Source organism: Rattus norvegicus, chromosome 13, assembly GCF_021556685.1.
Source record: "Rattus norvegicus strain SHRSP/BbbUtx chromosome 13, alternate assembly SHRSP_T2T, whole genome shotgun sequence".
Classification (NCBI taxonomy): domain Eukaryota; kingdom Metazoa; phylum Chordata; class Mammalia; order Rodentia; family Muridae; genus Rattus; species Rattus norvegicus.
The window spans coordinates 50,041,703-50,182,974 of NC_141546.1; the positions used below are offsets into that span (position 1 = coordinate 50,041,703).

Consider the following 141,272-nt stretch of genomic DNA (forward strand, 5'->3'; position numbering starts at 1 on the left):
CCAGATGAACACATGGTAGCAGTGTGCCTCAGCCACGGCCAACTGGTACCTGGGAGATTTCACTGAAGAAACCAGAAGATGGCTACCTTAAAGAAGAGAAAAACCATGGACCACGCCAGCAGCCTTCTGATGTTTATAGAGGAGAGCTTGGCTGGGGGACAGAAGGGCCCACCCACAGGTTGCAGTGGGAGATTTAGCAGAACTGTGCAGGCGTGTTCTTACAGTTTGATGATGAAGAGGAGGGCTTCCTTTTAATCTAGTGAGTTGTAGGTCGCTGGAGGTGACCAGGCCCAGGCCAACCGCCCAAGGCAATTACAGTTTGAGGGGTTTTAAAGTTCTACACTAGAGACAAAGGAAAACTCAAATCCAAGGGAGGACCCTGACACTTGGGGTCTGTGTGGAGCTTCTCAAGTGCTGGGGTCTGGGCCAGCCAAACAGTGAGGATAAGGACAGGCAGGCAGGCACTGGGAGCCTGCACCCCAGTCAGCCTCCTGCTGGCATGGATTTGGCCAAAGGGGGAGCAGAGGTGACGAGCCTCACCTCCCCTGGAGATGGGACGAGGGAGGAGGTGGCCCTGGCAGTTGGGTGGTCTTGCTTGAGAGGAAAGCTCGCTCATCTACCCAGTTATTAATGTGGAGTAATCGCAGGTCTGATAGGAGAGGGGGGATCACTAATAAACACGGGCGATTAGGGGTGAGGTGGTAATTGCAGTCCTGGCCGGGGGAATAATTGAGAGATGCAGCCGATGATTACATAGCTCGAGCCATGATTCCCGAGGAATGCATGGCTCTTGGGCATGGCCTTGCCGTGTCTCCTGCCATCCCATCCTAGGTGTGGAGCCAGGGGAAGGGTGGCTTGCCGTCTCTACGTCTGAGCCTGGGCCTCTCTTCCTACCGAGCATGTGGGGTCAGAGGAGGCTCTCCCTGCCTGCGGCTTCCCTGCAGTACTGCTGTCTGACCATATAAGGGGTTGCAGCCGGCAGCACTGGCAGATTTAAGTCAGAGCTTATGAGCTCATCCCCCGTCTGGAGAGGACAGGTAGCAGGACACTGCCCATCTCCCACCCAAGGTTTCTAGGGGTCGTAAAGTGACGTATTTAGTTTCTCGGAGACTCTGATCTGAAGTCAGCTTGCTCTGCACGGTCCCAAGCTCCAGGGTTGGGAGTGGTGGGGGATGGAGGGGCAGGAAGAGTCTCATCCAGTACCCTCAGAGTGGGCCAGAAAACACTGTGCTCTCATTACATGGCCTTCTCTGCTCCGTCCCCTGGCTTCCGGTGGTTCTGCATGGGGTCCAGGCGTAGGTGCCTGGCTCACAGCTCCCATTCTCTCCTGCTGTGTTCTGAATCCTGCAGGCGGGACTGTGCGGGGAGATTTACTAAGACCTTTGGCCTGTGCACAGGCTTCAGCCCCATGACAGCCGAAGCTAGATGACTGGGCCAGATGACTTTGAGGGGTGACAGTCTTTGGGGAATGGGGTTACTTTGGGAAAAATCATCTTTAAGGCCCTAAAAGAGGACTTTTTAATCTATTTATTATATCCAGTGTTCTGCCTGCATACATATATGCCTGTGCACCAGAAGAGGGCGCCAAAATCCCACTACAGATGGTTGTGAGCCACCATGTGGTTACTGGGAATTGAACTCAGGACCTCTGGAAGAGCAGTCAGTGCTCTTAACCCCTGAGCCATCTCTCCAAATGTCCCCAGGATGACATTTTTAGTAAAAGAGGTCCCTGTGTCAGGGAAGGCTTCCTAGCAGAGGGGGACTTTGATTGCAGCTCTGAGGGCTGATGGGAGAGAGTAAGCACTGTACCTCGTCAGCGGAAGCCGGAATGGCCTTCTTACAGGGCCTGAGACTGGAGTGGTGAGGGACAGACTGTTGCCCCCACAATCAGCCCCAAGAAGGTTTCCACAGCTGCCTTCTAAGTGGCTGTGAAGCCATGGCCTCTAGGCTGAATAGAGGCCTGGGCAGTGTTTGCCTAAGGAGAGACCTCCCCTGACCTAAAGAAACTTAACTTTCAGCTCAAAAAGGGAAAGTTGGCGTAAGCCTTAGGACTTCCTTGAGATGTCACGTGAGCCTATACCGCCAATGACCTCAGAAAGAACAGTGTCTGGTCCTCAGGGACTCCCCTTTCCCACACCCAGGAGCCTGGGGCCCAGGTAGAAGTGAAATTTGATAGCCAGTGTTTGTTAGGTTTGAGGGTCTCCTGGGCTCCATCACCCCAAGTCTTGTAGGTAGGAGCTCTCCTGCCAGGGGCCAGGGGCCTCTGGCAAAGAAAGGGAGGTTCCCCCCCACAGCGCAGCCCAGTCCACAGAGGGAGATGAAAGCCTGTCGTGCTCGTGCTCCCTTTGAAAACGCTGGCAGAGCCTCAGTGGGCCTGGCTGCTGGGCGCTGCCTCCCTGGATTCCAGTGGCATTAGACCTAATCCCCAGGCTCAGACGCCCTTTGAAAGGAGGAAGCCAGCATGTTTGTGGGGACAGAAACGGCAACAGAGCTGTTTCAGATGTACAGAGCTGGCCCCCTTTGAAGAGGGAGAAATGAGGGTTTCTCCTGAGGCTCTTGCTGTCTCTGCCACTCGCCCCAAGCTCTGACAGGGTCTTCAAAGTTCTTACCCCAGTGGGGGCAGTGCATAGAGTTAGTTCTGAGACTCCTGTGGAGGACGGTGCACAAGGAAACCAAAAGAGCTAAGGGTGATGGGAACTAAGGGCATGGAGGGCCAGCAGAAAAGAATACTAACATCTCTGAAGAATGGCCGCCCTTCCTGTCTGTGCGTGGATGGCCATATGTGCTAAGAAACCTGGGTGCTCTGGGGCTTGGAAAACACTGCTCCACACTGTTCAGATGGCCTCCTAACCCTGATAATAGAATAGAAAGATGTGCTGTTCCACAGATAATTCTAGAACATCTGGGACTGGACTGCACAGTCCTTGAGAGTGGTCCTGGTTGGGGTCCCAGCTCTGCCACTCACTGCCTTGCCACTGATCTTAGGGTATGGTTTTCTAAGCCTGGAATAGACAGAGTAGCTCTTGCCTGAGGGCTGCTGTTGGGATCGTGCACTAAAGGCTTTTGCAGGCACTGGGATGCTCTTTCCTAGAGAGGTGGGCCTCTGGCCACAAGTAACCTGTAGTAACTCTGGGGTGAGTCGAGCCTGCTTCTCTGGTCATCCAAATGATTTCCTCTTGGGAAAAATCAAGCCAAAGACAGAAGCAACTGAGTCCTAAGATCTGGGGTGTGAGCAAGTTCAAATGTGGTCCCATGAAGCTGGGTGACCTTGGTTTGCAAGGCAATTTCTCCCTCAGAATCTAAGTTTCATTGTGCTCAAGATGGAGGGGATATTACCCATTTTCCACAGGAACCTGTGAATACGCCTGTTAAGTGCCTGGGGAAGATCCTGGGGTAAAGTGGTGTATGCTTGTCAGGGTGACATTGGTCTGGTTACCTGGGGAGCCATCTATATTCAGCCTCCATTGTGAGAGGGGCTTCATCCACCCCCTGCCCTAACTATCCCCTGCCTCCCTGCATTCCTCAGCCCCAGCCCTGATGGGAGAAGAGGGGTTAAAGGAAATGACTTTCCTTGCTGCCCCACTCCCATCCCCATTCCCCTGCCAACTCCAGTGCTGAGCAGGCAATCATGAGGGTCTTCTTGGGAATAGATGTGGGTGGCTACTCTAATACCTTTTAATCAGACCATTAGCCGTGGGGACGTAGAAGCTCTCGAGAGCAGCGCTTTCCCACTTGAGAGCTGTTTGATGAGACTTCATCTGAGCGCTCCCAAGTGGAGCTGTAGTAATGTGGAGTTACAACACATTCCCTTAATGCTCTGCCCTGGCTCTGTCAGTCCCCATTTCCTCACACACCCTAAGAGCAGAGCTCACCCTCTCACCCACTCCAGCATGTCCCAGATGACCACAGGCCTGCCCTCCCTGGTTACACCCTAGCATTTATTAGCCAGAACCCTCCCGGGCAACACTGTACCTAGAAGGGAGGGGAACAGGAGTGTGGAAGAGAGAAGCCCTCGAGCCCCCAAAGCTGGACCGGGGTCCTGGTGGGACAGCTGTTACCCAGGCAGGCAGATCTTTGGTGCCCACCCCAAACCCCACAGTCACACTAAGAGTAGTCTGAGCCGAGCTGCAGTCTTCGCCTGCGCAACTTAGGCAGCACAGCCAGTCTGGGGAGGAGCAGAGTGAGGTGGTGGTGTAGGCCAGGATGACTACTGAGAGGCATCTCCCCTGACAGTAGTCTGCCTGCCTTGCCCCCTTCTCTGCTTCAGTGGATTCCCAAACCAGCATTCGAGACTCCTTGTGTTGACCTTGAATGCTTCCTATCTCCAGAAGCTGACAGAGTCTCTGTACTTGTTGTGTCCTTGAGAACACCTCAGTCTCCATCCTGTGTTAGAGAGATTGGTTCTAACCCACCTAAGACCATGTGGGAGTCAAAGCTGGGTGTTTTAGAGCGAGCACCACTGTGCTGAACTCCCAGGGAGAAGACCACTTGAGTGCCAGGCCACTTAACACATGGGTCCCCCTGACAAACACATCTAGTAGTCACACTGTGCACTCAAGCACATTAGATCACTAAAGGAGTATTGTGAGATGTGACTAGGATTTTTGTACCGGTTTGCTTTTTCAGTTTGGTCATGTTGCTAGAAATCATCCCTACAGCCACATGCATGATTAGCTAGTGCTTTATTTACTAGAGACCCAGGCCTAGCTCTTTAAACACGGTCTATCCTGAGACAGCATGCCACTAAGTGGTTCCTGCTGGCCTTGAACTTGCTGTCCTTCTATTTCTATTTTCTGGGTAGTTTGGATTATGGGCCTGGGCCTCACCTGCTGCCAATGATGCCCCACTCAAGAGTCTTGAGCGTGGGCTCCTAGGGGACCATCTGTAAGTCACCTTAGAAACAAGTGAGCTCTAGACGAACTGAACTGCCCAGCACTGTGCTCCAAGGGTAAGACTGCTGCAGCCCTTTGCATCCCGCCGCCTCTCTGCGCGGCCAGCCTGTCTGTACCTTCCCGCTCTGCCCTTCTCTCCACCCTGGCAGCTGTGCAGTGACAGAAGCCATGCCAGCTCGGGGCATTAGAAGCCAAGTTGCATTTACTGGGCGGCTCTGGGCTTAGAGGGTTGCGCTAATCCTTTAAGAGATGTGTGGCAGGAGATGAGAGGCGGGGAGAGCAAGGGAGGAAATCCCCGTGGGCTGTGGGCCTGGCCCTCGGCTCTAATTCTCCCCCAAAGATCAGCTCCGGGTCCTGCAGGAAATGCACGGGCTCTGGAGCTTCAGAGGCAGAGGAGTGATAATTAAGAGAAGACTGACGACAGAAGTGAAGTGGGTCTGAGAGCAAAGGGGAAGGGGGACAAGGAAACCGGGAGAGGGAGAGAGTGCACAGAGCTGCGGAGCAGGGGGCTGACCAACCTCACAGCAGGCCCTGGAATGGGAATGCTAGGGTCGAACCCTAGACTGCCACCCTCCTGGACTCTGAAGGATGTCCCATCTCTTTGTTTTTAGGAGAAGCAAACTCTGCACGCATGGGCGGGCGTGCGTGCGTGCGTGCGTGCGTGCGTGCGTGCGTGCGTGCGTGCGTGCGTGTGTGCGTGCGTGCTTTCACCTACCCTCTCCAAGAGACGCTATCGCTGTGATCTGTGCTGACTCCTTTAAAGGCCCCATAGCCAGACCCTGGTCCTGGCCTTCTTGTCCCCAGTAGGACAGAGAGGAGGCGTGCAAACAAGTACCTGCCCTGTGCATTTGGGTACATAGTTCTTGGCCAATGTACACGAGGTCTTGAAGCCAATACTCAGTCCTTCTCCTGAGACTTAGGAGTGGACCCATGGTGGGACCTAGACCTGAGACAGCTCTACTGGAGTAACTAGGGCCCCAGAAATGTTCCTGACTCTTAATGACACTAAGGCTTTCTGGCTAGGCACACTGCTGAGGTCTTCAGACGACAAGGCAGAGCCCTCCTGGAGCGCAGAGCCCTCCTGGAGCCCACAGCCCTTGGGGAATTCGGACTTCAGAAGTGCTCACGGGACACTTGGTTCCACGCCAGACATTAAAGATCCAGAGCCCCGACCCATCCGTCCTCGTTTCCGATCATTTCCTTTCTCTTCCAATGCAGGATGCCCGCTCCATGGCTGCCGCCGCCGCATCCATTGGAGGACCCCGAGCAAACACCGTCCTGGAGCGGGTGGAAGGCGCTCAGCAGCGATGGAAGCTACAGGTGCAGGAGCAGCGGAAGACGGTCTTCGATCGACACAAGATGCTCAGTTAGATGATTGCCATGGCAGTGTCAGGGACCCAGACCTCGGCTACCAGCTTCTGGGGCAGTCTTCCCTGGGTCTTCCCTTCAAATGCCCGTGGCATTTGTCCTTCTCCCTCTCTCTAGAAATGTACTCGACTGTTATAACTAGGGAGTGGGATTGGGTCTTTGGTCTCTAGTGTCTCTGTAGGTCTCTGGGGTAGAAGGGAGGGAAAGGAAGGCAGAAGAGAACAGAGATGGTTGAGACGGCCACACAATTGGTGAAATTCCTCCCTCCTGTCCTCGCCGTTCCTCACAGCTCCACATCTTAAGGATGTTTATAGCTCTTTGGGAGACGGAGCTGTGCCGTCAATAGCTCGGTGGGTGCGACGAAAGTGTGACCCAGCCCTCAGCCTGTGCTCTACGATGCCGTGGCCCCCATTCCCACTTTTCCAGTGCCAATACTTTAGCTTGGCCTGGCCCCAGCCTCAGGAACTGTTATGGTGCCACTGAGCCCATGGTCATCTCCAGAGTCCACCTGGAAGCCTGCTTCCCTCTCGGCTCCTGGTCCACCCGTGCATGGCAGTGCCCATGCATGCTGGCATACTTAGCAGCTGTCACCTAACCCCCATCCCAGGAGGCCGTGGGGCCTCCCACCTCTCCCCAGTGACTGCAGCTACTGAGCCCTCAAGTTGGACCATAGGACACAAGGCTGTCAGGGGACCCGAGTACCATGACTCCTGTCCTTGGATGACCTCTTGTCCCTGAATTTCATTGTACCATGCATGGAGAGAAATGTTTGTCTTTCTGTTGTCTGTACATCAAAGAAGCCATTAAATTGTTTTATTTCTCAAATGCTCTAGATCTCAAGGGAGATGGGGAACCATGAGAAAGTGTTCTGCAAGTGGTCTGGTTAGGCGCGCTGTCCCATATGGGGGGACAACACGTTGTCCTAGGTGGACTCAGATGTAGGCAGAGCTTTGCAAAGCCAGAGTGGACTCTTGCCACCTGCGGAGGAAGGAGGCACAGTAGGGCGCTGCCTGTGTGTGCGCACCTCACAAGGAGACGGTAGGAGTCGTGTTTACCTCACCTTTGAACTGCAGAGTGGCCACCTGATATCACCCATACCCTCTAGGACCATTAAATGGTATTCCTTACAAAATGTCCCATGCAGAACCCAGATAGAGGAAGAATGAAGAGGGTAGGCAAGAAAAATGTGCCCTAAAATAGTCAGAAGCTTCCAGAGTGGCCGCTTAGCAGAGTCCAGCCCTGCCTCAGCTCAGGCCTACATGTGGATGATGGGGGCACATAGGAAGTGCCTGTAAAGAGCTGTGTATTGAATCACAGTTGTTGCTCTCTGGGGTTTTCCCTTTGAACGTGCATTGAAAATGTCTGGGAAGCCTTTGGTTCTTTGTGAGGGGCTGAAGACAAGAGAGCAGTCTGAGTTGGAAGTTTTAGTTTTTCAAGGACTGCTAAAGTTCTAAGAATCAGGAAGATGGGAAGGGCTAAACATGCAGACGGGACTTCTAGAAGGACCTGGACTCAGCTGATTCTGAGATCCTAGAAGTTGTCCTTAACTGGCGTGCAGTCCCAGCTGGGGCTAAGGGGAGGCATTTGATCATGAACGCAAGGCCAGGGCAGGACCAGTGTTGATCACATTTCTCTGCTGCTAGTTAGCCCGGTGTCTTCTGAGCCCCTCCCAGGACTTATCACTCATTGGGAATCTTGAGGTTTTATCCTCTTGTTTCATAAAAGAAGCTGATGGGTGCATTTACTTATCAATACCTCATCTATAACCCGGAGTCTGGAATTGCTAGACCCACTGCTCTACCTGGAGGAGACCTTGAGTGCCGTGAGTCCCGGTAACTGCAGAGCTCTGCCCAGGATTTGTTGTGAATTAAGCAACCAATGCTAGCTAGAAATCAGTCTCAGCGTAAATAAGTTCAGTATAGGAAAATTCGTAAGATTAGAAATGTGTTCATTATATAAGGTTTCAATGTATCCAAACATCTAATTATATTAGAGTTTCACATTTAAAAAAACAAGCTGACTTTCAGGCATGGATTCCAAAGTACATGTCATTGGCTGTGCCTCTTGCTTCCAGAGGAGAAATGATGTAGCCAAGAATGGGAAAGACCTGGAGACGGCATTGTCCATTGTATCTCAGACGATGGGAAATGAGCAGCACTTTAATGTCCTGTTCAGAAATGACCTCATCTATCCCACTAGCAGCTGTCGTGCAGTGCCTCGGTCCTGTCTAGAAGAACGGCTGGATAGTTCCACCTTGGAAACTGAAGCCTCCGTTTAGCTACCCATGGGTAGAGGCCGGTCACAGGGAAGGGGATGGAGGTGGAGGCCAGTGGCTTCCTGTGGCCTATCACTGTGTTCCTCACTAGGTCAAGGGCATTATCCTTGCCCTTCTGTTTCCCGGCATCCTTCCTCCCACACTTGCTGGCAAAACCAACACAGCCCAGCCCAACTGCTCTGATCCCTTCCTGAGTCACTTTGGTTGCTGCAGTAAGAAGCTAAGTGGGACCATTCCCGGTGTTCCCTGCAGAGCCATCCAACCTGTCTTGAGGTCACCAGTCTGTATGGGGAGGCCACCTTCACTGTGCTCTAGAATGCTTCAAGAAAACCAGGTCACTGGGTGTGACCTGAGAATCCCCCGCCCTGCATCTGTAATTTTTTTTTCAACCATTCTCCTCTTGACCAACTTAACTGTGGTCAGTTCAAAACCAGCCCATGCACAGAGGTTCCTGGGAGCCTCACTGTCTCCTCACCCTCATCTGCTATCCCTCCCTTTCATGAAGATATTGACCTTGATAGGGTCCAGGTCCAGCCATGGCCATAGTGTGGTCTCCTCGCTGTAACTGCCTGCTGCCATCCCTTTCCAGTCACCCATGGTGTGACTTCTGTAGGCTGACCTCTGACCTCCCCCTGACCCCTCCCCCGGAAACAGTTCCCAGCAGACTCAGTGGCTCTGCAGTTGCCAGTCGTAGAGAATGTTCCCAGTCACCACCTTTCCCTTCCTGTCTGCTTCATTTGATGCCCTTGATCCTCACTCCTTCACGGAGTTCTACACCTTGGCCTCCTCTCTCACCATCCCCTCCCATCTGAGTAGTGCCATTTCCCAGACCTCTGTCCTCAGCCAACTTGGCTCAACCGACAATTTAAGTCAGAAGTCCTCTACTCCTGGCGTTCCCTGGTGTTGGTCACAAACTCAGATCCCGGGATCTGCCTGACCCCGGGCTCCTGACTTGTCTTTCTGGCTGTCCGATGGAGCAGTCCTCTGGGTACACCAGTGCCTGTTCAAAACCAGCACGTTTAGGATCAAACTTACCTTTGCCCCAGATTGTCTCCTTCACAATCTTAATCGGCGGTGCCCCCGGCCACCAAGCTGTTCAAGCCAGTAACCTGGGGGTTGACAGTTCTTGATGGAACTCTGATATCCAAACCCAAACCAACGTTACCACCAGATACTCCCATTGTCTGTCTCTCCCCTCCCGGCCCGATATCACTGACCAACGTCATCATTTCTCATCACTGACCATTCTTGTGAGGAACCGCCAGAGAGCATGCTCACAATCCGGTCATGTTACTTTCCTGATTCAGAATGACTAGGGTGGCAGGGTCCCTAAGGCACAGGAGTGTTTAGTTGAAGCCACTGTCTGACTGCCTCTCCGGCCTACGACCCAGAAGAGTTGCCACTGCGTTGTGCCTATGTAAGTCCTAGGCAGAGGGGGCGCTGGGCAGGCCCTACAGAGAGACACTTACCTTTGGGTGTCAGGTCCTAGGTCCCACAGGCTACAATCCCGAGGTACCCTCTGGGGCTTTTATTCTGGCCAGAAGGCCTGAGCAAGAGCTAACTTAAGTGTCCCATCAGCCCTCAACTGATTCGCACTATTTCACAGGGTTGAAGAGCGAGCTGAGCTGGAGTAACCAAGAGGTACAAGAAGGATCCCCCAAGCTTGAGCTTGCTGCCTTGTTAAAACTCTACATCTGCTTCCCAAGGTGCAAGCCCTCCCTCCACAGCTCTGGGAGTCAGTAGGCAGAGGGGACAGTGGGCGTCAGTTGAGCTCAGCTCTACCCCTTGGAGCCAGTCCCCATGTCTGTGGTAGCAACATAACCAGTGTCCAACCTATGATCTGCATTTGTCAAAGGATGCCAGCAGATGGTCCAGGTAGAAGTCTCCTTATGAGATCGTCCTTTCACTTGTAAAGCCAGTGGGGAGGTTAGAGCATAATACAGCCCAACGTCCGGGTGCACGTCTCTCTCTAACATTCAGGAACCAAGCAGCTTTGAGCTGAATCTAAAACTCTACATGTTTGACCAGTAAGATGGCTCAGCACTTGCTTGCCAGGCCTGACGGCCAGAGTTCAGTTCCCCAGGTCCTACATGGTGAAAGGAGAGAACAGACGTAAGTCGTCCTCTGGCCTCCACATGTGTTCCTTAGCACACATATACATGCAAACATACACACATAAATAAAACTTTAGAAGCTTTCCATGTACTCATCTATGGGTATGTGCATACAATTCTCAATAAACAAGCCCCAGACTGTGTCCCATGAATGCCCACAATTATTATCTGACATGAAGGGTAGTGAATAATAGAAATTTAATATATTAATATTTTTAGAACATACCATTCCGGGGCTTTTTGTCCCAGAACAAACACCTTATAACAAACAAATAAAATGTTCTACCAGCCTCACTTTCCTCTGCCCTAGTTGTAAGGACGGGGATGTTGATGCAAAGACCCTTAGTCTGACCTTCCAAGTGGGCACACAGTGGGTGTGGGTGGCGACCGTTCATATCACTACAACAACTGTTCAGCATGGTCTCCTGTCACTGTTGCCAGAGACTCCCAGCCACCAGACCATCTTGACCAACCTTCAGCTAGCTAGACCACCCCACTGGTTCAGAGTTTCCCATGGCTGGAATGCTCTCCCAGACAGAACCTGGGGGCAGGCAAGCCCACGGATGCTAACTCGGTCTAGTAACTAACTAAGCATGCAGGAACACAGGATCAAGGCTCTAGTCCTATCATCAGCTCTGCTGATACTCACTCTGTGACCTCAGGCAAGGGGAGCCTCCTCACTGACCCCCTCTTTTCCAGATGGCTACAGAGCCTATTAAACTTGCCCGTGGTTTCCCAAAAGGTCAGTTCACACGAGTGAGGTGATCTGAGTAAGGTGCTTGCAATAATGCACTTCGCTCGACTGCATGGGAGTGAGCATGTGTCATGGCTGGTAATAGGCTCATGACACAAAGGATGCTGGGAACGAGCAGCAGACATTGTGGAAGCAGCCTATGCTAGCAACGCAAGTTTGGAACTGCTGACATCTGGTCCCTTCAGAGCTGACACCTGTCAGCGACTTGCTCTCTTCTAGGTTTCTATCTCCTCGTTAAGGAAATATAGGGTGAAAGAAACCAGCAGAGAGCTTCCCAATGTTGGGCTTCTAGTGTGATACAGGGGCAGCTCAGGCCAGGCCTGGAGGGACCTATACCAGACCTGGACCTTTTCCAGCCCCATTGGACACTATGGAGTAGTAGCTGCACCAGACACAAAGCCAGGCTCTAACGCCCAATGCAGACTCTTCCTAGCATGCAATCTCGGGCAGGTCAAGCTGCCTTCCCCGAGTTAACTGAAAACTGGCAGTCCCATTTCACTGGGTACTGTAAGAGGACAGTGAGTGTTGTGTGCACATACACACATGCACATGAACGTACACGTGCAAAGGGTCTGGGATGTAATAAGCCTTTCAGTATGTATACCTGCCATGTTATTCTCAGCACGTCTATGCGGTGGGGGTTGGGGCCTCCCATTATGACTGGGAAGGGTCCTTTCCTGGCTTGCAGCCTTTGCCTAGGCTCCCATCTGTAGAGAGGCAGTGTGGAGTGAAGGTGAGGCTGGAACACAGGTCTCCCAGATTCTAGCCTGTGCTTCCTCTCTGGCTGGGCTGCTCTCCTCAGCCAGATGTGGGCTACATGCATGTCTCCAGGCAAACTTCTTTTCTCTCTTTGGGCCATTTTCCTCAAGGAATCCTGAGGACAGTAGTCCAGGCAACCCGATGGGCTCTGCTGTTCTGGCTTTGGATAGTTCTACAGATGCACCACCCTCTCTGTGTTCTGCAGTCCTGTGCACTTCCAGTTGTGCAAAGACAAAGCCAATCCCTGCTGCCGTCACCATCACCATCACCAACAACCACCACCACCACCATCACCACCATCACCACCATCATCACCACCACCACCACCACCACCATCACCACCACCACCACCACCACCACCACCACCACCACCTTGGAACAGCCTTGGAACTGTCCTAGAGAGCCACTGCAGCTCTATACCCCTCAGTCCGGCCTAGGAGGATCTGGTAATCATCAAACAGCCCCAGCCCTAACAGGTACCTTGAAAGTCACTCTAGAATCATCTCCATTAAACAAAGGACACCCACCCACCCCACCCCCGTGTGTTCCCTCTGCATAGCTTGTAGTGTTCTTCCTAAAACCTCACTTCTGGGCCACACAAGCATCTCCCCCTGACCCCTCAGATGGGCAGAGCTTGGAGGACTTCATGAGGCTTTCCCTAGGCTCCAGCCCCAGCTCTTGCCCAGGCTCAGAGCAGCCAATCACAGCAGAACAGGAGTGGCCTATCCCCTTCCCAAGAGCCCCCTCCTCTCCTCCCTCCCTTTATGGGTGTGTCGCACACACTGAAGCTTAGTCAGGTGAAGTGTACCTGGTTCCTAGTGCGTGGCAGTGCAGCTGAGCCAGAGGCCAAGGGAGATGCATAGAGGCACACGGGCAGCTTGGAATTCCTGCAGTCACCTGGAGTCCCAGGAACCCCTGGCCAGGAGCAGCAGTTCAAACAGTAGCAAAGATCTAACCCCAGGCAAGTAGCTGATAACTGTGTGATGGAGACTGAGGGATGTGTTTCATCCTGAAATAGAGTTGGAGGGGGTGGGGGGGCTCTGTTTACTTAGGGCTTAGTCACCCCCTCACAGCTCGCCTACCCAAAGGAGAAGAAATAGAGCTAGGCCACCTGCCGGGGGGAGGGGGTTTGCAGCACCCACCTCTGTGTGTGTGTGTGGGGGGTGAGGGTGGGATTAGATGTGCTGGCAGGGACAGCGCCACCAGCCAGTGTTTGTCCATGGGCCTGCCCCGTAGAGAGCCCGCTGGGGTTGGCTGAATGCCTGGCAGTGCCTAGAGATCACCGTGGGTTTTCTTTATAGACACTGGCTGGGACGCGCTTTCTTGGACAGAAGCTAAAATGGACAGAAGGGATTAAATAGAGGAGAGAGCCCTGACCTGGGTCTGAACGTGAGAGCTGACCCCATGAAGCACGGGGAAGCTGTAAGGGGGCAAGGCTTTTTGAGCTGACTTGTGAGAGCTTAAATCCCAGCTTCATAGCTCGGCAACTGTGTGACCATGGGTTTGCTTCTTCACATCCCTGTCCCTTCGAGCACCTGTGACAGGGTCAGTCGCTGCTGACTCCCAGTGCTGCTGTGAAAGTAAAACAAGTGTTCGGCGTTCAGCATAGCGGGAAATGCTTGGCAACTTTTAACACTGAGGCTTGCTAGATGTACAGTCTCCTTGAGGCTAACTTTAACTCTCAGGTCCTCAGCTCCCCCAAGTCTGTAAAGTGGGGTTAAAAAGCTACTTGGAAGGGAGCTTGAGGGGATTAAATAAATTGCTAGCACAAGGTAGGTGTCCAATAAGCAGCCACCCTCCTCTGTGATATGAGCCGGTGGTATGCCGGTGGACAAGGTAGATTTCCTCCCCCTGACACCTAAGGCCTTTTTCCGGGAGGCAGAGATTGCGTGGTGATTTTTATCTTCCCAGGACCTGGGACCTCTGCACATCCGCTCCACTTCAGACATTAGGTTACAGATGTGGCTCACAAGAGTGTGTGCTTGCCACATCAGCTCAGTATCATGTGCTCAGGAAGAATACAGTCCTCTCCCCTGATGCAGGCTACTTTCTGGGCACTCCAACCTGTCAGGAACAGTGGTGGGCCCTACAGGAGGGAGCAGTGCACAGGCTGGCAGTCTGCATTCTCTAGAGAGATCGGCATGCAAAACTGTGCAGCAAAGTCAGTAGGCATGCGAGAGTTCCCCACCAGTGACCCAAACGGACTAAGACGAAGGAGAGACCGGTGGACAAAAGCTTTGAGGAAAGAAAAATAATAAAAAACAGACAGAGAAGGTACCACAGACAAAGAGACGGGTCCCAGCAGGAGGAGGAGAAGGGGGGAGGAGGAGGAGGAGGAGGAGGAGCCGTGAGTGGGTGGGTGGGTAGAGAGGGGAGTGGCTAATGTCCCTGAAAGGGAACATCCCATGAACACAGGCTTGGAGGAGAGGACCCAAGGATGGGAGAGAAAAGGAAGCAAACAGAGCAGCATTGTAGTATAGCTATGGGACTGTGTGAGGGAGGAGGATGGTCGCAGAATCCTGTGTTCCAAGCAAGGGAATCCAGACCACAGGAGGTATCAGTTATCTCTCTGGGGTCTCAAGTTATGTTTTAGACGGATAAATCTGGGGCATCCAGAGCCTGGACACCAGTTTCTGCCCCATCAACAGCAGCTGCTGATTGATTACTGAGCACTCAGCCAAGCAGCCCTCAGAGGCCTGGCCCAGGGGGCAAACACTGGTGCTAGGCCCCATCCAGAAGAAGAGGCCCAAGACTCACTCATGCTCTGAAAGCCGGGAAATGCCAAGGTCAGATTCTCAGCCACATCTGGCTAGTTCCAGAACCCCAGGTCCTAAATCGTGGTAGGAAGGGATGAGAAAGGGAAGGAGGCAGATCAGAGAAGTCAGTATCGTCGTGGGGGAATGAGGAGGTGATGACATCAGCCATCGTGAAGAGGATAAAGTGGTGGCAGTTGGGAGACTAGGGTAGCTGTCTAACCTGATCTCAGATCCTGGTTCGACTAACCTCCTTTTCCTCTCATGGAGGACACTGAAGACAACATAGTTCGATCGTGACATAAACACCAGAGTGAACACAGCAGGGAGTGTCCCAGGTGCTCAGTCATATCTGTCTGACCCTTCCTTTCAGCTACCTCAGCCCATTGAACCCTGGAGCACCGAGTCACTTTCCGCCTATGAGTTCTGAGTCTGATGTTTTCCCTAGGAAACTTCAAAGCTTGTCTCCATGGTCCCCAAAGGTTTTCCCCTGGTGAAATCCTGCAAGGATTTATGGAAATCCTTTATGGAAATGGACATGGGCTTCCTTTTTCCTCTGTCCTCTGGATTGGCAATGAGATGGACCCCATTGAGCTGCTCCCTATGTGAGCTGAGCCCTGGGATCTAGAGCAGGACCCTCAAAGGAAGCCATGGTGAGGACAGGCAGCTCTCTCGGGCAATATCTCAGCCCCTGGCTCCCGCTTGTGGGCTGACTATTCTGCACCAGGGATCCCATTTATGGGATCACAGCAGATTTCTTCAGCAGAGCTGCCCGCTGCACCCTGACCACCCGTCACTGTCCAAAGGAAGGTTTCTCGTCTGCGTAGCCTTTCTTCGAGATCAGTGTGATGGAGCCCAAAGTCTTCCTGAACACCGTGGGGTGGCTCTCAGGACAGGGGTCACAGCAACGCGGCAGGGTTGGTTGGATGAGCCATTGTGTATGAAATGCTCTGTCACTCTTTTGAGTCTCAGACTTGCTCACTCTCCTGGGCTCATAAAGGTTCTTCCCTGGGCTGGCTAATGACAGGCTTGTTCCAGGACACATACAAGTAGGTCCCCTTGATTCCTAGTTATGATTTAATCATCATAGTGACCTCTCTCTGTCTGCTCTCCTAACTGATAAGACAGTACCTATCCTGTAGTGAGAATTAATGATACACGCACACACACGCACATACACACAAGATAGATAGATAGATAGATAGATAGATAGATAGATAGATAGATAGATAGATAGATATTGTTTAGAGTAGAGACTGGCACGGAAGGTCCTGGCTTCCAGTGTTAGCTATTATTGTAGGGTCTGGGCATGTTCCAAATTCTAAGTTGTCGCTGGTTCCTGAGTCAGCAGGCCATTGTTGCTGTGGGTGAGTCTATCAGGTCCCTTGATGATAAACTGAGGACCAGCGTTTCCCAAAGCTCAGCGCAGGCTTGAAAGGACATTGGAAAAATGGCCCCAAACTGAAGAGAGGATGGTGCCTGGTGGGTGGCTGCTATGAGGGACGACATCGTAAAAGCTAAAGATGGTATTCCCTTGACATCAGTCTGGAACCTCCATTTGCAAAATGGCTTAGCCAACTTCCTCCTCAGGTCATCAGTTCCTGGGTGCATCAGACACACAGTGCTGCCCACGTGTCCTAGAAGCTAAGAGTAGGGCTCGAATGTAAACACGGGATGCTTCCCTTTCTACCATGTGGGGCGGCTTATTCTCTCCTCTGCTTCTCTTGAACCAACCTGCCTATTCCAACCATGCGACCTTGTGTTACTTAGCTACTCTGTGCCTCAGTTTCTTCATCTGCCACTAGGGGTGCTATCAGTTCTGACCCTGAAGGCTTGGAGTAGCTCTCCGCACGCTTAGAACAGCGCCGAGTACGTGGGTGAGTGCTAGGTGTGTATACAAGGCATAACTACTGCCATGTGGTCCTGCCCTCCTCTGAGGTGAAGGGCAGCTAATCACTCTTGCCGGCACCCAGCTCACACAGAGCTCCTCAGAGGAGCTCAGGGGACATTTGTGGGGGCAGGTTGACAGACAGATCAGACCTGAGGCGGGAATTGGGACTTAATGTGCAGAATTTCCCTTTATGAGGCTGTTCAGGCAGGTGTGATTCTGAGAGCCGTTAGATATGGCATCAGGGTGTTTGCCAGCTTCCATGAAGATAGTAGGCATCACCACCCTGAGCTGGCTCATAGCTACCACCAGAGGCCCTAGAGCCCTTGGAAGTTCTACCCTGGGCCATCTGCCTTACTGACCAAAGCTCAGCTCTTAGGGCTGGCACATGGCCGTCCATACTATACCTATCTATAATAGCCACAGAGGTAAGTGGCATTACTCTCTCTGGATGAAACATTGAGGCTAAGGCTGCTTGGTCAGAGACAAGAGCTGTCAGTTGAATACCCAAAGCCAGGGCTGCCACTTCAGGCTGTCTTCCCCTTGTCCTCCTGGGTAACAGGCTCTCTAAGGTTCTCCTCCTCAGTCCTGGGGCTGAGAAGGTCGAAGTGGGAAGTCACAGATCATCTTCCTGTGACTTTCCAACACTACAAACACTGGGGGTTTAGGAGAGACTTGGCCCCTCACCCAAATCCAGCCTCCAACCGACTCCTTAATAATCACAACTTCTATTAAAACCTAGCGAATGGGGTCTGGAGAGATGGCTCAGCAGTTAAGAGCACTGACTGCTCTTCCAGAGGTCCTGAGTTCAATTCTGAGCATGGTGGCTCACAACCATCTGTAATGGGATTTGACACACAACTCTTCTGGTGTCTGAAGACAGCTACAGTGCACTCATATACATAAAATAAATAGTTCTTAAAAGAAAAACAACCTATGGGCCCCTGTCCAGCCAAGAAGACGCTCAAATATCAACCAACTAGACCACAGTAAATTGCAACCAGGCTTCAGGGCCATGGGTGGCGTTTCTCAGCCTCTCAGGTTCAAGGATTAGACCAAGGAAGTAGAGTGCTAGGCAAAGCAGCAAACACCAGAGGGCGCACTCGAGACGAGTCCTTCTCAGTAATAAGGCGGTAGAATTGGGGCTGGGGAGCAGTCAGGTATCCTCAACCCCTAGACAGAATGGACAGCGAGGAAGGAACACACGAGGGCCTTGCAGGGAACTCACCAGTCTGGGCAGACCAAGGGCAAGCGGGACTGATCCAGATTGCCGAGTCATGCCAACCCAGGGGACACGGCATCATTTTCCAGCCCATCGGAGGTACAGGTGATCTCGCAGTCATGGGATGTAACCGCCGGTCTCCTGGGGCTTGGTCCCACAGATGTAGTTATCATATTCCATGTAGCAAAAAAATATTCCAAGATGGCTACTCATGTTGATGCTTATTTGAAGTATTTAATATATACTTGTGAGAGTGGCCAGGTTATCCTTCTAAAATATTTATAGGCTATTAGACAAAGTTGTGACATGACATTTCTTCTTCTTCTTCTTCTTCTTCTTCTTCTTCTTCTTCTTCTTCTTCTTCTTCTTCTTCTTCTTCTTCTTCTTCTTCTTCTTCTTCTTCTTCTTCTCCTTCTTCTTCTCCTTCTTCTTCTTCTTCTTCTTCTTCTTCTTCTTCTTCTTCTTCTTCTTCTTCTTCTTCTTCTTCTTCTTCTTCTTCTTCTTCTTCTTCTCCTCCTTCTCCTCCTCCTCCTCCTCCTCTTCCTCCTCCTCCTCCTCCTCCTCCTCTTCTTCTTCTTCTTCTTCTTCTTCTTCTTCTTCTTCTTCTTCTTCTTCTTCTTCTTCTTCTCCTCCTTCTCCTCCTCCTCCTCCTCCTCTTCCTCCTCCTCCTCCTCCTCTTCTTCTTCTTCTTCTTCTTCTTCTTCTTCTTCTTCTTCTTCTTCTTCTTCTTCTTCTTCTTCTTTTCTTCTTCTCCTCCTCCTCCTTCTCCTTCTCCTCCTCCTCCTGCTCCTCCTCTTCCTCCTTCTGCTCTTTTTTCTTCTTTTTCTTCCTCTTTTCTTCTTCTTTTTTCTTTTCTTTTCTTTTTCTTCCTCTCCTTCTCCCTCCCACTTCCTCCTCCTCCTCCTCCTCCTCCTCCTCCTCCTCTTTTCTTCTTCTTTTTTTGAGACAGGATTTTTCTGTGTAGCTTCAGCTGTCCTGGAATGCACTATGTAGACCAGGCTGGACTCAAAATCAGAGGATTTGTCTGCCTCTGCCTCCTGAGTACTGAGATTAAGTGAGCCACCACTGCCTGACCTTCTTGTTTTAAAGTACTTATTCTGGGTTTAGGTAGAGTTTCCCAGGGTATATTTTAGGCTTAAGCATTTCTTAAAAGTGTTATGTAGCTCATTTTGAATTTTCAGGTTCAACACAAATAGGTTTCTTTGCTGCAGAGCTTCTCAAGACCCCATGAATCCCCAAGAGGAGGAATGCAGGGTGTGCTTATCAAACTGTTTGACTGGTGAAGCACTTTGGAGAAAAGGTTTCATGACTACCTTGCCCAGGGCTGGGAGGGATGATGCTGAAAGCCAGCATCTCCATCTACTGAGTGCTTCTTCTGGTTTAGGGCAGCTATGGAAGGAAGGCTCAGGAAGTGGTCTCATTGCTGGAAGGAAGCACCATTCTGCACTGAATATTTTAGAAGCACAGGAAATGCAGCAGAAACGTGAAGAACTTGAATTCTTCTTCCAGAGCCATGGCTTGCCTGTGGAGAGATTATCTGGCCATCTTCTGACCTCAGACTCCAACTTCATCCCAAGTAAAGGCAGTGAGAAAGCAAGGCATTTAGGGATGATATATGCAGGAAGAACTGCACTGTTTCAGAACCACCACTTTATCTAGTAAGGTGCCTAATACTAACTCCATGCACTTTTTATTTTTATTCAAATAACAAAATACACATAACTGCACATATATGTACAATGAAAGTTTATGTGATGTGTACATTTAACAAACTCAGGGTAGAAATAATGGAGTCGACAGAAATCCACACAGCTCTTCCTTCTGGTCCTGGGACCTTTATTCTCAAGATAGCAAAGGACCAAGACCTCTAAAAATAGTCGCATTTTTCTCATCACCACACTGTGGCGCTGTTTACAGTCATTTCTACCAGGGAGCTCAAAGGCAGGTTCTCTGATCCTCATAGATCTTAGAAGTTGGGAAGGGGGCCACTGCTCCTGGTTGGTTTTTTGTTTGTTTGTTTGTTTGTTTGTTTGTTTGGGGGGGGCGGTGAGTGTTTCTAAACTCAGAGAAAGGATTTTCTCATTATGGTCTCAGAGGTGAGCTCATAATAGTTAGCTCCAAGAAGAACTCAATACCCCACCACTAGCAAGACATCTTCCCCGGGGTGACCCGAGTGACTTCTCTTAGCATAGGCTAAATACTAGAACTGTAACTGCAGTAGGGCATCCCTCTAGCAGGAGCTGTAACTTAATAAGATCCTTCATTAGGGCATCCAAGTCTTTCAGATACCCTGATGGTCATCAAGAGAACTACCACAGAAGAGGAGAAAGCTGGACATGATTGGTTAGCATTTATTACATCATGATTCCTAACCACAGGACCTTGGACAAATGACTTAACCTTTATGTGTCTCTGTTTTCTCACCTGAAAAATCAGGTAATATTAACTACCTCACAAGAATGGTGTGAGGACTTGAGGACGTTTGAGACTAGCACTGAGAACAGTGTCTTACACACCATGAGGAATAACAGCTAAAATTATCATTATTTCACGGCAAGTTTGCTGACTGGGGTGGGCTTCTGTTTGAGTCACCTTTCTGAATAGTTTTAAACAAAAAAAAACCCACTAATGCATGGACTATTTATTTTAAAAATAAGTCCTGAGGGGTTGGGGATTTAGCTCAGTGGTAGAGCGCTTGCCTAGGAAGCGCAAGGCCCTGGGTTCGGTCCCCAGCTCCGAAAAAAAAAGAACCAAAAAAAAAAAATAAGTCCTGAATGTTGAATCAGCATGAGAGGTCGAGTTCTTAAAATTGTCATTGATACAAATAAACTCCTGCCCTCTGTCAGATCAAATATAAATAATCAAGTCTCCGTTTCAAAAATTTAAAGACACAGAATACTACTGGCAAGGATCTCGAGCAATCTGTATGAGCCCAGCACAGTGTGAGCGGCTTTAGCATTAAAAGGAAAAACCTTACCCCTGCCCATGGGGACTCATGTCCTGAGCAAATTCTCAGATACTCAGTCTTGACAGCCCAGGCTGGGACCTGGAAACCCCACCAGGACATCTAGATTCTTGTTCCAAAACTAACTCTTATTCTAAGACCAAGCTACCATCGGTGGGAAGCTCTGGAGGTCTGTTAAGAAGAGCAGGGAGAATTTTGGTCGTGATGTTTTATACATCAGCTTCCACCCTCGAGCAAGTGCGAGACTCTGAGGCTTTGGAACCTTGTCTGTTGTTCTCAATCAGCATTGAGGAGAAAGCTGACTGGGGACAGACTCAGACCTGTGAAAAGGACAAAAGTGGGAGGGTATAGAGGACACTCAGAAATCTGCGATTGTCACCAGCTTCTTGGGCAGGGAGAGGGTTGGCTCTTTTCTGCCACATAGACAAGACTGGCCCACAGCCAAGGCCTAGGGACACCCAACTTTCTCAATGCAGGCCGATTACGCACCCATTCAGTAAACTCTGAGCATCGTGCTCAAAGGGGAGAGCGAAGAACAGAGCTCTGAGCACCCCAAGGACACTTAAGAACACTGTGAACACTCATGGGGACAGGGAACAGGGCCAGAGAGGCAGAACATAGAGCTGGAATCTGATAAGCATAGCCAATGAAACCTGGCGGCACTTAAGCCCAACACAGACCAATTATTTCCAAAATAACAGCTTTCTGAAACCTGGGGAATGGCTATGTGTAATTATGCCACACCCTGGCAAACCCAGTTTTTGGCCTAATCCTCTTTCTTGGTTATTCAGACATGATTTATGAAACATCTATTACATACTAGGGACAGGGCTCAGCTTGGACAGATACAGATTGAGTTCCGGGGCAGCGAAGGCTACACAGAGAAACCCTGTCGCCAAAGGGGGAAAGAAAAGAAAGGAAAAGAAAACAAAAGAAAAAAGGAAAGGAAAGGAAAGAAAAGAAAAGAAAAGAAAAGAAAAGAAAAGACACCTTGTAAGGTGCCCTTGTAAGGTGTTATACAGGAGAACACCAAGATGGGGTGAGACCCATATGTCCTCCTGAACCCGTGGGACCTGGGACAGGGCAGGTGATAGTTTGACCCTCAGGGAGCTTTGAAATAACTAAGCACTAAGTGCTTTGTAATTAGGGTTACCTTCCACCAGAGAGAGGCTTGTGTTGAGATAGCTGCTGCTCCTCCTGCTAGTTCCATCATCTCTCTTAACCGATGTTATCACTGTTAGTCACGTCTCTGTGTGTGGATATGTGCGGGTGAGCCTCCAGTCCTCCGTAGCTAGTGTCACAGGCAGTTGGTGAGCCCCTGGCTGCTGGAAACCTAGCCCTCTGTACAAAGCAGTACCTGCTCTTGATTGCAAAGCCACCTCTCTAACCCCCCCCATGCCCCACCCCCAGTAGGCTGTCTCCCGTTTTAGATGTCAGGCCCTGGAAGGAAGCCGTGAGGAGATGATCCGAGTTCTTAAAGGACATAATATTAACGGCTGCCGTTATCAGCTAGGCCAGGTTACCGGGTGCTCCGGGGCTGTGTTCTTACTCTCTCAGTTGCCATCTTAGGAACTGTAAAGGATGTTTTCTATCTCTCCAAAGACGGAAATACATCCAAGGACGTCACCTGACGATTGAGGGGTGAACATAAGATTTGAGCTCAGACCAACAGCTCTCCAGATCCCCACCCTCTCTTCTCCTGATCGTTTCTGGAGATAGGAGTACCACAAAAGCCTTTCCTTAGTGATATGTTCGCTTTTCTCTACTTTTAGCAAAGTTCTGGGACCTCTTCTGCTGAGCTGCCACGCTCTCCGCCTCTGCCCAGGTCCCCTCAGATTGGGGATCCTGCAACAAGATCCAGTGAGGAACAAGGACTGGGCACTGGGGGATCTGGTCACGGAGGCTCGGAGGCTCGGAGGCTCGCAGCTAGAGCCAGGGACAGTGCTGGTGTTGGGCTGCAGGAAGAGGCAAGACTTTCAGTTCAGGAGGACCAGGGAAGAGAAGAGGGAGAAAGTCCTCAGATTGCACAATTCATGGCACCGCAGGCACGATCACAGCAGGTACCTGCTGAGCCCCTGCAAGGAAGGCTCTGCACTTGTCCGGAGCTATGACTCACATTAGGAAGTCCAAGCCATCCCAAAAAGGCAAAATGAAGCCTTAGCAACTCGCGGCACCCCAGAGTGCTAGCGATGTGACTTGTCCCCGTTGTCAGGACCATACAGAGTCTGTGCAGAGGCCATTCGGTGAGGGCCTCACTCTGGGTCCAGCTCCACAGGGAACAATGAACAGTAACTTCTGTCGAGCTCTGGTGGACCGCGGGTCCCCGGGGGGCATACAGCTGGGTGTCGTGGCCCCTGCAGGACCGACGCCGCTGGCAGCCACTGAGCCCCTGGGCAACGTACCCTTTCTGTTATACCCGGGACACTCCGAGCCGTCTTACTACGATGCCTACACTGGGGTGTTCCCCTACGTGCCCTTCCCCGGTGCCTTCGGGGTTTACGACTACCCGTTCGAGCCCGCCTTCATCCAGAAACGCAACGAGCGCGAGCGGCAGCGGGTCAAGTGCGTGAACGAGGGCTATGCGCGCCTCCGCGGCCACCTCCCTGGTGCCCTGGCTGAAAAGAGGCTCAGCAAGGTGGAGACACTGCGCGCCGCCATCCGCTACATCAAGTACTTGCAGGAGCTGCTGAGTGCGGCCCCCGATGGCGCGCCACCCACCGCCACCTCCCCGCCGCCCGCCCACGCCGGCCACGGTAACGCGCTGCAGCCCCCCTCCCTGGTGGCCGAGTCCAGTGGGTCCTCCTTTTCGCCTTCGCCTTTTTTGGAGTCGGAGGAACCCAGCCTTTGATTTCGCCAGAAGCCTCGACTTGTCTCTCTAGGGAACAGCTTGGGGGCTTCTGGATCGCCTGTGCCGAGCAGGACAGTGGTGTTCGAATTCTGTGATCCCACCTCCAACCACTTGAGCCAGATGTGCGGGCCCGGGGTAGAGTTGGCGAGATAGGGATCCCAGAAGGTGATGACTGCGGTGAGGAGCAGAGTCCTGGACAGCTCCTGTACCAGCCTCAGCGCGGCTCTGTTGTCCACCACACCAAGTCGCACTCTGACTATTATGCGCCATCCCTGGGCCTTCCACAAGATGGCCTCAAATACTAGCGAGGATCTTGATGGCCTCTAAAGACCAGGAATTCTGAGGGAGGGACAAGGGAAGTTAAAACCAGGCTGCTTGCATTCAGCACCCTGGAGCTGACAGACTTGGGAGGAGTGTGTGTGTGTGTGTGTGTGTGTGTGTGTGTGTGTGTGTGTGTGTGTGTGTGTGTGTGTGTGTGTGTGATGTCGCTGGTGCCCATTGGCTTCCTTGTCAGAGAGTGGTCACCTCCCCTCTCTTACCCTTTTCAGTATAGTCTCTTCTGGTCTTTTCCCAGGTTAAGGGCTTAAATACCTTCCCCACCCCAAGACTTGTAAGCTTCTAGGGTCCAATGACATTGTGTTTACATCAAGAGCTAAATAAAAAGGGATTGTTGAATTTTGTGATTCCTGAATTATTGTCTATGCCCACCCTCCACCTTGGGGGTGTTCGCTAGCAAGTGCAGTCAACTAATATTTCCGGAGAGCTTTAGTGTCTGCTGAGACTGAACGCTGGAGAGGTCAGGGCTCTGGAGAGAAAGCACACAGACCTTGTACAGTGAGGGATCGGAGGGCCAGGGGCCCTGTGAGAACAGTGCACACTCAAGCTTGCCTGGAGTCTTTTCCTCTAGTAAGAGAGTGGCTCCGTATCTGACAGGAGAAGGCATGAGGGCGGCAAGTGTGAGAGGGGTCCTGGTCAGATCCTGACAAGCACTGAGACTGGCGAGAGTGAAGATAGGCTGAGCTAAGCCAACACTCCCAACACTTTCTCTGGACAGAGCCACGGAGCTAGGGTGGAGAGAAACTCAATCTCCATACGAGGGACCTGTCTGAAGTTTGTGGCTCCACTGCACAGGCTGCTCTCCCTGAACCCCACTGCCCCAGCTGGGAGGCCTTCCTGCCTCCCATTGCCCCCACCTCATCCCAAGCCTGGATATAAAAAGTCACCCCTTTACTCCTAGCCCTTGCCTCCTTGGGGGCAGACTGGGATGTCACTGGCTGGACTGGAAGGAATGACAGCTGTCTGGCTGCGGGAGCTTGGGCTGGGCAGGAGGGGCTAATTTTACTCTCTGGGAGCAGAGAGAGTAATCCTCCCACCCCCACACCCGTCCGCCCGCCCTGTCTGACTGCCTCAGCAGGATAGGCTCAGTCAGGTCCAGTCCCCAAGGTGGGGGCACTGGGGACACAGGGAGGAGAGGGCAGTGGACCGGGGGAGTGAGGGAAGGGAGGGGTGTCAGGGAAAGCCATGGAGCCGTCCTCACCCCAGGATGAGGGCCTGAGGAAGAAGCAGCCTAAGAAACCCGTTCCTGAGATTCTGCCGAGGCCACCCCGGGCCTTGCTCTGCTTGACTCTCCAGAACCCCCTGAGGAAGGCCTGCATCAGCGTCGTGGAGTGGAAGTATCCTTTTCAGTGCCTGGGCAAGATGGAGCAGGGAGCGGTGGGAGCGGTGGGAGGCTGGGGTGGTCACAAAGCTCAGACTTTCAGCATCAAGGTGACCAGGCTCTTGGAAAATGGGTGAACCTACCGCAGGCCAGCAGGAAGGGAGGTCTCCACCACAATGGAAAGAGGCTCCTTGGAACCTGAGGAGAACACTTGGGTCATAGGTGACAGCCATCGAGCTACCGAGCATCTTGGGGAGGGCCTGTGTTCATGGGAGTCTTTCTAAGTGTGTTCAGGTCTCTGTCATCATGGGGTGCCACCTAAGGCTTTGCACAAGATGAAAGACAGAGCAGCTCCTGAGGAAATCCTCCACAGAGGGAGGGTGGAGAAGGAGTGACAGTCCAGGGACAAGTTCCACTGGCCCTAGTCCCAGTTACAAATGAAACTGGAGAAATAGATTTGAGGGGAGGCCTGCTCTTATTGGCTCTTGGATGCTGACGAGCAAACTTGGATGTTTTAGCTCAGAAGTAGTGCCCTGGGGGCAGGGACCTCAATCTCTCTCTGGGTTTGTTCTGGAAATAACAATGACAATATCTGGGTTATTTGGGGGAAAGGAGGGACTGCAGAGAGGAGGCCTGTGTTGAGTGGGTTCTGAGAGTCAGGAATATTTGAAATGTTTTTGACGTGCTCTGGAAGAATGGGATTCCATCAGCTGTTCCTTGGGGGAAAAGAGAACTGGGAATAGACGCAAGGGTAAGAGAGCCACGGAGCCATGTAGAGACAGTGGGTCTGGGGTCGGTCTGATCCTCACTGCTACACTGTGCCAAGCCACATCACCTCCTTGCCATCTCTGGAGAGAGCTGTTTCCCCTGACAGGGTCTCTCCTTTCTCTACTCTACAATCCTGAGCCCACTCCTCCTACAGATCTTTTACATGCCAACCCCATCCCCTGCCTCTCTTTAAACACTGAAACTTCTGGGAAGAAAATGGGGTTTGATCCAAATCTATCTACATAGTATGCCTTTCGCGCCCCACCCCACCAATACACCAAAGACTCTGACTTTCCCTCCTCACATTTGCTTCCTAAATGGCCAGCCAGTCAGGGAGGGCAGATCTCAGAGAGCCCCTAGAACTGGCCACTGGGGGCCACGGGGGTGGGGAGAGGTGTATCTGGGAGTGCAAGCCTGCACACATGAGTGTGTGTCACATAGCTCTGAAAATCTGGTTTCCTCTCCACTCCCCTAACTCCTGTCCCCAGTTCTATTCAGCCTGAACATAATCAAACTCCAGGACCCCCAAGCCATTTTGGGGTACAAGTCCCTACAAATCATTGTATGGCCTGACTATCTCTTAGAATTATAGTGATTGTGCAAACTGGCCTTTAGGAATTTCTTGCCCTCAATCCCCCAAATCCCACAGATTGCACGAGGTCTTTCCTTAACCCTGGTTCTAGACCCTTCGAGACCATCATCTTGCTCACCATCTTCGCCAACTGTGTGGCCCTGGCAGTGTACCTGCCCATGCCAGAGGATGACAACAACACTCTGAACCTTGGCCTGGTAAGAAAGCCTTCCTCTCAAGTTTTGCAGCTCCAGCCTGGGAGTCACCTTGCACTTGGTTTTGGTGGGAGATGCTGCTGTCATGGGTCCCTCACAGTGCAGACTGATGACCTCACACTGCCGAGCTACTCAGTGGTCCCGAAGCTTACCAGACTAAGCGGGTTCAGTCCAATTCCATGATACCTGTCAGGCAGCATTCACAATGCCAAGCACCCACCAGGTACAAACTCACCGAGCTTTCCCAAGCTCATTGATGTAGAACTGAGACAGATGTAGAAGCTGGGGCCTCAGCAGGGTGAACCAGAGATGGAAAGCACTAACCACCTTCTTGGTTAGAGTCCAGACGGGGACATTTGATATAGAAATCTTTAGAAAGGGCATCACAGGCCTCCAGTGCACTCTTTCCTGACCCTTCACCAGCAACACAGCAAATTCTACAGTGAGTGGTTCTCATCTTTGAATTATTGAATCTTTGCAGTGATCTCCATGGTGTAAATTAGATCTCTGAAAAGGTAGATAGGTAGATAGATAGATAGATAGATAGATAGATAGATAGATAGATAGTTAATAGACACACAGAGAGATGATAGATAGATAGATAATAGACAGACACACAGAGAGATGATAGATAGATAGATAATAGACAGACACACAGAGAGATGATAGATAGATAGATACATAGACAGATAGATAGATAGACAGATAGATAATACACAGACAGACACAGAGAGATGATAGATAGATGATAGACAGACACACAGAGAGATGATAGATAGATAGATAGATGATACACAGACAGACACAGAGAGATGATAGATAGATAGATGATAGATAGATAGAAGACAGACACACCGAGAGATGATAGATAGATAGATAGATAGATAGATAATAGACAGACACACAGAGAGATGATAGATAGATAGATAGATAGATAGATAGATAGATAGATAGATAGATAGATAGAAAAATAGATAGATAGATAGATGATAGATAGATAGATAGATGATAGACAGGCAGACACAGAGAGATGATAGATAGATGATAGATAGATGATAGATAGATGGATGGATGGATGATAGACACACAAAGATATGATAGATAGATAGATAGATAGATAGATAGATGATAGATAGATGATAGACAGGCAGACACAGAGAGATGATAGATAGATAGATGATAGATAGATAGATGATAGACAGGCAGACACAGAGAGATGATAGATAGATAGATAGATAGATGATAGATAGATGGATGGATGATAGACACACAAAGATATGATAGATAGAGAGAGAGAGAGAGATAGAGATAGATAGATAGATAGATAGATAGATAGATAGATAGATAGATAGATAATAAAACAACAAAACCCCACCTGCAACCCTTGAGGATTGGAGTCTAGGTACATCATGCTGGGTGGCACCCATATAAGCTTCCAAAAGGGCCTCATACCCTGGTCTTCCTGTCTTTGGAATTTATTCTTATGTGTATTTTAAAAATACCTTTATTCATTCTTTGTATACATGCACGACTGGGAGGGTATAATGTCCTCAGAGGCTGGAAGATGCCATTGGAACCCCTCGAACTGGAGTTAAAGGCAGTTTCGAGCTGCCCAGCGTGGGTGCTGGCAACTGAACTCAGGTCCCCTGCAAGAGCAGCACTCACTCTTTTTTTTTTTTTTTTTTTTTCCGGAGCTGGGGACCGAACCCAGGGCCTTGCGCTTCCTAGGCAAGCGCTCTACCACTGAGCTAAATCCCCAACCCCAGCAGCAATCACTCTTAACCACTGAGCCATCTCTCCAGCCCCCCTTGCCCTTCTTTTAGACGTATCCATAGGGAGGCAAACTTCTAGAGAAATCCACTGAGAAACAAAGGGCTGACAAGGGATGTGACTCAGGGGTGAGATACTTGTTCAGTATCCAGGAGGCCTCAGCTACCCCTCTACTAACACACACACACACACACACACACACACACACACACACCACCACCACCACCACACCACACACACACACCACACCACACACACACCACACCACACACACACACCACACACACCACACCACACACACCACACACACACACACACCACACCACACACACACACCACACACACACACCACACCACACACATACACACCACACCACACACACACACCACACCACACACACACACCAAACCACACACACACACACCACACACACCACACCACACACACACACACACCATACCACACACACACCACACCACAACACACCATACACACACACCACACACACACACCACACACACACCACACACACACAACACACACACAACACACACATACACACACACACCACACCACACACACATACCATACCACACCACACCACACACACATACCACACACATACACACACACACCACACACACATACACCACACACACACACCACACACACACACCACACACACACAGACACACACACAGACACCACACACACATACCACATACACATTACACACACAGACACACACACAGACACACACATCACACACACACACCACACACACACACACCACACACACACACCACACACACACCACACACACACACACCACACACACACACACCACACACACACACCACACACACACACCACACACACACCACACACACACACCACACACACACACACCACACACACACCACACACACACACACCACACACACACACCACACACACACCACACACACACCACACACACACCACACACACACCACACACACACCACACACACACACACACCAGGACAGGACAATCGAGTCCCATTCTACAGGGCTTTCCTCTGCATTGAAACCACAGAGTTTGGAGAGAGGGGGCCCATCTGCATGCATCCAGGGCCAGAGTGTGCATCTCTGCCTCTCCTCAGGCTTGTTTCCATGGTAATCTATTCTGAATTGGGTAGAAGCTGGGTGCTAAATGTGTACTTGCTGGGTATGGAAATAACCGAGTTCCTGGAATGGAAGAGGAGTGGGACTCGGCAAAGGCAGAGCCAGTGCAGCTTCTGCTGCCAGAGGAGCTGCTGTGTGCAACTGGGGGCTTCTGCAGAGGAAGCTCAATCACCCATGTCCATGGATTTAGGGAGAGTTATTGGCCCACCCTGTGCTTTGTGACTTCATGACTTGATTCCACGAGTACTTTAAGAAACTGAAAGCTTTTGGTAGTATCTGCTTATGATCCTAGCACTGGGAGGTGGGGGCGAAAGGCTCCCCAGGGCTCACTGGCCAGCTTTCCCAGGGGAATCCGTGAACCCCAGTTCCCAGAGAGACACTCTAGCTCAAAAAACAAGGTGGACAGCTCCTGAGGAGTGATACCACCCCAGGTTATCCTCTGGTCTTCACATGCATGTACACACATGTACACATGCATCTACACATGCATGAACATGCACATACTCACATGGGCATACGTGTGTATGCATGAACACACACACACAAACACACACACACACACACACACACACACACACACACACACACACACACACACATGAAGTTGAGTATTTTGAAAGAAGCTGCCTGCTTTTAAGGACATCAAATCACACCTTAGTGATTATATGGTCTTCCAAATTGAAAACAAAATGGATAACTGAATGTGGTGTTTGCCTTTAGTCTGTGGCCTGGAGCTTCAGAGCTTCAGTCAAATCTGGAGCTCAGAGACATACCATAGTGAGTGCCCTAGAAGAGGGCAAGTGAGCCAGCATCACCTGGCAAGGCAGCACTCCTGGAGACAGCAATTACCTGGGAAGAACCTCTGGTCTGACCCTGTAGGCCACACGCAGGGTCAAAGGCTGCTTCAGCCTAAGCCTCTCCCCAACTCCTGAGGTCCCCTTAGCACCCTGAAGCCCCATCAGCATCCTGTGGTCCCTACAGCATCCGGAGATCCCCCACAGCATCCTGAGGTCCTCTCAGCATCCTAGGGCCCCCTAAGTATCCTGGGGTCTCTTCAGCATCCTAGGGCCCCCTCAGTGTCCTAGGGCCCCCTCAGCACTACTTGTCCATCATAATTATCTCCCCCAAAACCCAGAAGAGGACAATGAGCAGGGACAGAGCAGAAGGAAGGTGGATTTAGTATTTATCTCTCCCTTATCCTTCTGGTGACTTTGAGCCTACAGAAAGTTGGCAATATTCCAGTTGTCTACAACACTTATCTTTTAAAAGGGACGACTCTAAGATGAAATCTGACTTAGTTTTCCTGTTTTATAAATACATATTCAGTGCCTAGAAATACCCCCCAGATGTCATTGTGAACCAAGAGGACAGTTCCCATCTTCATGGGAGCTCAATTAATTAAGCCAATTAGATAACTAATTACAATATAACCAGTTAAATGTGTACTTAAAAATGAAATGAGCAACACGCAAGGCCTGAGGAAGAGAATCGACACCAGTCTTGGGGTCAGAGAGGCTCCCAAAAGTTTGAATGTTTAACCCAAGGCCTGAAGGATGCCGGCAGGACCAGTCTGTGACTATGTATCGGCAGGACCAGTCTGTGACTATGTATCGGCAGGACCAGTCTGTGACTATGTATCGGCAGGACCAGTCTGTGACTATGTATCTGTTCAGCCCTTGGAATGAATGCTCTGGGTTGAAATTTTCTTTTCACCTTTGAATTTGTGTTTTAAGTAGAGTCCCCTGGGACAGTGACCCTGGCAGCTTGAAGACTCGACCCCCACAAACTCTTGAATTCTGCCATCCTCTGACTCTAAGCATAGGCTCTTAGATTCTTCTTCCCCGGGGCCCTGGGCTCTCTGACTGAAAACTGGGAGTGAGAAGGACGGACATGGTTGTAGATATCCTCACCCTGGTCTGCCCTGCCATAGCCCACACGGTGGGCTGCTCTGCAGAGTGGAGAGTCTAAGGCACAGCCCCCATCTAAGGACACAGTGCCTCCTGGAGTGGAGGGCTAGACGCCCGTAGGTTTTGCCTACTCACCATGGTTTGCAGTAGCCGCTTTGTGTGATGGAGGAGTGTCTGGTTCCCCTTCTTTATATCTGGAGGGGTCCCAGGATGGCGACTGTTGGTGGTGAGGATAGTAGAAGAGGTCTTAGCAGAAGGTGTGACCTTACCCATACAGTAGTCCAGTGACAGGTAATGCCATACACGGCCATCTAAAGATGGTGTGGAAAAAGATAGATTTTGTTTTGTTTTAGCACCTTTATGAGTGGGGACTTCCTACTTTTTGGGGGAAAAAAATCTTCCCTTTTCATATGAATGGAGTCCCAACCCCTGTTCTCATTCCCAGTGATAGCCCAGGTGCTTGGTGAGGGATGAGGGGTGGGGTGGGAGCATGACTTCATGGCACCCAGGAAGGCTCAGCAGAAAGAGGGTTTGGGTTGAAGGAACTACATGGGCAAAGTGGTTTTGCATTTTTTTTAAAAAAAATGTATTTATTTTTATTCCACGTGGAAATGTGGCACTGGGAAATGAACCCAGGTCCTCTGGAAGAACAGCTGGTGCTGTTAACCGCTGAGCCATCTCTCCACCCCGTTAGGGTAGTATTTTTTAAAGCTTTTTGGGCCCTCACGTGGGGTGGGATGAGCTCTAGGAAAGGCGCACAACACTGCCCCTGCAGGAACTGAAGCAGGCCCTGAGGATGGAGACGGTTAAGAGGGTGGTCTTGAGAAAGATTTTGTGTAATGGGCAGGATGGGACTTGTAGACTATCGAAGGTGACTGGCTGAAGAAGGGTGTAGAGACAGAGCTTATGGAAGGCAAACACGACTGTGGGTTTCAGAGCAGGGGACAGACAAGTGGTAGTGTCACTCAGAAAGGCAGCTTGGGGAGTAAGTTTAAGTGCATAATCAAGGGTTGGGGATTTAGCTCAGTGGTAGAGTGCTTGCCTAGCAAGCGCAAGGCCCTGGGTTTGGTCCCCAGCTCTGAAAGAAAAGAATAATAAAAAAAAAGAGTCTTCCAAAGTGCATAATCAACCATTTTGGTTACAGGCGCCTGTGCCTACAACTTGGACAATTGGTCCTGCAGGGTGACAAATGTCTCCTGCTGTGGCATATGCCAGACTGGCTAGTATGTAGAGCAGGCAAAAATGGCTTCCTGTTAGTGCCTTGCACAAGTCGAGTCTGCGTGTTGGAGCATGGCTATGACTGAGTGCCCTGGCACTTGCCTGAGAGGATGGGCTCCCACAGGCTGCCCCCGCTCCAAGTTCCCTCCCACACTCTCTCTCCATCTAGCACTCCATGAGAGCACTAGACCTGTATTTAAGCCTCGGGTACCCTCTGCCTCTGCCTATTGTATATTAGCAGGGAAGCCACAGGTCCTTCCCGAACAAAAGAGGAAACTGAGGCCCAGATAAGGCAAGAAGTTATGGGGATATACAATCAGTAAAGGGGTAGCAAGATAAGGACTGGACTGTTGGTATTGTGTTCTGGAAAGTCTTATGACCCAGTGATGGACAGGGGTGCGGGTTCTAATCAGTCACATTGGAGGAGCAGTATAGCACGGTGGTTAGGGCAATGGATCTGGACTGGAATAGATATTCTAGAGTCCCACTCCCTTCATGAAGATGTGTTCTTGGACATATTGTATAATCTCCACATTCTGTTGGTAGCCTTGTTTGTGGTGGAATAACCTGGCATACTTGAGAGAGGTTTCGGTGTGAATGACGATCTAGGCTGTAGCACCATATACATTAACATTGGGAGCTTCATGTTGAGGGTCTCCATGTTCCAAGGATACAATCTCCAGTGGCTGAGCCGAATGATTATGCCATAAAAAAATCCTTCTGCTGAGGGAATGTAGTTCAATACTCTTGGCCAGTATCCGTAAGGTCCTAGATTCAATCCCCAGTAATGGGGGGTGGGGGGAAACGAATCCCTCTCCATTCAACCCTCCATCTGTACCTGTTCGCTTTAGCCCTTCGTCTCTCTTTGAGTCCCTAGTGTGTCTGACCTGCCTTCCTAGTTCCCCATCACCATCATGGGCAACAGCAACACTGAGTGTTTGCGGAAGGCCCCCTTCTATACAGTGTAGTTTATATGCTTCCCAGTCAGCATCACCTCAGGAAGATACAAAGAGGCTAAATAACCACCTGGCCCAGCTGGCTCCAGACCATGCCTGAGTCCTTTGTAGAGCAGTCAGCACTGGAAGAGAGAGGGCAGGGGAGGAAGCAATCAGAATTCTAGCCTCTCACTGTAGTAATCCTGCTGTGAAACGGTTGCTCAGGACAGAGAAGATGCTGGGGGTGTCCGGTCTAGCCTTGGAGACTGACTTACCCAAGAGAGAACTTTGCTGTGTCTTGGCTCAGGGTGGGGATGAGGGCTGTGACTGGTGCAGCCCTGCTTAGCATTCTTCTGGGACAATAAAGGCTAAGGGAGAGACCCCGAAGGGATGCCATTGTCAGAGTAGTTAAAAGGTGGCAGTCGCTGAGCTGTCCTAACAAGGAAAGCAACACATCTCATGCAGCTGAGAAACAAGATGAAAGCCTGCACCCCAGCCCAGCCCCAGACTCTCCTGTCTTGCCCCGAACCCAAGCTTTGAAAAGGGGCTGCTCCTGCTCTGACTTCAAAGGAACTTTTCGGGAGCGCCATGGCTGACCTTAGGGGACCCTTGAGAACCACCCATGATGATCACGGTCCTAATTACCAATGATAAACAGATTGCGTTTGCTACAATCTCTTCATTCAAAGCAATCCTGGGTCAAAGTATGACATTCACAGAGTCAGCCATAACTGATTAAGACAGAGAAAGAAAGAGCATGTGTCAGCAATGAACCCACTCAGGAGAATGAGCGGGAGGGTGAGGCTGGTTCACAGAGAACTGAAGGAAGAGGGTTAATGGCAGTGGAGAAAGGACACAAGACTAGTGATGGTATACACAGTCTATGGGCAAGAAAGCTAACCGTGGGGACTACGTCTCTACATAGCCCATCTCTCAGGACCCAGTAGTGAGAATGAAACACAGGAACGCCCCTCAAGGCAGTGGTTTCTAAAGGAAGGACAAAAGGAGTGTTCCTGCCATCAAGGGACATTTGCAATGTCTAGAACCATGGCATAGAGGAATTGACGCATGACGGGTATACATGAACTCCTGGTATAGGACAGTCATAATATCTGACCCCACTGTCAGTTAGGGCTGAGGTGGAGAGACCCTGCCTTAGACAGTTAAATAACTTATATAATATTCCATTGTGGGTCTGGCCAGATGGCTCAGTAAGTAGGGGTGCCTGCTGCCAGGCCTGATGCCCCGAGTCAGATGCCCAGGACCCACCTGGTAAAAGGAGAGAATCAATTCCCACGAGTTGTCCTCTCTGGTTTCTACATTCACACAATGGCACACTCGCCCTCCTCCAATAACTAACTAAACAAACAAACAAACGGAAGAATAAATGTTAAACATTAGTAAAATTCCACCTTGACATTAGTAGTCTGGCACCCTGCTTCTAAGTTCTGGATGGTTTTTCCTAACAGTCCTAGACGATATTGCCTCCTACGTGGACCCTGTGAGTTACTCTCCAGACTGCCACCCATTCAGTTCCTTCTCAGCTCCAGAGCAACCAACCCTAAGCCATCATAGGACACTCCAGGCCTCTGCCACATTCCTGGGGTTCAGGTTGCTACCCGGCGTCCTGCGCAGGCTGGAGGCTAAGCCTCTGGCAGACAGGGCATTTGTCTTTTTATAGGGCCCAGAATGTCCTGCTGATGCCTGCAACCAGTGGCCCACTCTGCTTCACCAGCTGGGGAAGCTGGACCTTCAGCAGGGCTCTGCTCTGGCCTTGCTTCCAGAAGGTCAGTGCCAGGTTGTTCTAGAACAATCTGGAGATCTAGGGACAGTTACTTGTCTGGGTCACCCACTCCAAGGAACAGAGGGACCCTGCGGCACAAAGCTCCTGACGTTGATGTTAGAGAGCTCCCAATAAGGAACTGTGAACATAAAACCGATTCCTGGCCTTTGCCCCACCCCAGAGCTTACCCTCTCTCCGTGGAAAGAGCTCAGGTCCCTTTCTGGACACCCTGTCCCCTGCCAAATCTGTCTCCCTCCCACCAACACACCAAATGAGGCTGAACAATAAAGCCTTGGGAGAGTCCCTGGTATGTGACACACTCTGCAGCCTTTCCGGCACACTAGGGGAAACCAAAGAGCTTTTAAGTCAGACAAGCCTGCACCATTGTTGTTAGCACATCCCAAAACTGTCTCCATTGCCCATCCTGTGAGCAGGGACCGTTACCTCCCCTTTCAGAACTGCTAGGTCTCTGTGAAGTGACCTCACACACAGCCTGGGACATAGGTATTCCTGCCCCTCCAGCCCTGATAGCTCATAGCCACAGGTGCACTGTGCCCAGGCCTGCAGGGACGATGTCTACTTGTGCATGTAAATGTCTCTCCCTCTCCACTAAGGCACAGTGGGAGACTGTGGGGTGGCCACTTAGGCTCTCTGCACACGTCTCAGCTCTGCCTCTTGGCTGGGTGGTGTGCTTTGGCTTACTCTACAGTGTGTGAGGGCGCTTACTGCACAGGGCCTCCATCACTGAGTGTGTGTGTGTGTGGTGGTGGTGGTGGTGGTGTGTGTGATGTGTGTGTGTGTGTGTGTGTGGTGTGTGTGTGTGGTGTTTGTGTGTGTGTGTGGTGTGTGGTGTTTGTGTGGTGTGTGTGTATGGTGTTTGTGTGTGTGTTTGTATGTGGTGTGTGTGTGTGATAGTGTGTGTGTGGTGTGTGTTTGTGGTGGTGTGTGTGTGGTGTGTGTATGTGTGTGTGTGGTGGTGTGTGTGTGATATTTGTGTTGGTGTGTGTGTGGTGTGTGTGTGTGTTTGTGTGTGGTGTGTGTATGGTATGTGTGTGTGCGGTATGCATGTGTGTGTGTGGTGTGTGTGGGGGTGTGTATGTGTGTATGTCTGTGTGTGTGGTGGTGGTGGCGGTGGTGGTGTGTGTGTGGTGTGTGTGTGTGTGCGCGTGTGGCGTGTGTATGTGTGTATGTCTGTGTGTGTGTGCGCGTGTGTGTCTAGAACAAGTCCTGACATATAAGTGCTACTTAACAGGCTTCATTGTTATTATCATCAGGGACAGTCCCGTCCCCAGCCCTTCTAGGTCAGGCCTGCTGCTTTCCCTACCTCTGCTCCTGTCACTCAGCCCCAGCGCCATAGCTACACAGTCCCAACATGTTTGCCCACTTGACCAGAAGTTAGTGTGGAGGAAGATGAAGACTAACACAAGTGACCCATCCACGTCATGGCCGTTTGAGCAAGGGTTCATCAGGCTAAATATAGCAACTTCCCTCATCTCTCAGCTGGTCATTGTCCATAACCTCCAGAATAAGGGGTCAGGGAGATTCCAGGGCCAGATATCGGTGGACAGGCAGGGTGGCTGAGCAGCAGCCCAGCAGGCTGGCTCACCAGAGAAGTGTTGGCAAGGGACGGGGGAGGGGAGGCAAGAGCCCAGTGCCCCCAGCAGAACCTCTCTTTGCCTCTCTTCTTCCTGAGTGGAAGCAAGAATATATCTTGCTTCTCTCATATAGGAAACAGGAAATATGGTGACTGCATCAGGACCCAGCCCCAGTCCACGCTGTCTTGTTTCCCTGTGAGCTCATTTGGGAACCTCCATTTGAGTTCTGAGCCCACCCCATGCCTCTCCTGAGCCTGGAGTAGAGAAAGCACTGGCTGAGGTTGTTCTTGGTGATTGTGACCTCTGACGCCCCCTGACTGTTCTGAGTTGTGCCTTTTCCAGTGCTAAGGTCACAGGGGTCATGGACAGCCTGTACTCATATTGGGGCAGGAACCAGAGCAAAACCGAATGGACCCCACTTTCAGGGGCCCGAGGGCCTTCAGACCATTGTGAACCTCACCCATGGACCTCTCATCCTGAGGTGAATCTCCAGCCATAAGAAACAAATGCAGGCTATCACGCCATAGACGTCTCCAACAGTGAGTAGGCCTCTCCTGATGTTACTCCTAGAAGCAAGAAAGAGGGCGAAGCCAGGAGACAGGCAGCCATTACTGCTACAGGAGTGTCTTGTGTTGTTCCAGTCAGGCCGTCCCCCAGGTACCTGTTGGGAGAACCCACGTGGAGAGAGATGTGTGGGGACACCCAGCTGAGCCCTGCTGCACCCTCAGCCTAAGTTCTACCTGGCACCAAGTTCCCATGAAGTAATTTCTTTGGCCTGCGTGAAGCAAACAGGCCCCAGCAAGCGACCCCTGTGAGTCCAGCACCTCTGGCTCCTACAGGCTTCGAGTTCGTGCAGATCGAATGCCTGCTCCCTGAGGATGGAGCCCTCTACACCTGATGCTACATCTTAGCATCTCCCTGGAAGCTCCCCTGGAGTTCTTTCAGAGAACTCTGCTGACTTCTTCACAGGGACACAGAGCACCCTCAGAGGAGTGCAGAACAGACCATGGTGGTTCAGGTGGGACAAGGGAAGGAGAGATGGGGACAGCTGGCCCTGTGGCCCAGACAGGGAGACTATACTTGGCAAGTCCCTTTGCAGAGGAGTCTGGCTGGCTGCCATCATCTTCCCTCAAAGCCCCAGGCACGCCTGGGTGGGAGTCACTGGGCAATGGGGACAGAGGCAGTACATCGAGAGCACTTCGGGAATGCCTGGCTCTAGCATGACATGACGCACATGCAAGGCCTGTGCTCAAATTTACACAGCAAGTGCAACCCTGAAAGCTCCATTAGAGGCCTCTCTGTAGGAGGACAAGACCCTCTTGCCTTTGGTACCTGGTGCTAAAGGCCATCCGGGTTTCTACCTCACAGGCAACTTCCTGGTCTTCCCAAGAGCTCAGGAAAGCAGGAAGGCAAAGAGACTGACCCAGGATCAACGACTGTCTTCCCTTGCCTGGTACCAGAGCCTGTTTGTTGCTTATAATGTCCAATCTGCTCTGCTGCGTGACGTCACTTCCGCTTGTGCCACATGGGACTTGCTGTGGGACTGAAAACCCACGGCTGTCATCTGCTCGCACTTACAAGTTGAGCACTGTTGTGGGCTTTTCACAAAGCATCCTCAAACCTGTTGATCTCACTGTGCCTCAGTGGTAGCAGCCTCTGCAGGCCCACCTGAGCCCATACTTTGTCTCTTAGGCAGAAGGGCCTGATACTGTCCCAAAACACACATGGCAGTCGCCTTTTCAAATGCAGGTGATGCAGCAGGAACCTGAGCAAACAGCCCTATACTCATGTCAGGGGACGGTTAAGTGGATAAACAGGTAGCTGGCAAATTAAGTCTTGAAATCTGCCTGTCTTAGTTAGGGTCTTATTGCTGTGAACAGACACCATGACCAGTGTAAGTTTTATAAAGGACAACATTTAACTGGGGCTGGCTTACAGGTTCAGAGGTTCAGTCCATGATCATCAAGGCAGGAGCATGGCGGCATCCAGGCAGGCATGGTGCAGGAGGAGCTGAGTTTCTACATCTTCACCTGAAGGAAGCCAGGAGCAGACTGACATCCTCAGGCAGCTAGGAGAGGGTCTCTAAGCCCACCCCACAGTGACACACTTCCTCCAACAAGGCCACACCTTCTAATAATAGTGCCAGTCCCTGGGCCAAGCACATGTAAACCATCAAACTGCTAAAAAAAAAAAAAAAAAAAAAAAAAAAAAAAAAAAAAAAAACCAAGCAAAACCAAAGTGTTGTGTTATCAGAGAGGAGCTAGGAAGTAGGGATGGTAACCCAGAAGGGACCAATCATAAGCTGAGGCTGGAGAGAAAGTAAACAGTGAGCCCCAGGAACAGCATTCCAGGAAGAAGGAACAGCGAGGGTCTAAGCCTTGAGCCAAAACTACTTTTAGCTGGGTATGGGGAGGGAAGGAGCTAGTCCCAGCAAACACTGCCTTCAGTTCTGAGAAGCCCTCTTATGAGGGACCCTAGCATCTTACCCATAACTGTTCCTAATGGACAATGTCCCTCTTGCCTGTTCTTGGGGCCAAAACCACTGGACCTCCTACAGTCAGTACCCAGAGGAGGATGACATGGGCCCTAGGAGGCTGCAATTCAGCAGAGGCACTGAAAAGCAAACAGGCAATACAGAGGACACCCCAGGCAGACTCTCCTGGGAGGCAGTCAGAGAAATCATATGTCATGGGTAAGTGAAGGCTCAGAATCTAAGTTATACAGAGAAACCAAAAATCATCCCGATTGGCCAGTCAGTGTCCTGCGGGACAATAGTGAGGCCAGCAATCAAGGTCGGAGGGGCCATTTCCTAAGGGACCACCTACTCCATGGTTTTACCTGATAAACTACATCACTGTAGGAGACCAGGAGTAGCTGAAGTGGCCAGAGAAGAGTGGGAGTAGGGGAGCAGGGAGCACGGAAGGGAGCAAGGTGACTGCAGGGCTCTCTGCAAACAAGAGCAGCTCCAGTGGAGACGAGATGGATGAATCAGGCATGAGCAGCAGAAATGTCTGGATCTGGTGGGACCCAAGGCCTAAATGGACACTATTGGCAAGGCAGGGACTTATGAGGAAGAGCTGGATCAAGTGGAAGAGAGGTTCAGGCTCAAACATGTTGAGTTCCTGATTGGATAGACCCATGCCCTGGTGTGCCAATCACCGATGTAGCCCCACCCAGCAGCTCTGTGAAGAGCAACAGAGGACCGTGGAGGCCATGGTGCAAGCAGAAAGACCCCTCCACAAAGAGCCAGGCATGGAGAAGACCTGCGGCCCACTGTGCTGTGGGTCACCCCCTCTTACAGATGCCATTTAATTCTCAGGACAGCTCTTTGGAAGTGGGGGAGTCAACTAGATCAGTTTTTAAAAATTATTTTATTTTTACGAATCTGGGTGTTTAACCTGCATGCGTATATGTGTGAACAGTGCCCACTGAGGCCAGAAGAGGACATTAGATCCCCCGGAACTGAAGTTATAGGTGATCTTAAGCCACCATATGGGTGCTAGGTATTGAACTGGGGTCCTCAGGAAGAGTAGTCAGTGCTCCTAAACACTGAATTAGCTCAGTTTTCCACACAAGGAAACTGAAGTTTCTAGAGGAACTTGAGTAAAGAAACAGCCAGTGAGAATGTACACCATGTGTCTCCTGCCTTCTGCGTAGTTGACAGCAGGCTCTCCCACACACACAATGATGGAAATGCTTTACAGAAGCTATGACTTTGATTGCAGGATGCCAGCCTAGGGGTTTATTTCAAGCTTAATAGTAAATACCCGGAGAGTGAATAGCCCTTGTTCCTCTGTGGGCCTCTAGAGAGGCACGGGGCCAGCACAATGTAACACTGGTAACACTGTCCCTATGGAGCAAGAATGGAAATATCCCTAGTCCATGTCTATAGAGCAAGGGTCATGTTGTGCACACTCCAGGATTAGGTTGCAGAGTGGTAAACAGAGAGAGTTGGGTCTTGGAGCTGGTGGGCTATGAATCCCAAGTGACTCCCACCTGAGGCCTACAGCTCCTACAAGCTTGCTCTGTGGCCAAGAGATAGACAGATAGACAGACAGGAGCAGGTGCAAGCAGCTCTCTGGTACACATGGCCAGCTGCCCAGCCTATGAGCACCACAACTATTTTGAGTCCTGTTTTCCCTTCCCTCAACAAAACTTGTGTGTCCCCTGGGGGGTTGAATCAGCCTGAAAATTTACACGCTGACTTAACTTCCCTCTCATTACATACATGAACCTTCCCCTGAAGAGATGGGCCTGATTCTTAGATGCTTACTACATAAAGAGAAGACCACCCAGCTCATTTCTAGGACACCCTCCACAATGTCTTCACCCCACTTCTCTCAGCAGGGATGATATGCAGACTGCCCTTGGCAGCTCTCTAGTATAGAGGCAAGATTTATCTCACAATCCCCCTACCCCATGATGCTCAACCTGGGCCCTAGCAACAACCCTGTTAATGGAATAGTATGAAGGTGCCTTTCAATTGTATATTTTTGGAAGAAGAAAGCTTTGGGATTACAAACTGAGGAGCAGTTGAGGGCAAGATTAAAAAGAAGAGGTCTAGCTCACATACGCCTCTGTTTCTCTTTCCACATCTTCCAAGTCATTCCTGGGGTGGCCAGGTTCCCCATCTGGCTGAGCCCACAATTAAGGAGCATGAATCATAATAAAAGGGGCCCCAGAAAGGCTCTTGGAGAGGCCCTCCCTAGCCCTGAGGTGCTTGACTGGGAGTGGGTACTGGTGGGTGACGGAAATAGAGCTAGTGAGCTGTGGGTACAGACCCCTTCTTGCTAAGGAGAACTTTCTATGCACTTGTTAACTACCTGCTGCAAGGGTACAGCCCGGATGCTCCATCGGGAGGCTAGCATTAGTACAGCTCCGATGCTCCATCGGGAGGCTAGCATTAGTACAGCTCCGATGCTCCATCGGGAGGCTAGCATTAGTACAGCCCCGATGCTCCATCGGGAGGCTAGCATTAGTACAGCTCTGATGCTCCATCGGGAGGCTAGCATTAGTACAGCCCGGATGCTCCATCAGGAGGCTAGCATTAGTACAGCCCCGATGCTCCATTGGGAGGCTAGGACTGAGTGAGGAGCCTGGAGAACCAGGGTTTTTGGATGCAGATGGCTGTAAGAAAAGTCATTTCAGTCTGGGGCTCAGCCAGGAGGGAACTGTTTTCTCAGTTAGAAATAGCTCTTGCCTGGGCCCCGAGTAGGGAAAGGGTGACCTGGACAGGTTCAGGGTGACCCAGAGGATCAGGCTACAGAGCAGGGTATGGAAGACTCAGCAAAGCCATCTTCAGGGTGAGACTGAAACCTTGGCCCCTCACCAACAGGGCACCCTCTTACATAGGGCACTGTTTTCTCGTTCCCCTGCCTGGATGTAGCTGCTTGTAAACAGCTGTACTGGGTGAGAAAGGGAGATGACAGAAAAATAAACAAGAGCAAAGGACCCTGATCATCAAGAGAGGGTCATTTGGTGTGCTAAGTCCACCCTACTTCCTATCATTAGTCCATTGGGAGGCGGGAGAGAGGCAATGTCCACACTAGAAGCCACCCGGGGTCTGTCTTAGTTGGGGTGCCAATTGCTGTGAGAAAATGCTACCACCAAAAGGGACTTGGAGAAGAAACTTAATTGAGAGTCCCTTTCCCCAGATGCGTCTAGCTTGTGTCAAGTTGACAGAAAACTAGCTAGCATTGGAACATCCATTCATTCATCCAATTCAAGGTCCTGGAAGCCCGGGGACGAGGGGGAGAATGGGCAGAAATTCTACCCTGTTGTGGAGTTTATATTCTGGTGAGAAAAGAGTTAAAGAACACAACAAAAGTATATATGTGGCACTCTAGCCGGATGTTAAGAAGACGACGAGAAGCTTGGAAGAAGGGCTGAAAGGTTGGAAGAGGCTTAAACTGCATGTGGTTGCCAGGGAAGGCCTTGTGAAGGACACAACTTATGGCTGAATTGTTGAAGGGAGTAGGGAGCTCTCAGGGTGGGGGAGCATCTAGGAGTGGCAGAAGCTGGTGGCTGGAGGAGCAGATCAAGGTTAGAGCAAGGGGGTACTGAGAGTGGGCAGAGGGAAGGTGTGACCACGTTTGCCACCACCTTCTCCCCTCCAGGAGAAACTGGAGTACTTCTTCCTCATCGTCTTCTCCATTGAGGCTGCTATGAAGATCATAGCCTATGGCTTCCTATTCCATCAGGATGCTTACCTGCGCAGTGGCTGGAACGTGCTGGACTTCATCATTGTCTTTCTGGGGTAAGAGCTGGCTGGGGGCTGGAGGCTGGCGTCAGGCACTCCCAGCAGCCCAGAAGCAAGATGAGACCTCAGCATTGGACTAACTAACCATCCTGGGCTGTGGTCAACGTTGGTGGGAAATGAACCAGTGACCCCAATACCTGTTTGCAGGTCACAAACCACGTCACCACCCAGACATCGTAAATTCCCTCATCTTCCCCTGCTGCAGGCAAGAGGACCCGAGAGTGGCTCCAGTGGTCCCCTTTGCTACTTGTACATCAGTTCCACAGACCTAGATGATATACACAGATAGTAGCCTATGTTAGTGAACTATGATGGCCATCAGACTCTGCAGGCTGGAGGCTTACACAATGGAGATTTGTTGCAGATGTCCAACAGTTAAAAGTCTAGTGTTGGCAGGCCTGATGTCCCCAGGTCTCTCCCCTCGGCTGTCCATGGACACCTTCTCACTGTGTCTTTATGTGGTCTGGCTATGAGCATGTGCCCTTGTGTCTCTTGGTACATCCAGATTCCCCCTATGATAAGCATACCCAGCAAACCAATCACAGCCCACCTTGGTAATCTCATTTTAATAGCGCCGTGTCCAGGGTTACATTCTGAGTTACTGGGTGTCAGAATTTCAGGGGATGAATTTTTGGTAGCCTCTGACATTCTCATTTTATTAACCAATACCTAATTATAACAGCCACACATATTGAGGACTTACTATATGTTTTCCGTATAGCATTCTTTGACAGCTCTTCCATTGCCTCCATGCCATGGATGGAGAGACTAGGATATAGAGAACTGAGCAACTTGCCCAAAGTCACACAGTGAGCAGGATGCAAACAGAAACATCCTTGGCTCCTAAGGCCACCAAGTCAACCATTAACCACACTATCCTTCAACCCAATAACATCATGTTGGTCATCTGTTGGACCTTCAGCACTCCCCTCACCACAACAGGGGGAACGGTAGCATTCTCAGACTCAGCTTGGTCCTTGTGAGGTGCTCCAGTTGGAAACCATGCAGATAAATAGAGCATCAGAGAGTAGCATCGTTGTTTCACAGAGCACCATTGTTCTGCAATGAACTCGGGGTCATTAAAGATGTTCCTAGAAGAGAGTTGAATGGACTTTGCAGCTCTAAGAGGAGAGGAGGCGAGCAGACGCACATCAGTATTGGGAGGAAGGCCAGTCTTAGGGAAAGCCTAGCAGAGAACTCCCTCTGTCCTCCACCCCCCCACCCTAGGTCACCAAATGAGTGAGGGACTGAAGCCTCCTGTTATGCCAGGGACTGTGCCCATGGTATGCTTGCATCTCAACCTGGAGCCCTCCCTTTCTGTACTCAGTACCACTCATCACCAATAGCCCAAAGCAGAACTTGGCCTCAGAAACCTGGGTTAACTAAAATTCTTTAGCACGGAGAGTTGGGAGAACTACATTGGCTCTCTACCCTCATGTCCTTCGCATGAGTATGTGGGGGGGGGGGGATACAAAGGTCCCAGAGCACTGGGGCTCTGGCTCATCTGACTGCTGAACCCTCTTCTCTGCCTCTTTCCCCCTCCAGTGTCTTCACCGCGATTCTGGAACAAGTTAACATCATTCAAACCAACACGGCCCCCATGAGCAGCAAAGGAGCCGGCTTGGATGTGAAGGCCCTGCGAGCTTTCCGCGTGCTCAGACCCCTGCGGCTGGTGTCAGGGGTGCCCAGTGGGTGACAGTGTCTCTTCTCCTAGGCCGTCCTTTGCCCCTTCGGTCATGGGTGTCCAACCATTTATAGAGGAAAAGCCATGAGGCAATGGAGATGATTGACTCTCTTTTCCCTTTCTTTTGTTTGCCCAGGCCTTCAGGTAGTCCTCAACTCCATCTTCAAGGCCATGCTCCCCCTGTTCCACATCGCCCTGCTCGTCCTCTTCATGGTCATCATCTATGCCATCATCGGGCTGGAGCTCTTCAAGGGCAAGATGCACAAGACGTGCTACTTCATTGGGACAGGTGAGCTATGTAGGCCTATGGGAGAGTCGAGGCCCCAAGTCAACTTTAAATGGAGCCATCGCAGCTAATACAGAAGCTCAGGGTCAAAGCCAGCTCCCCTCCCCACTATGCACCTTGGAAACATCTCCTGGACTCGTGAGAGTGGAAATAAAGACAGCTCCACCAGGGTCAGGGAGGAGAGGCCGGCTTTGGCCTCAGCTTGCTCCACCCCACCTATACAATTCGGTATGTTCCGGGCTCCCTGGGTCAGTTGCGGATTGAAGCACAGACCAGGATAAGCCTGGATTTCTCTTCATACTTTCCCTGTGGCCATAGTTTACTTTGGTCAGAACGGTCCCCCACATCAGGCCTTCAGGATATGTACTGAGTGAGGCTTAGAGGGGACACTCTGTGGGTGTCATAGTCCCACTGAGTCCTAGGAAGTCTTCCTAAAACAGTTCTCACCTGTCAGCCTGTAGAACCCCTTCAATCCTCACAAGGCCATGAAGACTGGAAGAGTGTGGTATGTATAGGTCTGATCCACTGGTAGTCATGGAAACTAGACCAACTATAACGATATCCATTCGTTTCTAAGAGTAGCGATAAGCTGATAACATGAGCTGAATCTGTAAAAAAAAAAATTAAAAAAAAAAAGCGACTACATTCTTCCAAACAAGGTCCCCTCAGTGAGAAGAGCTGCACTGTGGGACGTTTCCGGTAAGGCCCCTCGATACCTGGCTTTAAGCGAGTGGGCTGGAGCTCACATCTGCTCTGCAGGAGGCTGTTGTGGCATTACATGTCACGTGACTGCTGGACCACTCCACTCTCCATAGAGAGGATGGGAGGCCAAGCATCCAGCAACGTCTTAGCATGGCTACGAAGACAGTTTTGAGGAGGCAAATGACGCAGAAGGCTCTTCCCCTGAGCTTTGCTACTTAACACATGGATTCCTGGAAACTTCTGAGCATAGCCTACTCAGAGAGGATGACACAGGCAGAGATCAGGCCCTCTGTCTTTCTCAGATATTGGAGTCACCAGAGCAGCCCTTGCGCTCACTGCCTCTTGGGGAGAGGCTACTTGCTTCCCCAGTCCCATGGACAACAAGAGTCTGTCAATGCAGTGTCAAGTCTCACTTCTAACAGCGGAGTCTGACGTGGCTTCATCTGTCAGCTTCCCGGTCTTTTCTCACAGAAGCCTCCATAGTCAGAACTGTCCACACCCTGTAACTAACATTGGCATCTTCCGTTGCCCTGACTTTCCATACCCTGTAATTAGAACTGTTAGGCGATGGCAGGGACTATTTAGCACGAACTTTGGGACAAATTTGGAGGTGTCAAGCCATTAACAAATGCTGAACAGCAACATTTAAATGCCCCTGTCAGATCAGAGGAACCAGCCTCAGACAGCCAGGGACCCCAAGCCACTCTCCTTTTGTCACTGTTCTCTACGCCCACCCTTAGAGCTCTAAGCTGACTTCATAAGTGTGGTAAGGCAGCGGGCACTGTGTTCCAAGGATAACCCCACCTCAGAACACAGCAGGAGGCTGCAAAGCATCCTAAGACAAAAGTGCTCCAGGATTTATCAAAATTGCTAGATTTGAGTGGCTGGGGACATAGTCAGGTGGGCGAAGTGCTTATTATACAAGCATGATGACCTGAGTTTAGGTCCCTAGAACTAATGTTAAGAGCCAGGTGCAGTGGTAGCATATGGTGGATCTATAATCCCAGTAGTGAGGGTGGAGGCAGGCAGATAGCCAGCCAGAATAGCCAAATCACTGACCTCTGTGTTCAGCCAGAGGCCCTGCCTCAAAAAGTAAAGTGGAGGGCAACTGAAGAAGACACCGGATGTGGACCTTTGGCCTTTGACTGCATGTGTAGCAGTGCACACACACACACACATACACACACACACACACACACACACACACACACACACACACACGTTGTGGGGGAAGAGAGGGGGAGGGGTGAGGAAGGAGGAGAAGGGGGAAGGAAGAGGGAGAGGGAGGGGGAGAAGGGGGAAGGGAGAGGGAGAGGGAGGAGGAGGGGAAGCGGGAGAGGGAGGGGGAGCGGGAGAGGGAGAGGGAGGGAGGGATCAGGAGAGGGAGAGGGAGTTTTAGAGAAAATAAAGACTCCTTGGGGAACACAGAGAGGTGCTGCCCAAAGCCTGATAGCAGCTTCCCTAGAAGGTGGGCCTCCCTGTGTGCTCCGTGACTTGCACAGTTCAGCCCAGTAGTGCTGGAAAAGCTCCACTTTGACGCCCCAGACTAAACCTCATGACAGAACACAGGCGTCTGTCCCCAGTCCATCTCAGCTGCATAACGGCCCCGGCTTTAAGTCTCAAAAGGTACAGAGGCCCCTCTGGTTGTTCCTGCAGCATGAGTTGAGCTTCCAGGGAAAGTTCATCTTTGGAATAGTCCTTGCAATGTTTTAGTTCTTCTTAAATATAGCCGCTGCCACCTGTAGGTGCCGACTTTCCGTCTCTGTCCTAAGTCCTTCTCCACCTGTTACTCTGTTCTTTCAAATGGTCCTTGAAGAGTTTGTCTCCAGTCACCGTCCACTTGTCTAATGCTACATCCTTCTATCTCCAGACATCGTGGCCACAGTAGAGAATGAGAAACCATCACCCTGTGCTAGAACTGGCTCCGGGCGCCCCTGCACCATCAACGGCAGCGAGTGCCGAGGAGGTTGGCCAGGACCCAACCATGGCATCACCCACTTCGACAACTTTGGCTTCTCTATGCTCACTGTGTACCAGTGCATCTCCATGGAGGGGTGGACCGATGTCCTGTACTGGGTGAGTTCAGGCTTCTAAAACATCCCTCTCTTCTAAAGGCTTAGTAGGGGGCAGGAAGAAAGGGCTTGTAAGCCCCACCATTGCCTAGTATTCCCTGGGGCAAGTCCCATGGCCCAAGGTCTACAAGACCCAAGAAGGGGGTGAGGGATAGGTACTAGAAGCTCCATGGGTTCTAGCCTCAAAGCCTGCATTTCCTCTAGAATTTCAGTGACTCCTAACTAGTGTCCTGTGTCCTAGACACTTTAGGGATGAGAAGCCCTTTAGGTCTTTCTCTTTGTCATTGGTCCAGGTAGCTTTCTTAGGTAAATATCACTATGTATCATTCTCCTCCTCTGAAAAGGTAACACCACTTACATCATAGAGCTTCCATTAGAGCTAGGGAGAAAACTGGCTTTCTGGTATGCAGTCACCATTGTAGAAGCTTGCTTATGGGAGCAAAATATTTTGTTAGATATTTTCTTTTCTTTTTCTTTTTTCCTTTTCTTTTCTTTTCTTTTCTTTTTTTTAGCTCTGTTGCATTTCTTATTTAATGCTCCAACAACAAACAGCATTGGTCCCATTTTCCAGGCCAGGAAATCGAGGCTCAGAGAGGTCATCTAACTGTGTCCATGAACCTAATGTGCCACTGAGCCAAGAACTGAGCTCTCACCCATGTGACTCCAATCCAGAACTCTCGAGAACGACGTGGTGCTGCCTAGGATGGGTGTGGGGGATTTTTAAACTGTCAAATGCTTTGCAAATATAAAGGATTAGTATGAACATTTCTCGCAGGCTCACGTCAGGCAGGCAGATGATTAAACATGTCAAAGGAATGTCACACATGCTGTTTCACCTCTGCTACAAGTCTAGGAGGAGAGCACATAGCATTTCTGTACTAGAGACGTGAGAAAGAAAGCACCCAGAGATGTCAGGACAGGGGATTGTCACTTTGAAACGTTTCAGCTGTAAAGAAACTGACTGTTTATAGGGTCTGAGAGACAAGTTAGAGACGCCTTTGACAGGACGGGCAACACAGTCAACACCTGGGCAGACAGAATGGTGGACGGGAATTATCCTTCAGGTCAGAGTACTGGGCTCATTCTTTTGTCTGGACCAGGTCAATGATGCCATCGGGAACGAGTGGCCCTGGATCTACTTTGTCACCCTCATTCTGCTGGGCTCCTTCTTCATCCTGAACCTGGTGCTGGGTGTCCTGAGTGGGTAAGGAAGAATGGCAGCTGCTGGAGGGGAGAAAGGAGCAGATCTCAATCCTCATCTCAACTCTCAGACTGCCAGGCCAGGCACATGTCTTCCTGCTTAGCTGGGAAAGCAGAAGACGCATTCTTCAAGTTCCCTCCAGTCCTTCTCCCTGTCCCTCCCTTCTTTTTGTCCAGCATCCTGTGTGAGCCTGCAAGCCTCAGACTCCAGCCCTGGGCTTGTGTCAGCAGTGGGAACGCTACTCATTGTACTGGCTAAGCACTCCCACAAGGTAGACCGTCTGTCTGACCCCTGAACTGCTTACGGCGTTGTGTCTGTAAGACGCTGCCTAAGTCCCTAACCTCTCAGTGCCTCAGTGTTCTTGTCTGTCAAAAGGAGTTTCAGGACTTGTTTCCTGTGGCTGTTGTGAAAGTTAGATGAGTTTAGAGTACTTAGAACAGGGTCCGGCACATATAAATTCCCACCATTAATGAGTGCTGCCGACAGCCACTCCAGCCACAGTGGCGGGGCTAGCTGTAGCCTCGGCTCCCTTTTGGATTGACATCACCCTCATTCCAGAAGCTTCCTCCCCAGACAGCCTGTAGACAGAACTCAGGAGTTGGCGAGGGGGAAACCATCTTTACTTTCTATTGCATTAACTGAAATGTTTCCTTTAATAATGAATGCAGGCGGCTAACCACAGTGGCATTAGCGGTGCCTATGGATTCTCCTAATGGAAATGATGTCACATGTCTGTGGTCGCAGCCCTGTTTACATTCCTTACTGCTTGCAAAATGGCGATAGCCATTAGACCTGCAACAGGATCCTTGTATTAATGGAGAAGCAGCTGCACCCCTCTGTCGGCATTTGTTCCATGATCGGTTCCATGTCAACTCTTCACTGAGCTACCCAAAACTTCATGCACAAAATGGTCAAGAGTGACCATATGGGCGCCACCCTGCCAGGGTGAGGTGACTGTCCTACAAGCAGACACCTCCTGGGTTTAGATCAGTACTCACTGACCTGGTGTCAGTGTCCTGCTTGGTGTTGACCTGGTGTTGAGTTCTGCTCGGTGGCCTAGGGCTGCCCTCTCCTGGTCCCAGGATGCCTTGCACCTTTCAAGTCCTTTGAATCGGGTGACACTGCATTTTCCCCTTGTGCCCAAGAGGATTTTCTCAGGGCTTAAGTCTGTAATCAGAAATCATTTTGAGATCATTTAAAAGCCCAGGGAATACGGCTAATTTGGAATAATGTTGGAATGGTGGGACGCCCTGTCAACCCCTGACACCCGAAGAGATAAACACAAGGAGAAAAATGAGAGGCTGAGGAGGAGTCAGGGTACTTGGAGATAGGGCTGGGCAAAGGGAAGAGAGGGGGAAACATTGAGGGTCCCTGGTCAATAGACAGTGCCCCAGACCAGAAGAGGACAGGCCCAGGTGCAGATGTGTCCCCAGTGCTAAGGAAGCTCAGTGGGCCCCGCCCCTTTTCCTCTTCTTCCCCATGTCCCTGACTTTGTTTTAGAGAATTCACCAAGGAGCGAGAGAAGGCCAAGTCCAGAGGAACCTTCCAAAAGCTCCGGGAGAAGCAGCAGCTGGAGGAAGACCTTCGTGGTTACATGAGTTGGATCACACAGGGCGAGGTCATGGACGTGGACGACTTGAGAGAAGGTTGGGGTCCACAGCCATGGCCAACACCCCTGCCCTATGTTGATCCGTTCCTCCCAGTCACTCCCTGGAGAGGGCAACCCCACCACAGTCCCCAACAGCCTGGTGTCTTAGTTACAATTACTCTTGCTGTGGTGAAACACCACAACCGAAAACACTTGTAAAAGTAAAAGGGCTTATTTCACCCACAGTTTCATGGGGCGGAGGCCATGGAGGGGTGCTGCTTACAGGCTTTCTTTCGTATGGAACCTAGAACCACCACCAGGGATGGTCCCACCTGCAATGACCTGGACCCTCCCACATCAGTCACTAATGAAGAAATGCTCTATCAGCTTCCCAATCTTATGGTGGCATTTCTCCATTGGAGTTCCCTCCTCTCGGATGACTCTACCCTGTGTTAAGTTTACATAAAATTCACCAGCACACCCAGAGACCCACCGAGAAGGGATAGTGCTTGCTTTCAGAGACTGATGACTTGTATAAAGCCTTGCACCTCAAGGTGATAGAATCTAAATGCATCCCGTCTCTTCTCAAATCATCCTGTGGCCTACCCAGGGTGGCCACGTGCCCTGCAGGTGGGTACCTCCAGTGCACAAGAATCTGGGTCATAGGAAGTCACAGCAACAGCCAGGCCCACCAAGAGCCCACAGTCATGGACGTCCTATCCAACAATGCCTAACCAGGCTTGTCTGTTCCCGAGGGACCCTGAAGGCTGCTTACTATAGCAGTATCTGTCCTGTCCCCAGGCAAGCTGTCTTTGGATGAAGGGGGCTCGGATACAGAGAGCTTATATGAAATCGAGGGCTTGAACAAAATCATCCAATTCATGTGAGTACCTGACCTGGGACCCAGGGCCAGAATCCAGCTTACTGTCCTCGTGGTACCTTCTTGAGACCTTAGGAAGGCCCATCTGAGAAAAGAGGGCCAATGCTTGTTCTAAGAACTCAGCAGTAGCTAGATGCCCAGGGAATGTGCAATCAGAGAGGACCCTGAGTAGATGACCTATTTATACACCATGCAAGGTAAAACAAGCTTGTCTTGGAGACAGCAAGCACATTTGGCTATACTCTCTGAGGGGGTGGGAGCTGGCAGGGGGGAAGAAGCTTGCAGTGTGGGGTAACCTGTAGCAAGGAAGTGGCCCTAGCTAAGGAGTCAGTGGCAAGAGGATACTCCTAGCTCTCACCTTTGTTTTGGGAGGAAGCTGTGTCCTTTTCCAAATTCATACATAATCACAACTTTTAAAAGATCCAACAATAGAAAAAAAAAAAAAAAAGCAAAGATGAAGGTCCCTGCTGTCCTTCAAAGAAGTAACCATGGTAACAGATTCTACTAAGATCCTTTCTGCACTTTCATCTTCACACACACACACACACACACACACACACACACACACACACTCATGCTCACACACACACACCACATATATACATATTCACCCACACATTCACATACATACACGCACAGCAGGGTATTTTGTTCTTGTTTTGCAGTTTTATAATAGCGTTATTCATGTTAATTACTGTCACAATGAAGACCAAAGCAGTGCCCAGTCCACAGGCGATATTATTGATGAATATTTGTCAAGTAAATGAGTATATACTATCCTGTGACTTTTTTTCCTTAAGCTTTTCTGTTGAGGTCAATTTTCATACTTTGTGCATGTACACGTACATGTACATGTACATATATGAAGACATACACCTTTAAAATTACTTTTTTATTTTATATGTATGAGTGCTATGCCTGCATGCATGTCTGTGTATCACATGCACACATAGTACCCACAGAGACCAGAAGAGGGTATCAGATCCCCTGAACTGGAGTTACAGATGGTTGTGATATGCCACGTGGTTGCTGGGAATTGAACTAGATTCTCTGGAAGAACAGACAGATTGCTTAAGTTCTAAGACATTTACGCAGACCCTCACCCCAACACATACACACCCACAGACAGACAGACAGACAGACAGACAGACACACACACACACACACACACACACACACACACACACACACACACACACGTTTTTCAGTACAACTTTGGCTATAAAATCTGTACCATGGCTATGGTATAGTTGCACCATTTTATATTTAACCTATTTCTCCTGGTTGACTATGTGCCATTCTGGATAGATTCTAGAAGCAGAATTGCTGGGTTAAGGGCAGATGAACCTAAACTTTAGTAAGTGTTGTCAGGCCACTCACCACAGGGCTGTGCTAACTTTGGAAACACCTTTTCCACACACCCGTCTGGAAATCCTCTTTGTGATGGCAAACCTTCCTATAAATATAAGTAGAGTTGGCACCGCAGTGTTCTTTAGAGGAAATTAAAAGGCAGGGTGCTCCTGGCCTATGTCTACATCAGGTGCCCCATAAGCCTTTTGCTTGCCTTGTCTCATTTAATTGCTCGGAAGATTGACATCGTTATCATCCTCATCTGGAAAACAAACCTCGGCTAATAAGAAGCCAGGTTTAAATTGGCCCAGCTCCATGGCCCATGCCCTTCCTTCCTCTTGCATGCCCGGAAAGGAGAATGAGCGGAAGAAATGCTGGGCTGGGGTGTGGTTAAAGGGAGTGAATGCCTGTTCTCGTCTCCTGCAGTCGGCACTGGCGGCAGTGGAATCGCGTCTTCCGCTGGAAGTGCCATGACCTAGTGAAATCCAAGGTCTTCTATTGGCTGGTGATCCTGATTGTGGCCCTCAACACCCTGTCCATTGCCTCAGAGCACCACAACCAGCCACTCTGGCTGACGCATTTGCAAGGTGAGTCAGAGGGATTGAAACCAGGAATGAGCACTCAGGGTTTGAAGCTTAAACTTATCGTGGATGCTGCAGAAGTCAATGGGACTGACATCGCCTTCTAGAAATTAGATACTACTGGTGTTGGACCATTGGCCCAACCCCTTCCTTTTATAGTGAGACTATGGAGACTTCAAAAGGCAAGATGGTGTGCCCACTTTTTAACCCTTGGCATCATTCTGACCTGGGGCTGTGCCAATGAAACATAGGGACGATTCTCAGTTGCTTCCTCAGACATCTAGGCAAAGTATTCAATGATGTATCATTACACTTAAGACTGCTGTCGATAATTGAGAGCTCCAAGTGTCCAATTTCAAGTCCTACTATGTATATAGTAATATATACATTATATATATATACATATATATATTTCACCAACTATGCAAGGAGTGTACTACATGGAGAACACAGAAAAAGAACTGTAAACAGAGTTAATTCATTGCTCATTACCTTACTTAGACATAGGACAAGTCAGAGGTTGTTTCCACCCCATTGAAGGAAGGCACTGAGAGAGCAAACATAAAATGGTAAAAGAAGGACTACAAAAAGAGATGCTGGTGCTCCGCATATCTAAAGAACACTGAGAGAAAGCTCAGCTGGTCAAAGGTTGACAGGCCCTGCAAAAGATGCAATGCATTCAAACTCATGGAATAGTCTGGTGAATTAAGGGAATCACAGAGCTTCACATGTGGTGGACAACAGGCACTGTATGTGTGGGAGTCCTCGTATACTGTCATGATGCATTAGGAGTTTAACCAATGAAGATATAAGCATAAACATTGTATGATATAACTGACCAGCCTTGGTAGAGGATGAATGGGTCAGCCTCATTCTTGCGTGGATGTCCCACTGTGTGCAGAGCTCTGGACTGTGGCCAAGAACCAGTTAAGAAAAAGAAGATCCAGTTTCACAGCTAGGTACCCTTCCCACTGCAAATACCAAAGTGACATGAGTTACAATAATGTTTCAAGGCGTGATACATTGGTTACTCTTCTCCTTGCTATGATAAATACCTAAAAAGCAACTCCAGGAAGGAAGGGTTTATTCTGGCTTACCCCTTAAGAAGTGATCCACTCCATGATGACAGGAAAGGCATGGAGACAGGAGCACGAGGTGAACGGTCACATTGTGTCTACAGTCAGGAAGCAAGAATGGAGAGGAAGTGGAGCACCATAAACTCCCATTGGCCTGCCTCCAATGACCTACTTCCTCCAGTAAAGCTCCGCCTCTTAAATATTTGACAAGTGTCCAAAACAGCACTACCAGATGAGGACCAATAGTTGAAACACATGAACCTTTGGGGGAACATTGCACATTCAAAATGTAATAAATAGCAAGAAGGTCTCTGGGCGACAATGGCAGGGAGCTCAGGAATTCACTTGCAGAGACATTTCAGATCTAGATCTGAACTTCCAGGGTTGGTAACTGAGCTTTTCAAGCCTATGCTGGGACCAGAGACAGCATGCTGGACCTGCATAAGGTGGGGAAGGAAAGCTAGCATGCATGCTTGAAGTCAGGGCCCAGAAACACTACTTCCATGTAAAGGGGTCTAAAATCTCGTTGTCTGTTGGGACAGGCAAGGAGTTTGGGAGTTTCTTCTTCAGGGGGTCCTGAGGGAAAGGAAACATGTCACAAGTAAGAAATTAAACTCCAGCCTATAGGTATGGGGTCCAATGTGCAGTACTTTCACACTGCAAGCATAGCGAACTGCCAAGGATCAGCTTTGGATCTGGAAAGGGGTTCCTGAGAGAAGGGTTGTTTGAGAGTCATGAAAAGAACAACTTGAAGTCAAATCATGTGTACAAACTGACAACTGATGTTCTGTTCGAGCTTTCTCTGGAGCTCTCCAGACAGCTCTTACAGATATCTCAGCTCTTAAAGACCAAGGCCCACTCTTATTTGCATATCAATCCAGTCATTTACTCCAGGTTCCCTTCTGATTATCCCACAAATCAGCATTTCATGCATTTCATGATCTCAGCCCCTTGATTCTCAGAAACACATTTTTTTTTTAACATTACAAATGAGTTCAGAGATCTGCCTGCCTTTGTAAGCACAGACAATAAACTAGCTGGGTGGGATTCCATCTTGAGATTACCATTTCCACCATACTTGGGCCCAGGCTGACCTTGAACTCAAGAACCTGCCTACCTTTGTATCTTTCTGACAATTGCCTCTGCTCTCTCAGGTCTGCAAAGCCCTTCATATAATTCATATTACATCTTTGTATTCTTCATGGTTGAAAATATTTTTGAATTCATGTTTCAGAGTTCTTTCCCACAGCCTTAAGGGCTGTCCCGAAGGTCACAGTATTTATCATTTTTGCTCCTGGACGTGTGTTGTTTCTAATTATCATCGAGTCACTAACCTTGGCGCAGGGAGAACATTCCACCAATAACCTTGGCAGGGAGAATATTTTCTAAAGAACATGAAGTTATTATATAATATAATAGTATAATATAATATATATTATAAACAAGCCACACGCCCAGCAACCATGTGGAGGCCTACACCCTGCTGGTTCTGTTCCATGGCGAGAACCATTTCACACCGCCACTTCTATGACTACAGAGGACTCGGTAGTGAATCAATAAGACAGAATCATAAAATCCTATCAGGACAAATAAGAGAGGGAGCCCAAGAGAAGCAAACACAAGTAATCTTTTTGGAATGTCCTCATGCCAAGGGATATGAATCCCAGGGAGAAAGAGCATCTCCAATGATGAGTTTCTAGAGCAGGGCAGGATACAAATCAAATAAGGAGCAAAGCCACTCTGAGGAAGAGTCATCAGCCTGATGAACTCAAGTGAGCTGAACAGGAACATGGCCTAATGAAACACTACACAAGAGACTACGTTAAAATGAGTGAAGTAGATATTACAGTTTTGAAGAGCAGTATCATGCCATATTAGTAAGCACATGTGAGAATGGAATTCTACCCACCAAGAGGTGAATTTGGGGTTCCTAGACTGAGTAAGCACATAGATGATGGGGGATCCATTTTCTAAGACGGCAAAGGTAGTCAATTGCCAGGTAGTTTTGGCAGATGTGGGCTGACAGGCAAGATCCACTCTCATGGTGCTTGACATATTGAATCAGGGGCCTTTGAGATGGCCTAATGGTGGTGTCAAAGAAACTGATGGAAAAATGGGTCTAGGTCACAATAAAAAGGTTGTATGTCTATCGAAGAGTTAAAGATTGGAATCATCAGTGAAAGCAGCATTGGATCTGTGATCAAAGAGCATCCCTAGGTAAGCAGGGGACAGTGCATGGCTCAAGTCTAGCATACAGTATCTTGGTAAATAATGCAGTGCAGAAGGAATTAGGAGAATACAGGGGAGGCTGGGAAGCCCCTGAGAATTTGATGTCACAGAAGCCAAGATGGTGGTGGGTAGAGTGTATTTTAAAGAGCAAGAAGATGATGAACAGAATTGTGGGGAATGCTAGTACTTGAGAGTTTGTGTTCTGCTAGATTTAGCATCATGGAATTTACCCTAGAGGGAGCTGGATAAATGAACATGAAGAGACCATTTGAAAGGAAGAGGTAAAATAGCTAACAAAGACAAAAGATAAAGCTAGTGGATGTCCCAGATAGTCCTGGGCAATGCTCACAAGAACATGTTGCTTTAAGTGAAGCCCACCCTCTACTAGAAAAAGACACTATGTTTAATGAAGAAGAGGAGACATTCATGAACTTTTACAGCTTTCTTACCTGCTAAGTGTGGTATGGATTAGCCCGATGGAAATACAGATTTAGGTCATTTTGATGAGCAAAATTCACCAGGCTTTCCCAGGGCTTTTATTGTTGGGTGGGTAAATAGATAGATAGGCAGTAGACAGTGTGTGTCCCAGGGCTTTTATTGTTAGATAGATAGATAGATAGATAGATAGATAGATAGATAGATAGATAGATAGACAGACAGACATCAGACGTGTGCCCCTGTGCTTTTATTGTTCTTAATTTATAGATAGATAGATAGATAGATAGATAGATAGATAGATAGATAGATAGATAGATAGATGGATGATAGATAGATGGATGATAGATAGATAGATAGATGGATGATAGATAGATGATAGATAGATAGATAGATAGATAGATAGATAGATAGATAGATAGATAGATAGATAGATAGTGGTGTGTGTGTGTGTGTGTGTGTGTGTGTGTGTGTGTGTGTGTGTGTGTGTAAAACTCTGTTCTCTCCTTCCATCATATGGCTTCTGGGACTCAGTCTCAGGTCATCATACTTAGTTAGCAGCAAGCACCTTTATCTACTGAGCCATATTGCTGCTCCTTTTCTAGATCTTGAAAATTAAAAAGACAGTGCCTTGGAAAGGTAGGGAGTGTATTGGTAGAGGCTCATCTCGGGCAGAGCATTGGGGAACGCAATGCTTAGGCCCTGCTGTCCTCTGCAGATGTCGCCAACCGCGTGCTGCTGGCCCTCTTCACCATCGAGATGCTCATGAAGATGTACGGGCTGGGCCTGCGCCAGTACTTCATGTTCATCTTCAACCGCTTCGACTGCTTCGTGGTGTGCAGCGGCATCCTGGAGATCTTGCTGGTGGAGTCGGGAGCCATGACGCCCCTGGGCATCTCTGTGCTCCGCTGCATCCGCCTCCTGAGGCTCTTCAAGATCACCAAGTGAGTGCAGGCAGCTGGGCCCTCGAAGGTCTGATGCCTCATGCCATTTCCCCTTTCGTCATCTATGTCAGGGTCAGGGAAGGAGGAAAAGCAGGAGGGAGGGATGTAATCAGGAAAGAATGGGGAGATGAGGGAGGGGGTAAAGGGGGGGACTTCATTTGTGCCCCTTCCCCTTCAGGGGGATTTTCCAAGACCCCAGTGGGTGCTGAAACTGTACGCAGTGTTGCACCTTCAAATACATCATACCCTTTGCTTAACTATTAACTCCAATAAAAAATTGCAATTATAGTAGCTCATAACGGTTTATGTGACTATGGTCCTTCTCTCTGAGACTATATCCCAGTCCTGCATGTATAGGCTATAACGCTGTCCTCCAAAGACTCCAGGCAACTGAAATCATAGATGGAGGGGCTCTCCTGTGTTGTGTCCTGTCTTGAACCGTTGCCGTCAGCCCTCCTCAGCAGTGGTGAGAAGGCTCTGCTCACTCCCTACCTTGCCGCTCCTTTTCCTCAGGTACTGGACATCGCTGAGCAACCTGGTGGCCTCGCTGCTCAACTCCATCCGCTCTATCGCTTCCCTCTTGCTGCTGCTCTTTCTTTTCATGATCATCTTTGCCCTGCTAGGCATGCAGCTCTTTGGAGGCAGATACGACTTTGAAGACACGGAAGTACGACGAAGCAACTTTGACAACTTCCCCCAGGCCCTCATCAGTGTCTTCCAGGTAGGCCGGGTAATAAGAGGTTCCTGGATCCTGCTTCAGTATCTGAAGCCTTCTCTGACCTGTCGGATGAACTCCCACCACCCGTCCTTCCCATCACTGTAGGACTATAATATTTGTCTCTTTCCCCGTGACTAGGGAAGCCCAGTCTGTCTGGTTTCTTTTGGTCTGTGGTGCATGGCAGAGTGCTATAGCAGCTGAGGAGATACTTGAGGTAGACCAGGAGTCAGAGGTGTGCTGCTCACATCTCTAGGGCAAGGTCAGACAAGGTGAATACTCCCTCCGCAAACCAGGACCCACACTAGAGGCATCGAGCTGCCGGCTTACCAGAAACGACTCAAAGCATTGTGGCTGTGATTCGAAAGTGACCTTCAGAGCCACAGGCTCTCAGAGGACCTTCCTTGGTGTGGCGCACGGAAGTGTTCCCTTTCGTGTCACTGGTATTTCACACGTCACCCCACCATGCCATACTACAGGGGTGGAAGGGAACAATGAGTCAGTCCCGTAGATGGCTGCAGCCTCCCACTCACTACCTCACAGGTTGGTCAGGGACTACAGTGCTTTCCAAGGGACTGGACATTGGTACTACTTTTGAAGGGCAGGCTAACAGAGGCCTGTCTGAGTGCAATCCACTTCAGCCTGGAGATTAAAAACATAGTGGTGGCCCCATGATTAAACTCCTTTTGGCCCTGGAGAGGCTTGATAAGACTTTTTCCAACCACTCCAGGCTGTGTTCCTCCCCCAAGCCCACTCACTCCTCCCCCAAGCCCTCTCACTCCTCTCTGAAGTCCACTCCTCCCCCAAGTCCTCTCACTCCTCTCTCACTCCTCCCCCAAGTCTACTCACTCCTCCCCCAAGTCCTCTCACTCCTCCCCCAAGTCTACTCACTCCTTCCCCAAACCCCCTCATTCCTTCCCCAAACCCTTTCACTCCTCTCTGAAGCCCACTCTCCCCCCTCCAAGTCCCCTTTTACTCCTCCCCAAAGCCCTCTCTCTCCTCCCCCAAGCCCTCTCATTACTCTCCCAACTCCTTTCACTCCTCCCCCAAGCCCTCTCACTCCTTCTCCAAGCCTTCTCCCTCCTCCCCCAAGTCCACTCACTCTTCCCCCAAACCTTCTCACTCCTCCCTGAAGCCCACTCTCCTCCCCCAAGTCCTCTTTCACTCCTTCCTCAAACTCACTTACTCCTCCCCCAAGCCCTTTCACTCCTCCCCCAAGCCCTCTCCCTCCTCCCCCAAGCCTTCTCCCTTCTCCCCCAAGTCTTCTCACTCCTTCCCCAAGCCCTCTCCCTTCTCCCCCAAGCCCTCTCCCTTCTCCCCCAAGCCCTCTCCCTTCTCCCCCAAGTCCTCTCACTCCTTTCCCAAGCCCTCTCCCTCCTCCCCCAAGCCCATTCACACTTTGATAACATTGTAGCTCACTGAAAGAGGAGCAAAGAGGACAGCAGGGCGTGGTCACCTGGATGGTGGGGACGGCTAGAGTTGACAGGTGACAAGAGTCCTCCGGATGATGTATTCTCTCATTTTATGCCCTCTCCACCTAGGTCCTGACGGGTGAAGACTGGAACTCTGTGATGTACAATGGGATCATGGCCTACGGAGGCCCGTCCTACCCTGGCGTGCTCGTGTGCATTTATTTCATCATCCTTTTTGTCTGTGGTAACTGTATCCCCTTTGGGCTGTAGTGCAAAGAAGAACTCGGGGAAGTTATCTTAAAAGGGAAGATCAGGGCTCCCTGTGTAGCAGCAGTCAGTCCCTGGGGCTACCAGGCTGATGGAGTGGGGACACAGGAGAGGTAATTGCAATTACAGTATAATTCTTTCACCCAGAAATGTTGGAGAGTATTGGGGACAATTGACTGTGAGGTCGTTGTGCCTCAGGCAGGTGGGTAAGAAGCCCAGGGCTTAGCAGAGAAACAGAGGAGAGGGTGGGGCAGCCTGGTCCAGAAGCTCAGAGGCAGGCAGGAGGAAACCAAGGTGCCCTCTGACTTGAAAGAGAGAAGTTTGTGTTGTCGTTGTTGTTGTTGTTGTTGTTGTTGTTGTTGTTGTTGTTGTTGTGTTGTGTTACACTTCCATATCATGGTCCATCACTGAGGCGAGTCAGGGCAGGAACTCAGTCAAGGACTTGGGACCAGGAACTGAAGCAGAGACCACGGAGGAATGCTCCTTACTGGCTCCATCCCTCTGACTTGTTCAGCCACCTTCTTTTTATCATTCAGGGTGGACTGGGTCCTCCCTTATAAACTAGCAGTTAAGAAAATGCCCCAGAGCTATACCCACAAGCACATTCCAACGGAGGAATTTCCTAAACTAAAGTCCCCTTATTCCTGGCCTTAGCAGGGACAACGGAAGCTAACACAAAGCTGTGCCCAGGGATCAGTCTGACTCTGGGACCAGGAGATTGCCCTAGAATAGACCAGAAGTGAGATAGGCAGACGGGAGAGTGAAGAGGATAGGCAGAGATGTTGATGGTGTCCGAAGGGTCCTGGTGCTGAGCTATGGAATCTGACACCATGAAGAGGCAGGGGTGACATCAGCACCCCTCGCTTCCCCTCACTCCCAGGGATTCCTGTCGGGGGAGTCAGGGTCTGTTTTGGCAGGAAAAGAATAAGTCTCAAAGGCATGGTGGATTTAGGTGCCATTATGGCTACTTTTGCAGGCAAATTCCCCAAGGACTTGTCTATGCTCCTCAGCCTGTACCCTTCCAAGGGGTGTAGCTCTGACAAGAAACTGCCCCCTCAGGGATTCAGGCGTGGAAATGCTCAGGCAGGCAAAACTCCTGCCCCAGAAACTACCTTCCACTGGCAACTCAGATCTCCTTAGCTGACCCGTAGACATCCTTCTCAATGTCTTCCTGGCTATCGCTGTGGACAACCTGGCAGAGGCTGAGAGCCTGACATCTGCCCAGAAGGCCAAGGCTGAGGAGAGAAAGCGCAGGAAGATGTCTAGGTGAGTGTTGCCCCCTCTTGGTGAGAGACAGAATGTTGGGCCCTGCCTATGGCCTCTAGGCTGTAAGCAGAACTTCTCCTTGAGCCAGATGAGCAGGGGCCACATGACACCTGCTCCTGTGAGCAGGCTTCTCCAAGCAGGACCTGCTTTTGAGTCACTGTTCCTCTTGGAGGCGGCCATCTTCTTCTCAAGTTTCCATCTGGTGCCTCCGGGAGTAGACAGTGTATAGGTTTTCTAGACAGTATTTCTCAAATCCAAGCTGCAAACGAACAATCTGGAAGCTTTGAGAGATGTAGAGTCCATGCGGACTGCCCTGAACCAGGTGGGGTAGAAGAAGGTTTGAATATTCTAGTCAGTCCCCAGGTAGCGCTGACGCTGTTTGGGCTTGGACGATCACAGTTTAGGCAACTGAATTTCAGTTTGGAGCCTGCTTCTTCAGATGCACATGCCTGCAGGAATGGGATGCCCGTTTCTTGGAGGCAAGATGGAAAGAGCTAGGGATAGAAGGAGCAGCAAAGTCCCCAGATATTTCTAGGGTCGGAAGTGTCTTACACAAGCCATAATTCCATTCTGAATCCTACATAAATGAGGTGCAAAGCCACTCTCCACTCACTGACTATGGATGACCACTGAGAGTCTAGCATTAAACCCTTTACCACAGAGAAAAGGCTTGCCCGGGCATACTGCCCTTCCTATCTGGTGGCCAGTGCTGCTTCTTCCTTCACAGATGCCCTTGAGCATTGGGTGTGAGAAGTTCCTGAGGGTGTTGTCAGGCCTGGAGCCATCCTTGTTGGCTCCCATCTTGAATTTCCTGGGTTTTTCATTTTAGAGGGCTCCCAGACAAGTCAGAAGAGGAGAGATCCACAATGACCAAGAAGCTGGAGCAGAAACCCAAGGGTGAAGGCATCCCCACCACTGCCAAGGTGAGGTCTAGCATGGGGAAATTTGCAGGCTAGGTGGAGGGTCTCTGACTTCTCATGTCACTCTGGGGAGGAAAGTGGAGACAACACCACCTTGCTCCTGTAGGAGAGAGAGCTGTTGTTGTAAAATTATAATTAACAGGCAGTCTTTTTGCCCGCTCTAGGTCCGGCACCATAATGCCCCAAGATATCTGATAGATATCTTAATCTCAGTCAGCAAAGTCTTTCACCCGCTTTTGCTCCATCCCATATCACACTACTGAAGGCCTCTCTCTGAGCCTGGCAACAATCTCTCTACCCATCCAGTTCCCAAGGCAGACTGCCCCATAGCAGAAATATCCATTCTAATTCTGTGGCGTCCCACACACTCTCCCAAATTCAATTCTCCACCAGAAAGAACACACAACCCAATAACCTCTGACCCAATTGATAAGATATAATTGCCCACCTAAACATACAAAGCCCTGCACACATCCATCCCTCAAGAACATTCATAACAACCTGTAAAGGTACAGCATAGAATCTTAACATCAGCTGCCATGTTGTCCTGCGGCTACTCTGCTGTCTCCTGCTCCCTCCTCCTCTTCCCTTAAACTTTTCACTCGCCCATCCTTCCTTTTCATCCAATGACAGGTCTCGTTCTATCCTGTATAGGCCCTCACCTGTATTTTACAAATTAAATGGGGAGAAGGTTCTAATGAAGTCACCTGAGTCCTGAGTATGAGACTAGGCAGCCGTCCTTAGGTCAGCGGAATTAGCACCAAAATACAGATAACTCCAGGGCAAACCACAGTAGAGAGCCAACGGCTACATCTCTCACAGGGACTCCTGTGTGGAGAGATATAGGCCCTTCAACCTGGGATCCAGATTTCCTTAGAATCAGGAAGGCACCCCACCCGCCCACCCCCAATGTTCTACTAAGAGCCTGGCTTTCCACTCTTGCTAGTCCTTCCCTGTGTGTTTCAGTCTGACCCCGTTCACCACTGTGGAGAGTGAGGAAAGAGAGTTCAGGAGCCAGGAGAGTCCTAAGCTGCAGAGAAGCTGCACGGTGTAACCTAAGGAGCTTGGATCTCTTGTAGAGAGTTAAGGCAGCACACAGAGAGGACAGGCTAAGACTGGCTAAAACCTTGGTTTTGCCCAGCGCAGGCTTGAACAAGTTGTGCACCTTGCAGGACCTGGCTCCTTATTTGTAAGACATAACAATTCCACTACTACCCACCTCTCAGGTCATAGGGAACATTCAGAAAGCGGCACAACAGCTCCCCAGAGCATGCCCAGTAAGTTCAAGCATTAGTTTCTGCTTTCTCACCACCACCGCTGTTCCTTTCCACAGCTGAAAATCGATGAGTTTGAATCGAACGTCAATGAGGTGAAAGACCCCTACCCTTCAGCTGACTTCCCAGGTAAGGATCCTGAGCCTGGGCTGAGGCACGGTGCTGTTGGAGTGTCTGTGTGCTGGTACTGAATTCCCTATGTGGGTGTCTCTTGTGTCTCCTACATGGACCTCTCCATGTGGAGACCAGGACTCTGAAGACACCCCCTTTGCCTTGCAAAGAAGCAACCTGCAAGCCTGCCTCTCCCTGCAATACACACAGCAACGATATTCCATGCATGCTCCAATTTACCTGTACAGAGTTCCAGCTATATGCTTCAATATGGACACCCAGTTTTCAAAGAGCACGGGGCTGGTAGGCATATAACTCCTTCCGACCCAGTAGGATATGTCCAAAGAAAGATATTTTCATTAATATAGTGGTGGAGCAAATCGCTCCTCTCTGTCCTCTGACAAAACCATGACTGCCAGACTGTCACTGTGTGAAAACTCACAAGGGCAGCATGGGAGGAAGGTGGGAAGCAGAGCTACAAACTGCCTGCAAGCATCTCCTGAGTGCACGTGGCTGCTGGCTGCTGTGTGAACCGTACTCATCTGGACCAGGACACCATGCATGGCAGATGCAGACGCCAGGATGGGTTAGCACTACGTGGCCTGTCAGCTCCCTCATGGGTCCTTCTGAGCATTTTGCTTCTTATTTCGGAATCGGCTGGTTCCCTTCCGTGTCTCTAAGCTCCAGTTGGACTTTCTGGGCTCTGGATGGTCCGTATTTGGCACACAGCAGGCCTTCCACAAATCAAACAGGTGATCACAGGAAATGATTTCGCTAAGTGCAGAGTGGAGCGTAAGGCTGGCAAAATTTCTTCAACTACCTAGTGGGAACTGAGAACACTTCCTGTGGACTTGTGTCGTCTAATGACTGTCCCCTCTTGGTGCTTGTGGCTGGCATGCAGGTGGGAGCGTGACAGCTATGGGAGATCTGATGTGAGCATGAAGAGAAAGGGCTGGAGAGAAATGAGAGCAGGAGGCACAGAGCATGTGCGTTGGAGAGAGGCCTCACCAAGGCCACCAAATATATTTATATCTAACCTCTTTCCAAAAATAAATCTTGGTGGCTTATGACAAACGTTCTGTGCAATCTGGGCCTAATGCATAGTCCTGTAATCCCAGCTCCCCTAGAGGCGGAGGCATGGGAATATAGGTCAGTGGCAGAGAGCACTTGCCTATCGTATGGGAGACCTCAAGTTCAATAGTCAGTACTGAAGGAAAAGAAAAGAAGAGAAAAGAAAAGAGAAGCGAAATATGCAGTAAAACTAACAAAACAGACAAAGGGATAAAGAATTAGGGATCTGCAAAAATATAAATGTTAAGAATGAGCCCTCCATGCAATTAAACAGTCATGTCAGGCTGGGTAGATGGAAGTGTCCTGTTAGGGAATGGGGTGGGGTCGGGACAGGGGAGCTGTTAGGATCAGAGAGGACAGAAGAGGAGAGGAGAAGGGAGGGGAGGGGAGGGCAAGGGAAGGGGAGAGGGGAGGGGAGGGGAGGGGAGAGGAGGGGAGAGGAGAGGAGAGGAGAGGAGAGGAGAGGAGAGGAGAGGAGAGGAGAGGAGAGGAGAGGAGAGGAGAGGAGAGGAGAGGAGGTGGGTTTGGGATGGTTGAGGAATCCACAGGTATCCACCAGCAGACTCAGGCATTCTTGGCATTCCTGAGAGTCATGGCCAGGCTGACAAGGTGGGGAGCAGGCACTGTCTGTGGGGGAACCAAGCAGAACTCAACTTTAGGAATATGCTTGGAATATCTGTGCTCTCTGCTTCACCTCGGACCTCGGTGGTCACTTTCCTGGCCAAAGCTCAAGAGATAATGGGAGCCAGACAGTGGTAGTACCTGCCTTTAATCCTAGCACTCGGGAAGTAGAGGCAGGTGGATCGTGGATCTCTGTGAGTTTGAGGCCAACCTGGGTGAGAGAGAGAGAGAGAGAGAGAGAGAGAGAGAGAGAGAGAGAGAGAGAGAGAGAGGGAGGGAGAGAGAGAGAGAATATAAGAACGGTTCATTCTGGGCTAGAGAGATGGCTCAGCGGTTAAGAACACCTGACTGTTCTTCCAGAGGTCATGAGTTCAATTCCCAGCAACCACATGGTGGCTCACAACCATCTGTAAAGGGATCTGATGCCCTCTTCTGGTGTATCTGAAGACAGCCACAGTGTACTTATATATAATAAAATAAATCTTAAAAAAAAAAAAAAAAAAAAGAACGGTTCATTCTGTCCACTCTAGAAACTCTTTAAAGATAATTGTTTTTAGAATCCTAACCCAGGAAGGAAGCTCGAACTCTGTTTTTCCAAAATCCTTTCCTCCTTGGTCAATTTTATGAATCGGAAAGGAGAAACTAAGACAGGATAGCGCTCCACGAGGCAGTGGTAGAGTCAGGCCAGGGACCACATCTTTGTAGCAACCAACTGCTGCTTAAGATGTTGTGAGTGTAGCCCTGAGACAGAAGACGTAGCAACCACACTCCTTAACCTTGCTCCTGGCCCTTCTTGCAGAAGGTTTGGGGGGACTTCTGAGCTACGTCTGCACTACGCACCAAAAGGGGAAGACCCAGGCCATACCCCGCTAATACCTGGTGTCCCAAACCAGCCTTTGCTCAGCAGCTTCGGAGGAGGACTCTGAGCACGGAAGCCAAGGGCCAACAAAGTTCTCTGTCCCGCAGGGGACGACGAGGAAGATGAGCCTGAGATCCCAGCAAGCCCCCGACCACGCCCTCTGGCTGAGCTGCAGCTGAAAGAGAAAGCGGTGCCCATCCCAGAGGCCAGCTCCTTCTTCATCTTCAGCCCCACCAATAAGTAGGTAGTGCTTCTGGCAACCATGAGAGCTGATGAGGCCCTCAAAGACAGTGGCTCCCCCCCCCCCCCCCGAAGAGATCCACTCTTCATTCTCCCCGTCTTTGGTTACCATGTGCACAGTTCATTCCTCTGGGTTATAGTTTTGAGCAATGTCTAAACTGCTAGCAGTGAATTGGGGTGTGGCAGCATGGCAGAGGGTTTGCCTGGCACACACGAGGCATTGGATTCACGCAACAAAATTAAAAGACCTCTAAAATGAATAAAATGGTAGTATTCCTGTGAGAAAGAATACCTTTAGGTTTTATCACCTACTTACACCTAGAAGGGACTGGGATTGCCAATTCCCTTCTAAGGGCAGTTTTAGGCAGGGTCAGGAGAGATCTGGGGGAGCTGGAGTTGTTATCAGCATCACAATCTTCAGCTCTAGAATAAACACATTTATTTCATGGAGTTTCTTCTGCCCCAGGGAAGGAGATCAGCCTGTCCCAGTCTTGGCTGGGGAATCCTCACGGTGGTGGGTATGGGTGGAGGGGAGAGGTGATGGAGGGGCTCAGTTGGGAGTTGTGACTAAAGGAACAAAATGGGGACTGAGTCATGCGTGTCCAGCTAGGAGATCATGCAGCTGCAAGGTTATTCCTACTCCCAGACGGTTAGGGGACAGCAAGTGGATGCAGCGTCCCTCTGTAGGACAGAAGTGAGTGAGTGAGGCCTGAACTTCCTGCGTCTCTCAGTTTCCGTCCTCCCAACCCGTCCCACCAGGATCCGCGTCCTATGTCACCGCATTGTCAACGCCACCTGGTTCACCAACTTTATCCTACTCTTCATCCTGCTCAGTAGTGCTGCTCTGGCCGCTGAGGACCCCATCCGGGCCGACTCCATGAGGAATCAGGTAACGGCAGCTCCTTCAGATGCTTCAGCACCTACCCCACTCTGGGGCTCGAGCTCAGTTATATCCTCTATGTGGCCGCTGGCATCAGAGTTTCATAAAAGTCTCTGGAGAGCTGGGACCTCTCGCTGCAGTTTCTGAACAGCGCTACCATAGCAGAAGCAAGATAAGCCTGATTTGCCTGCCTACCGTGAAGTGGTGGTGCTGGCAATTATGGTGGTCGCAGCAGTAGTGGTGATGACAACGATGGTGATGATGATGGTATTAATGGTAGTGACGTCAGTGGTGGCCGTGGTCGTCATGGCAATGGTAGCGACGGCGATGATCATAGCGATGATGGTGGTAGTGGGCATTGTTGATGATGATGGTAATATTGATGTGATGAGGTAATGATGTTAATGGTGATGGTGGTGGTGATGGTGGTGGTGGTTGTCATGGTAACAGATGGTGGCACTGGTGGTGATGATGGTTGTGGTGACACCATGGCTTTGCAAATTCTCTTACTGGTTGCCTCTGCCTTGTCCCTTCTCCAGATCCTTGAGTATTTTGATTATGTGTTCACTGCTGTTTTCACTGTGGAGATCGTCCTTAAGGTGAGTGAGGACTACGGGACTCACGTCTCTGGGTGTGAAGTTTCCCTGCACGGAGTGGCTCCAATTTACGCATGAGGACTCACTCGGGGGCACCACGAAGGAACAGGGGAAAAAGAAGATAGAGATGGGTGGTGGCAGGAAAGACTCACTGGATCCAGGAGACTACACAGGGCTTCTGCTCCTAGGCAAAGGAGATCCAGGCAAGGGAGCAGGTGACTGGATAAAAGGCTGGAAAGAAGAAATATGACCCACTTGTGGCTGCCACCTCTTCCACATGGAAGACACAATTAACCTAAAAGAAGTCCTGTGAATTGGGATTTACCTTAGACCTTAACTCCATGAACCTGGCAAGTTCTTGCCCTCCTAGAGTTCTCAAAGAAGTAACCACTGGAGAGTGCCTTAGAGAGCTTGATCACCTTATATACTATACTGAATTCTATACTGTAAGCTACAGTGTATACTATACCCCCTCTACTGCAGCTGCTGTGTTTGAAAGCATCTTGGTCTCATGCTATTAAGTCTGTTTGGAGAAGCAAGCTAGAGGTCTGGAAATGCCCTCTAACTTTGGGAGGGAGCTCTCAAGGCCAGGCCTTGTTCTGCTACATAAAGGGTAAATGTTTTTACAAATCAGGATTTCCCAGTGTTTGAAAATTTGTTAAAAAGTTTAATCTCACATGGGCTGGGAATGTGGGCCCATGAATAGAGTACTTGCCCAAGATGCACAAATACGGCTTCTCAACAGTGCGCGAAGCAGGCCTGGTGGTGTATGCCTGTAATCTGCTCAGTTGAAAGGCAGGAAGATCAGAAGTTTAAGTTCATCTCGAACTACGTAGTAAATAAAAGGGATCCTGGGTTATCGACCGAGACAGAAAGCAAAGGTCTCTTATCTAAAGAAAGGATCATTGCCCTGGTTTGACTGTCCCTGAGGTGGGAATACTAGGCTCGGGCTATCATAGTAGCAGGCTTTGAGGAGTGGGGTGTAGGGGGCTCCACCTCTGACTGGAACCCAGAATCGCACGCCTTTATCTCTTCTAATAGAAGAGACGCGGGTGAGTGTATCTGAGGACCAAAGCAGAGCAGAGGGAGGAATGTTCCCTCTTCAGAGCTTCAGCCATTGACAGTGGAGCAGAGGGAGAAGGCAGCTGCCCCAAGGTCAAGGAGGATCTCAGAAGTGGAGTGTTAGCATTAGACCTTTGAATAAAGCTACAACAGCAAGCTAGTGGATATGAAACAGTGAATACAACTTCCTGGAGGACTTCTAAACTGCCCCTCTGGAGGGAGAGTGCTTTCCACTCCTGGGAAGGAAGGAGTGGAGGCGCATGAAAGGCATCTGGAAAAAAAGGACGTCTCTGACAGCAGAGACTGGCACAGGTGCTCCTGGAGTGCCCAGGGTCTGTTTGAAGTCAAGAATAGAGGGAGCACCCTTGAGTCCGGGGAGTTGGATAAAATGACGCTCCCCGACACTCTCCCTAGCAGACTGAGATAAGAAGCCCTTCTTGAGGAGGGGCAAGTCTGCTCCTCCAGCTGCTAGCTCCAGATGTTGCCTCTCTCCCTAGATGACCACCTATGGAGCCTTCCTGCACAAAGGCTCCTTCTGCCGCAACTACTTCAACATCCTGGACCTGCTGGTAGTGGCTGTGTCTCTCATCTCCATGGGCCTCGAGTAAGCAGTGGCAGGGCCCATTGGGTTCTCTGTGCCTGTACCTCAGAGCAGGAGTCCTGGCCCCGTGGGTGGCTGGGCTCCTGGCTGAAACATGAGGGTGCCCAAGGGCTATGGTTAGGAACATCCTTGGGTGGTCCCCAGCTGGGCTAAAGTGGCAATGCTAAACGTTCAGAGCCTTATCTTGGAGACCAGGAGGGGAAGCAAAGAGGAGACGACAGCCAGGCCCCTGGAGTGGGGAGTATAGGCCCAGCTACAGGTCATTTCTAGTCTGTCGGAAAAGACAGTCCATATCCACAGAGAAGAAGTGAGCCAATGAGATCACTTGCAATGATCAGGGATCATTTGGTCAGGGGGCCACATATAGAAAGCTCAGGTAGGAGGTGACAAAGGCCGTGGCTGCAGCCCTCTGGCTGGAGCACACTGCTCTAGGCCCCACAGCAACTTGCTTCCTGCAGGTCCAGCGCCATCTCCGTGGTGAAGATCTTGAGGGTCCTGAGGGTGTTGCGACCACTCCGGGCCATAAACAGAGCCAAAGGGTTGAAGGTGAGAGAGGGGCCCCTTTAGGGGAGGGACCAGCAGCCCTGACTCTAGGTCCTCAACTCGGGGGCTCATCTTGTGAGGATGAAGCAGGCCAGCCAGCTCTCCCCGGGGGCTAGCTTTCTCTACTAGCAGGCAGAGTCTCGGATCCCCATGGTTCCCTGGGCAGGATGGTGTGGTGCAGTGGGGCAAGCCCAGCACCCACCAAATGGTCCCTACCTCTGTAGCACGTGGTGCAGTGCGTGTTTGTTGCTATCCGCACCATCGGGAACATCGTGCTGGTCACCACGCTCCTGCAGTTCATGTTTGCATGCATCGGAGTCCAGCTTTTCAAGGTGAGACTCCACCTGGCCAGCAGCCCTTCCCTCCCCACCAGGGTCAGCTCGAAGGCCTTCGACAAAAGCAAGCATGAGAACCCCAAATTGTGAAAGCAACCGACCCTGAATCTATGGTTTCCAAATGAGGAAACATCTATATCCTGTTTGCTAGGTGATGCCTGTTGCTAGCCTCGGACTCTCTGGCCACTTTTACCATTGTGTCTCTTACCCAGAGACCCTGTAGTTAGCCTTCCTCTCACCAACTTGCCAACCTCCACCGACTCTGTCGAGTCTGCCTACAACATCCCTAACCCAGCCAACTTCTTGCTGCAGCCAGGCTCTGCAATCCAAGGTCCCGGCAGGGATGACTGGCATCATCTACACCACCCAGGGGGAGGGGGGCAATTGAGAAGCATGGGTGATAATGGCCTTGCCTTCGGGGTTTGTAAGAGAGGCCCCCCTTCCAGCCAGCCAGACTGCACTTCTCCTTCCAACCAAGCACCCACAGAGCCTGTTTTTACCCTATTTCCATGACCATGTCTTCCTGCCTTTTTTGCTGCTGGGTGCAGGGAAAATTCTACAGCTGCAATGATTTATCCAAGATGACTGAAGAGGAGTGCAGGTACCCCAGGTTTTGTCGGCCGAGGGATATGGGAGGCTCCTGTGAGGAGCACAGTGACCTTCAGGATGGGAAGCCTTCAGTAGCTGTGGGGCGGGAATGCCTAGCACCACCCTTTATTTCTGTCCTAGAAATGGACTGTCGGTTCTCTGGCACACTGGCTACCCAGGGCCCCGGGGATGTGGGTGGAGTTGAGGTAAGCCAGCCACATGATGGCGTGACTGGACCTCTCTGTGTCAGGGGCTACTACTACATATACAAGGATGGAGACCCCACGCAGATAGAGTTGCGACCCCGTCAGTGGATACACAATGACTTCCACTTTGACAATGTCCTGTCTGCTATGATGTCACTCTTCACGGTCTCCACCTTTGAGGGTTGGCCTCAGTGAGTAAGACCGGCGTCTGGGCTCAGCATGGGTACAGTGAGGGTGGTGCCAAGGAACCAGCAGCCCTCAGGTGTACCATGCCAGTGTTCAACAAAGCCACAGGCTCAAGCCTCTCTCAAGTCAGTCTGGCCAAAGGACTCTGACAACGGTGCCCAATCTCCCCTCCCACAAATGCATGTCTCCCTGCTCACAGAGGACTCTTTTTATTCACTTTACATCCCACTCGCTGCCCCCACTCCCAGTCACCCCTCCCACAATCCTTCTCTCCACTCCTCATCCCCTTCTCCTCTAAGCAGGTAGCCCCCCGACCCAGGAACATAAAATTTCTGCAGGGCTAAATGCATCCTTTCCCAATGAGACCAGACAGGGCAGCCCAGCTAGAAGAACATACCCCACAGACAGGCAACAGCTTTTGGGATAGCCCCAGTTCTTTGGGACACACATGAAGACCAAGCTGCACATATGTTACATATGTGTGGGGAGACACAGCGGTGTCTCAATGGTTGACTGGGGTAGATAAGATGCCCCTGGAGAGGCAGGGTGCATCGCAGGGTGGGTTCTAACCTTCCTAGACTGGTTCTGCCTCCTCTCCCATTGCTTGGATGTTTACTCTCTCCTCTCTGCCCACCCCCCAAGGCTACTGTACAAGGCCATAGACTCCAATGAGGAGGACACAGGCCCCGTCTACAACAACCGAGTGGAGATGGCCATCTTCTTCATCATCTACATCATTCTCATCGCCTTCTTCATGATGAACATCTTTGTGGGCTTCGTCATCGTCACCTTCCAGGAGCAGGGGGAGACTGAGTATAAGAACTGTGAGCTGGACAAGAACCAGGTACTGAGCCCCCTGCTAGAGCTGGAAAGCAGAGCCCCACAGGCCTGGGAAGAGAGCCTCCATTGAGATCCAGTCCTAGTCTATGTATCTCATTTGTCTCCAACCTGAAGCAATTCACACCGGTACTGACCTATGTTGTTTTTTTTTTCTTGTGTCCTAGCGCCAATGTGTGCAGTATGCCCTGAAGGCCCGCCCGCTGAGGTGTTACATCCCCAAAAACCCATACCAGTATCAGGTGTGGTATGTCGTCACTTCCTCCTACTTTGAATACCTGATGTTTGCTCTCATCATGCTCAACACTATCTGCCTAGGCATGCAGGTAAGGAGACAGGGGAATGGCCATAGTAAGACCTAGTGCCTGGGCAGGCCAGGGACATAGAGAAGTCCCCAGGTCACTCTACTAGGCATCTCTAGAACACCGGCTGCATGCCACCTGCAGGACCCAGGGGTGAACTAATCCCGGCCACGTCCCTTATGGCTTATGTTAAGGAGCTGATTCAAGCCTCCAGAGAGATGGCATGGCAGTTCTTCAAACAGGAGATGACTGCTTCAGGAGAGGAAATGTGCGGGGAACTGAACACATGTCCTCTGTATTCTGAGCAGAGCAGAACACTGTTGCAAATAAGGATGACTGAGTTATTTAAAAACTCATTTCCAGGGGTTGGGGATTTAGCTTAGTGGTAAAGCGCTTGCCTAGCAAGCGCAAGGCCCTGAGTTTGGTCCCCAGCTCTGAAAATAAAACAAAACAAAACTCATTTCCCATCCCAAGAAAAGTAGGTTTCTACACTTATCCCAAGACACGTGTCCCTCTTAGGAAAAGAGCAACCTCTTGTAGATCATATCATAGTTGATAGCATTGTTATAATGCTTTAACTAAACATCTGGTCCCTTAAACTCTATATAATACAACATCACAGATAGGCACCCAGCTCCTAGGGGCCCAAGACATACTCGGTATACATTGGTTGCTTTTCTCATAACTGTAACCTCATACGAAACATTTAAGGAAGGAGCAGTTTATTTTGGCTCATGGTTGCAAGGGATACAGGAAAGGCACAATGGCGGGCTGCTACATGGAGGTGGGAACACATCAGCTGCTTCCAGCTCAGCAGGACAGGAAGCAGAGATTGGGTGGGAAGCAAGGCTTTGCTATAAACCTCAAGGTCTATGACAGTCCACTGACCTACTTCCTCTCAAACCACAGTCTGGAGACCAAGTGTTCAAATCATGAGACTATAGGTGATATTTCACATTAAAACGATGGCACAGTGAGAAGACCACACCTTGTAGGTTTGTGGAATCATGGGAGGAGACTCCCTGAGTTACAGATACTGGTCATGTAGAAGAATATAAGCAGTGGTTTCTCTGGGACTGAGTCAGGCAGCAGACACGGCCCCACTGCTGAGGGATAGGGCAGTTAGTAAGCCTTTTTCTCCTAACTGGGAAGGTTATGTAGAAGCTGGTGGGATTTTACCAGCAAAAAGAATGAGGGTCTTAGGTGGTCCATAGCAGCAGTCACAAAAGCCAAGGCTGTTGATTGAAGGGTCTCTCCATCCCATCACCGCGTGTCTTAGTTAGGGTTTTATTGATATGAAAAGACACCATGACCAAGGCAACTCTTATAGTGAAAAACATTTAATTGAGGCTGACTTACAGTTTCAGAGGTTCAGTCCATTATCATCATGGTGGGAGGCTGGCAGCATCCAGGCAGACATGGTGCTGGAGGAGCGGGAGTTCTGCATCCTGATCCAAAGGCAGCAGCAAGAGACTGGAACTCCACATTGGGTGGAGCCTGAGCATAGGACCCCAAAGCCCACCCCTACAAGTGACACATTTCCTCTAAGGCCACACCTACTCCAACAAAGCCACACCTACTCCAACAAAGCCACACCTACTCCAACAAGGCTACACCTACTCCAACAAAGCCACACCTACTCCAACAAAGCCACACCTACTCCAACAAGGCTACACCTACTCCAACAAAGCCACACCTACTCCAACAAGGCTACACATACTCCAACAAAGTCATACCTCTCAATAGTGCCAGTCACTGGGCCAAGCATATTCAAACCACCACACTGGGGCAACTGGTATATAGGAATCTAAGCTAGCTTTGTTTCCCACCACATAGATGTCAACCCCAGAATCCCAGGGTCTTCTCTTCAATCCTGTACCATAATGACTATGTTAAGCCCTGCCTAGGAAACTCAGTTTTGGTCATTCAGGGCCAATATATAAATGATACTTGTAGCCCTGAGCCATACTTGGTCAGACTTGTGTTTGTTGAACCTCCATGCTCCCCTCTACCACTGCCTATTATGGATGGAACAGGTATGAAAGGTATCCTTGCGTCTGGTAGAAGTCAAGAGATTACTAATCTCCTATCTTGCTGAGATAAAGCAGGTGAAAAGTGGGCCCAAAGGCTGTGGGAGCTGGCCCGTGGCGAGGATGGATCTGGGATTGTGATCTGTAGCTGGTAAGCCTCGCCCTCCTGGCCTACCTCACCCATGTTGCCTCTTTAGCATTACAACCAGTCGGAACAGATGAACCACATCTCGGACATCCTCAATGTGGCTTTCACCATCATCTTCACCCTGGAGATGATCCTCAAGCTCATAGCTTTCAAGCCCAGGGTAAGTGACTGGGCCATGGGGACAAAACAGGAGCGACTTTTCCCTCCTACCTGAAGCCCTTCCGCCTTCTGCTCTCAGGCTGCTCATGCCTATGCTAAGCCTCCTGTCGTAGGCAGGCCTAGTGAGACCTCCAGAATGCTGGCCTTAGACAGATGCTCGCCACTGCATCGGTGAACCCACTCACATTCCATGCCTTCCTCTCTGTGTCTGGAGCTCAAGCCTCAAGCTAGGAGAAGATCTTGTTTTGTTTCTTAGGCTCCCAAATCTATTCCCACGGTTCCACCTTAATCCAATTGTGTTCTGTTCTGTCAAACTCTGGACAGAAATTTTAAGTGGGGCTCTGGAGGTGAAAGTTCTAGACTAAGCTCTCAACCAGCCTCTTAACCACGAGATGCTCCAGAACAGCAGCTCTCAACTTGTGGATCTCAACCCCTTTGGGGGTCACATATCTGATTTTTACATTATGATTCACAACGGCAGCAAAATTACAGCTATGAAGCTGAAACAAAATAATTTTATGATTGGGGGTCACCACAGCATAAGGAACTGTATTATAGGGTGGCATCATGAGGAAGGTTGAGGCCGTAGTTCAGAGGATGAGAATGAGAAATCAGAGAGGATTAGGAAGTTGGGATGTTGGGATGCTGGAACCCTGGTCTGCCCAGAAGCTTGATGGGTGCCTCCCATCCCCGCTGCCTGTCACAGCTGCTTTCACCCACAGCTAAGCCCTTGCTCTCCCATGACCTTCCTTCCCAGGGCTATTTTGGAGACCCCTGGAACGTGTTTGACTTTCTAATCGTCATTGGCAGCATCATTGACGTTATCCTGAGTGAGATCGATGTGAGTACGGGATGGGCAGGGCCCTCACTGGGGTAGGGCTCTTGTTCTCCCTGCACATCTTTATGGAGTACCCATGGCAAGAATAACATGGTAGCCCGGGGTTAGAATGGGATAAGGCTTCTGCCTTCGAGAATCGGTACCCTCCAGAGCAGAATGATGCCTGGTGTGCCAGACTGATGTGGGTTTGCCCACACAGCAGAAATCAAGAACTAGAGCGGCAAGCAGAGGTCATGAGGGGCTAAGTTAAGGAAGACGTAAGAGGTGGCGGGGGAGTTGAAGAGGGTACCAAGTCCAAGGGAGGGAATCTTCTGGAGATATGTGGGAGAGGATGAACAGAAGTCAGACATGCTGGGGTGACTCAGGAGATCCAGATGGACCGGCAGAAGAGAGAAGGGGTCTGAGCATGGCTGGGGAGAGTGTGGAATTCATGCGTGCACTCACCTGTTGAAAATCACCAAAGATTTTGAACAAGCCAGGGAAGGGTTAAATCTCGACTTTTGAGATGTTAATCTAAGGATGGAAAAGGTAGCTTTTCTCTAGGGATTCAGCCATTTGCACTTATTAAGCACCTACTAAATACCAGCCTGTGCTTCCCTTGTGTAGCTGTGGGTACTGGAGGCAGAGTGGGGAAACAACCTTGTAGGGGGCAGCAGACAGTAAATATTGCTGCTGGGCTATGAGAAGACAAGGAGGGTAAGGGGGTATCAAGAGCATAGTGGAGCCAAGATGGGAATAAGGCAGGGGTGAGTCATGCAGCCATGGGAGATACTGCTGTAGAGTGAAAGGAGAGTATGCAGAGGGCCTGTGAGAGGAGCAGAGAACAGCAGGAGGGCTATGCAGCTGGAACCAGGAACAAAGATATGAACACTGAACACTGAACACTGTGGTCAGATCTTCGTGAAGGCCATAATGACACATTGGATTCTATTCTGAGAGAGTGAAGGACCCTTTGGAAGGTGTAAACACTATCAGACATTAGTTCTGATGGGATCGCTGGGGCTGCCCTGTTGAGCTTGTGCAGAGAGGGGCCAGGGCTGACCAGGGACAGCAGTCAGGAAGAGCTCCCAGTGGTCTGAATGGCAGAAAAGGGATTTGGTTGTAGGGATGGCGAGATCGGTCTCCTGGGATGTATTTTGAAGGTTGAGCAAAAGGAGAGAGAGAGGAGGCTAGAAGAGGAATCCCAAAGATCAGAGGTATAAAGCAAAAGACATGGTCCCCTTGGGTCATCACTGAGCCACACCCTGAAGCTAGGCCAGCGAGGAAGCCAGGGGAAGAGACAGAGAAGAACATTTATCTGTCTAAGCCGCTCTGACTGGGAATAGTGGGATCCTAAGGGTTAGCTCAGTCAAGGCAGGGGACTCAGGATGGGCCTCTTCTGAACTTCCTACCTCCTGGGCCAGAGCCCCGAGTTGGTGGGAGAGACAGATATTGAGCCAGGAGATGGCTGAGAGAGGGCCCAGCTGAGAAAAGCCTTAGTCTGTGAGGAAGGGGCCCTAGGCTGAGACTCCAAAAGCTCAGCCCTGGGGGAAATGGCACCTTCTGGGGACTTGGCTGCCACACCAACTGTCTGTTGTACTAGGGGAGGATCCTGGGAACCCTGCTCACCTCCTCACAGGATGGTGACAGACAGCTCCATCTGCTGAGGGCTGATAGGGGGTGGGCTCTGGGCAAACGTTGGAGGGGGGCAGGGGGATGTGTAGTGTGCATTTCCATCCGTGCTCAGCGTTTGCCAGGAAAACATTTATTTGTGGTCTGAGAGCCCCACTTGTCACAAACAGCCAGAAGAGAGAACACTGAATCATGAGAATAAATAGCCCCGATTCAAACAGTTCCTTCCCCAAGCCTAAGGCCCACATGCCAGAGCTGTTCTCCTGGCCGTAGAGCCTGCCATGTCTTTCCTTGGTTTTCAGAAATGGGAAATCTCCCTTACCGAGAACATGCGTTTGATACGTTGAGACTGATTTACGTTCCCGACACACAAACTAGGGAAAGGCCTTTCCTGTCAGTCAGAACTTCACTGCCAGTCCCCCGCCACCCTGTCACATGCTCCTCCTGGTCCTTGGAAATGTGGCTGATGTCACTGAACAGCTAGTGTCCGGTTTTATTTGATTTTTGTTGCAATAAGTGGCTACTGGTCAGGCTGTACAGGTAAAGGACGTGTTTGTCATCCGGCCACCCAGAAGACTCTCCCGGTGTGCACTGGAGCCTCTGAAGCCAGGTCATGTTCCGTAATCACTGGTTTCATGGGCTGGGTGGGTCCCAGCCGTGGCCTGTGTACAGCACGATTCTCTACATGAATCTGACATGAGCCAAGATTGAGGCCAGTGGTACAGGGAGCCTGATTGCTGGGACCGGTCTATCTGCAGGCACATGGGAATCCAGTGACTTACTTCCTTCACTAACCCAGGGCTCTAGAAGACTGGCAGCTCAAAACGGTAGCCAGGGAAAAGATAGCCACTCCCATACACCCAACCATGCGCTCTTAAGGAGCCAGGCTACTGAGATCTGAGCCCTCAATCCTAGCTCCAGTCCTGAGTCAGGGAATATCTGATGGGAGGAGGGGTCTCTAGTCTCCCCCACCCCCACCCACTTTGCCCCTGGAAAGTGGACCTCTGTGAGGGCAACCGCTCTGGTTACAGGGCACGAGGAAGAATCTACTTATAACGATGAGATATTTTCCAGTATGCCCTCTGCCAGGATGTCCCCTGAACCACATAACCCAGACCCAGGGAGAAGCAAGACCTTGCCACCCACAGACACCTCTCAAAGACGAGATGGGACCTGTCTCTGTCCAGTCTCCCCACCCCTCGTGTTCCCTTGCCCAGGTCTCTTGCCCCTCTCCACCCCTGACTGCGACCACGCCAGGTCTCCATCCTTTGCCTGTCTTTTTCTCTCTTTAACTCTCCTTGTGTCCGTTCTTTCTGACAGCTCTCTTCACCTCCCCCTACCCCATGTGTCTCTCTCCCCTCGTCTCTTTTCTCCACAGACTTTGCTGGCCTCCAGCGGGGGACTATATTGCCTGGGTGGAGGCTGCGGGAACGTTGTAATTTCAGGCTGCATGAGCCTGTTCAACCCTGCCCTGCAGCTTGCATGCCGAGCTGGCTGCATGGATCGCATGGGGTGGCCCCAGAAGTCAGGACTCCTTTCCTTAGAGCAGGCCCAGTGAGGGTTGGGCTTTGGGTAGAAGTGGGGGAGGGGGCTCTGTGGTGGGATATGCATGGATGTAATGGCTTCCTTAGAGAAATGGGTTGAGATTCTCCCCGTGCTCTCTCTCTCTATGAAAGCACTGTCTGTCACCAGACCTCCATGACAGTTTAGCAGGCCCAGGGAACAGGGCCAAAGCTGCCACCTAAGGAACAGAACAAGAGCTGGCCAGGGCAGAAGTTTGCCTAATTTACAACACTCAAGAGTAGCGTGGGGCAGGTGGGAGTGACCGCACTGAGAGTGTGGCAAACAGCTCAATACTGGACACTTCTGGCAGACATTACAGGCCACCAGATTCTTAGCTTTGTGACAGTTTACGGAGGAGAGATGAACAGAAAGCCAGAGGTGGGCCATGCTGCAGCTTCACCCCAGGAAGAATCCCTGCTCTGTTCCCAAGCACGGGCTTACTGCATAGCTTGGACGCCACACTCAACCATCTTGAGACACGTGACCCCAGAGCCCTGAATCCCAGGGTAGTCCAAGGCTATGAGACAATCAGGGCTCTGAAGTGGGTCTGGAACTCTCCTCCTGCTATGGGCATTTTACACACACACACACACACACACACACACAATGCGCAAGTGCACTGCATTTCCTGCCTGCCCTGACCCTTATCCCCGAGTGCCACCCCAGACTGACCTCTGGGGCTACTGCCCCACAGGACCCAGATGAGAGCGCCCGCATCTCCAGTGCCTTCTTCCGCCTGTTCCGAGTCATGCGACTGATCAAGCTGCTGAGCCGGGCGGAGGGTGTGCGCACCCTGCTCTGGACGTTCATCAAGTCCTTCCAGGTACGAGTGCCTAACAGGCCAGGGGTCCTGGAAACGGACCCGGAAATGCCACTAGCCCAGGGTGGGATCCCAAGGTCGCAGAGCCAGGCAGGTTCCTGGAGAGCGGAGGGAGGCCCAGGCTACAGGACCGAGGGCTGTGGTTCTGTGGGCTGCAGAGCAGGCAGGTGGAAAACTTAACTGTTGCTGCCTCCTCTCCGCACAGGCCCTGCCGTATGTGGCTTTGCTGATCGTCATGCTCTTCTTCATCTACGCTGTCATCGGCATGCAGGTGAGAGGCGCAGGGGCTCGGGTCAAACCATGAGTCTTAGGCAAGCTAGAGGGTGCATCTGTGGACCCAGAAAGACCTAACAACGTGCAACTGAAAGTTGGGCTTTCTCTGCCTTCCACTTGGCAGCAGTTCCAATAACAGAGGAAGTAGAACTGAGACCCAGAAGCTCTGGTGTTAGGAGCCAGGGTGTGGCCCAGGAGAGACCATAGCACATGAAGGGTATCAGAGGTCTCTAAGGCCTTAGCTAGAGGCCTTCCCCCAGAATCCCTCCCCAGATCTTGAGTAACTTAGTGCTTGCTGGAGAGAAATTGTCTGCCCGGCCTCTGGTTTGAGAGGAAGAACGTTACATGACCTAGAAAGGAATCCAATGTGTCTGGCTTCAGATCTGAGGTGGCCTGGAGTGAAAGGCGTTGAAAAGAAATAAGGGTCAGGGTGGGAAACAGGTCAAGCAGGAGACGTGTCAGGAGACGAGCTGAGGAAACGCTTGTCATCCTGGTTGCCTGTGCTTTGCAGATGTTCGGGAAGATCGCCATGGTGGACGGGACGCAAATAAACCGGAACAACAACTTCCAGACTTTCCCACAAGCTGTGCTGCTGCTCTTCAGGTACGAGAGCCCCTTGGCTTCACTGGGTTCTCCTCTGCAGTCCAGGCAGTGCTGTCCCACATAGGCCCTGTACTGGAGAGGTCCCTACCTGGCGTAATGTCCTGCTGTCACCGTTACGAAAACCATGCATTGATGTTTGGCGCTGAATTCCTCCTGAGTTCCAGAACGCTGCCTATTCATCATCCCACTGAAGCAGAGTTCAAAGGTCAAATGACCCATGAGACCTCAGCGACCCTTGACATTGATCTATGACATTTACTTCTGCCATGGTTCTGATTTTGGGTAAAAGTCCCCAACACACAGTCCAAGAAAGCTTTTCTGTATAGCTCAGCGCTACTTTAGTCCTGCATTTTGAAAAGGTGGAGGGGTGGGGGTGAGGGTTGGGGTTGGAACAGAGGGAATACAGCAAAGAGGGGGACACTGTGACCAAGCTTATGGGGATCCTACCTCGGGGAGCAGCCTGGTCCCTTTCACCCAGAGGACCTGGCAAACGTGCACAGGCCAGCGGTGTCTCTCCTCTGCTCAGGTGTGCCACAGGGGAAGCCTGGCAGGAGATCCTGCTGGCCTGCAGCTACGGGAAACGCTGCGACCCGGAGTCTGACTACGCACCGGGGGAGGAGTACGCGTGTGGCACCAACTTTGCCTACTACTACTTCATCAGCTTCTACATGCTCTGCGCCTTCCTGGTGAGACGTCTGCAGGCTCTGGCCAGGGCGGGGCTTGAGGGGTGAGGGGGACTGGAAACTCTCGTTAGACTGTCCCTTGTTCTGACCTTTTGGGGTGTCTTTATTTTGTGGGCTCTTTTTTTCTTTCTTGCTCCAAATGTGTCACGAGACATTTTTCACTGCGCGTATGATGTCCTTAAATATATACTAGACACATTACATATGGAGTTTACAATCAGGAGGACGGCGATGAGGCACTTAAGAGGGAGGTCCTCCCCCATAGAGACATTTAACACTAACTCTTCCTCAGCACAGAGAGATGTTGCGTCAGAAGACCACCGAGACTCTAAACTGAGTGTCCAAAGAGAACCTAGCTAGGGTCAGAAATAGCATCAAATCCTTTGGAGACAGCCGGGCTGTCCATAAGGAAGGTGTCCACTGGGCCCCTTAGGCTGGTGCTCCTTTTTATTCCGCATATTCACCCCAAACCTTTAAATGTATGGTTACCCCTGCACATGGCCAGGTGCAGGGGGAAGAAACATGAACAAGACCTAGTCCTGGCTCTGATGGAGTGAGTTCATGTCTGAGCACGCATGACAATTCAAAGGACCCCCCCCCCCAGTGTAGACTGGAGAAGTGAGAGGGGCGTCAGTCATGCCCAGGAGAGGCAGAGTAGCTCTGAGAGACCAGAATCGCTCCCAAAGGGTGCCCTAGTCCAGTTTTAACAAATGATCACCAGTACCAGAGCGCACCCTGGGCAGGAACAGAGGCAGGGCTCAGCCTTGTGTGTGGAACAGCACGTGGTGTGTGCTGGAGGACTGGATGGAGGGAGGAGACCCAGCCCAGTCTGTCCTGTTCCCCACCCCCACCCTGACACCGGTCCCTGCATCCCCTGCCTGTGCTGTGGGAGCCCCTGTCTTTTTGCAGATCATCAACCTCTTTGTGGCTGTCATCATGGACAACTTTGACTACCTCACAAGGGACTGGTCCATTCTGGGCCCTCACCACCTGGATGAGTTCAAGGCCATCTGGGCTGAGTACGACCCGGAGGCTAAGTGAGTCTTTGCGCGGTGCTGGGTGCCTACCAAACTGCCCACTCTTCCACCCTAGCGTCTCCTCTAGAGTCTCTCTCTTCTCCCTTAATCTGCCCAAGGTTCCAGTCTGGGAAACAGCATGTCTCAAAACTCGAAGGGACCCCTCCAAAGTGTAACTCCCTAATTTTCTGAGGAAGGGGGTCGCCCAGCTTCTAGTTGGTCACTTAGTATTCAGGAGTGAGGACTGAGATCTCAGTACATCACAGGCACACAGGGCCTGGCTGCTCACCGTGGGCTCCACTTACCAGCTGTATTGGAGGCTGATTCCAATGCAGAGTCCCAGGCCACACTCAGACTGTCTGAGTGAGAGTCCCCACTGCTGTTAGCCTGATCCCTGGGCCATCTGCCTGCACCTCAAAACATGGGAGGCATTTTCCTAGTCCTCTTATAGAAAAAGTGGTAAGATCACATTTACTGAATGTTCCCCAGCACGATGTATGTTGGCTCCTCTGAGTCTTCTAACAAGATGGTGCAGATCCTCTAGTCATTCCAGTCTCAAAAATGAGCAAACTGAGGTGTAGAGAGATTAAACTGTCCTGAGTCACACAGTAAGTGAGGATACCAAGATTCAAGGCAAGTCTGTCCAGAGTTCTTGGCAACTGCTCTCTAAAATGCTTCCAACAGGGACAGTAAAAACTTCTGGGGGTCGAGAGTTGGAGAGCTGGCTCAGAGGTTAAGAGTGTTTGCTGCTCTTCCAGAGGACCCAGGTTTAATTTCCAGCCCCCATAGGGCAGCTCACAACTGCCTGTAACTCCAGTTCTAGGGGATCTAACACCCTGTTCTGAACTCTGATACTTAATACATGTGGTGCATAGACATGTACACAGGCAAAACAATCTACACATAAAATAAAAGAACAAAAACCCACCTAGGGGCTGGAGAGGTGGCTCAGGAAGAAGACCCATTATCCAGATCCAATGATTCACACTGTAACCCCAGCTCCAAGGGATCTGTCACCTCCTGATTTCCATAGGTACCTGAACACACAAGGTATTCACTCATGCAGACAGACAGAACACACACACACACACACAACCATTTTTTAAAGATTTGTTTATTTTATGTATATGAGTACACTGTAGCTGCCTTCAGACACACCAGAAGAGGACATCAGATCCCATTACAGATGGTTGTGAGCCACCATGTGGTTGCTGGGATTTGAACTCAGGACCTCTGGAAGAGCAGTCAGTGCTCTTAACCACTGAGCCATCTCTCTTTGCTTCTATTGCTATTGCATACTCTTAACTGGGCTGTGGCTCAGTGATAGAATACTTGCCTGTCATGTGAGAGACTCTGGGGGCTCAATTCCAAGTGTGTGTGAGAGTGTATGTGTGTGTGTGTGTGTGTGTTTCTGTGTCTGTGTGTGAGTCTCTGTGTGTGTCTGTATCTGTGTGTCTGTGTATGTGTCTGTGTGTGTGTCTGTTTGTCTGTGTGTGTGTCTGTTTGTGTCTGTGTGTGTGTCTGTCTGTATCTGTGTGTCTGTGTGTGTGTGTGTGTCTGTTTGTGTGTGTGTCTGTGTGTGTGTCTGTCTGTGTCTGTGTGTCTGTGTGTGTCTGTCTGTATCTGTGTGTGTGTCTGTCTGTGTCTGTGTGTCTGTGTGTGTCTGTCTGTATCTGTGTGTCTGTGTGTCTGTGTGTGTGTGTCTGTCTGTGTGTGTGTCTGTGTATGTGTCTGTGTGTGTGTCTGTTTGTCTGTGTGTGTGTCTGTTTGTGTCTGTGTGTGTGTCTGTCTGTATCTGTGTGTCTGTGTGTGTGTGTCTGTGTGTGTGTCTGTGTCTGTGTGTGTGTCTGTTTGTGTCTGTGTGTGTGTGTGTCTGTGTGTGTGTGTCTGTGTGTCTGTGTGTGTGTCTGTGTGTGTGTCTGTCTGTGTGTGTGTCTGTCTGTGTGTGTGTCTGTGTGTGTGTGTGTCTGTGTGTCTGTGTGTGTGTCTGTCTGTGTGTGTGTGTCTGTGTGTGTCTGTCTGTGTGTGTGTGTCTGTCTGTGTCTGTGTGTCTGTGTGTGTGTCTGTCTGTGTCTGTGTGTCTGTGTGTGTCTGTGTGTCTGTCTGTCTGTGTCTGTGTGTGTGTGTGTCTGTGTGTCTGTCTGTGTGTTTGCATGCATGCATGTCTGTCTGTCTCACGCAGCATTTAGTTTATAGACAGTATGGGGTCTGCAAACGCCACGGCCATCAGCTTCACAATCCATGTGAGGCAAGAAGGGAATCCTGTTCGCGACTCAGCAGGCAGTGCTGGTTCTAACTTTAGAGTCTGACACTGGGCAGTTTATTTTAGGCATATTTAAGCAAAGTACAATTTGGGAAGAAGAGTTTCCTGGTGTAACGTAATCCCATGTGCACAGTAAGACATAATTACATCAAAGCTCTTCTCAGAGGACATGTCCCTTGATCCCTGAAAGTGAGTTCTACAGACAGGCTGCGTGTATTATCTAAGGGCCGACGGGGAGGACCTGGTGTCATACAGGTACCTACATTATTAACTACCTCTGGTTCTGCTCGTAGGAGTTTGGGGGTTCCCTGGACATACAAATAGTGCAAAGGTCATCTAGACTATTGGCAAGCTCTGGTTCTGGTGTGGGAGCCTGGGGGAGTGGGTATGACCTGGCTCTATAGACAACAGGGGTTACCCAAGCTGTTAAGCACCACAGTCCCAACTTTCTGGGCAGAAATAGGTTGCACATTTTTGTTTTCATTGAAAAGAACACCTTGTGTATTTAACATTCCTGGTTTTCTGGGGCTTATCTGTGAGCACAAGAACCTTTGTGCTCCCAAGAAGAAAATGTCATTCACAGCCAGCTGTGAGGACGAGGTGGTTCATAAACCCCCCAAACGAGTGTTCTTAGGGCAACCCTCTCCTACTGGCAGTGCCCTGGTAATGGTCCTGGTTGCTATGTTTTGTGCCTATCCCAGAGCTCATGGTTGCACTGCCGTAGTGTTCCCAGCTCTGGGGTAGTCTCTGGAGTAGATTGTCGCTACTCCCTTGATCTATGTACACAATACAACCCAAGAGCCCCTCCCCCCTTCAGCTTGACCAAAACTTAAGGAATGCCTTATCATGGGAGGAAATGAAATCCAGACCCCGTGCCCTAGAGGATAAATCCATGAAAGAGAGCGTGTATCTGCACAATACATAGAGAGCCCCACTCGTGGTGAGCGCCCACGAACACAAACCCCGTCTCTTCTTTTGGGGTATGCAGGGGTACAGCGTGAGAAGGTTTGGGGGAGGCAGGGGCAGGAGTGCAGATGATCAAAGTACATTGTATGGAATTTACATTAATACATTTTTTTACTAATAATATAGATTTAAAATTGCTAGGCCTTTTAAACAGGATTAAAAGCTAGGAAATATTCCTGGGCCCCTGGCTCCCTTCCCTCTTTGTCTACTCTCTGAGTTAGAAACAGAGGTGCTCTGAGTAACATCCCTGGAGTACGTGTCTCTGTGTCCTCCCACAGGGGCAGGATCAAGCACCTGGACGTGGTGACCCTGCTGAGGAGGATCCAGCCCCCTCTGGGCTTTGGGAAGTTCTGCCCACACAGGGTAGCATGTAAGGTAACATCTTCCAGGATAATCCTTGACTAACCATGCTGAAACATCCTGCTAATGACGCAGAGGGATAGCCATGGCCAAGGACCCCTGAACCTCAGAGATGCTTCCAAAATCCCTCCTGCGTCTCCTCCGACTTCAGATCCAGCCTGAAACCCGTTTTCTGGTTATCTCTCTCCGTCACGCCCTCTTCACATGTGGCTTCCCCTCTAGCTACTCCCTGATCCCCTCGCTCTGTGTTGTACCTGTGATATACTGACATGATTCCTGGCTCTTTGGGAGAGGGGTGTCTTAGCCTTCTCACCCCCAATCCTTTCTGCGATGGTTAAGAACCACATCTATGCCCCACCCACCTGCTTAGCTTCCGGGCTAAGCAGCTGTGGCTCTGGGAAGTTCAGCAGGTGCTGCTGTGGGGCTGGGAGATGAGAGAGAGAAAGAGAGAGAGAGAGAGAGAGAGAGAGAGAGAGAGAGAGAGAACACCCGATAAGAGGAGACGTTTCACAGCAGCGGTTTCCAGGGTTGCTATGTCAGTCAGCTGGCCACCACCCTAACAAAGACCTGAGACAAACCACTTTAAAGAGAGAAAAGGATTGTTTCAGTTCTCAACTTGAGGGTTTGAATCCAGAGATGAAGCGTTGCATTTAGGCCTCTGGTTATGGGTGATAGGTGTAACATGTCATGGTAGGGGCCATGGTGGAGCAAAACCACTCGTTTCATAGCCCAGATGAAGGGAGAGAAAAGCCTGCCCCTCAGTCCCCCCTAACTTCCCTCTATGTCCACCCCTTATAGTTGCTACCACCTCCCAGCACCAGTCTAGGGTCCAAACCTTTAACACGTGGGCCTTGGCAGACGCTCCAGATCTTAACTACAGCAGTCTTCAAGTCCCGCCCTGTTGACCTCAAGTCTCACAGACATGTGCCAATCAGCCCCCACCCCAGTCCTTACAGCCATCCCTCCTATCCCACACCAGGTAAGGGTGACTTAATGAGTTGTGCTTCATCCCAGTGCATCACCGAGCCCCCTACCTCTCCCCATACAGAGGCTGGTGGGCATGAACATGCCCCTGAATAGTGATGGCACAGTCACCTTCAATGCCACACTCTTCGCCCTGGTACGCACAGCCCTCAAGATCAAGACAGAAGGTGAGGGACTTCTCTGCCCCTTTTCTCTGGGAGGGTGGATCCTTGCACAGATTCCCAGTAGTGTGAACAGAAGCAGAAGAAACCCAGGCCACAGTCACCAACTATCGTGTCCTTCAGATCTCGCAGAGAGGCCGAGGCTGCTCCACTCGGAAAGGTCATAAGATTGTGTCACATATTCCTCAGCTGTGTCATGGCCAGAGGCATGACAGTGTTCACTCAGGGATGGGGTCCCCCGCCCTTGAGTGACTCCAGGTGGGACAGAAGTAGGACTCAGTCATGTGCAGGTGTGAGAGCCCACACTTGACTCCCCTAAACCTATAGTCCCCCAAATCAGAAATACACACATAGTGGGAACAGGGGACAAAGTAGGGTTGAGGTCAAGGTGCTGTTTCCTGAGTCCTCAGTCAGGGTTCCAGAGGCTTTAAGGCCATCCCTTTACTTGGGCCAATGATTTAGCAGTTATGGGCAGCTATGGGTAGGGTACCTGAGATGACAAGAAGGAAACCAGGATTCAGGAAGGAGCAAGTTAGAGAAGCAAGAGGATTGCTTGAGGACCACAGGACAGACTGGAGTATGTAGGGACTTGGAATTTTTACAGAGAGAATGGGAGGCAACAACCTACATGGAAAGTAAGTACAAGGTCCAAGCATTGGGTTGCCCATGCCCTCATCCCATTGTCCGTGTGCAGCAGCTACCGCAAAAGAACACTGAGCAGGGTGTGCTGAAGAAATGTCTGCTCCCTAAGGCTTTTTCAAGTTCAGCCGCTTTGGGCCCCTCTTACCTTTCTCACCCTCAACCCTCACCCCAGGCAATTTTGAACAAGCCAATGAGGAGCTGAGAGCCATCATCAAGAAGATCTGGAAGAGAACCAGCATGAAGCTCCTGGACCAAGTCATCCCTCCAATAGGAGGTGGGTACTCCTGTGAGAGAACAATCTAGGACAGATATATAAAGGTCGAGAAGCTTCTTCAAGAAGCCCGTTAAGAACCTGACATCTAGATACCATTAATACCATAGGCGGATGCCACGTGCATGTAACAGAAACAACTAACTCAGTGTGAAAGTTGCCCACTCACACCTCAGCAGGATGGGCTGAATGGCCCAGGCTGCTGACCCCAGATCCCTCTTCTGAAGTGAGTCTCCCACTGGCCTTCATTACCTCTCTTTTGGCTCTCTACAGATGACGAGGTGACAGTGGGGAAGTTCTATGCCACATTCCTCATCCAGGAGCACTTTCGGAAGTTCATGAAGCGCCAGGAGGAATATTATGGGTATCGACCCAAAAAGGACACAGTTCAGATACAGGTAAGTCCAACCTAGACGGGTTCCAAGGGACGTCCCTGCTGTCCCAAGCCCCTCTCTTGGTCCCTCACCAACAGTCAGGGATAGAAGCAAAGAGAAGGGATCCCAGATGAGTGGAATGAGGAGATAATTTAGGTTGGTCCATGATGGAGAGTGTTTGGCCTCAGGAGAAGGTCTAGGAGTTCCTCATCTCTGAGTGACCGGATGGGGAAAAATGATTTCCTTGAATAGGAGACTGCTGGAGCAGTGGTCTCCAAAGAAAGCAGAACCCCCACCCCCAGGTCTGCTCTACTGGGAAGAGAAGAATGTTTAAACCTTTACATTTTGTCTTATGGGACTTTTTATTTCTTCCTCCTCCTCCTCCTCCTCCTCCTCCTCCTCCTCCTCCTCCTCCTCCTCCTCCTCCTCCTCTTCCTCCTTTTCCTCTTCTTCCTCCTCTTCTTCCTCTTCTTCCTCCCCTTCCTCCTCCCCCTCCTCCTCATCCTCTTTCTTCATCTGTAATGCACATGATTTAAAAATTCAAAAGCAGACATGTAGAGGTAGAGAGATGACTCATGCATTCAATTTCCTGCACCCACAGGGCAGCTAACAGCCATCTGTAACTCCAGTTCCACAAGATCTGATGCTCTCTTCTGGCTTCTACAAGCACTGCACACACATGGTACACAGACATAATATGCAGGCAAAGCACCCATACATATAAAGTTAAAATAAATAAATCTTTAAAAACTACTACAACAACACACATAAACACACATATTTGGGCTGCATGTTCAATAATGTATTTGAATTGCCTTTGTGGTTTTGAAATAACTTTATCTTTTACACATTTGCAAATTTTGGCATGAACCATTTAAGTATAATTCACATGACACCCCATCAGCTCAGAATACTTTAGTGTACATTTCTAGAAAATTTGACCTTGCCCTACATAATTTTCCCAAATAGTCATAAATACAACCACTGAAAGGAAGTTAGTGTTGATACATAGCACCCTCCACTCCTCACCTCAGTGATGTCCATTACAGAAAAGAATACAGCTCAGGATCATACACCTTGCTTGCACAGCATCTTGCCTTGGTATCTTGCTTTCTGGAGTCAATTACCTGGCCATCTTTCCTTAACATGACCTTGACCCTTTTGAAGTCACAGGCCAGCTATCCCTCAGTCTAGGTTGGTATGACATGTCCTCATGTAAGACAGAAAATGTACATTTTAGGTAGGAACATTATAGACATGATCCTGTATCCTCTTTGAAAATTATAGGGTGGTATTCATTTTGATTTGTTTTATTGCTTGTAATATAAAGTTTCATGGGCTAGAAAACACATATCAATAAAAAGATTTCTCCACTGAGAGGCTTGAGTGGGAAGGATACACAGTCTTTACCTACACAATTACAGAAAAGCCCTTAGAAACTTTTCAGAAGGCAAATTGTCCCCTCCATGCCAGAGCAGGACTGTAGGATCTCATCACCCTGTGATGTTGGTCCAGGATGGAGAACATGTTTCAGGAGAGCTATAGGCTCAGGGATTCAAAACAGGTGGGGCCAGGGAAAGCCTTTCTGGTCTCCACTCCTGAGCTGCAAGATCACCCCAACACTTTACCACCCCTAGGCTGGATTGCGGACCATAGAGGAAGAGGCAGCTCCTGAGATCCACCGAGCCATCTCTGGAGACCTGACGGCGGAGGAGGAGCTGGAGAGGGCCATGGTAGAGGCTGCCATGGAGGAGGGGATATTCCGGGTGAGTGAGGGCCATGGTCACTTCTAGGGACTAGGCACAGCAGGTAGCAAGAGAGAGGAAGCCTAGAGCCGGGCGGCAGGGGAGACGGATCTGGGATCTGAAGTTACCACTTACACCTTGCCACCCATATCTTTCGGGACTCAGAATCTATGGCCCAAAAGTATTAAATATGATGCACCCTTCCATACATCTAATTTCATTGCCCAAGGATCCCCTCCCATTCAGACTAGTCCTGCTTCTAAGTCCTGTGGAGAGTTGGAAGCCATGGGATCTTGATGATTCTTCATGGACACCCCATTAAAATCCATTGGATTTTGTGAGATGGTGGCCCAAATAGATGATATGCAATGTCCAATATCACTCGATTAGAGGGGAGCTAGAACACAGTTTGGCAGACTCCCAATTCAGTGTGCCATGTTTCCATATGTGTGCTACCTGTATGGTTCCTTAGGTCTGTCCTGTCAGACCTTGCTGAGGGTGGACTGTATTCTAGTATCGTCTTTCAGTCTGTTCTCTTCTGGCCTTTAGATTGCTTGTTCTCCCCAGGTTGTCAGCCAACTGCCCAACCCCAAGGAATTCCATATCCTCAGACCCAGTCATTGCCTCCTCACTCTACCCCTTTCCCCTAGAGAACTGGAGGCCTGTTTGGTCAAGTGGACAACTTCCTGGAAAGGACCAACTCTCTGCCCCCTGTCATGGCTAACCAAAGACCCCTCCAATTTGCCGAAATGGAGATGGAAGAGCTGGAGTCACCAGTCTTTTTGGAGGACTTCCCTCAGAACCCAGGCACCCACCCTCTTGCTCGTGCCAATACCAACAACGCCAATGCCAATGTTGCCTATGGCAACAGCAGCCATAGAAACAGCCCAGTGTTTTCCAGGTAACAGTGGTAACTGCCAGCCACAGGCATATGAGTTCTGAGATATGTTTGAGAGGGAAGGAGGCATCCTGGAATTTGTATGATGTCCTTTGTTTGCTGTGTGCCCTTGGGGACCACTCTACATCCCTAACCCAAGAGGCAAACCTGGACTGAAAGGGTGTCTTTGGCCAGCAGGGGGCAGGCAGTCTCTTGTCAACATTGGCCACAAACCCAAGTCAATTCTGTGCTTTCTCGGAAGGGAGGCACGGAAATGTGTTGGTTACACAATACAGTTTAAGAAAGAGCCTCAGAAGCAGCACACGCTAAAGGGAACTCTGAATGATACGGTCGGTTTCTCCATCTTAGACTTCCATTGCTGTGAAAAGACACCACGACCAAGACAACTCTTATAAGGACAGACAACATTTAACTGGGGCTGGCTGGCGGGTTTCAGAGGTTCGGTTTGTTAACGTCATGGCAGGAAGCATGGCAGCATCCAGGCAGGCACGGTGCTGGAGAAGGAGCTGAGTTTCACGTCTGGATCTGATGGCAAACGGGAGAAGACTGCTGTCTTTCAGGCAGCGAGGAGGAGGGTCTCAACCCCCCCCCCCCACAGTGTCACACTTCCTCCAAGACCACACCTACTCCAACAAGGCCACTCCCTGGGTTAAGCCTATTCAAACCACCATGTTCCCATCACGTCAATCCCAGGCTGTGATTTTAGTGACAAAATGCAACAGTACGGGCAGTAGAGCCACTTAGCCATCATCACACAAGGGCTAGGTTTCCCCATGCTCTGAAGAGGCTGGGCAGCAGTCTCATTGGGAAGACAGGGCAGAAACCAGTTGAACAGCTACTTCACTAGTCAGGACTGCCAGCACCTCACTCCAGCCCAAAGAGGCTTCTTGAATGCTGCTCACGTTGCCTAAAGGGCATCCATGTCTTTAGGTCACAGTGGTGCTAGGGTGTTAGGTGGTGTGGAAATACCTGGGCTCTGCCATGGGGGGGGGTGTCATGAGGTACAATTGTGATCAATTAGGATTCCTTGAGAATACAGAAGTGTTACCTAAGACATTGAGCTGGAAAGGCCCAGAGCAATTCTCGGTTTCAGTTGTACATGAGCAATAACTTCAAAACTGGAGCTTTCAAAACTGCCCGTGTCTAGAATGGGTCACAGCCAATTGTCTTCACGGCTTCCCAGGTGAGCCCATGTGTCATCAGGATTGAGAACTAGGGTCATGCAGAATGTGAGAAGGGTAGGGGGAGCATTGAGCAGGAATGGAGGCAGCCATGAGTTTGGCTTGCTCCCCCCCCCCCCCCAGAGTCAAGGACAACTAGAGTCAAGCTCTGCCAGAACCAGCCCTGGAGTGAAGGCTCCTGCACTCTGATTGGTTGTTCACTGGCTCTGTGAATGGGTTTCAGCCTGCTCCGCTTCTGTTTCAGCATCCGCTATGAAAGGGAGCTCCTGGAAGAGGCAGGCAGGCCTGTTACCAGAGAAGGACCCTTCAGTCAGCCCTGCAGCGTCTCTGGTCAGTCTCTTCTGTGACTAAGAAACTGAGCCTTCTCCTAGAGGGGTTTAGGAGTGCTCCCTCTTTCCTTAAAGCCTTGGAGGGCCCCTTAGAACCTTTATGATGGGATTGGCCCAGGGAGGAGGAGCATTATTACCAGACTGTGGAAGGCTCCAGGCGAGAGGCTAAATGGAATGGGTGATGGGTGGGGAAAGCTTGTTCACTCTAACAAGCTTTGTGCAGGCCTATACCGCCTTCTGTGTAGCCTAGCCTGGAGTTCCCCTTCACTGGGCCCCTGGAAGGACAACTCCTGCGCAATTAACTCTTGGGTTGTGGAGTCCTCGGCAGGTGGTCATGCAGTCTCCCCGTGGGTCTGGAATCACTGTGTGACAGTAGCATCCCCAAGATTCCTGGAGTTCAGTAGCAATGAGGGCACTTCCTTGCTCCCCAACACTCTTAAAGATTCATGCCCATGTCCTTGTTGAAGAAGAGCTTGCTGGTGAGTCTAGCCCTCAGCCTCTCCCAAACCACAAGGACAAAGTGCTGGGCAGGGAGAGCTGATCCAGTTCTGTCCGGCCTGGGGTTGTTTAGGTTTCAACTCTCGTTGTCTACCTCCTAACTACCTACTGTAGCTGCCCAAGCAAGGCTCTAATGACTCGGCCCATCAGGGGTCAGCAACCCCACTGACCTTGTCTTATGTTGCCCACAGGAGTTAACAGCAGATCCCATGTGGACAAACTGGAAAGACAGATGTCCCAAAGAAGAATGCCCAAAGGCCAGGTGCCTCCTTCCCCATGCCAGGTAACAGAGGCAAAGGCCTAGGAGGCAGTGCCATATAGACCCCACGCGGCCTGGCAGGGGAAGGGCCCTGTAGGTAGCAGTCCATCCATAACAGAAGCGTCTTGTGTTCCTGCATCTTCCCCCATCTGTGGATCCTGGTGGAGGCTTTGTTGGATGGGCTATGGGCTCCAGTATATCTGGGGGCTCCAGTGTATCTGTTGGTTCTAGCATATCTGTTTTGGGGGGTATCTTTGCTTCTCTGTGTTTGAGACAGCTCTCCCAGGAAAAGCATCCTGTGCACGAAGAGGGGAAGGGCCCCAGGTCATGGTCTACGGAAACATCTGACAGTGGGAGCTTTGAGGAGCGTGTTCCCAGGAATTCGGCTCACAAGTGCACAGCCCCAGCTACCACCATGCTGATCCAGGAGGTGAGGTGGTGCTGGAACAGAACGCAGACCACACTGAGGGGTGGCCTTGTAATGGGGAGAAAGTAGGACCAACGGTGGGGAGGCGTAGGTTGGCAGAAGGTAATTTGCCCGGAAGACCCACCCAAGCATCCTCTTCCCGCTGCAGGCTCTGGTTCGAGGAGGACTAGACTCCTTAGCAGCAGATGCTAACTTCGTCATGGCAACAGGCCAGGCCCTGGCAGATGCCTGCCAGATGGAACCAGAGGAAGTCGAGGTGGCAGCAACAGAGCTACTGAAGCGAGAATCCCCAAAGGGCGGGGCCATGCCCAGGGAGCCTTGAGCCCAAAGTCCTCCCTGGGCAGCCTGAACCAGCAGTGGGGGCTCCCAAAAAGACCCTTATTGCTTCCAGGTGTGAGGCCTATACAGAATGACACAAGCTTAGAACTGCCATGACCAAAAGTCAGAAAGCGAGGGAGTGGAGAAAGGTTAGCGCAGCCTAGCAGCCTCCCCTCCCTCCTCAGTAGCCAGCTGCATGGACTGAGTAGCCGTGGTCAGGAACCACCTCAACCAGGCAGGGGGCCATGGATGGGCAGGATCGACCCTTCTCCTTACCAGCAAGAAGCAGGACTTGGCAGGGCCTCTGTGGTCACTCACAAAGGCCTGATCGGTGCCAGGGTCTGTCTGTCATAAAGTCACTCCATCCAACCAGCTTGACATTAAAGTCTCCAGGCCTGACTTTGGCACCTGGCTTCTGCTTGTCTGTTTTATTCTATTGTTTTAGAAGGTCTGAGACTCCCTCTACCCCCTTTCTCAGAGCACCTGGGCCTTGCAGAAGAGTACCAGGCCATCTTCACTTCCCCTCTGATGGCATTAGAAACAATGCCACACCCTGCTTACACAGGGGCCAACCTGTTTTGAAGCTGTGACCCTGTGACTTTGGCCAGAGTCCACTGCCAACACCAACAGCAGCCTCAGTGGCTGTAGTTTATGGCTATGTGTTCCCAAGGCTCCTCTCCTACCTAACAATGACCACCAGCTGCTGTCTCCAGCCAAGGGCCTCGTGGGCACCCCTTGTGTTTACAAAGCACTTCCACACGAAAGCCACTCACTTCTCACCATAGACGTGTTCAAGATGAGGAAACAGGGGTAGCGGGAGATGACAAGACATACCTGTAATGTATAGCTAACGAGAGGCAAAGCTGGGTCTGCCTTGCCCTCCCTTTTCCCCTTCACAGGGCACTCTTTCCTTCTGCCCATCCTTCCATTAAATATGGGCCAAGTCCCTGCTCCATGGCCGTTGCTGTGGTAACAAGGCTGCCCTGCCATGCAGCCTCCTGGCAAACCCTACAATGGGCTTCTGAGCTTCTGGGGCCTGCCCCAGGATGTACATAGCACAGGTCAGAGGTGACACTTGGTGACTTATACATCCAGGCCCCAGCCCTAGTTAGGCCCCAGAGCTTCCTGGTACCCTATCAGTGAAGCAGTTACACACACACACATACACACACACACACACACACACATACACACACACACACATGCACACACATACACATCACACACACATACACACACATACACATGTACACACATACATATACACACCATACACACACACATGCACACATACATATGCACACACATTCATATACACACCATACACACACACATGCACACATACACACACACATACACATGCACAACATACACACACACATGCACACATACACACACACATACACATGCACACACACACATGCACACACATGCACACACACACACACACACACACACACACACACACACACACCACCATGTGCCCTTTTCATTCTGGTGCCCTGTCAGTGAAACAGTTTCAACTCCTCCCCTTCCCACAAACCTCAGCACGAAGAGCTTGCCTTGTCCACCTCACTGATGAACAGAAGTCCCTGGAAGGCCCTTCCTCTCAACTCTTCTAATCATACTGACCTACCCTCCCCACACCCACCTCCTTCCTTCTTGACCTACTGAAAGCTGAGTCTTTGCTCCAGGCATTTCCTACTCCAGCCATTCCACCCTCTCCCTGTCTCTGCACTGGGTCTCTTTGTGTCATCTTCTAAGTCATCTCAAAGCTACCAGACACCACCTTCACATGGGTGAAGCTCCGGCTCACCTCTGAACTCTGGTATGCCTCTCTAGAATCTTCCTGAGTCTCTAGCCATCCTTCAAACCTCTTTTGATGTCATGTCCCAGGACATGGCCAAGCTGTTTAGAACCTGGCCCCCGGACACACACGCCCGCAAACATAGAAATCCCCAAACATCTTTCCCATCCCAAAAGGCACAACAGCATTGATACGATGCATCTTACCCCAGCCAGAGGCTAAGTTCCCTGAAAGCTGGAGTTGTGCCTGCCTTGTTCACAGCTGCCCCTCTAGGGCCTAGCTCCCTAGTGGCCCAGACACTGCTTGTTAAACAATGTTAGAACCAGCTAAGAAGCATAAAGCCTTCCTGCTCAGTGTTACCAGCTCAGCAGGTCACCTTGGCTATCCCGGTAGGCCAGGAGCAGGTGACAGGAAAACTCTCTGCCCCAGCACCCCTGGTGGCTCACCCCTTTAGTCCCAGCACTCCAAAGGGCTACATAGTGAGATTCTGTCTCAAATAAAACAAACAAATAAAAAAAAACCCCACAAACACAAAACCCTTCTGTCTCCAAATGTGCCAGGTAGGATTCTGCACTGCGGTCTCAGGGACGGAGGGAGCACCAAACACGCCCACAATGTCTCCCATTCACCTGACTCATGGCTAGTGAGGTAACAGCAACCTATATAAAAGCATTTCCTTTGCTATAAAGTACTATCCAGGGGCGCCGTGCTTTGATGAAGCAGCTGAGTATCTTGCAGGGCATTTAGTATGTACAGAACGCTAACTATATAACAAATCTTGTTTCAATGGTTTCAATTACATATTAATGCAACTGTCCCTCTTAGCAATCAAAGAAGAGGCACCATTCTCTTTATTTTGCAACTGTGACACAGAGGTCTCTTACCTAAGTCTGTGCACCTAACAAGAGCCCCAGAGGGGAGCTGAAATGAGGCAGTTTGGCCCTGCACTCCATATTCTTTTTTTTAAGAATATATATATATATATAAATATAAATATATATATATATATATATATATATATATATATATATATATATATATATATATACTGTAGCTGTCTTCAGACACACCAGAAGAGGGCATCAGATCTCATTACAGAAAGTTGTGAGTCACCATGTGGTGCTGGGATTTGAACTCAGGACCTCTGGAAGAGCAGTCAGTGCTCATAACCATTGAGCCATCCCTCCAGCCCCACATTCCACCATTCTTAACAGATACACTATTTGTCAGGTCTATGCTATCCCCCTCTTATCCTGACTGACAGATACAGATGTACAACATGGGCCCTGAGAAACTAAGTCTTCATCCCTTTGAAAAGTTCAAGCAATTTCCTATGCGAGATACACAATGTTCTAATTCATCATGTGCAAAATCCCATCCTCTACCCGACTTCTGCTTACCTAATGAGTGGTTTCCATCAGGGTCTGCTCAAATAAAGCCAGGGAGAAAAGGATGGCGGAGGAGGAACGGAACTGAGGGGCGAGCAGGTTTCAGATGAAGCAGATGTCCCCTCAGGAGGACCACCTAACAGAGCCCAAGTACCATAGGGGCAGGTGGGAGGCACCAATGCTCCTGACAGTTCCATGCAGATTTGGAAGCCAGCTGCTGGGTGGGGACTGTGCCAAAGGGACAGGAGTGCCTTTCGCAAAAGGGGTGGGCACAAAATGCACACAAAGACTGCAGAGATGAGGGGAGCCTCTCCCATCTGGAAGGTGCAAAGCTCAGAGCCTCCATGGAAAAGCCAGGAAAAGTACACTCAAATGCCCTCCCATCAAAGTCAAAAGAACCCTCAGCTCTGGCTCTGAGGCTTCCCAGGTCCCGCTCTGAATAGGGCTGCCCTTTTTTTATGTATTGTGATGCTAGCGATTGAATCCAGGGCCCTGTACATGCTAAGAACGTGTTCTACCACTGAATCACTTTCTTTCTGTAAAGGAGAGAAATGGCCACACTGCTGTTTGTTGTAAGAGCAGCCTTAGGGACTGAATCTGATTCCCTGACTGCTTGGCCACATGAGGGTCAGGGACTTCACATTGCTCTGTAAGTCCATTTCTACTCAACCTTAGGGTACAGATGTAATTATATAAGGGGTCACATCCTAGTTAGGGTTTGCGTTGCAAAAGCAACTTGGGGAGGAAAGGGTTTATTTGGCTTCTACTTCCAAATGTAGGAGATGCTGGCTCCCAGAGCTGACCTTGACTCTCCACCTGGGGTCTTACAGAGACTGGCCCCTGCTCTTCCCAGCCTTGGGGCTGCTAGCTCAAGAATCCTGGGTTCCTTCACCCCGTGCTTTTGTTCCTGGCCTTTCCTTTGAAGCTGTTTACACCTGTTCTGACCACCCAGAATTACCTGGATGCCGGCTCTCCGAGATGGACGTCCTGTGCAAAGCATTCTGATTGTTTTGATTTGATTTGATTTTTGAGACAAGGTCTAGCTATGCCTCACTTCCCAGTTTTCAAACCCATAACTTCCTTTCCCTCAGTCTCCATTGCAGGATTGCAGGGATGACCCTCTCGAAGTCTCTTCTATGTGGGAAGAAGGCAAAGATTCATTCAGACTGATGACATATGATTTGATGGTAGCCACGCCCTGCCCCCATCACCCACCTCTAGCACAAGGGAGCCACATCAATTAGCTCAGGAGTACGGAGCTGTAACACAGGGCATGGGCTTCTTCCTCTGGGCCTTTTCTTTTTTTTTTTTTTTTTTGTTTTGTTTTTATTTATTTATTTATTTATTTATTTATTTATTGGGTTTTTTTTGTTGTTGTTTTTTAAGACAAAAAAAAAAAAGCCCTGGCTGTCTTCAAACTGACCCTATAGTCCAGGCTGGCCTTGAACTCAGAGTCACTCCTGCCTCTGCCTCCCAAGTGTTGGGATTAAAGGCATGTACCACTGCCACTGGCCCTCTGGGCTTCTTCTAATTTTGGTTATGACTCTTTGCTCCACCCAGTCTGAGACTTCTTTTTGGGTCCTCCAAGTTACTTTGGAGATTACAGCGAGGAGAAAAAAAGGTCTTTTCAGGCTTCTCCGCCTCCTCCCTTGGCCTTCCTCACACGGATTCCGCTTAAGGCAATGTGTTCTTTCTGTCTACTGCTTCGTTTCAGAAAACATGGAGCTTAGAAAGGATACAGGCAAACTTTTTAAGAGTGATGTCACTTCAGGCCAACTCGACTGTCAGAGTCAAAAGGGCCCTTGAACTATTCCTAGCATGGGCCACATGGGCCATGAGGTCCAGCACACACTACTTGGGGTATCTACCACTGTCCAGTAAAATCCTCAGAGAGGCTGGGATTCTGGAGATCTTTCGCCATCAAGGTTAGCCTAGAACGTAAAGTGTTAAGAGCTTCTTTGCTGGAAATTTGCTGGGTAGGACCTGGCTCAGGCAAATGTCTCCCAGAGCTGAGGAAATGATGCATCCAGGGAGACTGAAAATCAATAACTCAAGGACAGGAGTAGCCTTTGTGAACTTCATCAGAGGGGAAAGTGCTGTCAACAGAGGGGGGGCTTGCTCCTCCTGGGGCCTTCGTGACCTCCCTCCTCCCCTTCTTTTTCCTCTTCCCTCTCCTGGCTTGCCCTGACTGACTTCCTCTTGATGCTCCTCTCGGGAGTCCTCTCCTGTACTATGCCACATTCTCCGTCTGTGTTTCCTAATTCCTTGTCACAGGCTCCCTTTGAGCCCCTATACCATGTGGTGCAGGGGAAAGAGTTCCTCAGGGGTTGAGACCTGCTGTCCTCTGTCTCTGTGACTCTAGGTAAGTCATCCAATAGGCACCTCTGTGCAAAGGGGGAAGCTGAAGTAAGCTACCTTTTAAAAATAGCTCCATCAGGCTGGAGAGATGGCTTCGTTGGTAAAGTGCTTACATAGGCATGAGGATTTGAGTTTAGAGCCCAGCACCCATGTATGGCGCAGTGTTTAATCCTGGGGTGGGAAGGAAAGGGGGATGGTGCACACAGGTGGGTCCCTGTGGCTCACTGGCCAACAACCTGGCCGAATAGGTGACCTTAGTTCAGGGAGAGACCCTGAGAGCAATTAAGGAAGATACCAGATGATGACCTTTGGCCTCCACACACAAAGCAGCATTGTTGAGGTAAAATTAACAGTAAATTGCAGAACTGCACATACCCAACACATACAATGGTTTGCTTTGCCTTGAGAAACGCAAGTGCCTGTCAGGCCATCTTTGCCTGACGTATATACTGATGACCAGGAAGACTTCCTCTGTGCCCCTTTGCAGCCCTTCCTGACCTCTTCAGGCCCCCTACCACTCTTACACCCCTCCTTTTGCCAGGCAACCACTGATCTGTTTTCTGACACTTTAGGGTCACTCTACTTTTCTAGGCTGCTCCTATCAGTGGGGTTAGACAGCATGTGCTGTTTGGTCTGCTTCTACCACTGAGTACAGCTGAGATTCATCTAGTCTGCATCACTAATGTACCCAGAGCGCATCCCTTTTCCTTGCTGTATAGGATTCCATTGTGAGTAGTCGTACCCATTCCTGTCTCCGTACCCATTCCCGGCAGTGAGCATCTGGGCCTATAGCCAAAGCCGTTGTCATCACTCCCATACACACCCAAACCAGGCAACTTCCTAGGGTGCTCCGCTCACTTTCCTAGCCCATCGGCTGAGATTTTGGGCTAGTTAGAGGTGGACGGAAGAAAAGAGAAGTCTTTCATCATCTGTGGGCAAATCCACAGTCTCTCCATTCACGGCAGTTCAACACAAGATGAAGTCACCGTCTGCTTGCTTGGGTTTGAATCCTGCTCTGTGAGCTGTAGCATGACCTTACCAGTTTGTTTTGTGGAGATGATGTTTCCTCCTTCCCAGAGCAGCGAGCATTGCACTACAGCATGAAGCTCAAACATTTACCACACGCTCAGCACAACATTCGGGAAGAGTGACCGTTAATATCTTGCTTGTGCCTCTGAAGTCTCTTTATGCTCTAGAATGGGTTAGTCCTGTGACATCTGAGCAGCCACCATAACCCTTTTCTGTGGCTCCGTTTCACTGAGGAGTAACTAAGTCCCAAGGGAATGAGTGACCTGAACAGGGCCAATCTTTGAGCTAGAGACAAATGCAGTTGTATCCTGAGATCCAACCTGGGAATAGTTCCTACTGAGATGACAGGCTGAGGCAGAGGAAGGCCCTTAGTGTTTTCCAGTGACATCACGGTGGTTCCTAGAGACTCCATGGTTGCAGAACAGCACGGCCAGTTTAACTATGGGACCCCCGGGGGTATTTCTTTAGTCACCACAATCCAGGGAGCAAGTAATTTAGGAAAATCTTAGTCAAATAGGGATGCCTACAGAGAGAGGGCGAAAGACTTTTGTTTTCTTCCATCTACCTCTAAGTAGGCTCAACATCCAAAAGGGGCTTCCACCTGTTTGCAGGCTAGGGGCCTGGAAATCACTTTACAGATGGGAGAGCTCCAGACTCTGGGTCTGCTTTTACTAACCGTATCAGAGTAAGTTAGGCTATGCCGGGACCACACGCAGCCTGCAAATTCAGCAACTGATCACTTCTGGGGTTGGGGATTTAGCTCAGTGGTAGAGCGCTTGCCTAGCAAGGGCAAGGCCCTGGGTTCGGTCCCCAGCTCTGGAAAAAAAAATAAATAAAAAAGTTTACTTCTCATGTATGGTCCGTGAACAGCACAGGTGTGCCAACAGCAGTGGCTCCTAGAGCGTCACTTTTTATTGGTTAAAGTCACATGACCACTCACTATCAGAGAAGTAAGGACATGTAGGCCTGCCCTGTGCTGGAAGTCAGAGTACGGGAAATACACAAACAGGACTAATGACTACTACCCTAGCCAATTGACCTTTGAACCCACTTCCCCTTTTGAAAAACAGGCATGATAGTTGTATACCTCAGAGATGACTGTGAGGGTTGGATGAGAACTGTGTAACAGTGACAGGGTGAGAACTCTCCCTTTTCAGGGGGCCAGCCCCTGGGGAGGCAGCCCAGATTACCTGTGTAGGGAAGGGTGGATAAGGCTAAGGCTTCTTCCTGGAAAGCACTGTGGCTCCCAAGGTGCTGCCATGTCATCAGCAGAGGGTAGATAAGTTCCTGCAGATCTGCCTATCCACCCAGCACACCTCACACTTACTGGTTACATCACGGACCTAGGCCTCCATGCATACAGGGCAAGCCTTCTACCATTGAACTCCACCCCAGCCCAACACTAACGACACCTCATCCTCACAGCCTGTCCCCTCTCAGCCTTGTTCTTGCTCCCTCCTGAGAGTCCCTCTCCATCCTGGTTTTCACTTTTGATAGACCCACCCCTCTGTCCAGACAGAGGTGGGGGGTCTGTTGGAGAAAAGATGGAGGACCTGCCCACAATGTGAAAGACTGACATCTATTTTGAGGCGAGTGCTGGGTGGGATTCTCGACGCCGGTCCGCTCATTGCCACTCCACAACGGTCCCGAGATGAGGACGTGATCCCTCTCCTTTTGAGATGTGGGAGCTGAGGCTGGGCATGGTTACATCACCGGCTCGGGGTTACACAGCTCATCAAGTGGATGTGAGCTCTGGACGGGAGCCCAGACCTCCGTGACTCAGAAGATCACAACTCAGCCTCTGGGCTGTCTTTCGTTATTTCACTCAGACCAAAGTTTTGTCAGGACTGTAAACTCACGACAGCCTGATTTCAGATGTTTAGCCTTGGGGTCCTTACCGTGCTGTCAGGGGACAGCAACCAAACTTGCAGGCTTGCAGCTCAGCCCCTGCGTTACCGTCCTATGCGACTTTGTGTCTCTCTACCTGTCTGGACCTCTGTTTCTTCATCTGAAAACATGATGGCTGGATGTGACCTGGGGGTTCTTTCTGAGCATAGATGTTGGCATGGAGACTGGTGACCACGGGAACTGCCACATCAATACTGTCTGTTAGCAGGCACAGCGAAGGAGATGGGTGGGTAGACTCACCGTGTTTAAGAATCACGTACAGTCAGGAGGGAGGCGGTGGTGCGTGCTTTTAGCCGCGGGATTCAGGAGGCAGAGGCAGGTAGATCTTTGAGTTCGACCCCAGCTGGTCTACAGAGTGACTTTCAGGGTAGTCAGGGTGGGACAGAGAAACCCCGTTTCGAAAAAGTAAAATCAATCAAACAAAAAGGAAGCATGTACAATGGAGTATGAACGTAACCCTGGTGCTCCAGAGGCTGAAGCAGGAGAATCATGACTTTCAATGCTAGCCTATGCTTCATGGGAAGGCATTGCTAGAGAGAGAGAGAGAGAGAGAGAGAGAGAGATGTTTGAGGTTACATAGAGCATTAATTAAATCCTAATTATTATTTGAAGCCAAAAATAGAGTTTGTTTTAAGAGTGATGGATGTTTGAAATCCATGGGCAGCTCTCTGCCTTCCTTGCTATTTATAACAGGCTCTGGTTTCCTCTGTGGCCGACTCTGTCTCCTTCTAAACACAGGAAGTGAGGCTCGGTTCACGTCTGCACTCAGATCTCCTGAGTCTGCAGCCCAGTGGATCTTTTCTGGGGTCCTGAGCTTCTTGTTGGTGGGAAGGACTGGGCCCTGCCTGTGGCTGGACATTGGAGTCTGGAGCTGGACATCTGCTAAAGGACAGCGTTCGAGGATAGGTTGAGTCCTGCTCCCACGGAACCAAGCACAGATGCTGGGATGTGGCTGGGGTTAGGACTCAAGCTCTTGAGCTCTCTGTCCACCACCACCATTCACACTAAGGCTTATTTAGATTTTACAGTGCTGTCCCTGAAGGAGGTGGGGACACATAAAGAAGATACAAGTTCAGACCTCCTCTGGGGACACTCTTGGTACCTATGGGGATCCCTTCCGTGTTTTTATTTGTTCCCATAGCACTGCTGTTAAAAAAGTGGAATGTGTCTAAGACAGCTCAGACCAGATGGCTGCCCTAAGTCACTGCTGGAGTATTTTAACTACGGGAGCGTGGGAGCTTCCTGATTTGGAGGGGGCTCCCCACACCTCCCCTAGGTTCCCATCTGCCCAGACGCCCACAGCTCCTGTCAGGAAAAATGATGGAGGACCCAAGATGCCTGGGGGAAGGAACTCAGCTCAGAATAGGAGTTGGGACTTATATTCTAGTCCAGTTAGGAGCTCACTCCCCCCCACCCCGCCCCGTGTGTGTGTGTGTGTGTGTGTGTGTGTGTGTGTGTGTCTGTGCGTCTGTGTGTCTGTGCGTCTGTACGTGCAGCGTTGAGGGTTGCATGCAGTAGCTGATCCTGAGAAACGTCAGGGTTCTGGAAGGAGAGCAGCTGAGAAGAGTTGGGAGCACAGGAAAGAAGCAGTTGTTGCTGATGCTGGATAGAGCTCAAAAGGGGGCAGAGATTGTCTTGTCTTTCTCTGAACTAATCTAAATCTCTCCAAATGGCAGCTTAAGCCTCTTTCTCACCTTGGATCCCCACATGACCTCAGCCCAGTTAGTCCCTCACTCCTGAACAGCAGAGCCTAGGAATCAGGGTCTGGACCTCAGCCACCCAGCTGCTGCTTGGTGGCCCAGAGGGAGCAGCTGGAGTGGCTGGGGCAACTGGAACCTTGAAATCCTAAAAGCTAGGAGCCTGGGTCCACAGCCCTGTGCCTCCTTGCTTAACCCAGCTGCACCCTGGCTGTCAGGGGATGCAGAGAGGAACGCTCTGGTGGCATTCCCCAGCAGTGGAACTCTGAGTCAGAAGGATCACCTACTGTTGGAAGTCTGAGCAGACCTATGGCAAACAGGAAACCAAAGTTAAGTACCAAAGAAGTCCAGGGATGGGAGGGAGGGGGGACATTTTTGGTAACAACACGTTATCATCCAGGAGAGCCAAACCTGTTGCTTGGGCGTCCTCAGGGAAAGCCAGTCCAGCTCCCTTCCCCACAGGCCCACCCTTAGAAGGGTTGGGAAGCCTAGAACCACATGCACGAGTCCAAATCCTCTGTGTGTTGCTTATGAGACTATTTCCCCACTCGCGAAATTGAAAAAAAAAAAGAACACTAGAACCTAGCTCAGAAGAAGGTCAGGAGGATAAACGATAGTATGACCACAAAGCACCTACTTGTGTAGGTGGTTCGTGAGCATTCCTTAGCTCCCCACGTCCTATTTTTGCTAGAAGACAGGGAGGGTTTCAATTCCTTAACATTGGCTCTTGCTCTAGGGGATGTGATTCGCTGGCTTCCAGTTTCAGATGCTAATATTAATACAATATGTAGGATCTCACCAGGACCCCTTACACACCACCACTACCACTCTGGGGACCGAGGCTCTCCTCTTGTTTGCCATTAAGGTAGAAGGAATGAACCCACCTAACTTTCAGATTTCCCCTTAAAATTATTCCAAACAGGGATCTGGGCTCCTGAGTGGAGCAGTCACAGACCGGGTTGGGGACTGATGGGGCTAGGAAGTGGATCTTCAAGACCCTAACCTACGCCCTTGCTAAAATGTCTCACAGGGTTTCATCATCTGAGGCTGATGCAAGAAGCTTGGAGTCAGACTCCCCTGCCTCCCCTCCCCCAGAGGTCTCCATCCACATCTTGCACTGCAGCTGGGTCCTCCTCTTGGGCCTTTTCCAGAGGAAGGAGCTGGGTGAAGCCTGTGAAGGGAGGGCAGCTGGTGAGGGGGCCCTGTGAATGGCCCTAATGTTGGGAATTGGGGGGCAGGGAGAAGAGTGGGGCTCAGGGGGAGGGCGGTGAACTAGAAAGGGAATCGGTCGTCTCCTTTCTCAGGGCCCTGTGTTGAAGTCTCCTGGGCTAATCCTTTATATACATTTGTGATGGCAGTGGCTGGCCTTCTCCTTCCTTTCCCACCTACTGTGCCTTCTAGCCTCTCCCAGGTATCTGGAGTTAAGAGCCCCTTTGTTCCTACTACTTCCCAGGCAGATCTGGCCTCCCACACTGACCCTCTGCCCCAACTGTCACAAAGAGTGTGAACCAGGCCCTGTGGGGTCATAAAAGTTAGTGGGACCCTAATCTAGTAAGGAAACCTGAAGTGGCCAGCCATCAAAGCAAGATATGAGCTTAAAGATGTTGCAGGGTGGAGGTGGGGAAATTTACTCAGACATTAACAAGAATCCCCTTCGATAAAGGTTGGCGGATTTACCGAAATAAAGGCAGAAGGGACACTACGCTGCCCTTTCACATTGCAAATTGCTAATCTCTGTGGGATGCTTTGAGGTGCAGCACACTGCCTAGAGACCAGGTTCTTACCCATGTCTAGCCACAGATTCGCTATATGACCTTGGGGTGTTCCTCTTTGAGTCCCGTTCCTCATTTAGGAAACGAAGGTCCCACTGAGGCTGAGGTACCATGACTTCGAGGGCCGTGGTTCCCGAATGGCCAACTTCCCAGGGACGAGTCCATCATGCCACTCCCGCTTTCACCCCCACAACCCTCCAATCCTACCCCGCCCCTCCCAGCAACCCTATGGACGCGAGCCAAGAGGTCTCTTTAAAGGCTCAAGTCCCGCCTCTGCTGCTCGTTGGGGCCTTCTATTGGTGGCTCCGGGGAGGGGCGGGGCCCTGCGCGGCTCTGAGGGGCTGGGGGTGGGTCCTGAGACGGCTCGGCCCCCGCCCCCTTTGTTCGCGCTGCGGCGGGAGGTGGCGGTCCGGGTGGGAGGTGTGTGCGCGCGCGTGTGCCGCGCTGTAGGGAGCTGCGGGTCTCACTGCCCGCTGTCAACGAGCTCAACACCTCCGCGCGATGGCTGGAGAAGAAGTATGGGACCAGCCCTGTGGGGCTGGCCGCGGGTGAGCCCCTCTGCTGCCTCCTGCGAGCATGTCACCTCCAGCCTGCGAGGTCGCTTTCTCTAGCAGTGTCCGCGCCACCGCCTTCTGCTGCCGCAGCCGCTGCCTAAAGCAGTGGCCCCCGGACCCCCGCCCCTGATCCGCGCCCAGACCCTGGTGCCAGAGGACCATGGCTGGTCAGGGCGACTGCTGCGTCAAAGTGGCCGTCAGGTAAGAGTGGATGGCGGGGAAGGGGCGTGCGAGGAGGGGTTCGAGCTTTGTCTCGCGTGTTCTCGGGGCGGGGGGCGCGGGCACCGCTCGAGCTGGAGCCTGCAGTCCAGGAGGAGGGGCCGACGCGCGCTGGCCCGGCTGCCGCAGGGGAGCGGCGGCCCTGCGGACTGATGGAAGGTGGCTTTGTTTGGGTGATAATTTCTGGCCCCTCTTGGGAGCACTTAATGATCAGAAAATCGAATAAACAAGGAAATCCGGTATTTCACACCCAGCTTTGGCCCAGGCGGAGCGTCTGTGTGTTTCCTCTTGTCCTCCCCATGAGGTTGCTGTCTCATTCTGGGGTATAGGAGGGAATCCCCCCTCCCCCCATCTACCCCAGTTAGCTAGTTCAATGCTCTTGATCCAGCTCACCATCCTGGGAGCGGATACAACAGACAAAGATCGGTTGTGGGACCCATGAAAGGGTTGGAATGGTGCCTTGGCTTTCCACAGGATGCCAATGGCTTTTGGAGAAAGCCCTGCTGGTCCTGCCCCAAGAGGAGATGGAGCTGGGGAGGAAGAAAAAGGTATATCTGAGGGACTAATCCAGAAAGGATGAAAGGGGGTGACAGGACCCTAATGCTACATTCACAGGCACAGAGATGAAACTGAGCAAGGGGGAAAGGCCCCTAGATTTATCTGGAGTCCCATTCCCAATATCTGTAGGTACTAGAAGGCAGACATTAAGAGGAAAGAGGATGTGACTGAGTGGGTTCTTTTTCTAGGGACACACAGGTGCAGGGACAAGAAAAGCTACAAAGTTGAACTATCTGTTCTTTGTGGTGGGTGAGGATGCCTTCCACCAGCTCTCCTGGTTTCATTTTGTGGTCTTTAAAGAAGAACATACTGGGAGAGAACCAATGTAGGAGCTGGTCACCAACTCAGGGATGCACAGAGGGGCATACATCTCTGTTCCAGTCTTGTAGAGTGGGGGAGGGGAAGAGTCAAAGCCTAGGGTGGGTCCAAATCCCCTGGGTCAGAGATGACCCAGATTCCAGGGATCCTGGGAAGTGGCTTCTAGACAAGATGAGGGAAATCGATGGAATAGGTTCTCTCTTCCTACCTGAGAGCAGATGACCGCTGGTCCCTCCACCTGACCAACTCTGTGCAACCCAGAGAGAAGGCACAGAGGCTTGGCATATAGCTCAGGAGCTGAGGGAGGGAGGTTGAGGGCCGCCGGTTGAGCAGCTCCTACAGCACTCAGAGCATCACTTGTGCACACTCTTCCTGGCCCGAGACAAAGAGGAGCCCTGCAGGTGCCTGGTGGGCTGGTGGGGCGGAGCCAGGCTGCTACTGAGGCTGACATTGCAGCAGGAACCCTTGGAGGTCGAGGGGAGCGCCTGGTCCGGGTGGGAGTGAGACGTGGCAATATGGCATCTATGGTAATGGGGAGAGGGGAGCCACCTACCATAAAAAGAAAATGGAAGCCCAACCCCCCAACAAGTGTGAACCAGGACTGACCGGGCAGGAGGAGATGGGGTACCCCTATCCTTGGGGGCGTTCCTTTAGACTCCATTTTACGGGAGAGAGCCAAACAAAGGTCTTCCCCCATTGATTCAGACTCCCCAATCTGGGCCTGGTAAAACATTGGGGTTCCCACTTCAAGAGCCTAGTGCATGGTCACCTGTGTAAGAGTAAGGGAAAAGCTAGTGTTTCCTTCCCACAACCGTTAGGACGTTTCTGGGACCTTTACCACAGAGAAGGGATGGTGGTGGTTGCGTTCTGCACCCAGGGTTTTGGGATGCTCTTTCCAACTGGAGTCAGCTGTGTATGTGGAGTTGTGTGGAAATTGAACCTCTGAAGATCTTGCCTTTCCAAGGGCTCCAAGAAGGTGAGAGCCCCTCCCACTCATCCCGTCTGGCTCTAGCCAGCCCGGCACACGCCAGACCTCAATGGGCAGCCGGCCGTGCAGGCAGACAATGCCTGGACAGAGCCCAGGTTCTAATCAGAGAGCTGAGGGTGGGACGGGGCTGGAAGGAGCAGATGGTGCCAGTGATGTGCTTTAGGGGGGGGATTCTCCTGGGTTTAGGGTCTCTTTCCATGTCTCACCTCCAGTGTCACCACCTGTGTCACGGAAGGGATTGGGTTTGAGGCTGCAGCCATGGCACACTTATGAGCGGCATGATTTGGGATTACCCACGACTGTGAGTTTCCTAGCTGCTGACAAAGAGAGCTGTCTTCCTGACTTCCTGGAAGTCCTCTCTGAATTCCCATGACAGTCACTTATGGTGAAGCCCTGAGGTCTGGCCCTATGAACACAGAGTGAGACAGAGCTGATCAGGGGTATGTGGGGGAGGGGGAGGAAGGCGGCCTGGGATGTCAGAAAAGGGACCCCAGGGCTCTAGGTTTACAACCCAGACTCTCTGTGTACCAAGTGCTGCTTGGAGGCCTGAACTCCTAGAGTCAGAAAGAGGGAACTTTCAGGATGTGGGGGAGAGGGCCAGGTGTGACCAGGCCCCCAAATCCTCACACTGTGGTTTCCCCCTGCTAGGTAGAGTCAGACCCATCTGTGCCTGAACCCAGGCCAGTCAACCTCACACTAGAGATTCCCAACTGGTCTCTCCCGCCTGCCTGGGATCCTTTTATCCATTAATCCTTGTACTCTGAAGGCTGGACTGGCCTTTACCAGGGGTAGGGGAGAAGGGTGTGTAGCCAAGTCAGAGAGGGAGAAGGCGGGGCTGTGCCCACCCATGCTGCAGAAACAGAGGCCTGGCAAAAGGGGGGCATAAGTGGGGAGGAGTCGCCAAGAAACCTAAGTTGGCAAAGTTGAAATTGGGGAAGTTAGGCTACATGATGAGTTTATTTAAGACCCTTTTAATACCCCCCCCCCAGCCTCACCACAAAGAGAGAGTCCTTGGTGTAGCCCCTTCCCTTATCTCTGCCTGACTTTGCTCAGCTTCCTCTAGTGTGATGGGGAGGGGGAGGTGCCTTGGCCAGCCCCACGCCAGCCAGGGACCCAGGGGACAGTGGCAGATTCCACCCCTGCCCTCTCTTAGCTGGGACATCTCACTTCAGTTACTTCCCAAGCATTCGGCTTCCCTGGAATCCTGCTCAGTGACTGCCTCCATTTTTTAATTAAGATTTTGTCATGACGGAAGGGGGGTAAAGACAGAAGAAACTGTGGAGTGGCTACGTGGGGGTGCCTTCAGGGTCCCAAAACAGCAGCTATCCACTACCAGCTGTGCCCTGTGCTGTCTGATTTATAGCTCTGGGAAACTGAGCCCTCTACGGGCTGTGCAGAGACTTGAGATCTTGCTAGTGGCCTCCTGTTGAAGAAACAGGGCTTATATCCTCACAAGGAAGTAGAGTGTTGAAACCACAGGCCCCGGAAATTGGCCCCCTCCACTACCCAGCCAGCCTGTTTGATTGGATCTTAGCTTTTGAAAACAACAGAGCAGAGGTAGGGTGGGGCTGGGGCCAGGGAAGCAGCAGAGGTGACACAAGGTTGATAACCTCATTATAGCTCTAGGGACAAAGGGCAGGGCTGAGCCCACGTAATTGTCTACCTGGTGGGACCCTTGGTCCCTGCCCTCTCTTGTCTTTCTGGACCTCATTTTACCCATCGGAGAATGGGAACACATGGCTGGTTCTGATCTGCTCCTTGTGCGGGAGAGGTACTAAGCACCATGCCTTATAGGAAACCAGTCTCGAGAAGATTCCTGGGTCATTGGGGATGAGTAAAATGTTTAAACAAATATCCCTAGGTTAAGCGTGCTTAAGAGGTATCTATCTATTTAGAATTATTTATTTACTTTATGTGTATGAATACTATAGCTGTCTTCAGATACACCAGAAAAGGGGTCGGGGGCATTATAAATGGTTGTGAGCCACCTTGTGGTTGCTGGGAATTGAACTCAGGACCTCTTGAAGAGCAGTCAATGCTCTTAACCACTGGTCCATCTCTCCAGCCCCGATAATATCTATTTAGTAAAAACAAATTCATTTGCAGCCAATCGATTCTTTTTATTTATTTATTTTTTTTGACTGTGACCCAACACCGTAATTGCTAAAATTTTTGCTCAGTGCTGGGCACTGGGCCTGTACCATTACGCTCAGCTGACCAAGTCATTGTTACTACTCTCATGAGCAAACAGAGGGGAGCAGGGATGGGAAAGGCTGGATCTGAACTCCTCCCTAAGCTGCCCTTACTAGATTCTCAGGCCAGCTGCTAATTGGCCGAGTGCCGTGGTCTCTGCTTCAGTTTCTTCAGATGCTTTACTGCCCTCCCCTGTTGTGGTGAAAGGGGATGAGGGAAATACATAGAGTACCGTGCAGATGCGTGGCAAAGGATGACATTCTCCAAGCGTGCCTTAGTGGTTGCTGGGCATAGCTGCCTGTCACCACCGAGGTCTGAGCTCCCAGAACCTTGCTGTCTTCCTTTGGGTTTGAGAAGCTGCTGTCCTCCTATTCTGAGGTCCTTGTGACTGTCTCCCGCCTGAGCTCCACCACTCTCCAGGCAGAGGTTCCCACCCTTCCTCATGCCGAGACCCTTTAATACAGTTCCTCGTGCTGTGGTGACCCCCAGCCATGAAATTATTTTCGTTGCTACTTCATAACTGTAGTTTTGCTATTGTTATGAATAGTAATGCAAATATCTGTGTTTTCTGGTGGTCTTTTTAGGGCCGAAACCCCAACTCCTATAGGGCCCCCACCCCCGTCAAAGGCAGAGCCTCAGGTGTCCTGGGTCCCCAGGCCTCTCATGTCCTCTGACATTCGTGCCTTGAGGACATTGAAGAAAGCAGTGTCTCTTGCCCCTCCACCTTGGAACAGTTGGAACTAACTCTGTGAATCAGCTGCCTCAGCTAAGAAGATTGGGGGTTAGGGCCCTGAGGACGCTGAAGCCCATTAGATGCACTGTCTCCTGATGGGTTCCTTCTTTTACCGCCAGCTTCTCTAGCCTACGGAAAGGAGAGTGTGCTATGGTCCCTGTCCCCAAATGCCTGGCTTTCTACCTTGACGCTCGGCAGTGGGGCAAGCTACCTGTCCTTTCTCTATTTTGAGCGGCCCCTATATTCAGCGAGGTGCACTTCATCGGAGAGCCAGCTGCCTGCAGGCTTGCCATAGGGAATTGCGACAGGACCAGTGCGGTGGAGGGAGGCTGGGCGCCCTCCGCGCCAGCCAGCCAGCCAGCCAGTCAGCCAGCTGCCTGTTGCTCGGCATTCCTCAGCTGGGGAGTGTCCCCTGGGCCCAGCCCCTACTGAGCTGCCCCCTACCAGATGCAGATGCCGGCACAGCTCTGGGATCTGGGCTACGGCTGATGCTGCAATGTCTCCTGTCTCTTGGGAGGTCATGGAAAACCCCTACCAGATGCTCTGAGATGGGGGTAGGACTGAGAAAGCACGACTGAGTGGTAGTTCCCTGGGACGGATTTGCCCTTTGTCACGGGCTCCAAAGACCGAAGGGTCAGACCCAACCTCGTCTCAGGAAGTGCCTGGCGCTGCTCAAAGCCTGGCTACTTGGCTGGCCAATCACAGGCTGGGGTGCCTCCCTCAGACAGGGGCTAGCCTTCTCCCAGCCTCCTGTTCTCTGGCTTCTGATGTCTCATTCATCTGCTTGCAGCTTCCACCCCTGCCTGCTGCCGGTTCTGTGGTATGTCCTTGACTCCCGAGGCCACAGACAACAAGGTCCTCCCCAGCTACCTCAGAGAAGGTGTCCTCCCTGTTCCTGCCTCTAGGCATGACTCAGAACTCAGTGGCCAGGACTCTAGGATGAACTGAAAGTAAAGTTGAGGACATCCCCTTTGGAGGGGTGGAGTTAGAGCCCTAGACACCCCAGTGCGCTGGAGTGTCATGTCCCCTCCCGTGATCTCAGAGGCAGACGTCAGGCAAAGACTGTTGACCAGCCCTTTTCACCAGGTCTGCCTCGTAAATCCATGCCCTTTGACCCCACAATACAAAGCCTTCTTGTTTGGGGGTGTAGAGCCACAGCCACCTTGCCATCTTTTCCCTGAGGGTAACCACAGGAGGGCTGGGCTCCAGATGCCTATGAAAAGTCAGGGGAGGTTCCAATAGGCAAATGGTGATAGGGTCCTGGTGGCCCTTTACCTAGTACAGCTAAATTTCCCCTTACTCATTGAAGAGTTAGCACCCTGAATTAGATCTTGCCACCCTGATGGAGAGAAGACCAGCCCCTGTGGGAAGATGCCTTGTCTCAGCTAAGTCAGCTAAAAGCCCCTGGGCGTCTGAAAGCCAGACTCCCCTGAGAGAGCAAGGATTTTGCTTCTAGCAGCCTTCCCCAGAGCTGGCAGGTTGCCAGGCTGCCTAGGAGAAGTGTGTGTGTGTGTGTGTGTGTGTGTGTGTGTGTGTGTGTGTGTGTGTGTACAAGCAAGCACGTGTGTTGGGGGAGGGGTGCTACAGAGGGCAAAGGAAGCCTGCTTTCTACAAATGGCCCAGCTCAGCCTCCTTAACTACGAAGTTTGGAAAATGCTTCCCTTCCAGGCAGGCAGGCAGGCAGGCAGCTGCTGGTGGGATCAGCAGGGATTCTAAAGGGATGGTTTTCTTCCAGCCTGACCCCTCTGGCCCTGTTTAGGGATGGCCTGGTGACTGCAGCAGGATTGAGCACATATGAGGCTGCTTTAAATTTCGTCTGCATCATTATACATTGTGAGGACTCGGGCATGTGAAAATGTCAACTTCTGGGACTTCAGTAAAATGGGGCACATGTCCCCTGCTCCACAGTGTTGTGACAACACATGGAGTGCAAGTGTGTGGCACCCAGGTTCTCAGAGGTTCAGTATTGTCCTTAGATGAGGCCAGGTTGTGGGAGAAGGCAGGAAGGATGGCAAGCCTGCTATCCCCAAGCAATGACTTCTGATGCTCTCAGGCTTGCCTTTCCAGGATTTAACAATCTTTGCCGGCAGGAAGTTCTTTTTGCTAGCTTATCTAAATCCCTCTGGCTGGAGTTAAGTTCCCCTTTGATCTTGCCCAGTCTCTGATGAGGAAGAGTGTATCCTTCGCAGGTCACAGCACAGTAAAGTGAGTGTATGAAGGGCAGACTGGAGACCATGAGGCTCCTCTGTGTCCCTTCTGTGTCCCTTGCATCCATGAGCCGAACACACACCGTGAAGAACACAGCAGCTGGCCCTTCGCTCTGCCCCACCACCTGTGGTTGGAACTAGGCATGTGGATTCAGGCTGGGCACGAGGAGAAGCCAATGGGTCTCAGCTGCCTTTGGTTTCTGTCAAGCATGGATACAGCACAGCCAGATGCTGGGTGATAGGGCTCCTTTATAGTCCCTCTGAAGCTCTCCCACCAGCCCCCAAGGGCTCCTTTTCAAGATTCCAGAAAGGACTCCTTAAACAAAACAGACATGCTTTTAGCCCCGGGAAACTCCTTCCGAAGGGACTGTGTTGATTATTGTGGCCATCTGAGGAGTAACGGTAGTCCAGGTCTCTGGCTCCTAAAGCCTGGGGGTAGGTCTGGGGAGAGAATGCCTCTCAGTCTAGAATTCCTCAAGTGAGTGTTTGTGCAAGTGCTAATTTGCTCAAACCTCTGGGAACGTCAGCCTTGTTCCTTATCAGTCAAATGACCTTGCCATCAGGACAGGGTAGAGACAAATTGCTCATCATAAACTGTGTGACATACCGTGATGACCCACCGTGGGCAAAGAGATGGATCACATATAGTAAGAAGTTGTCTCTTATTGTGCTGGGTGAAAAAATGAGTTTCAGGGAAGCCCCAGCAAAGAAAGGACATTAGGTAATACTCAGTATGAAGCTTCAAGTGTTTGGTTTGGACCCTGCCTAGGTCAAATATCCCCAGGTGCATATTTTACATTTCAAAGCAAACCTGACCTCCAAGTCCTTACCATGCATGCCCTGCCCTCAATCCTGAACTTTCCAGACTCTTCCTGCAGAGGGTCTTCCCTATATAATCCAGACATTTTGGTCTCCCTCCCCCCCTCCCCTTTCTCCTTCCCTTCTCCTGCCCTTTCTTTTCCCCCTCCTCCATTCCCCATGGTTCCCTGGCCTTGGTCCTTGGGGCCAGTGGACTCACCCAAGAGCAGCTTCCCAATAAACCTGCCGTTAAAATATTCTAATCCGGCTTGAACTGTCTCATTTCAATGGCAGAGAAATAACCTCTATCACTAAGGACCAGAGAGGTGGCCCAGCCTGTGAAAAGTACTTGATGCTAGACCTGATAACATAAATCCAATTCCCAGGACACAAATCCTGGAAGAAATAGAGATTCCAGTGACTGGCCTCTGGCCTCTACATGCGCATCCTGCCACACGTGCACTTTCACACGTTTATTACATACATGCATGCATACATACACACATACAAACACAAATGCTTTTTTTTTTTTTAAGCTTCTGGCTCTGGAACAGCTCTTGGTTATTTTAATGTCACCGCCTGTTACTTCTCACCAGCGGAAAGTCTAGGCGTAAAAAGCTGCACCCTTGGAGGCCTTGGGTGAAGACTACGGGAGAGTAGGTTAGAAAACTCTCGTGGCTAGCTGAGTAGGTGGGACTAGTTTTATCAAAAAAAGCGCAGCCAACCCCCTAGGAGCCCAAAGTCACTGGGCGGAGCTTCTGGGAGGGATGATTGGCCGCCTTTGTGTGATGTCACTAGAGGCCCCAAGGTGAGACTCCTCCTAAACTTTGGCGGTGGCTTTTGGGTCTCAGGCACGTACCCGGGTTCACCTAGCCATTACGCTCTGCAGAAAGCGAGTTTTGCCCTTGGCAGTCTCTCAGCAGCCCCTGGGCTGCCCCCTCGCTGTGTCCTCTGCCATTCACTTGCTACGGCCCAGTCCTGGTCCTGATGAGACAAGGATCCGCTGAGCTCAGCTCTTCCCGCGGCCCTAGGCTCCGGCTGGCTGCCTTTGTCCCCGCCTCGCTCGCCTTTAAGTCTCTCTTACTGCGCCTCAACGCTGCGGGGGTGGGGGCAGCCGCCCACATCACGCCAGCCACTGTTCGTTTGTGAGCGGAGGAAGCGTGGTGACCTCAGCCACCGTGCCAGATCCTGCCTCTGAAAAGCCTTGGCAGCGCCACCCCTGCCTGCCGTTTGCCAAATGGCGAATAGGCTGGCTCTGTTCGGCTAGATTCAGGGAGCCTGAGAGGGGCCCTCGGCCATCCCTCCCAACGGGGTGGAGAGAAAGGAGACAGAGGTCGTGCGCAGTGAGATTCACACTCTCCTGGGCAAAAATGTCACAAGATCTTTAGGCCGCCAGCCTTCATTGATAATAATAGGCACTGACTTGCAGGGCACGCGTGCTAATTTGTTTTAAATGTTAAATGTTCCGGATTTCCTATTTTAGGATATATTCTAATCATTCAGTGATGGGTTTCTTTTTATTTATTTATTTATTTTTTTGGTTCTTTTTTTCGGAGCTGGGGACCGAACCCAGGGCCTTGCGCTTCCTAGGCAAGCGCTCTACCACTAAGCTAAATCCCCACCCCCCAGTGGTGGGTTTCAATATGCCTGTACATATACTCTGATCTTAACATTCACCTCCCTTTTACTAAGGTCCTGTTTCCTCCTGACTTCTGGTCTCCCTTTCCCTTCAAGTCTTACTTTTGTGTTTGAATACTACAGTATATGCTCGAAAACGTGATTGGGGTTTCCTGGGTCCACCTTAGCAACCTCTTGGATCATTAGTTCACTTCCTGCAAATGGCATAATTCACTCTTGGCAATGGCAGAATAGTATTTTATTGTGTTGTACATATTTTTTTAAGCTATTGATCTCCTGGCTGATATCCATTACTTTGCCATTTTAAAAATAGCTTTAGTGAGCATGGGTGTGCAGGCGTCTGTCTCGGTGGTCTGCAACATTTGATTCCTTCTGGGAATGTACCTAGGAGGAGCGTATCCAGTTCCTAAGATAGTCTCTCTTGCCTTCTCATGTTCTGTGCTTAAGGTGCACGTCCCCATTTGCCTGGAATAGTATCACAGGGGCCCATGGTACAGCTGGAAGAACCTGGCGACTGACCCCTGACCCTCCTTCCTTGCCATTGGGAAGGGTACAGCTTTGAGTGTTTGCCATCTGTGCCTATCCTGCGGTAAAGAGACATTTCCCCCTTCTGTAGGTCACTGCCACTTTGAGGACAACCCACAGAAATGACCTCATCCAGAGTGGGGCCAATGGAAGAGGTTTCGGAAGGGGAGGGCGATGCAGTTCTTAAAAAAACGCTAAAGCCATCTACATCTGTATAACCCTAGGCCGTGAGAGGCAGGACTGACTCTCCTAGAGGGTTCAAAATCTCCACCAGGCACCAGAGATGAGCTCAGCTGTCACATGACACTGTGCTGCCTGAATGGTCGTAGGGTGTGCAGTTCAGCTTTGACGGTCGCACCAGAGAGGAAGTCTGTAGCAGTATGGGGGGTGGGGTTTTTAGAGGAAGCAGCGAGGGAGCCAGGAGAGCAACCGTAGTTTCAGCCTAAGGAGAGATCGAGTGCCAGCTTGTCTCTCGATACCTGAGTGACTTAGGCATGGTTCCTGCTGGGAAGTGGGCACCACCGAGGTCAAGTGATGGTGGGTGCTGGCTGGCCCACTCCCCACACATGGGAACGTCTGTGAGATCTTCACTCTTTGCTGGTTCCCACAGTCCCTCATCCACAAGACTGACACGCTGTACCTCGTCCAGATCAGTCGTTCTGAGAATTAGTGACTCACCACTCCTCAGGAATTGCAGCCTGGTGTTTTGAGGAGGCTAGCAGGAAGCTAGACTGCTCTCTGATGCGTCAGGATGTGTGGGACTGGAAAAATAACCCTGGGGAGACCCCACAACTCTTGGTACCTAAAGCCCTGGTTGACCCTATGTAGACCCTCCCAGACTGCTCTCCCCAACTCTCTTCTTTGCTGGCCCCTTGGAAGCTCTTCTGGGGACTGGCTACTGAAGACCTTGGGAGGGCTCTGATATCAGGCCTGCTCCCTCTGCCTCCAGGGACGCTGATTCAATCTTCTCCAATCGCCGGCCTTGCCATCTGCCTGCAATAATTAAATGGTATTTGAACTGGATCCAGAAATCCCATCACAGGCTGTCACGTGGTGGGGAGGGTGTCTTCAGGAGCTCATGCCGTCTACGTTGTTGGAGGGTCCTCCCAGGCTGCAGCGACGACCCCTCAGTTCACCAGAGAGCACCCACGTACTCTGGGAGGAAGTATCCAGTTTTAGGCCCTACAGCCCCAGGGCAGAGCTAAGGCTCTGATTTCTATGCTATGCCGCCTCTCTGCAGCTGCCCATGCTCTCCTATGGTGTCTGAGGCTTCCCTCCCCTCTGAGTCCTGGTCCTCAGCAGCAATGTGTGTATACTGCAGGGTTGAGGAAGGGTTAGTGCCCTCAGCCTGCCTGGACTTGGAATGGCTCCTCACTGTCTGTGACACCATCCCAGCTTCCTTATCTGTCAACAGGACATTAGTAAAGATCTCCTGGGGGTTGTTGTAAGGTCAAGAGTTAAAGTTGCATCAGTTCATAGGCCTGGCCTGATATGTGGTGGTGAGCCCTGTGTGTCAGCTATAGTGGTTAGGGTGGAAGTGGAAGTCAGCAGGAGAGCCTGGGGTGAGGGTTAGGGGAAGAGAGAAAAGTTTCTGGTCTGGAGGTCCAGAGAGAATGAGTAAGAAATCCGTTCTGCTCTTTCTGTCAGAAATCAGTTCAGGCAAACAGGTGAAAGGCTAGGATGCTGGGCTCCCCCACTCTTAACAGTTATGTAAGAGTGCGGACTTCGGGGCTAGAGAGATGGCTCAGTGGTTAAGAGCACTGACTGCTTTTCCAGAGGTTCTGAGTTCAATTCCCAGCAACCACATGGTGGCTCACAACCATCTGTAATGGGATCTGATGCCCTCTTCTGGTGTGTCTGAAGACAGCTACAGTGTACTTATATATAATAAATAAATAAATCTTTGAAGAAAAATAAAAGAATGCAGACTTCTTTGGGCTTTCATTTCTTTCTGGAGAGAGCCACTCACTAAAGTAACTGCTTACACCTCCAAGGACACACTCCCAAAGAAAGCCAGACTCCCACGTATGGATAGAGGCTTGGCCAAATACCCACCTTTCACACAGACACCTGCCCCTCCCCGGTTCTTATTCATAGCAGAGCACAGCAACAGGCTTGGGTGCTCCTCACCCGGGTGACAGCTCTCAGTGGGTCTTTGGGGGTGGAGGCAACTGGGACAAGGACATGATGGTGATTTGGAGCTAGGATGCTGGGATCTGCAGCTAGGCGCCTCTGGGCCATCGGTGGGCGCTGGCCCGTCCGTTGGTGTTCCTTTCTCTGGTAAATGTTGGCTTAGAGAGAGGGGCCTGACAAGCAGTTCACTGTAAGTGCACAGCCTGTGGGGCCACTAGTGTGAGCCCATGGCAGCAGAGCCTACCCCACTCTTGCTTTGGATGTCTGAAGCGTACTTTCTGCCCAACCTCGCACGTGCATGCTTACTGACTCATGCTTGGTTGCCATGGGAACCGCATCCCGGTGATGCAGCTTAGAAAAGGGAATGAGGGGTGGTAGGATGGAGACAGTTTTGCCCATGGCTGGCTCCCCACTCAGTACTGATGCCACTCACTCTCCACACAGAGACTCCTCCTCTGAACCAGTATCTGGGATGGGGGGTCAACCTCGTGGCCCCTCTCACTGCCTTGACACAGGACTCTCCACTTGACCTAGGCTACCTTAGTTGTGTTTGGGTTGGCCCTTCAGTTCCTGGAAAGAACCAGCACTTGTGTCGAGCGCCATCAAGCCTGGCACCTGGGAAGATGTCTGCTGCATTAAAGACCTTTGTAGCCTCCACAGGCTTCTGCCTCGGTTCTAGCCTTCTCCTAGATTGGCTCAGAAAAATGTGTCTGTCTTTCTCTCTCCAACCTTGGCCCTAAGCTTTATCTCTCTGGAATGGGCTAGATATTATCTCCTTACAAGAGGGATACTGACTTCCAGGCCTCCAGGGGTCAGGGGTTGTGGTGGTGGTGGTGGTGGTGGTGGTCTGCCTTTGCCCAGGTTTGGCCCCTTCACTCTGTTCTGGAACCTTGGACTCCTCACTGAAACATTCTCAGCCTCATCTGGACAGTCAGGCAAATAGATACCTGGAAGGTTTACACATGAATTAGTTTATATACAACATACTTAACGTACATTCAGGGTACCAAGCATTCAATCCGTGTCAGCTACTACTGGTTTGGGCAACATGCATCTGTATTACTGAAGCCATTCTCGGGGCCTCCTATCTTCTTTCCTTTCCAGGCTTGTGGGGTAAACAGAATGAGATAAACAGAATTATGGCTGGTAACATGAGAGGATGGTCCATCGCTTCTACCCAGTTGGACCTGACTGAGGTCTCTTTCCTCCCTGAGCAGGATCCGGCCCCAGCTATCAAAGGAGAAGATTGAAGGCTGTCACATCTGTACCTCCGTTACCCCTGGGGAGCCCCAGGTCCTGCTGGGGAAGGACAAGGCCTTCACCTATGACTTTGTCTTTGACCTGGACACCTGGCAAGAACAAATCTATTCGACCTGCGTGAGCAAACTCATCGAAGGCTGCTTTGAGGGCTATAACGCCACAGTACTGGCCTATGGACAGGTAAGCCATTCCTACCCAAACCAGTGAGCATTTCAACCTCAGTCTCCCTCCATTGTATGGGAGAGATAGGCCCACAAGAGAGCTGTCAATCAAGGCCCGGTTGTGTGGTTTTGTCTGGCATCTGAGTTATGGCTGGTTAGCAGGGGCAGGCTTTCATCAGGGAATTCCGTAGGGTTTGTCTCTGTGATAGAAAAGGCTCACTTGTCTAGAGGTAATGAGTAAGAGGGTTTGGTCCAAGCCAAGGCTTCTGGTTCCCCAGAGGAGACCGATTACCACCTGTACTCTGTCTTTGCCCATGCAGACAGGGGCTGGGAAGACATACACTATGGGCACCGGCTTTGACACAGTGACGTCAGAAGAGGAGCAGGGCATCATCCCAAGGGCCATTGCGCATCTCTTCAGGGGCATCGACGAACGCAAGCGTCGGGCGCAGGAGCAGGGTGTGACTGGGCCTGAGTTCAAAGTCAGTGCCCAATTCCTGGAGGTACTATGGCCTTGGAGGGTGGTCGGGAGGGAGACGTGTTAGAACCTAAGACCATGGAAGCTGGAGCAGTGTAGAGAAATAAGTCTAGGGAATGCCAGAGATATCATTAGGGGAGAATTCCCTGCTACCGAGAGTGTCCATGCTAGGGCTAGAGAAACCCTTGGTGCGGGTAACTGAAATGTTTCCTGCATCAAATGGGACCTAAGATCTCATGGCTGATTCTGGCCTTGGCCTGGTCACGTCACTGGTCTGAACTTCTTCTGCAGGGTGGGCTCGACATCTCTCTTTCCTTTGGGGCTAGTAAGTCTGGCACAGAAGCCTGTACCTGGCACATGGTGAGATTCCTGCCTCTGTCTCTGTCATCTGGCCTTTACGAGGCCGTTCCTCTGCCCCCCGAGTACCTACCTGTATCTTTTGAGCTGAGATGCGTCCTGGCCTCTCAGTACAGCAGGGGCTTTCCTTCATTCTGGTCTACCAGCTTTGGGAGGTATCAGCCTGAATTGCACAGCCCTGAGCTTTGGGGAGTGCACGAGGGGAATCTCTGGGCTCTTTAACATTTGAGCTGTGCTGGAAACTCAGTAGTTGTGTAAATAGAGGCTCTCTCCTGGAGAAGGCTCCAGAAAGGTGAGTCTCCTTGGTACTTATTTCTCACAGGAACCTGGCCAGGCTCCTCTGAAACATGTGGTCGTATAGTTCTGGTTCCTAGCATCTGGTTTCCTCTACCAGGGAGCCCTGCTCTGATGTGTTTAGTGGGTTTGGAGACACCCTACTCTCTTACCTCCCAACCCTGATGCTTTTCCTGGATCTTGTTGGCCCTCAGAGGGATGGACAGGGCTGAGGCTGGTCCCTGTATACTGCCCCAGTGTCTTTCCTGCGCACCCATGGCTGCTGCTTTCCCCGTAAGGGACCTGTATTTTAGTCCTTTGGGTTACGTCTGTGTATATATGCACATCAGTTCGTACATGTGTGCTTGTATAAATGTGTTAATATGCATGTGTGTATACGAGTGTTTGTGAGTGCATGTGTGTACATATATGTATGCATGTCGGTGTACATGAGTATGTGTGTTTCTTGCTGTCTGTATATCACTGAGCTTTTCCCCGTTCCCTTTCCTTTGCCATTCTGTTGCCATGGAGAACTTCAAAGAGCATACTAGCAAATCCAGGCCAAAGAGTGAACCATGAGGGCTTAGCTGCTGCAGTGTGTCTACACCAATACAAGACACACAGACACTATGAAACTGTCTCCTCCATCTCTTCCTTCTGTTTCCTCTTCCCCTTCCTGTGGGGTATTTTTGTCCCCTTAAGGCCATCAAAGCCTCGGATGTCTGAGGGCTTCAGTGCCCCCTCTCTGTCCTCATAGGATTCCATTGGCTGCTGCCCTTCTCCCACCCCCACCCCCACTCCACTCCCATCCCTGGCTTTGACTGCAGCCTTTCTGCCATTGAATTTCCCACAGTTCCAATCTTCTAACCCCAGGAATCGCCTCTGCAGACACCCTCTGAAGTGGGCTGGCATAATGGTCTTCCAGAAGGCTGGGCCACACTGCCCAATCTTGCTCCCTCTGCTCCTGGGCATCAGGCAAGGCACACAGCCATTCGCCTCCCATCCGAAGTTGCCATCACCTCAGCTTCAGGCACCACGGCGCTCAGAGCTGCAGAGCTCAGGGCTCTGTCTCCTTGGTCTCTTTAAGCTTTGTCTTCCTTCCTCTCCAATCACAGCCTCATGCCATCTCTGCCAGCCTGGCCACAGTGACGAGATCCTTTCAATTCAGGCTCATGGTTCCGCATCCCTTAACACCTAGGACCGCGTCCTTTATCCCTGTCCTAAGTCTCCCTTTGGAGCTGAGAGTTACCGGACACTACTCCTTGGGGAGTAGAGCAGCATGTGCAGCCTCAGGATAGCGCTGTTCGGAGGACTAGGGTTCAGCAAGCCAAAGTGCAGAGCTTGTCTCCACTTTAGTACATTGAGATGCCCGTGGGACTCTGGGCACATACCATATAAACCCAGCCATGGTCTCCTCTCCATCACAGCTCTACAACGAAGAGATCCTTGACCTGTTTGACAGCACCCGCGACCCTGATGCCCGCCACCGCAGGTCCAACATCAAGATCCACGAGGATGCCAATGGCGGCATCTACACCACAGGGGTCACTTCTCGCCTCATCAACTCCCAGGAGGAGGTGAGCATCTCAGACATGGGCATCTTCAAAGGCCAGAGCCCTACAGCACGCGGAGCCTGAGTCCTCTCCTCTGTGTCTGTCCCCAGCTGATCCAGTGCCTGAAGCAGGGCGCCCTGTCACGAACCACGGCCAGCACCCAGATGAACGTTCAAAGTTCCCGATCCCACGCCATCTTCACCATTCACCTGTGCCAGATGCGCGTGTGTGCCCAGCCTGACCTGGTGAGGTGCTCTTGGGGGCCCAGGTGCTACTCGCTCTAGGGATGTCTCAGGGGCAGGACGAACAAACATGGGTGTAGGCCAGAACTCCAGAGGCGGGGCTCACCTCTATCACTCAGTTTTTATTTCTCTTCAGCCTCCTCACCCCATCTACGCAATGCAGTGAGATGGAGTAATGTTAGTGTGTCCAAATAGTGTCTGCCCTCCGGTGCTGAGAACACACGAGGGTTGCCGCCGTGTAGCCTGCCCTCACTCCTGTGGATGGTGGTGCTGTGTGGGTGGAAGGCTAAGAGCAGAGGAACAGGAGGTAGCGTTTGAGCGAACCGGATGTCACTTTCTGCTGCAGGTGAATGAGACAGTGACTGGGCTTCCGGATGGAACGGCCCCCACGGGCACTGAGTATGAGACGCTCACTGCTAAGTTCCACTTTGTGGACTTGGCGGGCTCAGAGCGGCTGAAACGGACAGGGGCCACCGGTGAACGAGCCAAAGAGGGCATCTCCATCAACTGTGGTCTGGTAGGCACACTGGCAGTCACCGGCCCTGGGAGGCAGAGGGCACAGACCAAGACAGGTCCTGTGTTTCAATGGCTACCCAGTTCTCCTTGGGCTTCTAGCTGTTGACTGGAGCACCCAAAGGGCCCTGTTGGCTCCTGCCTTCACCCTCGGGTCTCAGTTTATCAATCGGTGTATGAACCCACCCGAGAGCCTGAGTGTTGTGTTACGCTCGCTCACTTCCTTGTGTGACTCTCGAGCTCTCTCTCCCACAGCTGGCCTTGGGCAATGTGATCAGTGCCTTGGGAGATCAGAGCAAGAAAGTCGTGCACGTGCCCTACAGGGACTCCAAGCTCACTCGGCTGCTCCAGGACTCTCTTGGAGGCAACAGGTATCTGATAACAGAGTCCTGGGAGGGGAGGGGAGGAACGTTCCTGGATGCAGAACACGGACCTAGGCTTAGGTCCTGACTCCCAGGAGAAGGGGACCTTCTCAGCCTAGGTTGCAGACTCAGAGGCAGGAACCGTGAGGGGTTCAGTGACCTGTGGCTAGGGAGACTCAGTTTCCTTCTTTCACAGATGTGAGAATCTTTATTAACTTGAGTCTTTCTTATTTACATTTTGATTGTTATTCCCTTTCCCAGTTTCTGGGCCAACATCCCCCTAACCCCTCCCCCTCCCCTTCTATATGGCTGTTCCCCTCCCCCCATTACCGCCCTCCCCCCAAAAATCACGTTCACTGGGGGTTCAGTCTTAGCAGGACCCAGGGCTTCCCCTTCCACTGGTGCTCTTACTAGGATATTCATTGCTACCTATGAGGTCAGAGTCCAGGGTCAGTCCATGTATAGTCTTTAGGTAGTGGCTTAGTCCCTGGAAGCTCTGGTTGGTTGGCATTGCTGTTCATATGGGGTCTCGAGCCCCTTCAAGCTCTTCCAGTCCTTTCTCTGATTCCTTCAAGGGGGTCCCATTCTCAGTTCAGTGGTTTGCTGCTGGCATTCGCCTCTGTATTTGCTGTATTCTGGCTGTGTCTCTCAGGAGAGATCTATATCCGGTTCCTGTCGGCCTGCACTTCTTTGCTTCATCCATCTTATCTAGTTTGGTGGCTGTATATGTATGGGCCACATGTGGGACAGGAAGAGACAATTCTTAAAGGCAGCCATATAGTCCAACAAGACAACAAGCAGGAAATGCCAGGCCAACAGGGAGGCCATGACTCACTTTCGTCTCCAAGCAGAGAATTGTGTAATTAGGCATCACCCCTTGTTAACTGTTTTCAAGTGTTTTCCTCTCTTGCTATGGAAGATCTCAGCCAGGTGGTCCAGGGTCCCATATCCCAGATTCCAGGTCCTTTAAGTGTTAAATTGCAGGGAGGAGGGTCATGGTGAAACAGAGCCTCAGCTGTGGGACAGTGCTTCTGGGACTGGCTTTGTCCTTTTTGTCCTCACCCAACCTGTTTGCACTCTCAGCCAGACCATCATGATCGCCTGTGTGAGCCCCTCAGATCGGGACTTCATGGAGACGCTCAACACTCTCAAATATGCCAATCGGGCTCGAAACATCAAAAACAAAGTGGTAGTGAACCAGGACAAGACCAGCCAGCAGATCAGCGCGCTGCGAGCCGAGATCGCACGCCTGCAGATGGAGTTGATGGAATACAAGGCGGTGAGCACTCCCCTGCCTCCAGCACGCCGCCCACGAGGAGCCGATGCCCTGCTCCACACCCTGCCCTAGAGCATCCCACAACCAGATTCTATGCGGGCCTCCCAGCTTTGCAGCACCCATCCCTCCTCCTATCTGCTAGACACCACTGTGCATCGGATGTGGTTCCCAGGAATGGGTTTTGTGGCTGAGCTGTCTAGGTTTAGAATACGCAGTGTAAGAATTAAAACACCCTGGCTTTGTAGCCTGGGTGTTTGGTCGAGGGAAGGTGCTTCTCTTTAGTCCACAGACTGTATTGCACTGGAATAGATGAGCGCCCCACCGTGGTGGAGTCATTGACAGTGGGGATACAGGAGTTGCCCAGTGTGCTGCAGGGGCAGAGGAGTCGGCCTATTTTTTGCAGCGGTGTTGGGGGGGGGGTGGGGCCTTATGGAAGGGCTGTGCGTGTGGATTTTGAAAAACAAATGCGATATCATCAGGAGGCCAGCAGGCCTTCTGGGTAGAGAGCAAACCACAGAAACATAGCAGAAAGGAGGCAAACAGGTGCTTTGAGGGGCGTGTCTAATTCTAATATCCAAGGCTCACGTCACCCTCTGGTAGCACAATCCGGCACACAGACGGGTGGGTTTGTCCTCGGTTTCAGAAGAATGCAACCTAGTCGACGGCTTTTCGGAAAGTCAGGAAGTCTCAACATCTGCGGAAAATTTGTTCCTGCCAGCAACTGGCATAAAGTTGGCTGGAGTGTGTAGCAGTGTCAGGGTTTGTTATATGAAGAAGCCTCACGGTTCAAACACAAACAAACCGTACGTTGACAGGCATAGCCTGTTGGTTAAGCAATCAAGAGCCACAGACAATCGAGGAGAAGTAGGTCGTGGCACGTTCTGCGCTGCTAAAATTCTACCCTTATAATAGTCTCTCTTTTTTGACTAAGCAGCGAGTATAATAACATATGTTGGCAAAAAAAAAAAAAAATAGAGGGGGGATTTTAAAAAGGTGGGATTCATCCGTTTACAATGTTTAACTTTTTATTTATACTACAGACAGCTCTGTAAGCCCAACATCTTGGTGACGTTATGCACAGTTAACTGTTTCAGCTTTAAGGGAGGCGGTTAAACATGAGAGAGCAGGGATATGGAAAGAGAGGCTGACTCTTTTACACTGTCTGACTTTTCTCCACTGCAGTCCCCACCACTCCTTGTTATCTTACGCCCAGGCTGGCTCACCCATGTATGCCAGTTGTCAGGCCCGGGTAGTGTTTGTCACTTGGACTAGTGTTTCAGGATAATGAAAGTGATCGATACCCAGATAAATCAAGAATTTGGACTTTTTGTTGTCAGGGAGAGAACGATTTGTTCGTTTGTTTGGTTTGGTGTTGCTTTTAGGAGGAAACTAATTATGTAGTCCAGGTTTGCCTGGAACTCATTTTGCCCAGGCTGGCCTTGATTTTGTGATGCTCATGCCTCAGACTTCCAGGCACTGAGATTATAAGGCATAAGCTCCCGGTGAGCCCTCAGTGAGCCCCCATATCCAGCGCTAGGTAAGGCTTTTGGACCTAAGGAGACAGGGGCTACATTCGGAAACCTGGAGATGAGAAAGACCAGAGTCCCACCCTGTCCTGGGGAAGGCTGAAGGCGGGTGGAGGAGGATTGTCACTGTATCCTCCTATGAGATTTAGCCCCTGACTGCCCCCTGCGTGTCTCCATCCCAGGGCAAGCGAGTGATTGGGGAGGACGGTGCAGAGGGCTACAGCGACCTGTTCCGGGAGAACGCCATGCTACAGAAGGAGAACGGAGCACTGAGACTCCGAGTGAAGGCCATGCAGGAAGCCATTGATGCCATCAACAACCGGGTCACACAACTCATGAGTCAGGAGGCTAACCTGCTTCTGGCCAAGGCTGGTGAGTTGGGGTACAGCAGACCAGCTCAGAGCAACAACATGACTCCTGCCCTTGGTATTAGTGAGCAGGCAATGGCTGCCAGCCAGTGCACAGATCAGTTCATTTATGCATTTCTCCAACGATTTAGCATGACACACACACAGCCTTCTTCTTAAGCATGTAAGAGGCAACATAGCACATTAAGCAAAGGACGAAAATCCCCGCAGCAGACTCTCCACCCACATCCTCTCTGCTTCCAGAAGAATCCTTCCTGAGCAGCTGAGTGCGTGTTTTCCCACACTTTCTCAGTACATTTGTTTTGAGTATAAATGCATTTAGATATATCATGATGTGTGCATTGCATTTTCCCTACATGAGATCATACTTTCTATTTTATGACTTCCTTTCTGCATTTAGCAGCATGTCTTATAAATCTTCATATTCCAAGCCACTTAATTTTTAAATGATTGCATGACGGTCCATCTGCGATGGTGAATAATTGATTGAGCAGCCTCTATTGATGGGTGTTTAGGTTGTTTCCAATGCCGTACCATTATCCAACCGTGCTTGGATACAACTCTGATCATGTTCGAGTATCTCCTTCACGTAGATTCCCTTATGGAGGGAGAGGCCCTCGAGGGCTAGCACACTGGAGGCTCATGCGAGGCTTAGAGCCACGCCCCAGTCCTGTGGTTGTCCCCTGCTTTCTCTATGGTACCAGTCTGTCTTCTCCATCCAGGGGATGGCAACGAGGCCATTGGCGCTCTGATCCAGAACTACATCCGGGAGATTGAGGAGCTTCGGTGAGTAAACCCATCCAGTGTGAGCAGGCCAGGGGGCCTTGGCTGGGCCGATTTTCCGTGACTCACCTGTCCCCATCCACACGCTTTGTCTGCACAGCACGAAGCTTCTGGAGAGTGAGGCTATGAATGAGTCCCTCCGAAGGAGCCTCTCCCGGGCTTCCGCTCGGAACCCCTACTCCCTGGGAGCATCTCCAGCAGGTCCAGCCTTTGGGGGCAGCCCGGCCAGCTCCATGGAAGATGCTTCTGAAGTGATCCGCAGGGCCAAGCAAGACCTGGAGCGGCTGAAAAAGAAAGAGGTCAGGCAGCGGAGGAAGAGGTGAGTAGAATGTTCCCACCTCCCCCGGCAGCCAGAACATTCGAAGATGGACCCCCAACCCACCTCCCCAGCACCATCCAGGAAGATGGCTCCCCACCTCATGTACAGGGAGGACCACTCCTACCCAGCCTCACCCCACTCCCGGGCATCACCAGTAATGTTTGCACAATTTGGAGAAAAGATACCTCTCCAGCCTTTGTGTGTGTGTGTGTGTGTGTGTGTGTGTGTGTGTGTGTGTATCTCCACCAAGGTCAATTTCAGGGGATAGAGCAGGGTGGGTGGATACTGGAGAAGAAGACTCGTTCTCAACAAGGCAGGAACCTCCCACCAGCATCCTGTGGTATTGGTCCCTAATCTGGCTTCATTTTCCTTCCAAAAGCAGCCCGGAGAAAGAAGCCTTCAAAAAGAGGGCAAAACTCCAGCAGGAAAACAGTGAGGAGACGGATGAGAACGAGGCTGAGGAGGTGAGGACTACCCTGCCCTTCCATGGGCTCACCAGCATGTCCTGTTGGGGTGGAGACTCCATCCGTGTTATTGGGGGGTGGGGCAGGGCGTTGCCTTTAGTTGATCCTTGAGTTTCTTGGTAATGCTGACCTGTTGCCATGGTGATCTCCATCCCTCCGGACTTCGCCTCATCCCAAATGGATGATGCCAGACTGAGCGTCTTCCACAGGGGCTGTGCCCAGGCTACTAGGAGTGGATGGTCTCCCAGAGGAGGGTGTAGCTGGCTTCCACCCCTGAGGTCTTGTGCCTGTCTCGGTCTCTGCCTCAGGGCTCCCATCCTCACTAGGCCGGTGCAGCCCTGATGGTATTTTGTGCCTAGGAGGAAGAAGAACGAGATGAGAGTGGCTGTGAGGAGGAGGAGGATGAAGACTCGGGCAGTGAAGAGAGCCTGGTGGACTCGGACTCCGACCCTGAGGAAAAGGGTGCGTGGGCCGGGGCTGGGGAGATGTGTTGCTTGCAGGAGATGAGTCCCATAGTGGAACTGTCGATCAGAACTGGGCTTCCCAAGAAGACACTCAGATAGACCTGGGTGGGGTCAGCCTGCGAGAGTGCTCAGAAACTGCTTGTCTGGACAGGGCTCGGATTCCTGAGTGAGAGGCCAAGAAAAGCAACAGTAAATAACGGGGCGGGGGTGGGGGGAGCATTAGCTCTTCTCCCATGTCCACCGCTGTGCTTAGTCTGACCCTTCAGAAAGTTTGACGAAGCCAGTGCTCACTACTACCTTGGGCAGGTATTTGACGCCCCCGAATCACCACTGAGCATGCTCAGAGAGATCCCTGACCACTTTGATGGATTCAGAAGACAGACGTTTAAATGACTTTCGGCTGGTACCAAGACCCCCTCCTTCATGAAGAGACATCTGTCCTTCAGCTCTGTCCTGTTGTCATCTCTCACCCACAGCCCTACAGGGTGCTCTTGGACCACTTACCCTCCTCCACCCAAGCAGAGTCCCATGTCATCAGTCATGGTGACATAGGCCTTTGGGCCCATCGGGGTAGGAAGGGTGTTAGACTCCCTCCAAGCTCCTGAGCCCAGCCAGGCATTTCTGAGGCTGCTCATCAAATGTATTGCACCACCTGGCCATATTCTGCCTCCCTGCCTGGTCACTGATTGGTCACTGCTGACCAGAGGATGCCCCACCCACCACACTCAGCTCCCCTGTCCCTGCACCCGGCGTGGGGCTGAGTCTGGCTCTGTCTGGCTCTGCAGAAGTCAACTTCCAGGCAGACCTGGCGGACCTGACCTGTGAGATTGAGATCAAGCAGAAGCTGATCGACGAGCTGGAGAACAGCCAGCGGCGGCTACAGACGCTCAAGCACCAGTACGAGGAGAAGCTCATTCTGCTGCAGAACAAGATCCGAGACACACAGCTGGAGCGCGACCGCGTGCTGCAGAACCTCAGTGAGGCCAGAGTCATGCATCTCTTCCCTGACCCCCTGTCTTGTCAAAAGACACCCACCATCGTTCTAATAATGCCAGGCCTCGTGCACAGAGACCTCTGAGCAAACCACTGTGACCTTTTGCCCATAGTTAAAAGTTCTTGTGTCTCACCCAGTTTCTCTGCTACTTTTGTTTTAAAATTACATTTGGGGCGTGTGTGTGTGTGTGTGTGTGTGTGTGTGTGTGTGTGTGTTCACGTGTTCACGTGTTCACGTGTTCACATGTGAATGTTTATATGACATGGCACACACATAGAGGCCAGAGGACAGCTTGCAGAAGAATTCTGTTCTCTCTTCCCACCATCTGGGTGACAGGGATTGAGTTTTGATCATCAGGCTTGGCAGTAAGTGCCTTTATATCCTGAGCCATCTTGACAACTTGACCACTCCTCTTTTGCAACAGAGTCTTGCCATGTAGCCCAGGCTGGCCTGGAACTTGTAGCAGTTTTTCTGCTTCAGCCTCCCTAGTGGTAGAACCATAGACAGGTACCACTATGCCTAGCTCGCTTGCGCTCTCTCTCTCTCTCCCTCTCTCCCTCCCTCCCCATCTTATATATTAAGATCTCTAATCCTTTATCTCCCTAGGCATGTGCTATGATACCTCCCAACCACCCCCCCACCCACTTACTATATTCAGTTTATAAGACTTCTCAAATTGTGTCTTTCTTTTTCTACTGCCCTGCAGTCCTCTCGGTTGGTGATTCATTTCCTCATCCACTTATTAAGCAAATGTTAGCTGAACGTGTGTTATAGAGCATATGTTATTCTAGGAACTAGAGTTGTCTTAGTGTGTAAAATCCCTCTCCTGGAGTGTACACTCTGGCGGAGGTGACAGCATAAAGCAGAATTGCTAGCAAGGATGGCACTCCTGAGTGTTTTTTTTTTTTTTTTTAATATTCACAAGGAGAGGAGCCAGGGAGCTTAGGGGTGGGGTAGCCTGGGGAGGGCATGGAAGGCTATATAGAGAAGGTGACCTCACGGAGTAAGGCCTGAAAGAGTAAGTAACTCTTGGTGCATCACAAGAGTAGAACTAGCAATGGAAAGAACATTCCAGAGAGAAGGAACGGAAGCTGTTAAGGCCCAGAGGCAGCTATGTACCTGGCATGTTGGTAGGATGGTGGCCATGTCTGTCATTGCAATATGCCACCTTTCCTCAGAGAGTTGAGATCACCAGGCTTGGCAGCGAGTGAGTAAGACACTTAAAAGCATTTTTATTTTTTTTTAATTTTTTTTAAAGATTTATTTTTATTTATATGAGTACACTGCAGCTGTCTTCAGACACACCAGAAGAGGGCATCGGATCCCATTACAGATGGTTGTGAGCCACCATGTGGTTGCTGGGAATTGAACTCAGGACCTCTGGAAGAGCAGTCAGTGCTCTTAACCGCTGAGCCATCTCTCCAGCCCTAAAAGCATTTTTAAAACATCACCTTTGCTCTTGTGTAAGGAAATTAAACTGGAAGCTTAGGAGGCAGGTGGACCGGTGGTACGATGTGGTTGGGCTCAGGTATCTTATTAGAGGTTGAGCTCAAGACTCGATGTGTGTGTGGTGTATGTGTGTGTGTGTGTGTGTGTGTGTGTGTGTGTGTGTGTGTGTGTGTGTATGTGGTGTATGTGTGTGGTGTGTGTGTATGTGTGTATGTGTGTGGTGTGTGTGTGTGTGTGTGGTGTGTGTGTATGTGTGTGGTGTGTGTGTGTGTATGTGGTGTATTGTGGTGTGTGTGTATCTGTGTGGTGTGGTGTATGTGTGGTGTGTGTGTATGTGTGTGGTGTGTGTGTGTGGTGTGTGTGTATGTGTGTGGTGTGGTGTGTGTGTGGTGTGTGTGTATGTGTGTGGTGTGGTGTGTGTGTGGTGTGTGTGTATGTGTGTGGTGTGTGTGTGGTGTGTCCATGTGTGTGTGTGTGTGGTATATGGGTGTGTGTGTATGTGTGTGGGGTGTGTGTATGTGTGTGTGGTGTGGTGTGTGTGTGGTGTGTGTGTGTGTGTGTGTGTGTGGTGTGGTGTGTGTGTGGTGTGTGTGGTGTGTGTGTGTGTGGTGTGTGCATGTGTGTGTGTGTGTATGTGTGTGGTGTGTGTGGTGTGTGTGTGTGGTGTGTGCATGTGTGTGTGTGGTATATGGGTGTGTGTGTATGTGTGTGGTGTGTGGTGGGTGGGTGTGTGTGTGTGTGTGTGGTGTGTGTGGTGTGTGTGTGTGGTGTGTGTGTGTGTGTGGTGTGTGCATGTGTGTGTGTGTGTGGTATATGGGTGTGTGTGTATGTGTGTGGTGTGTGTGTGTGTGTGTGTGTGGTGTGTGTGTGTGTGGTGTGGTGTGTGTGGTGTGTATGTGTGTGTGGTGTGGTGTGTGTGGTGTGTGTGTGTGTGTATGTGTGTGTGGTGTGGTGTGTGTGGTGTGGTGTGTGTGTGGTGTGTGGTGTGTGTGTGTGTGTGTGTGTGTGTGTGTGTCTGTGTGTGTGTCTGGGGGACAAGGGAGCCACGTCTCAGGATACGAGCCTCTGGGCAGGAGGTGGGGAGGTTTTCTGAGATGGAGTGAGAGCTGGCAGTTGCGTTGGTCTTGGACCTGCTCAGGGGAGGATGTCTGTTCGCAGTTCAGGTGGGAGAGTCTGGGTGAAGACCCAGCTTACTCCTACTGTAATCACATCACCCAGGCTCTTGTTAACGCTCCACTTCCTGCTGCCACCACCTTTCCAGGGACCGAAGCCTCAGTCTGAAACACTGAAATTGAATGTCAGAGCAGGAAAGTTAGGGCAGCTGCTGAACCCACATCCTCATTGTTCAGATGAAGAAGAGGCTCAGGGAGGGGTCGACTGTAAAATCAGAATCGCGTGCCTGTCTCCCCATGAGCTCGTATTTGGTGGGAGCCCTGGAGCCCGTGCCTCTAACCCTGCTTTTCTACTGTCCTCAGGTACTATGGAGTGCTACACGGAGGAGAAGGCCAACAAGATAAAGGCAGATTATGAGAAGAGGCTTCGGGAGATGAACCGGGACCTGCAGAAGCTACAGGCTGCTCAAAAGGAGCATGCCAGGCTGCTCAAGAACCAGTCTCGCTATGAGAGGGAGCTGAAGAAGCTGCAAACGGAGGTAGCCGAAATGAAGAAGGCCAAGGTAGGCAGAGGGTGTGAAGAGTAGGGCCTGGGGACCTACACCATGTCTTAGAATCCATATCCTCATTAAATATCATCACTGCTTTTAAGTGAGGATTGTCCTCTGAATGCACAGCATCACTTGACCCGGTCCTGCCCCAGCCATGCACACTCTCCTAGCAACCTCCTCCCAGTTCATTGCAAGCACACTGCTCATTGCTGCCCCCTGTGTTGGGAAGCTGTACTACAGTTGCCTCCTGTCTGCACAAGGAAGCCTTGAAAAGCTTCATTTGGTACAACCCTTGCCTCTCCTCATGGTAATAAGTCATGGTCATGATCAGCTCTTAGCTAGGCAAATATGCTATTACATCCTTAGGAAAGGAGGACGCCATTCTCACTATGTTTGTGGAGATTCGAGGCTCAGGGAAGGTAGTTCCTGCTACCAGGATATAGTGCCAGGATGTAAATTCTGCCCTCGATGTTCCACACTGGTGTGTGTTCTTGGCGGGTGGCTCTGGGCTCCCTTTTCTACTTGGGCACAGCCCACAGGGCACAGTCTGTAGGATCTGCTCTTTATGTCAGCGGCTGGGGTCTTGAACTTCGGTATCTGGCGGTTTTAGCTCCTGCCTGGGCCTTGCAGGTTCTTGCTCTGTGACTCTCTTTTGTCACCCTCAGACTCTTCTTCCCTGACCCTTCCCTTCTGTTGTCTCCCAGCTCTCCACAGCCCTGGGCTAAGCTCCGAGGCTAGACCCCTAACAAAGCCTGGCAAAGGCGGTTCCCCTTGGGGACTCAGGAGTCATTGGTAACAGTCTTCACTGCTGTCCTGACTCCCGCTGACCAGTGTGCACAGGAAAGAGGCAGTTGTCTATTTTTAGAGGAAATGGAACTGAACCTGAGCGGGCTCTGTCCCCAACCAGATCTAGAGCCCTGCTTTATCTCCTGAAGTCTCTACTTTGCTGAGATCAGCCCAGCATGGCCCCAAAGAGCCCCATTCTCACTTTCTACCTCAGTGCTTCTGCCCTGTAGACGTGAAGCCACTGACAGAAAATTGCACTGGGATTCAATTACCCACAGATCCCTGGGGCCCCTGGAGCCCTTGGGCAATGCAGACAGAGGGCCTAGTGACCTTTACCCTCAGGCTGTCTGTAGTTCACTCTGTGTGACCTGGGCCTTCAACAGGTACGGCTGAGGCAACTTTGACATGGTTGTCTTTGTTCATGTCCCATCGTCCATCCATCCACCCACCCATCCATCCATCCATCCATGCATCCATCCATCCATCCATCCATCCATTCATCAATCCATCCATCTATCCATGTCTCCCCATCCCCCCGTCCCATCTTCTTACTGGTGCCTCTTCAGGGTAGTCTCAACCTCTCCAAGCTGTCATCTGAAGTGGATATGACCCTAGAAAAAGCTCTCAAGGGAACACTTTCATGAGGTTCTGAACCGTGGGGAAAAAGAGCCAAATGCCCAAGACGTGGTACAAAGGACAGAAGAATTCACACTCTTGTGAATGCTCCTCATTCTTGGATTCTGAGATCCTTCACTTAGGACTTAGTTCTGTCCACCTGGCTACATTCTTGTGATTCCAGCTCTACAAATGAAAAAGAAGGGGTTGGGATCATCCTGGGGTTGGGGGTCCCTAACAGAGCCCCGGTTCTTCACTAGATGGGTAGTAAAAGGATCAGAGCCTATGTCTTGGAGATCTTAACTGGGCAAGGCCTGGCTTCAGGATCTTCTGTCAGGAGAGCATAGTGACTCCTGTCTTAGAATCTGAGCAATGCTGTCTCAATCCCGAGGTCCATTTCAGCACTATCCTGTGCCTGGAGAGCACTCACCCACCTCCCTGGACCAGTGGATGCAGCCACACTTGCTGGTCATACAGATGAGCCTGGAGTTGGGAAGTTAAGGTGACCCAGGCTCCAAGACTAGCCAGCCATTCCTACTCTGCAACTGTTAGTCATTTTGTCTTGAAGGCTCACTTCTTTATAAAACAGGAGAACTGTCTTTCTCAGATATGTGTCATAAAGACAGGGCCTGCCATGTGGGCAGCTCTCACTATGTCGTTATCACTTTGAAATGGGCCCTGGAGTCTTCAGTCAGGCTGAAGATGGTGGTTAGGATAGACTTCAAATGTTAAGGCCAGTTCTTTAGCACTTGTCCACATATAATATCTCTTAGCCCCTGAGGATGAGTGGGAAGGAAACCTTATGTTTCAGACCCCCAGTCAGTGATGCCTAGAAGACCACTCCCCTGGCCAGTGTCTCCCCCTACCAGCTACTAAAGGAGGCACATGGGCCACACCTGCCCAGCCCTGCCTCACCTCCATTACCTCTGCCATCCCAGGTAGCCCTCATGAAGCAAATGCGTGAGGAACAGCAGCGGCGGCGACTGGTGGAGACCAAGAGGAACCGGGAGATTGCTCAGCTCAAGAAGGAGCAACGGAGGCAGGAGGTGAGAGCCCTCCGGGAGCTTTCAACCACTCCTCTCTACTGATGACCCTTCTCCCCCAGTTCCTACTGTTCCAAGCGACAAGAGCCAGGCTTGGAGCAGAGGACAGCCCATCAGAAAGTCAGAGCCACTGTTGGCTTCTATCCCAACCCCTACAAGTCCAAGAAGAGAACTCAAGTCCAGAGAAGGGCAAGAATTTGGCCAATGTCACCGGCAAAATCAAACACATGGAACTCCAGGCCCAGAAGAAATAGCCTAGGAGAACTGGGCCTCTAATTCAGATTCGTGTTCTTGGGAGGAGATAAGACCAAGAGAATTGTGTTTGTGGGTCACCCTTGGTAGAAGGGTGTGACTCCGGGTACCATTTTATCTACAGTTTGGCTGTGTGAGAATCACCCCACACAGGAAAATCTTGAGCCTTTGGCTACAGAGCTGCCCACCCTGTTCCCAGTCCTGTCTGGACAGAAAGTGGTTGCACACACCTTTACTCCCAGCACTTGAGAGGCAGAGGCAGGTGAAGCTCTGAGTTCAAGGCCAGCCTCATCTACAGAGTGAGTTCCAGGACAGCCAGGTCTACACGAGACATCTCGAACCTCACCCCCACCCCAGAAAAGACTGCTGGTAGTGGCTGAATGTGGCCCAATCCTTTCTTTTCAGTTCCAGATACGGGCCCTGGAATCTCAGAAGCGCCAGCAGGAAATAGTTCTGAGGAGGAAAACCCAGGAGGTGAGTTCTCTCAGCGGGCAGCCTGGTTGTACAGGCCTAGCCCTGGTTCTGATGTTTGCTGTCCTCTGAAGAAGTGGAGTCCACTCCATACTACTCGTGGACTGGATCTCTTCATTCAGTGAGCACAGCCTTGCCAATTTGTAGCACCCTGTGAGAAATGGTTTCTCAACCAGTGAGTTGAGCCTAGAGGGCAGAATCCACCTCCCATCCTCAGTGCCTAGATGGTCATCGACTAAAGAGTGAAAAGGGCTAGAGAGATGGCTCAGTCAGTAAATCACTTACCACATAAGCACGGGGACCTGTGTTTGAACCCCCAATACCCACATCGACAACTGCGGCATGGTCAAGAAGGTAGATCCCAGCACTTGCTGGCCAGCCAGTCCAGCTAATGGGCAAACTCTGGGGTCATTGAGAGACACTGTCCCAGAACGTAAGAGGGACAATAGTAAAGCAAGAAACTCAATGTCCTCCTTTGGCCTCCACACCCTTGGGAACACATGTGCATATCTGGATGCACACATGCATACACACCCATAAGGGGAGGGAGGGGAGAGAATTTTAGGTTTATTTTACATCATAGACATCTTAGCCCTTTATAGCCCTAAGCTGCTTCTTTTTTCCCCAACGCCTCATTCCAGGCTCTCTGACCCTCCAGGCTTCCTTACTCAGTGGGCCCTCCTCTTCCTGTCCCTCCAGGCTTCCTCGACCACTGGGTCCCCCTCTTCCTGTCCCTCCAGGCTTCCTCACCCACTGGGTCCCCCTCTTCCTGTCCCTCCAGGCTTCCTCACCCACTGGGTCCCCCTCTTCCTGTCCCTCCAAGCTTCCTTACTCACTGGGTTCCCCTCTTCCTGTCCCCACTTTCCCCAGGTTTCCGCACTGAGGCGCTTAGCAAAGCCCATGTCTGAGAGAGTGGCCGGACGTGTAGGATTGAAGCCCCCCAATATGGATTCTGGGGCTGAGGTGTCTGCCAGCACTACCTCATCTGAGGCTGAATCCGGAGCTCGCTCTGTCTCCAGCATAGTGCGTCAGTGGAACCGAAAAATCAACCACTTCCTGGGGGACCACCCGACAGCCACTGTCAATGGCGCCCGCCCGGCCAGGTGAGGAGTCTGAGAGCTCTGTGGGCAGGACCAGGGTGAGGAAGCGTGAAGGTTGGGGAAGAGCTCTGGTGCCTCCACCGTCTGCTTCCGGCTCTGGGGAGGGGCCTCAGAGAGCTGCAGGGAGAGGTTCTGAGCAGTCAGCCAAAGCCCCTTTGCCTCAGGAAAAAGTTCCAAAAGAAGGGAGCCAGCCAAAGCTTCAGTAAGGCCGCGAGACTCAAGTGGCAGTCCCTGGAACGGAGGATCATTGACATTGTCATGCAGAGAATGACCATCGTCAACCTGGAGGCTGATATGGAGCGTCTCATAAAGGTGGGACCTACCTCCAGGTCTCTCCCACCCCACGCTCCATATGTCCGGTCATTTCCCACTTCTCTGACTCCTCACTCCTTCCCTGCTCCCACCCTCTGCTCCTCATGCCTCTTCTGACCTCTGGACAACCCTAGACAGGCGGGTGGCTTGGTGTAGGAGCTGAGAGCAGCACCCGTGCCTGAGAGGCATCTTCCATCACTCTCCCCTCCTCTGCCCCATTCCCAGAAAAGGGAGGAGCTCTTCCTCCTACAGGAGGCACTGCGGAGGAAGCGGGAGCGCCTGCAAGCTGAGAGCCCGGAGGAGGAGAAGGGACTACAGGAACTGGCTGAGGAGATCGAAGTGTTGGCAGCCAATATTGACTACATCAATGACAGCATCACTGACTGCCAAGCCACTATCATGCAGCTGGAGGAAACCAAGGTGCCCACAGGGCCGGGCCTGGCTGGCTGGGATGGTAATCATGAATAGGCTTGGGCAGCCCTGTGTGATGCAATTTCTGCTTCCTGGTCTCTTAAAGGAGGAGCTGGATTCGACAGACACATCGGTGGTCATTAGTTCCTGCTCTCTGGCTGAAGCCCGCCTACTGCTAGACAACTTCCTCAAGGCATCCATTGACAAGGTGAGCTGGCAGCTCCCCTGGCACGAGACAGGCATCGCATACCCTGGTAGTGAAGTCCACGGGTTTGGCTCTTTTTCACCTGCGTCATTCACAGGCTGGGACAAGCTACTGAATCTGCAAGCCTCAGGTTCTGTGGCTGTAAAACCCAAACGTTGACAGTACAGAACTTGTAGCTGGGTGTCCAGAAGGCTACACGTAGGGGACTTGGCACACTACAGAGCTTCAATTAAAGGTGTCGTGGCCCAGGCCCGTCCACAGCAGGATTGGGCTTGGGTCTGTTGGAGACAGAGGGAGACGTGTGTGGACATTAGGAATTGGGGAAGAGGAAACAAAAATTGCATTCCACCCTCTACGTACCAGAACATCAGGGTCCTTGGGGAGCCTCTCCTCAATCAGTGGCCAAAGAATATGTTTCCTTCCTTCTGTCCTAGGACCCGAGTCCTGGGGACAGACACCAGCCGGTGTATATATAATTAACTGGAAAGAGGTTGGGAAGCCACTCTGCCCGACTCTTAGCCAGACCCTCAGTGACTCCTCAGTGTTGCTTTGTGTCTTAGGGAACCGTGTTAGTGTTCAAGGGTTGTCATTGACAAAATGTCACAGATTGGGCTGCTGTTGCAACAGGGCTTTCCTACGGCTAAGATCCAGATGCCAGCAGGGTGGGTTTTCCTGTAGCCTCCTTCCATGGCCATTGTTTCCTCCCTGTGTCTTCACATGATCTTCTGAGTGGCGTGTCATGATCTATTATTATGAGGACACCAGTCACACTATATTAGGGACCACCTTATGACCTCATATCATCCTGGTTCCCTCTCTAAAGGACCTGTCTCCAGGTAGCATGGTCTCCAAGTACAGTCACATTTTGAGGTAACGGGTTGGGACTTCTACATATGAATGAGGGGTCACAAGTCCACCCACAACAGAGGATATGCTAGGGTGACCATCACCGATGTGTAAATAGGAGCCCAGGGGCTATAGCATCAACCACAGATCACAAAAGAGTAAGCCCAAGCCTTGCTGTCTGACTCCAGGGACTTCAAGTAGCACAGAAGGAGGCCCAGATCCGGCTGCTGGAAGGACGCCTCAGACAAACAGACATGACAGGCTCTTCCCAGAACCACCTGCTCCTAGATGCTTTGCGTGAGAAGGCTGAGGCACACCCCGAGCTGCAGGCCCTCATCTACAATGTGCAACATGGTACGCATAAGTGTCGGGAAAACCGTCCAGCTCCCAAGGCGCCCCTGCCTCGGGATTCCCTCCGAAGCCTTGGTCTGATCCTAGTGGATTCTGATTCCCTTCCTTCCTTCTCTCCCTCAGAGAATGGCTATGCCAGCACAGATGAGGAAGTTTCAGAGTTCTCTGAGGGGAGGTGAGTTTTCAAGCAGGGAGTCAGGCTGCCTCACAGCATACACCTGGGAGGTGTTGGGGGGGAGGGGTGGCCATAGAGCTCCAGGGCTAAGCTTGGATTTGCAGGCTCTTTGGGACTCCGATGTCTAAGTCCTAGAGAGAGGCGGTCAAGCTAGCATGGTTCTAAACTGTCCTGGCTTCTTCCCCAGCTTTTCCCAGTCATTCACCATGAAAGGCTCCACCAGCCATGATGACTTCAAGTTCAAGGTAAGCCCTGCTGGAATACAGGCTATAGGCTTATCAGGCCCAACCTTCCAGCCTGATCTCCAGGACTGTAGTTTCACACCCCAAGCCCCAAGTCAATTTTGTCCTCATC

General features: G+C 50.9%; 4 protein-coding genes across 20 annotated transcripts in view; all 4 read left to right on the plus strand.

Moving 5' to 3' along the window:
* Tmem9 (transmembrane protein 9) overlaps positions 1 to 7,085 on the plus strand; it is a 17,348-nt gene extending 10,263 nt beyond the window's left edge. For both annotated transcript variants that reach the window (NM_001105953.2, NM_001277263.1), the window contains exon 6: positions 6,111 to 7,085. In NM_001105953.2, coding sequence (NP_001099423.2) covers positions 6,111 to 6,263 — 153 coding nt within the window. In that variant the 3' untranslated portion in view covers positions 6,264 to 7,085. The remainder of the gene's footprint in view (positions 1 to 6,110) is intronic.
* A 15,959-nt stretch (positions 7,086 to 23,044) lies between these two features.
* Ascl5 (achaete-scute family bHLH transcription factor 5) lies at positions 23,045 to 24,513 on the plus strand. The gene has a single exon (NM_001398588.2). It carries the CDS (start codon positions 23,272 to 23,274, stop codon positions 23,836 to 23,838), a length of 567 nt encoding a protein of 188 aa, NP_001385517.1. The 5' UTR covers positions 23,045 to 23,271; the 3' UTR covers positions 23,839 to 24,513.
* A 679-nt stretch (positions 24,514 to 25,192) lies between these two features.
* Positions 25,193 to 95,430, plus strand: Cacna1s (calcium voltage-gated channel subunit alpha1 S). The gene is given in 44 exon segments (NM_053873.1): positions 25,193 to 25,511; positions 26,947 to 27,052; positions 43,541 to 43,680; positions 45,229 to 45,371; positions 45,504 to 45,656; positions 48,226 to 48,431; positions 49,528 to 49,631; positions 51,129 to 51,274; positions 52,018 to 52,099; positions 53,873 to 54,033; positions 58,486 to 58,711; positions 59,225 to 59,432; positions 60,968 to 61,088; positions 62,257 to 62,371; positions 63,201 to 63,294; positions 64,625 to 64,694; positions 67,335 to 67,467; positions 68,227 to 68,356; positions 68,887 to 68,946; positions 70,503 to 70,609; positions 71,065 to 71,152; positions 71,374 to 71,481; positions 72,033 to 72,085; positions 72,323 to 72,469; positions 73,107 to 73,308; positions 73,469 to 73,627; positions 75,831 to 75,941; positions 76,698 to 76,781; positions 79,768 to 79,824; positions 80,647 to 80,775; positions 80,978 to 81,043; positions 81,557 to 81,648; positions 82,175 to 82,334; positions 83,241 to 83,368; positions 86,855 to 86,951; positions 87,985 to 88,087; positions 88,896 to 88,997; positions 89,268 to 89,392; positions 91,006 to 91,134; positions 91,764 to 92,014; positions 93,437 to 93,522; positions 94,211 to 94,302; positions 94,556 to 94,708; positions 94,854 to 95,430. Coding segments are annotated over 44 exon segments (5,553 nt in total). The 5' UTR covers positions 25,193 to 25,359; the 3' UTR covers positions 95,028 to 95,430.
* Positions 95,431 to 107,364: 11,934 nt separating this feature from the next.
* Positions 107,365 to 141,272, plus strand: part of Kif21b (kinesin family member 21B) — a 49,980-nt gene continuing 16,072 nt past the window's right edge. For 11 of the 16 annotated variants that reach the window (XM_087580453.1, XM_087580459.1, XM_087580460.1 and 8 more), the window contains exons 1-24: positions 107,365 to 107,737; positions 121,064 to 121,286; positions 121,588 to 121,770; positions 123,803 to 123,952; positions 124,039 to 124,173; positions 124,517 to 124,687; positions 124,939 to 125,054; positions 126,129 to 126,324; positions 128,030 to 128,219; positions 128,938 to 129,001; positions 129,099 to 129,317; positions 129,697 to 129,781; positions 130,141 to 130,243; positions 131,031 to 131,222; positions 134,164 to 134,363; positions 136,691 to 136,798; positions 137,453 to 137,521; positions 138,389 to 138,621; positions 138,783 to 138,930; positions 139,156 to 139,350; positions 139,448 to 139,549; positions 140,581 to 140,746; positions 140,867 to 140,918; positions 141,106 to 141,163. In XM_087580453.1, the coding sequence (XP_087436579.1) occupies positions 107,697 to 107,737; positions 121,064 to 121,286; positions 121,588 to 121,770; positions 123,803 to 123,952; positions 124,039 to 124,173; positions 124,517 to 124,687; positions 124,939 to 125,054; positions 126,129 to 126,324; positions 128,030 to 128,219; positions 128,938 to 129,001; positions 129,099 to 129,317; positions 129,697 to 129,781; positions 130,141 to 130,243; positions 131,031 to 131,222; positions 134,164 to 134,363; positions 136,691 to 136,798; positions 137,453 to 137,521; positions 138,389 to 138,621; positions 138,783 to 138,930; positions 139,156 to 139,350; positions 139,448 to 139,549; positions 140,581 to 140,746; positions 140,867 to 140,918; positions 141,106 to 141,163 (3,399 nt within the window). In that variant the 5' untranslated portion in view covers positions 107,365 to 107,696. The remainder of the gene's footprint in view (positions 107,738 to 121,063; positions 121,287 to 121,587; positions 121,771 to 123,802; positions 123,953 to 124,038; positions 124,174 to 124,516; positions 124,688 to 124,938; positions 125,055 to 126,128; positions 126,325 to 128,029; positions 128,220 to 128,937; positions 129,002 to 129,098; positions 129,318 to 129,696; positions 129,782 to 130,140; positions 130,244 to 131,030; positions 131,223 to 134,163; positions 134,364 to 136,690; positions 136,799 to 137,452; positions 137,522 to 138,388; positions 138,622 to 138,782; positions 138,931 to 139,155; positions 139,351 to 139,447; positions 139,550 to 140,580; positions 140,747 to 140,866; positions 140,919 to 141,105; positions 141,164 to 141,272) is intronic. The other 5 variants (XM_087580455.1, XM_087580462.1, XM_087580458.1 and 2 more) reach the window with 1 other exon arrangement.

Bases quoted from the DNA above. Each gene is read 5' to 3' on its own strand.
- Ascl5 (NM_001398588.2), top strand. From the start codon at position 23,272: ATGAACAGTAACTTCTGTCGAGCTCTGGTGGACCGCGGGTCCCCGGGG.